This window comes from Oryza sativa, chromosome 3 (assembly GCF_034140825.1).
Source record: "Oryza sativa Japonica Group chromosome 3, ASM3414082v1".
In the NCBI taxonomy this organism is placed as follows: domain Eukaryota; kingdom Viridiplantae; phylum Streptophyta; class Magnoliopsida; order Poales; family Poaceae; genus Oryza; species Oryza sativa.
Genome location: NC_089037.1, coordinates 8339946 through 8478272, shown reverse-complemented (window position 1 = coordinate 8478272; position 138327 = coordinate 8339946). Strand labels below are relative to the sequence as shown.

The following is a 138327-nucleotide window of genomic DNA, read 5'->3' as shown; positions in this document are numbered from 1 at the left end:
TATCTAATGGAGCCTATCAGCATATGATTGTGAATTGGTGGTATATTTCTTCTTTGATGGGACCCAGTGGGATCCAGCTTGTTTCTCATCCAAGGCTATAACCATTGTAGAGATAGATATAGCTAAAGCTATCTGCACATGGGCCCACCCCTATCGCTCATTCAGCAACCCAACATTGAGCCTGCCCTAAGATCAGCCAGCAGGACATACGTACGTGCACCGATGCACTGGTGCGCTCACGCACTGGAAAAGCAGGCCGAGTTTATTACGCAGAAATCACCACGTTTCGCAGCAAACTGTACACGAGAGGCTTCTTTCGAGTGTAGCATGGGGAGAAAAGCTAACGTTCGGAAGGACTCGGCTAGCGCCCACGATAAAGCCAGCCCAGGACACGGCGGGGGACATGGAGATGTTGCGCGAACAGCAGCGGGAATGATACGCCCCGTGGCATTATTGGCGGCGAGTTGGCCACGGGAGCGCGCCCGCGCGGGCGATGGCGCTGATGAGGAGCGGAGCGGAGTTGGTGGGGAGTTGATTGCGCGCCGCGGCGCCCCCACCCGCCACCGACCCGACCCAGCTTTCGGCCGCCGGCCGGCCGTCTGGATAGTGGGCTACCTTTGCCTTTGATCCCCAAAGCGTCCTCCTTTTTTTTTCCCCTCTCGCAACGGCCAGCACGTCTCCTTCGCAGCGGCACCCATCGTTTCCCTGGTTTTTCTTGCAAGATTTGACGACCGTCCGTGTGTTCGCGTACAATAGTTGTGTTACTTGTGTCAATGTGTGGGCACTGGGCAGATTAATAGTACATGCCGGTTCAGTGTTTGCGTTGCGTGAAAGGTGCAAAATTGATGGATTCTCCGAAAGCGGCAGTTAAAGTTGAAGGTAGAGAAGACCGTGATGCTTTGCTCAGGTAAAAACTGGAAGCTGGGGCTTAAAGAACGTAGCCCGGAATGCTTCTAGACACCTAGGAAAATACAGCCTGTTCTTCTCCTAATCAGAGCTTCGGGCACGAACCAACTAACGTTCCGCTGGCAAAGCTCGAGATAGCAACCACAGTTTAGTATTTCTTTTAGACTCAATTTTAGTATTGGAAGAATAACAAAATAAGCGACATATATGAAATGGAGCAGTGCTATAGGATATACGTGCTAAAAAAATATTACAGAATTCTTACAAATAAAAATCTTTTTTGCATGTGTACCATTTTCCTTTTGCATGTGATCCTGATCCTAACAATCTGCTTATTGACCGAGACATAAAAACCAATCTCAAAGATCCCTAAAAGACTTATTCATGATGTGAGAAGGTTAAACAAAAGATAGGAGATTTATAATTAACGGTGCAGAAATGAAGAGAACAAATAAAAGGTGCTTTTCTGTTAACAAGAATATTATTTTCCCTGTTTCTCCCAACAGTTTTGAAGTTGACAATTTAGAGGGTGTTACAAACTCCTCTCCCAAAATTCACATATTCCATTGTTACCCCGACTAAAGCCAAGTTCCCGAGTTTACACCATTGTTTTTGAGATGATAGGTGCCACTCCAAATCTTTACCTACTTATAAAAAATTCATAGTGTTCTGCTGTTCCACCTAACATACATGTTTATCTTTTATTCTCTTTAAAAAAATAGATTTCTCCCAATCACTTATGGCGCCCCCCTCCCCCTTTCCCCTTCTCCACCGATCTCTCTCTCCCTCCCATTTTTTTCCTGGCACCCCCTCCCCTCATGATCTCTGTTTGTTCCTTTTTTTCTTGGTTTTTTCCTCCCCGACCTCTCACCTCTCTCTCCCTCGTGTTTTTTTCTCTTTTCTTTTGTTGGTTTTTTTCTTCTCAAGGAAACCGGCCAACTAGAAAAAAATAAAACCTTTTCTTCTCAAGGAAACTTGCCAACTAGAAAAAAAATGAAAACACAATATCATCGATTTGGAGTAAAATCTGTTGGCCCGAGACCGAGTGAAATCATGTGACTGTTTGCACCAGCACGTTATAGCTCGTGTGTTTTGCATGCCCAGGAGACGTGGCTCCCTATGATTCAGTTTGCATGACAAGTTGAGTTAGCGGTGATCTCAGGTTATTTGCCATTCTCTGTGTTGTATGGCAAACTGTGATAAGATTTTATTTGCATGGTAATTGGAATCACCGGTGCCGATTGGAAATGTCACATGCAAATGCAAATGATACTAACAAGAAGTTATGCTGCTGACCCATTCTAATAGGATATGTGTGCGTTTTGTTTAAAAAATAGCTTATGTTGAAGGTGAGAACAAAAATATTTTTTAAAAAACAAGTTATCTAGCAGTTCTTCGTGAAGAATATTTTCTATAGAAGAGTTCAGATCATATGAAAATAAGACCTTGATCATCTGTATGTGTATGCAATTTTAGTTTTTTCCCGTTGCAACACACGGGCTTTTTTCCAGTAGACTGAAATTGAAGATGATAGATGGCATTCCAAATAGAAATTCGATTTGTTGCATTTGGCACAGTCCTAGAATAAAAGTACCAATAATCATAAAAGAAAAATAAGGTAAGCAAAGTCACAGCTTGTTTCCTAGCCACTTGCACACATACTATCGTATAGGAACAGGTTGAGAAAAGAAAAGGTTAGCTATCATGGTCATTCTTAAAAGGCTGGGCAACCAAATGACCACACGCTCAAATTTTGAAACATATATACAATGAACTTGGCTAGACTTTGTGAGGCTTCAGCAATAGTAACCTTTCAACCATAAGATATTATATGAGGGGTACACACACTGTTAAGAGCAGGTACAATTGCAGACTATAAGCCAGCTATAAACATATTTCGAGAAGATAAAACAGGAGAGAGAGAAGCAACGAGCTATAGATTTGTAGCCAGCTGCAATACAAACTCCAAGATGCATGTGTGTATGACAGGTGGGACCATGTATTATATGTTTATATGTAACTATTATATGAATCGGCTATTAAATTGACTATAGATGATCTAAAGTCGTAGTTAGCTATACTATTAAACTTGCTCTAAGCTACAGTGGTGGAGCCCCAGGTTGAAATGATTTTTTTTTGAGAAACGTGCTTGTGAGCCTTGATTTTTTAAGCGTAAGAGCATCACCAACAACATCCTAAAATTTTATTCCCAAACCTTTTTATTATGGGAATCTTACACAGAATTTAAGGTGTTAAAATTTTCCTCTCTCCAAAAGATTGGGTAAATTGGTTTCCTAAAAACAAAAAAGGTGGGCCACGATAAAAATCCCCAGTGGAAAAATCTGTTTTACGCTCCTTCCTCCCGCGAGATCGTGTAACGCTCCGCTTTTCGTGAGTCGTTAAAAACTATTTCGGCAAAATCCTAATTGCGAAAATTTTCGTTCTTTGTGTGTGAGTCTAAGTTGTGCCAAGGATCTCAATTCAAATCCCGTTGTTCCCTCTTATCGCCATCAAAATCGTCCACCTCAAGATTCCAATTCCGACTCAAGTCTCCGAAATTCAATCACATCCCTTGAATCCCCGCCAAATACCTATCCCCATTTCCGAAAATATCAAATCCCCATCTCGAATCATTTCCTTGAGTCTCCCTTGATTCATCCCTAAACCCTCGAGTTCGAATATCAAATTTGAATTCGAATCCAAACCCTAAATCTCTCCAATTCTCTCCAAATCAGTCTTCTCTGCAAAAGTCTATTTTACCTCCCTCTGGCTCGGTGGGCCGACTCTTCCCCGGCCCATCTCCTCTCAGCCCGCTTCTCCTCCTCCCCGTACGTGCGCTGCATGCGCCGAGAGAGAGAGGCATCGCCTCTCTTCTTCCTCTCTCTTTCCTCGCTCTCTCTCTGCTTCCTTTCTCCCTCTCCTCGGCGCCGATCTCCCGCCGTCGCCGTTCGAAATCCGGCCGCACCCCCGCGTCGCGTGCGCTCGCTCGCGAGGTGGCCGACCGGCCGGTCGCTGCCGCTGTCAGCCCTGCCACGCCTGCGCCGCGCAGCCGCCCGGCCCCGCTCCATGCCAAACCGACCGCCGCCGTCATCGTCAACGTCATCCATGGCCCCCGCCACTCCACACCGCACCCGTCCAAGAGTGGGAGAAGCAGCTGCTCTCCCTCTCCTCCTCCTCCTCCTCCTCACTCTCCCTCCTCCTTTTCTCGTTTTGGCAAGGGACCAAGCCCCTTTCCCCCTTCTTTTTCCTTTTGCCCGACACCGCCGGCGTCATCACCTGCCGCCGCCTTGGCTACACGCGTCGACGACCGCCAGCTCGTCGCCCTTGCATCCCTTGACTGCCAATGTCGGTTTCCCTCCTCCAAACCGACCTCTCCCCCTCCGCTATAAAAACCCGAGCCCCCCTCAGTGCCTCGACCACCCACTCGTTTCCTCCCACAGCGCCATTGCCGCCGAACCACCATCCCCGCCGTGCTGCCGCCGTCCTCGCCTCCCTCCGCCGTCGCGCGTGCTGGTGAAGCCGGCGTGCGCACGAGGAGCTGACGCGGACTCCGGTCGCCCTCTCTCCCTCGGCCCGAGACCGAGGTGATCCCGCCTGTGCCGTCGGACACCCTTCCCGGCGATCTCCTGACGCGGTAGCCTCCGTTCTCCCTCCTCACTCTTCCTTCCCCCCTAGCTTGCGCGATTGCTAGCCTAGACCTTCCTAAACGCGCGTGGACGCTGCCCCGAGCCCCGCCGCCGCCCGGCATGGCCTCGCCGCCAATGCCGTCCGCTCCCGGAGGCCGCCGCTCGTCGCCAGCTGTCCTCGGTGCTCCTCCGTCCCATCCGGCGCCGGAAACGGATTCCTTGAACCCCGGATATGCTCCCACCCCTTTTAATCGAACCCCCGTTGCTCCGGTGAAGTTTCCCCCTTTTCTCGCCGCCGGCGTACGCCGCCGCGATTCGTCATCGCCGGCCTCCCTCCGGCGAATCCGATCCGGTGGCTCACTTCCTCTCGTCCGTCCCATCGTTCCGGTGTACTCCCTCTCTCTCGAATCGTCGCGACGAGCTCCGGTGAACTCGGCCGCCGTCCGCCGTCCATCTCGGCCGCCCCTTCTTCCTCCTCCCGCCGGCCCGCGTGGCTGCCACGTAGGCGCCACGTCGGCGCCACCTCGGCTTTGACCGAGCCGAGCCGGTCAGCCGCCTCCTTCCTCCCCCCTCTCGCGCGCGGTCCACGGTGCACCAACCGGCTGCGCGTGGGCCCGCCGCATCCCTGGTCCATCCGGTGCACGCGCGTGAACCGCGCTCACCCGAAACCCTAGCGCCGCCCTCATGCGCCGCTCCCACTGTGAGCCGCGCCACTGACAAGCGGGCCCCACCCGGGACCCCGCAAGGTGGATACGGTCCACCCGGACCCATCCCCCTCTCTCCTCCCGCGCGCCCCGCCCGCTTGGGCCGCGCCTTGTCCGGCCATGGGCCGCCTCCTCGCGCCCGCGCCCGGCCCATTGGCTCGGCCGCGCCGTGCTTGGCCGTACCCGAGCCGCCCAAAGAAGTCTAAATCCCATCCCTCCTTCCATTTCTTATCCAAAGGATTAATAAATCCTTTTTCCTTTGTCCCATAAATCAATTCCTTATTCCCAAAATTCCACAAATCATTTCCTTTGGTCCCGCGCATCAGTGACTGTCAATAATATTCTTGAGAATATTATTTCTATAAATTCCATAAATCATCTCTCCTATTCTAGAAACTCCAATTAAAACTTTCAAAATTCATATCACTCAATTCGCAACTCTGATTGACTCCGTTCCACTTCCAGTAATTCCGTAAAATTGAGATCTATTTAATGGCACTACTAATTAGTCTAAATAGGATCTTTCTTTTGGTCCTTGTTTAGGTTTTCGATTGTTTGCGTATAGTTGCGGTTATCGGATTTTCGTCGATCGCGGGTTTTCTCGAAGATTCGTGAAGCTTCGTGAAGACCTTGAGCAAGGCAAGTCACCCTTTGACCAATTGCCCCTATAATTGAAAAATCATTATTATTTTGTTTGCAACTTGCATTGTTAGAATCACACTTAACTTGCTTGGCCTCGGTTTGCGTGCCAAACCGACGGACCTACCCAGTAGTCGCACTAATTTCCGTAGGTCGTACTACCCTGATTCCTTGTCGCTCCACCCTTGTGGTACCTCGGTATTCGTGCTCTCTGAGCGCGTATACCAAATATCCCACATACACCGTTGTTTGTCGAAAACTTGGGAAATGGGTTTGTGAAGCCTTCAAAACCCGACATGTGGTGTCGGTGTGTTTGAAAATAAAATGAATTGTGAAAACTCGCGATGCGGAGGTTGTGCCTATGTGGCACTGTCCCGTATTCGCATATAAGGACCGATTCCTGTGGGAAACTCATCGAACATAATCAAAGTGCAACCACAAGGTGGAATGGGACACCCTGGCTAAGTAACTAGTCGGTTCAGGGAAACCTCGCATGCCAATAGTTGGGAACGCCGGGGCGGGGTCGGACAAACCGGGTTCCTGGTAAGGCAAGGACGAGAAGCTTGCTCACTTACCGATCAAGGTGGTTGGAGTTTGATTTGTGAACGCCTAAAATGGCCTATGTTTATGTGAGGATTTGATCCTTCTATGTGGCATGAGGTAACCCTGGGTCGGCTTGGGAAAGGCTTTGTTGCGAACCTCCGATACCGACGGGTGTTCGGAATAAGTTCGTATCTTGTGGGTAAAGTGTACCCCTCTGCAGAGGTTAACTAACTGTTCGAACAGCCGTGCCCACGGTCATGGGCGGATGTGAGGTGGTTCCCGTTGCGTAGATTTGTTTGCCTGTGCTTTGTGAAAAGTTGTTGTGGTGTGGGAATCGTAACCAGAATCAGCCTATGTGGCAGATGGACGACCTGAGTGGTCAGAAACGAATCTGTGTGATTCGGGATGTCTGCGGGCATCATAGACTAGGCTTCCCGAGTGGAAGCGGATTGTTGTGCTGCTGGGCAGTTGGACTCTGGGAGTCCGAAAAAAATGAAAAAGGCTCTGGGAGCCAATTAATCAAGTGGAATGGCTCTGGGAGCCGAGAAGTAATGATCTGACCCGGGAGGTCAGTACATTACTAAATGAGCTGTTGAAAAACATCTCTTAAAGTCGAATCGAGACGCAAGTCTCTTTTCGGCCCAAACTTAGAAAGAAATAAATCACTTAGTGAATTCAAAATGTCTTCAAATAAAAGATTTGCAAAACAACCTTGCCTCTCTTCCAAGCCTGCATTAAACACCTAAGTTCCCGTGACTTGCTGAGTACGAAAGTACTCACCCTTGCTCTATATAAATATATATATATATAGTTCCCCGGCCCTGAAGAGAAGATAAAGTGAAGTGAAGATTAGGGTTTCGTCCTGGTTCCCAGCCGTCGCCTGTGGTGTTGGGTGTTAGACCGTTGGTTCCGCTGCTGCTGCTGTTGTTGGTGTTCGCCTCGTCCGTGTCGTCGGTTGTATTCTCGGGCTGTCTGAGCTGCAACCTAAGTTAAGGTAAATAAGTCCTCTATTTATTTTAAGGATTGCTATGATTCATATTTGTCACCGTGGGTACCAGCACTATGTCCTGGGACTGGTACCGAGATCGCGGTTTCGTAGGAAGCGGTTCGCGCCGTTTTCCCTACGACACGCTCCTATCAGGTGCCGTTGTACGGCGGTATCAGATTGGGGTGTGACAGATCGCGTTCGCGCGTCCCTAGATCTCTTTCCGCACGTGAAGTGTCGCGATTGGAAGCTAAAGTGCGTCCCTATAAAAAGAGAACGGCTATTCTGGAGTAGGGAACGGAGAATTTTGGAAATGAGATTAGAGAATCCATTGGAACAAAATTTTAACAAAAAATCTAAAGATTATTGGATAGGGAATGATATCAAGATTCTATTGGTGATACTCTAAATCCATTAAAAATCTATTGAAACTAAATGAAACCACACGTTGTTGTGGGAAATATGTATGATAGTAGTTAAACATTAGGTAAAAAAAATACTTTATATTTAGATATTTTAACTTCACATGCTTCACACAATAACATTTCAATAGAACTTCCAATTATAGAAATATAAATGATGTAGCTCAATAAGATATTAATAACCTAAATGCTAATATTTTTTTGACGTGATCCTCCCGTGCTAGAAATATAGATAATGCAGTTTCATAATAGAAAAGAGATAGCAGATTAGATCCAAATGCTAAAAAATATTTGAGGTGATGTGGTTTCAAGATAGAAGACAGAATTATTTGAGGTAATGGTAATTGAGGGTAAAATTCCAAGCTTCGGGGCTATTTGAACTAAGCAATGATTGGAAATGCATTTTTTTTTGTGTCTGTGTGTTAACTTAGATGAATCTTCCTTAGAGCGCTGTTTTACGAATTTGCTCAGGTGTACATATTCCCAAACATATATATTAACAATAAACATGGCATTTCATGTTCGAGCATGTTGATTTGATGTAACGTTAACTTATAATCCATATATGTAAGCCAAAATCAATTGTGCTAATATGTATTAAATACAAGTATACAACATGCTCTCAAGTGCGAGGTTGTGTCAATATACTTCATTTTACAAGCATACAGATAAAGTAGTTGAGCGATACCCTTTTTCTGAATGAATAATTAACTATTTGTCACTGGACCCACATGTCATAGACACATGAGGGCCGACATGTCATAAACAGTGAGTGACAAATAATTAATTGCCACATCTTAAAAGTGACGAGGAGTTAAATATCCCCTTTCTAAAACTCTAAAGCTAATCAATACCAGCTGATCATGTATGCCACACCACACCAGAATTCGCTAACTGATTGAAACACAATCAGCATCTTCCGTTGTTGCATAGGATTAGGAAAACCGAACTCCGAGACGAGCCAAGTAGCCAACCAACAAAACGAAACGGAATGAAGTGCACTGCACCGCAACAAAAATAAACGCCGATCCAACCGCACACTCGCGCGGTGCCGCGCCAGAGAGACAACAGCAATACACCAATCCACCTATCTGGCGTACCGCGTACCACCCCCACCAAGGCACCAGCACGGCAGCAGCACCACCACCACCAGAGAGAAAAAAGAAAAAAACACCACGACCGCGCCGCACCACCCGCCCGATCCGCCCGCGACCTCCCCCCCAACTTTTCCCCCCTCCCCCTCCTTTCCTTCCCCTGCGCTGCGCGTCCGCGGCTGACTGCGCTGACGCCCGCGGCCGCCGCGGCGTCGCCTGCCGAGTCCAACGCGCGGCCGGGGCCCCGGCTACCCCCCCCTCCCGGGCCCCACCCGATCCGGCGGTGTCTCCCCGGATTCTCCTGCACAGGGGGAGACGCCGGGATGAACCGGATCCCGTCCGTCTCGCTGCGGCGGGACGGGGCCGCTGGGGAGGAGGAGGCGGCGCCCGACCCCGCGGCGCTGGCGCGGTGGGCGCGGGCATTCTGCGTCATCCGCTTCGACCTGGAGCGCGGGCAGCTGGTGGAGGCGTGCTACCCGCCGGGCGCGCTGGCATCCGCCACGGGCCTCGACCGCCTCGTCGCCTTCTCCTCCTTCCCGGACTCCATGTCCCACCACCTCCCGCGCCACCGCTCCTCCGTCCACGACTCGCTCTTCTCCTTCCGCGTCCCGGGCCCCTCCCCCTCCGCCTCCGTCCCGGGCTCCCGCCGCGGCTTCCTCTACGGGTTCGTCTTCAACCGCCAGCGCCAGGACGAGCGCCTCCCCCGCGGCGGCGAGCAGAAGTCCGTCGTCATACTCTCCCACGCGCCCTACTCCTCCCTGTTCCGCCTGCTGCTGCAGATCCTCGGCCCGCTCTGCTTCGACGTCGGCCCCTCCGCGCTGTCCATGGTGGCGTCCCACGTTGCCGCCTGGCCAGCGCCGGTGCCGGGCCGCCCCATGGAGCTTCCAATCGGCAGCGCGGCTCTGCGGGTGCACCTCCCGCCCGCGGCCGACGACCCTGGCCCGCCGCCCGCGCTGCTGCCGGCGAACCCGTCGGTGCCGTACGGCCTCTTCCACGACGCCGACCTGTTTGCGGCTTTCCGCGGCCTGCTTCTCCACCTATGGACGCTCTGGGAGCTCATGGTGGTTGGCGAGCCTGTACTGGTGGTTGCACCGTCTCCACCTCAATGCTCGGAGGCTGTGGCTGGGCTTGTTAGCCTTGTTGCTCCGCTCTTGTACAGCGTGGATTTCCGGCCGTACTTCACCATCCATGATCCAGATTTCGCTCGCCTGAATGCGCTTGCTGAAGGCGAGGTTTTTCCTCCGATGGTGCTTGGTGTGACCAACTTGTTTTTCTTGAAGAGTCTTAAGAGCATTCCCAATGTCGTGTCCGTGGGGAGCCCAAACCCGAATTCCACTAGGGTGCTCCCAGTGGGTGGCCAGTCCCACGGATCAGGCAATGGGATCAATGGGACGCCTGGGAAGCTCAAGCTTGACAAACTCGCAATCAACAAGTTTTCTCCGACTGGCCTATTGAATTCCATCAAATTAAGAAGAGAAGGCCCTCTTTGCCTCATGACAGAGCACAAGGAGGCTCTATGGAGCACATATGTGTCAACCACAAAGCCTGATACTTCTGTTCTAAATAGGCTTATTGATGCGGGCGTATCACCGAGGATTGAGGAATCCATGTCGGTTGTCAACAATGAGATATTGCGGCGACATTTCTTGGAGCTAACAACCAACTTCCTTGCACCTTTCGGGCCATATCTGAGAACCACCACGCCATCAGAAGGAAGCTCTCCTTTTGTCGATCCACCATTATTGCCTCCATTTCATGCAGATGAATTTGTCAATGGTCTGGCTGCTAGAGGTGCAGGGAAATTTTTGTCCAAAAGGATGAAGTCCAATTGGTTGGACCTGTATAGGTAAACCCTAAGAATATTTATTTGGTGATACAGTTTTACCTTTTCATTTTTTGAATTGCTTGGAATGAGAGGATCAGGAGCTAACTTTCTTTATTGCGTGTCACCACTACAGGAGATTTTTGGAAGGTCCCAACTTTATGCCTTGGTTCCGGCAAAGGCGTGCTGCAGCAGAGCAAGAACAGCAGAGGCTCTGGAGGCAGGCTCGCATGAATGTTGACATTGAAAAGCTAATGTCAAAGTTGTCTGAATTGGAGAGAATTGATTCTTTTAATGCTATTGAGCGGTATCTTCTACGTGAGATGGAGGTAACTGTCTTTCTGATGCTTTCTTGAATAAAGTTTAACTCGCTTATCGTGATTTCCTTTCCCATATCTACCAAGTGTTGATTGTTGAAATTTATTAACATGGTAGCCCATATTTGTTCATATCTAGCTATCTATGTAGCAGTTACTTGCGGAAATTTTAGATAATCCTTAACTCTTGTATGTGGCTATGACAAAGGTAACTGCAGAAAAAAAAATGTACGGCATAACTTAAAAGAAATGTCGACCAGCGGGGGAATGACCACCCCCACGGCTTTTCATTAAGAAGAAGCCTCAACCAAACTGGCCGAGAAAAACCACGAACCTGCTGCATAACTTAGTGGACTATATTTTCTGACAGCCATCCTGCTCTGAATTTGCCATCTGATTAACCGCAGGAATATTACGTGTGAAAATCTGCATTACAGTGATTTACATTTAGTAACTTGAACATTACGTTTTGGCCAATCAGAACCTGTGCTTGGTGCATTAGACAGTTTATTTGAACTAAAGATGAATTGTAATACAAGGCGTTTTTTTAGTATGAAACATTATACTGTATGGAGTGGTTGCCTTGCCTTGCACAAAATTAAGGCTAAAATGTTGACAGAATTAGATGTTCAGATCATGGAGTCCTGGATTATTAGCTTGATGTTGATTCCATTGGGATTCTGCTCTGTGTTTATTTTGTGAATAACCACCTTTGTTCTGGCACTACTGCATTATCTTGTAATGAAGCAATATAGTATGAGTGAACTTATGTACTCAATATTGATCCAATGCAACCTCCTTCAGCAATAGATCTTGTTTGCCAGATGTCTTCCATCTCATCCTTTGTGTAGACAAAAGTTTTACTCACCATTTAGGAGTATTGCTTTATTTCTGCCTGCTTTACCCTGTAGTAGTTTGATTGCTGTAGTTATTTTCCTGACTAAGCAGAGCTACAACTTGGTGGGTGGAAAATTCACCACTACTAGTTGAAAGAATGATTATCTTCCGCATTTATCTATTCTGTTAGTCAGTCATTAGTGTTCTTTTGCACTTTATCCTTTGAAGATTCTGATGTTAGTTTTCGATCCTTGACCTGCAGAATTCTAGAACAGGTGCTACTGAATCAGTAACAGTGTGTGAGAAATTGAAGGGAGACCTCCGAGCAGCATTCAGTGTCCTCCCAAAGGACATGCAGCAACTCCTGCTCTCTAACCCTAAAAGGGCTTTGCTGCTTCAAGGTAGCAACGAAAAGATCCCAGGGTTAGATGGCATTGTCTCCCAGACAAGTTTGTAGCACTTTGTTTTCCCTGTAAAAATACTTTTTTGTGATTCTTTTGCCCCACATATAGTCCAAAATCAACTCATTTTTTATACTTGGCTATTGGGTTGACACGATATCTTCAAGATAAGATCTCCCCCCCCCCCCCCCCGCCCCCCTCAATCACCTCTCTAAATATTTTGGTTTCTTGGTCAGTGAGTTAATATGCTAAACAACCCTACAAATTCGTGTTTTTATACATCAACATAGCATATCTTCGGCTAAAATAGAAGGCCGTGCTTATCAAGGAACCTAATAAGTGAGTGTTAATGGTTATTCCCTTTCTTGATCTTGCTTGCAGCCAAATGATTGCCCCCCCCCCCCCCCACCCCAATCCTCCAATATGAGGAGTCAATCCATGATAATCATGTAATGCAGTGCTTAGGGGGAAAGAATGTTTTTCTTGTTAATTAATTATTTAGTTTTCTACCAAAATTTTGTCGCTCGACAGGCTTGTCTGTGCTGATCTAATGATGTCTCAGTTTTTTCACTAAACAGCTCGAGGTTCACTAAGATTATACTCTACAATGCTTCTTGACAGGTTACTACTTCCCCATAGGGAATAGATATTTAAATTGTTAGTGTTTCAGACCATATTTCTTAGAATTATGAGCACAGTCATATGATTAGAAGTTTAGGACCAGTTAATAAAAAACGATTATTTTCTGTGAAGTTTGTGTTTGATTGTACAAAGCTGAAGTAGTTCTTTGTTACCACTGCTACACCTGTAGTCATTATAATCCTTCTTAACTGTAGCTTGGGCCTGCAGTGAAACATGACGCTATGTGAACATGTTACATGTAAATTATGTAATAGATATTCGAGCATACTGTGTACTTCAACCTAATTGTGGATCGATTTCAAGGTTCAGAAGTGCGTCATTATTGACCATTCATTACACACTAATTGATACTCTACCTAAACTACTTGACAAATACAACATACGCTAGAGCGATGATGCACACAATCAAGAACTGTTCCATCCACTTCATATGGTCAAGAATCCTCTGCAGCCTCTCCTCCATTAGCGACATGTTATTCCCTTGGGGACACGATGTTTCCTGAGTAGCATGTTCCACTCGTTTCTGCAGTCCTTCATCAACCGTGTCTGCGCACTGGACGAACTGGCAGCCACCAGCCTGTGTGTATCTACAAGGAAAAAAAAATGTCAAGATGAAGAACGGGAGGAATCCAAAGTTCCAAACTAGCAGAAATAGATCGGGGGAATGACTTTATTGTTTCGCTTATGCTTATTATATACATGTGAATCATTTTATTAGCAATTTAAAAATAATTTACGAGTAAAACTTTTTTTCCTTAGCGATCCAAAATCTGTTTAGCTTATGCTTATTATATACATGTGAATCATTTTATTAGCAATTTAAAAATAATTTACGAGTAAAACTTTTGTCCTTGGCGATCCAAAATCAAATACTGTAGAATAATTTGTGGTGAACAACCATATAATCAACTCTAATTTAATTTTAAATTTGGTTTAATTATAAACATAAGCATGAGCAAAACAATAGGAAAGTCACTCACCGAGAAATAAGGGCACCTGTAGAACACACAGCCTTCGTTATCCTCCTTGGTGTTGCAGTAGTACACGTTAGCTTGGACCTGGCAATCTGGGCAGTGCACTGTTTTGACATTTGCCGGGGCGATGTCTCTTTTGCTCGTCGAACTCGAATCCGACCTGTCTCCTTTGCTCGTCGAACTCGAATCCGAGCTCTCTGACCGGGGAAGGCGGTTGAACTGTTCGTATGCCTGGAAGAGAGTAGAGTAAAGGTCACCACGAGCCAAAAGTCTTCATACGGTTGACAATAAAGGGAGCAGTCACATTCACTTCAATACGATCTCAACGGGGAAAAATAAGTCTTTCTGAGCCCAACTGTAATATGAAAAAAATACCTTGTACTCCCAAAATAGAAAAAAATAACAAATTTTCAACCTAGGATAAATTTATTACGAAAATACATTCAATTATTGATTTAATAAAACTAATTTGGTATTATAATATTACTATATTTATCTATAAATTTAGTTAAACTTGAACTAGTTTGATTTTAACCAAAGTCAAAACGTCTTGTAACCTGAAACGGAGGGAGTAATATTTAGGGAACACATTTTTATCTAACTATATATAAGCATGTAATGTCAGCACGTTTATAAACTTTCTTTAGTCTGTAGCAAGGTTGTTAAAATCACGATTCTAAATCGGAATCAGATCGAAAGTTCTAGGTATATGAAAATCATAAAATCCGCACCGGGGTAGCGTAAAAGCAGGGAATGCCGAATACGAAGTGTATCGTGGAATTATGGGTAATGTTGCAATCGGCCAAGCTTTGGTTGTCGTCCAACTGCCTCGCGTTGAAGACGAAACGCTGATCTCTCGGATGGATTCCTGCCATCCACAGCTGCCGGTCGCCGCGCGAGCCGGCAACCACAGCTGCCGGCGCCGGAGGGAGGAGATGAGAAGCAGAGCCGGCGCTGGCGGCGGAGGAAGGAGATCCGGCGCCGGCCGTCGGTGGAGGGAGGAGGGGAGTCAAGCGGTGGCGATGCAAGCGAGATGCGGGAGGGGATGCGGTGCGCACCGGGAGAAGAAAAAGAGACGGCCGAACACAGAGAGAGGGGTAGTTGGGGAATTAAGTTGTGGATTTGGTGGGCTAGGTCACGCCCACTGTGGGCTTCATTTCCTTACCTGTGTCTCTATCCAATTAATCCACACATATATCGGTGCTTGCCCTGTAGGCTAGGTGTCTTTGGGCTAACTTTTTGACTAGAAGTACGGGCCTCATAGCTTGCACTAAGAGAGGTCTTACCTCGCTCGGCGTAGATCTTGTCCTTGACACTGGCGATGGTGTCGCTCCTCGCAACCTCGAGGGAGATTATTCTCCCTTTGAGCGTCTTCACGTAGATCCGCATCTCTCCTCCCTATTCTACTTTCTACCTCTGCCTGAGCTACCTCCTCTTTTGCTCTCCCTGTTGATGCCCTAATCGTGTGTTTGACGGCTTGAGGAAGACGGCGGTGGTGGTGGAAACTGAAACCTGATTATATGGCCGATGGACGGGATGTTTCCAAACTACCAATGCCCCACCTAATCAACTGTTTTATCGGGATGGATGGTTACGGTACGTGAATCGGTAACCAGATTAGTTACCATTCGCGGTCGCTCCCATTTGCCCTCTGCCCATATTCAAATTGCTCCGCCTACCTCACACAACACATACATATGTTACCAACATGTGGTTATGGGCTCTTAGCCCAAGGAGACAAATGATTTCCAGACAAGTTAGTACCACCTTGTTTCTCCCTGTAAAATTATTACTGAATTAGCCCACAAACTCGGCTTGGCTGTGAATTGTTTGTGATCCCAGCACCTGGGCACCAAGCCACCAAGGTATAGAGATCAGCGAGTTAAAATAAGCAGGAGCCAAAACTCCATAGAAGAATCATTAAGTCGGCCAATTCATTGGCAGAACTATAAATAAGTAACACAAATCAGTGGGTAGCAAGTATTCTAGTTCGGAGGCTGAACCGCAGAAAGTGCTTTCCTTGTAGGGTGTTAATAGAAACATGCGTGCTTGTAGGGAAACGGCTTGGCTTATCACTGCTATGTCATATGCAGGTCCACCAAAGAACATTGAGCTATTGAAGACCAATCACAATTCAGACCGGCGAGGAAGACCAATCGCAAATTGCAAAAAAAATATGGAAATTAAGGGATGGTTATGCCTCCATGTTACTTCCACCTACTATGCATGCTTGCTATTAACCGTCCCCAAAAGGTTTAGTCAAGATTCAACATCCAGCAAACTTGACATGGCTGAAAAAGAAACAGCTAGCACATAAAGTACTAGGTAACAAGTGCTTATTACTCAAGGCAGTAACAAGTAGTCAAAGTAATAGTCTAGATTCGGCATCCAGTAGGAACTTTAGCTTTGATAACGCTTGAACGCTGGTGACTCTGATGATACTGATGGAATGATGGATGAGATGACTCTTCAGAAGTTGAAGTACCTGCACCACCTCACCTTCTTTGGCCTCAGCTGAAAAAGAATGGATTGGAAAAGTACATAATCAGAACAATGGGGAGAAATATTCATCTGAGGATGTCATTGCTTAGAAGCTGACAAAATCTGAAACATCTCATTGTTTCATATTGTCAGCATATGCAAACGATTTAGATACGGTAACAGCACACGGTACACCAGAAATATATAGGATGCATATACCACAGAACCAAAACTGGAACATCAAACTCCATTATGTTAACTACTCATATTTGACAAGAAGGAAACAGGCATCAAATCATATTGGGACAAGATCGCTAAGAACTACTAAGTACCATTTGCAAACAATGAAACATGCATCATAACTCCAAAAGTCATATTAGGACATGATCACTAAGACTGAAAACATGGTTTATGGTGATAAGGCTCACCTGATTGCTGTGGCCACACTTCTTCTTGCGGCAGTTTGTAGCCCTGGGAGGCAGAGTTGCATAGCACCTGCAAGACAAAGGGGTGAACAAAAAAAGACAAATTGTGCAATAAACCTTGCAAGCACAAAATTCTCGACCAAATTGCCTTATAGCTGACCAAATATAAAGGACTAGGGAGACTATATGTATGCACATTGAGAGATTTTGAAACACAGCTTATCTTGCGCATCGGATCGATCGATCATTTTTTCTACCAAACAACCGTCCCAATAACGTAAACGAGTAACAGCACAGCTCTCACCAAGCCATAGAAAGGGCAAAGAGTGAACAAAGTAATCAAACGACTTGCAGCATGGTACAATTTGTAAATTCTTTCAAAAGTATTGATGACTAAACTGACACACCCGAAACAGAATGTATATGTGTGCCGATCTGGCTGGTTCGCAATTGAACCTTCCTGCTTGCATTGCCTATCAACCTTATATCGATCCAACTAACTACATGACGTGAATAAACATAAACCTGACGGCAACAGTATATCACAGTGAGAGAGGACTTTGTGCCTTTGTGGTGCCAGTGGCCTAGTGCCCCTGCTGTTAGAAAAAAAAACTGAAATTAAAACGATCCAGTATGGTGGATTGGTGAGACATCGACAAGGTGCTCACATTGATCATAGCTGACTCGTAATAGAATGCATCCAACTAAAATACTGAACTGTTCATCGCTAACAAAACTCATCTAAGCAAGCACGACCAACTCAACAACATCTCAGGTTGCGATAGATCGATGTAAGAACTAAGAAGGGAGCGGTGCGCGAGTAGTATTACTTCCTGCAGACCATCTTGTTGATGTTGTGCTTGTAGGCGAGGACCCTGAGCGAGGGCTCGATCCAGATGTGGCCGCCGCGTAGGCGAAGCACCAGGTGAAGCGTGGACTCCTTCTGGATGTTGTAGTCGGCCAGCGTGCGGCCATCCTCCAGCTGCTTCCCGGCGAAGATGAGGCGCTGCTGGTCCGGCGGGATACCTACAAGCACAGAAACAATTAGTCAGCCAAAAACCCCAGTCACCGACCAACCCAAATCCACGAATTCTTTGCTACTGATCTGATCGGGCAAATGCAACAAGCAGATGGGGGCAGAGAGATCGATATGCAACCGCAGTCTCAAACTCGCAACACGAGCAGTAAGAGAGCAGGGTTACCTTCCTTGTCCTGGATCTTGGCCTTGACGTTGGCGACGGCGTCGCTGTTCTCCACCTCGAGGGTGATGGTCTTCCCCGTCAGCGTCTTCACGAAGATCTGCATCCTCAACTCCGCTTGCTTTCCTCTCCCTCGCGAGTCGCGGACCCCTATCTCCTCCGCTAATCTGGTGCTCTCGAGCGAGTGGAAATGGCGGTGGTGTTGGTGGCGAGAGCGAACTGATGGCGGCGCGGATTGTGCGGCCTTATATATCCTCCACTGACGTAACGCGCCCGTCAAGTCACCGATAAGCCAAAATACTACTACCCATTAACCGAGCGCTTTTACTGCAAAGATAGAGAACGATTTTGCTATACGTCTCACGACAGATTTTTTGCGTCAAATCACCCGAATTTGCTTTCGTCGGATCACTTGGGCATGGTTTAATTTGACGGTCGTGATTTATCCCCCTACCACCACGACACCACCTAGCAGTATCTTTACCGGGCACACAATGAATAATACAAACAAACTGATGAGCACGGGCCAAAATATGAACACCATGATTTAATTTACAGCACATTTGTATTAAAATTACATTGCACTTATATGCCATATCTATTGTTTTTACAAATATAATTTTAGTTATAAAGCACTGTAATTTTAGTTATAAATGCAACATTTAACACTTTAGACATCTGAACGGTTTTTCAAGGAGTGCATTTGTACTAAAACGACAAATATTATAGTTACCAAAATTTACGGTGTATTTGTACTAAAATTATAGTGCACTTACATGTCATATCTACTGTTTTTACAAATGTAATTTTAGTTGTAAAGCACTGTAATTTTAGTTATAAATGCAACATTTAACACTTTAGATACCTGGACGGTTTCTCAAGCAGTGCATTTGTACTAAAACGATAAATATTATAGTTACCAAAATTTACAGTGCATTTGTACTAAAATTACAGTGTACTTACATACCATATCTACTTTTTTACAAATGTAATTTTAGTTATAAGGCACTGTAATTTTAGTTATAAATGCAACATTTGTGTTAATCTCTACTAAATACTACTCTAGTAACCAATACAATCACAAGCTACCTGAACGGTTTCTCTGTACTTTATTTTTATGGTTGGATGCAAATATAAGGGGAGAAAAAAATCTGAGTGATTTTTTCTTAAAAATCATACGACAGATGCCTAGACAATTATTCCATAGAGAAAGATCAGAGGGGAGAGAGCAACGCAACTGCGATGCTCAGGAGTGGTGGTAAACGCCGTGTGCTAATCACATGAGGCCCAGATCGCGGCCCGTACGAGATAGCCACTGGCCCAGACCGCACTGAGATCTCAACAAATTTCGCGGCCCATATCAGTTGGGGGCAGATGAGATGAGACGAGAAGACGACCAGCGAGAGACACGAAGAACAGAGGAAAGCGGTGGCGGAGGCAGAGCACGAGACATGTTTCTGTATCTGGAGTGGAAATTTTGTTGGATTTAAGGCGCATTTCATTCTGTAGAGGCATTTTTATGCATACAACGGGGGCCCTTGATTAACGCCTCGCTGCTGGTGCGCCGTCCTAGCTAGGTAGATATCATCCAGGAAAATCTGGGATTATTCACCACCTAACTCTTGAGTTTTGGCCGTCTATCACCCGTACGTCGCACGAAGGCGGCCATGTGTTTACCTACTGTTCTCTCCTGCCTCCACACTTTCTGGCACGGTACAAAAGCCATACATAGCCACACTGCCACACTCATTGCGTGTGTGTCGAAGACGGCCGGGCGCTGCTAGATCTACCAAGCACTCGATCAGCTTTCAGCTCTGGGTGTTAGCCAGCAAGAACCCATCGGTCGATCGATCGATCCATGGCGCCTGCTGCTCAGGAGCTGCTGCTGCAAGAAGTGCCGCAGCCTCGCCGCACCGGCGCGGCCCTCATCGTGGGCGCCACCGGCTACATCGGCCGTTTCGTCGCCGAGGCCTGCCTCGACAGCGGCCGCGACACCTTCATCCTCGTCCGCCCCGGGAACGCCTGCCCCGCGCGCGCCGCCTCCGTCGACGCGCTCCGCCAGAAAGGCGCCGTCGTCATCGAGGTGATTAGAGTTTAAAATTAACCAACTTAGTTAAGCGCGCGGAAATGAACACATATTTGGATTCATGGCGTGTGTGCTCGTGACAGGGCTGCGTCGGGGGGAAGGAGGGGAGGAAGTCCGTGGAGGCGGCGCTCCGCGCGCGCGGCGTCGAGGTGGTGATCTCGGTGATGGGCGGCGCCAGCATCCTCGACCAGCTCGGCCTCATCGAGGCCATCCGAGCTGCAGGCACGGTCAAAGTACGTACACTACACATTTTACATACGAGCGCGTGCATGCGCGCGTCGCACAACTCGGATTTTTGGCACGTAAAGTTTGGTCTGCGCGGTGCGTGTGCGTGGGTGCAGAGGTTTCTGCCGTCGGAGTTCGGGCACGACGTGGACAGGGCGCGGCCGGTGGGGGCGGGGCTGAGGTTCTACGAGGAGAAGCGGCTGGTGCGGCGGGCGGCGGAGGCGTCGGGCGTGCCGTACACCTTCATCTGCTGCAACTCCATCGCCGGCTGGCCCTACCACGACAGCACGCACCCGTCCGAGCTGCCGCCGCCGCTCGACCGCTTCCAGATCTACGGCGACGGCGACGTCAGAGGTACGTAGTACACGCTCATGCTTGCGCCGCATGATGAAATTCACCTTCGATGCGATTTTGCCAACGGTGTGCTGCATGCGCGCGCGTGCAGCTTTCTTCGTGGCTGGAAGCGACATTGGTAAGTTCACCATCAGGGCTGCCTACGACGCCCGGAGCATCAACAAGATCGTGCACTTCCGTCCCGCCTGCAATCTCCTCAGCACGAACGAGATGGCGTCGCTGTGGGAGAGCAAGATCGGCCGGACACTGCCACGCGTGACGCTTACCGAGGAGGACTTGATCGCCATGGCTGCAGGTTTGGCCACCTAAAAGAATACTCTCGCGCTCTAAATGGAATTTTGTCATGGTGTATGATCTATTCATCATTTTGACTGCAGATGACATCATCCCGGAGAGCATAGTCGCTTCACTGACGCATGACATTTTTATAAACGGTTGCCAGACACATTTCTACATAGACGGGCCTAGAGACATTGAAATCTCAAGCCTTTACCCTGATATTCCCTTCAGAACAATAGACGAATGCTTCGACGACTACATACATGTCCTCAACCTAGCAGAGGAAGCTAAAGAAGAGGAGGAGAAGAAGAACGCGCCAACAGTTGGGAGATTGGCAATACCACCTACTTGTGCTTAGGTCCTCATAAGAAGTCCTGAAACAATTACCTTCTCGTGTTTCTTCCACCGTCCATGTATCCATCCGATTTGATTGTCTGAAACTATGTTTTATTTATGTGTATCTATCTAGACCATGGAATTGATGTACCATTAATTACTACGTGTCTGTTTGGAAGATGTTTTTATTCCTTTTTAGATTGGTTTGGCAAATTTGAAATTATCATCATCTCAATATCCAACAGTTATGAACGGTTCTTATCCAGTCAATTTATTTCTTTTTTACTATACATATAGACATACATTCTACCCCCGGATCCCCCCCCCCCAACACACACACACACACACACAAAAAGTGAGTGAGAGAGAGAGAGAGAGAGAGAGAGAGAGAGAGAGAGAGAGAGAGAGATTAACATTCAGCAGTTGAAGGACCTTGGTTTGACCACCTGAAAAGATTATTTTTTGAACGAAACCCCTGAAAAGATTATTCATTTTATGTATTACTACAGATGTTTATTCACCCTTTCCTAATGCAGGGGGATGATAAAAGTACAAGTCTGCAAGACGGCAACAAACTAACAGTCTTATTTGAGAAAAAAAAAACAATCATTTATCAACCAACACAACTTAGCACGGGTAAAATTTGAACTTCTACCCACTAACACGCTTCTCTAGTCACACAATTGTGTCGTCAGGTTGTTGACCATGAAAAGTTGAGAGCCGGACTGATTGCAGTGCATGCCCCGTCAACAGAAATGCATCCCATATGCAAAAGCCAAGAAAGATAGCCTTTTTAAATACTCCCTCCGTCCCATAATATAAGGGATTTTAATTTTTTTCTTACACTGTTTGACCATTCGTCTTATTTTTTTTAAAAAATAGAATTATTATTTATTTTATTTGTGACTTACTTTATTATCCAAAGTACTTTAAACAAAACTTTTTGTTTTTTTTATATTTGCACAATTTTTTTAATAAGACGAATGGTCAAACAGTGCAAGAAAAAAAAAATAAAATCCCTTATATTATGGGACGGAGGGAGTATACGTTTTCTTGAACAACCGTCGTTACTTACAAGCACTACTCTGTTAGAACCCACAACATGATCTCAATATCCAACAGTCATGATCAGTTCTTATCCTAGTCAATTTTAGTGTACATAGATGTCAAGGAGAGCTATCATTTTAAACCCCGATTTTTAACCTCAGAAAGCCATCAGCATTTTGCAGTTGAAGGACCCGCTTTTCCAGTATGACAGTATGGACGTTGTCATTCCATTAACACTTCAGACATCAAACAAAACTTTGATGGTATGATATGGCTGAGAATAAATGACTATGTACCTCAAGCTTAACGTCCACTTCAATCCCAGCATCATGATGCAAAGGTTGAAATTAGATGGGTGCACCATCAGGCTGTTGAGGGTTGGCGGCCGCAGCTTGACGCCTCTGACGCTCTCGCAAATATAGGACAGTTACAAGGCAAGCGAAGAGAGTAAATATTGTTGCGTTCCCCTCATCCATAAGAACATCCTCCACCCATTCCTCAACTACAGGATATACCTCCGGCAGTGAATCAATAAAATGAACCTGAAAGTAAATAAGGATTTAGTTGCCCATGGCAAACTAGTAAAACAGTGATGTTGATTATACAGCAAGATGGCAATACCAAATGTGACAAGCAGAACATTATGGAAATATGAAATATAGCATGCATAGCAAAAACTGTTAGCACTAATCATTACGTGACTGAGACTACACAGCCTTTCAAATTCAATATGCACAACATGAACTGGTATCACACTGTTCAAACAATGAATCAGATTTCTACAAATCCAGAACCATACTTATAGCCTTAAAAAATTCCATACCTTTAAAGTAATTAAATTCATTTACAATTAGACTGAGAAGCAGAGGTGGCAAAAGAGGAAGAGCTTAGCAAAATCAAACTGAATCCCAGGTCGTTTTGAATCAGCGTTCAAGAAATTAGACTGGTCAGCACCATCCCAGGCTGATCCACAACAGTTTTCTTAAGTGTCCTTTCTTTTATTGTAACATGATATATTTCACAACTCAGAATGCATGGATGCTAGGGTATCGTATATCAGGTTTAAGTTTCATAATCAGTTTTGAAGAGGTTAGGGTATTGTACATCAGCTTGAGCTACCATTGGAAATTGGGTGGAGAGATGATACCACTGTCTGGAGGTAAGGAAAAAAAACTAGCAGTGACTCAGTGGGATTTGACTCGAGAAATGGTTCTCAAAATAAAACATGGTTAAAAAGAAACAGTAATTACCAAACAGCGCTAAACTTGAAATATACCCAGTAAACTACACAAGTGTTTTATAAGTTGATATGTCTTGTATGATACTAAGCAACGGTGTGACACATACAGAAAATAATGTCTTACCAAAAAGCTTCCATCATAGTTCTTCCTTATCCATAAACTTGTTAGTGCAAGCATGACAGGGAGCTTAGCTGCTGGATCCACCTCAACAGCCTGATCATAATATCTTTTTGCCAGGTGCAAGTCAAGGGGAAGTCCATGGCCATGCTCATGCATATAACCAAGGTTAAACATGGCCTGAGCATTAGATTGTGATTGCGCATGCATATATGCCTCGGCTGCACGCTCGTAATCCCTGCCAACACCCTGTAATACAAAAGTACACATCCAATACACAATGTCAGCAATAATGGTCTCTTTAAGAACGCAGAGGCCCCCAGTATATAAGAAGTGCATAAGCAATTTTTCAAAATTATAATAATAACAGACTGTTTTTTTGTAATAATTATGGAAAAGTTTTGCATACAACAAGTAAACCGGTAAAAAAGAACAAGATCACTTCCCAATTTGCTGACAAGCCAATTCGCCTGGCCAAGTACCAAAAAGAGGAACACGGAAAGAAACTGGAATGCGAACTAGGCTATTAAACTAAGGTGATTAGATGGTGATGACCAAAAACTCGGAAAAGCTAAAATTAGAGGTAACCTTTCATTAGTTATTTAAATATTCTCCCTTGGAAACATGGTTCATCTCAAAAGAAAAAAAAATCATACTAATACATAACTCAAGGTAAAAACATGGTTATGTTGATTGTCATCAAGCAGTAGTTACGGCACATAACATATGAATATATACTTTATGAAATTTATTAGCATGCACTTATGTATATAGTAAACATGTTTTCAAATCATATATTTACTTAGTAATTTGTAATGGTAATACTAACAGGATAACCAAAAGAAAGAACTGCACCTCATGCATCTTATACAAGAAATTCTTACATATTATAGTGTTTGTGTCAATTTGATGAAGGTATTTAGGAAAAGTCCTCTGTCCTCTAACAAATTCAAGAGCATTTCAGAATTTCTCATAACCAAGAACATGGATTGTAACACATACCCGGCCATAGTAGTAGGCGTCACCAATTAACAAGGCAGCATGTTCGTTACCCTGCTCGGATGCTTGCCACCACAGAGCATGTGCACGGAGATGTCTTTCCATATCTGTACAGAAGCCAGATTCTCCCATGCAAATACTTTCATCGCCATACCTATCAAGAATCCAGGCAGCATTGCTTTGTGCAACCTCATATCCAAGATCCGCCATTCTAGAATACAGGAGTAATGCTTTCCCTATGTCACCTTTCAAATAAGATTCCAGAGCCCATCTAGAAAGTGAGCTCCAGGGGCCCCTCTCAGCAACAGATTTGTACATCACTGCCGCCTGAAAGAATAAATATGGTACAAATGATTCTGTTGGTTGACAAAATTACATTGATTCCCTATTTGTATCATAAAAAACTATTATTAGAAAAACTATTTTGCAGTTCAACCTTTCTGATATATACCTCTAAAAGAGTAAGGAAAAGATTGATATTGTAAAACAGAGGGTGTTTCCTTCAAGTCTTATAACCGAAGGCATAGTTCAGAATTATCTTTATGTAAGACCATATTATGCAAAAGAGCAAGTGAACTCTAAATTTGAATATAAGTAAAGTTATTTGATTAATCGTAAGTGCATAGGCAAGTTATTGGCTCAATTCAAAAGACAGACAGGTAAGAAGTACATGGATTTGATGGAAGCTTTTGGTCTTCTTTCAATAATTTCAACAGATATATAAATGAAAAAAAAGGAGGGGAAATTGTGTTTATGCGGAAGGACACAGGCAGCCACGTCTGCATGTTTGGTGTTTGCAATTGGTGCATACATGCAGATGTATAATATTTCCTAGCATGGACACTATATCGAGTAGCACACTGTAGAGCCTCTTAGAAGGGTCTATCAGACAAGGAATGCAGCTACTGCACAATATCTGTGACAGCATAGCCATCTAATGATAGTTTGCAGCTTCAGCATAGACCAGCAAGAATGCATCAGCACTTTGGAAAAATAAAAAAAAATGCAATTCAAGTTTCTTAGGAATTATTCATGGCATAACTTTCAGTCACATCCTGTTTCAAATTTGTTCTCCAAGGCGTGAGAGGAGCACACCAATAGTTCCTCCAATGGCAAGCTGTGTTGAATACCAGAAGTTTTTGTTTGTCATCTTCATCAGAGGATGAATAGTGAAGAATTAAATATGAATATGTCTTTATATTTTGAAGTCATTTTTATACACAAAGTATCCATATTAGCTTTTGATTTCAAATTACGGTTTTAACTTGATTTCTAAAATTTCATTCTTTCATTCAAACAAGCTGAATTTCCTACGCGATTGTGCAGGGCTAGTTTATAGTTTATGGCAAGTAATATCGCATGTGTTATCCAGTTTGTGCATTTATTTCAAAATGCAGCTAATACAGCATAAAAGAATCATTACCATTTGGAGATTCCTCTTAAGACCAACACCTTTCTGGAACAACTTTGCCACTTGATAAATAGCTTTTGGTTGCCCAGCATTAACTGCTCGAAGAAAGAAATTGCATGCTGTCATCACATCCCTCTTTACTCCAATACCCTTGAGATACAAGACGCCAAGGTTATAATAACCCCCATGTTCCTTATGCTCAGCTGCAATTTCAAAAAATTCCTTTGCCTACAAAATGAGTTAGAAAAACATTAAGTTGCCTAAACCATTACAAGGTGCGGAACACAGGTTTTTCAAAATGGTAAAAAAATGAAATCTATTTTGAAACTTCTGTTGTATAAAGTCATCATGACTTCATGAGATTATATTAATGTATTGAAATTTACATAAGTCTAATTACAAATTAGTGTAGAACAGGAAACATTTGATACTAAATATTTCTCCAACTGCGATCAGATGTGCTATTGAACCATCATCTCTTAATACTTCGTCCAGCTAAAAGTAGCTCTGTTAGAAAAGATGCACATCTCATATCCATTTGAAATTGATGTGCTACTACCACGTATTTAGTCTCTGTAAAACAGTAACTACACGTATCGAGTTATTGTTAATGGCTACAGTATATGGAATGGAATAATGAAAATGCATAGATAATAGGCTACTTCAGTTCCCCATGAGAATAAGATCAATTGTGAAATATAGGTACAGATTGCCATAGGTCATACGAACTTGTGGGTGAAGAATGTCATGTTACATATTTTTATTCCTCTATATCATAATGTATGTCTAACAGTAATATTTTACCAAAATGACCTAAAGAAGAATCTAGCTGGCTAGTGGCCTACAGATTTCCCTGACTAGAAACAACGATAGCAGTGGATATAGTGAGTTGTAACAATGAAATGCAATTCAAGATTCTATCGTCTAACAATGGAATGCAATTCAAGATTCTATTTTCTAGGCTGTAAGCCCAATACAAACATGCAACTAAATTTCAAAACTCTAATACATGATACTTACTTTTGTCAAGTTTTTCTTCTCAACCCCATAACCTTTGACATAGAGATAACCCAGTCCATTGTAAGCTGAGTATTGTTGCTGCTTTGCTGCAAGTGTCAACCACTTGTATGCTTCAGTGTAGTTCCTTTCAACTCCAGCACCTCTAGCATAGATCTCTCCGAGAAGCTCCATTGCCCGTGTATCGCCTTTCTCCACAGCCTTTGAAAACCAATGATATGCTTTCCCATAATCACGTCTAACTCCTCGTAGGCCATAGTAATACAGAAGCCCTAATTTGTGCATTGCAACAGTATTGCCTCGTTGTGCCTGGTACTCTGTGATTTGAAAATCTTCATCATCCTCGCCTCGAGACTTCCTCAAGGCTTCCTTGTTTTCTTCGGTCCCACTGTGTAACCTGACTGGTTCAATCACTGGAGGCTCCTTCGAGATCAAGGAGCTTGTAAGCGCAGCCTCTGCAAGTTCAGCATAAAGTGTGACTGCTTCTTCATACATCTGCAAGAGCAAATTTTTCAGCTAACAAAAAGAAATAGTTTCCTCTGTAATCTGAACAGAAGGAAATAAATAGGTTTAAACCATTTATTTCTGTAGTACAAGAAATTTAACGTGGTATAAACGATGGAAAGATGATATATGTAATAGAGCACCAATACACATACTCGGGTCAAATTCAATCAAACCATGAGGTTTTAGGACACAAATTCAAACAAAACTGAGAAACTTGCATGTTTTCAACCTACAATGATGCTCCAATCATGCTTGGTTGATGCAAGTGAACAAAAGACATAATAAAACTCAACAAGAAGCTATATGAACAGATATTAATTCCATATTTTTTTCAAAGAGAAAGTAAAAAAGGACTACACATGGACCTTCGTTTCATGGAATTAAAACCACTGTCTTTTCTCAAGAAGATAAAGAACAGTAAAACAGATGCTTGATTCTTATAGCAAGAATAAAGACGTGAAATGAAAATTCTTACTGGATCAGTAAAACTATTTTTGCTCCAGAATGTAAATGATTGGCAGATACATAAGTGTAACATGGATCAGGGCATTGGAGGGTAAGGTGAATTGCATAAGACATCATGTTTAGAAAAGTTGAAGAAAATCAAAATGTTTATAATACACTCTCCAACTTCCAAGTTTTTTAGTTGGACTGCCAAAAGGGCACGTGTTGTTACAACCTCAAAGGAATGCATTAGCACCAAATAAACACTGTTGGCCCTGCACACTGTATATCCTCCAGAGATGATAGAGAAATTCATTCAGTTAAACACAATCACATGTCCATACACAGTATGCTAAAAAGTCGCTGGTAAAACTAAAAATTGTAAAATTGTGCTGGATAAACTGGGTAAAGAATGGGGAATTGGTTGCTTAACCAACAACTAGGGGAAAAATGTCCCAAATCCGGGGGGAAACCCTACTGGAACAAAAAATTCAGAGATTTCTACTGTGGATGAATACTAAAATAGGGCTTCAAGGACAATCCCTCCCCAGCCCAATGAAAGCGAGCTAATAACCTCACATAAATTACTACATCACGGAATCCTCATTAGACGCGCAAATTGCAGGAGGAACTAGCAAAGTATCGAATCATCTCACCTCCTGGCGGAAGAAGGAGTAGGCGAGAGCCATCTTAGACTGGAGGTCTCCTGCGTCGGCGGCGAATTTGTGAAGCAGGAAGGCGCGCGAGCGGGACGCCGGGCGCGTCATCCCTGCGCCGGAGAGGAACGCGAGAGCGGACTGCGCGCCGGGGTGCCCCCCCGTAGCTGCGGCCTCGATCTGCGCCGCTGCGGTGGCGAACGCCGCGTCATCCCCCGCCGAGGCCGCGGAGAGCATCGCCCGCACGCCAGCGACGAAGAGCGCATCGGACGGCGAGTCCGGCTCGTCGCCCGAAGGGGAGGCGCTGGCGGGGTCGAGGAGGGGGACCCAGGAGGACGGGGAGAGGAGGGGGTCGGTGGCGGGGGACTCGTCGTCGAAGTCGTCCCACTCGTCGGAGTCGGCGTCGGCTGATGGGAGGGAGGGATGCGCGCCGGCGGTGTCCTTGAGGAAGTCGTCACGGGAGAGGACGAGCACGAACGGGCGGACCGCGGAGGCGCACGGGAGGAGCGCGGAGGCGGCGGCGGCGACGGCGGCGACGAGCAAGAGGAGATGGCGGTGGCGGACGCGAGCCATCGGAGTAGGTACCACCGGACGAGATCGCCGCCTGTTCTGCATCGACTCGGGGTCGGGGAGGTTGCGAGTTTGGAGATGGGCACGTGCGACTGACAAGTGGGACAGTCGAGAGTGGAGAAAATTGCATATCTACCATCGCATAAGATTGGCTTCGTAGAAATACCATCACTTAAATTGGCTTCGCTAGAATACCACTCCCAACTAGAACGGCTTCGCCAAAATGCCATTTTGGACAAAAATGACCCTGCATCCGTCTCTTCCACCTCCGGCACGAGCAAACGGCAATGGTGCGCAGTGCAGTAGTGACGGGTGAGATGAGGAAAGGTCGACGGTGGTCTTCTCCGACGAGTTCGTCCGCCTCACCTAGCTGCGCGGCCCCCAACGCCTTCAGTCTCCACGACGCGCCGCCTCCGTCGCCGACGAGTTCGACGAATCATCCCCATTGCCGGCGAGTTCATCTGCTGCCTCGACGCACCGCCCCATCCTCAACGAGTTCTTCCGCCGCACCTCAACGCGTCACCCTCATCGCCGGTGAGTTCATCCGCTCCGCTTTCGTCGCCGATGAGTTCGGCCCCATCAACGTTGATGGCGTCGGCTACGGCCTCCTCCTAGCGCGGCGGGCAGGATGAAAAGGTGGGGACGACGAGGATGGCAGCGCCCCCATCGTCGCCGGCAAGGTGGCACCGGTGGCTGCCGATGAGCTCCTCCGGCATTGGAGGAAGGGAGAAGAACCAGGGTCATTTTTGTCCAAAATGGCATTTTGGCGAAGCCGTTCTAGTTAGGAGTGGTATTCTAGCGAAGCCGATTTAAGTGATGGTATTTCTGCGAAGCCAATCTTATGCAATGGTAGATATGCAATTTTCTCGTCGAGAGTGGCATTGGCATGACGTGTATGTGGGTCCCACGGTTTAGGACGTGTCTCCTGAAACCTGATTGGCTGGGGATCTTGGGCTTCTAATGGGCCGGTTGGTGGGACAGTATGTGCTTTGGGCCTTTAGCACTTGATATGGGCCATAGAGACGGCCTTTGGCACTTGGGCCATTAATTTTGCTCGATTTGGGCTGACTCATTTTTTCAGGTTGATTATCGTTTATCATCACTAGTTGAATGAACTACTTGAACCATCATTTTTCCTCTAAAATAAGATATGGTGGTGTGTAGAATTTCTTTACGAATTGCATTACATTATCAGATTTATGTGAAAGTTTCCGACCGGTTTCATCCCTGGTCCTAACAAGTATTATGATATTTTTCAGCTTAATTATTATCAGGAATGTTTGGTTGGGCGACGAGGAGAAAATGAACTCGGACAAAAGGAACGTATGAGAAACCAGGAAATGGGAGTGTATGTGTAGAACTATTTCTGCCACGCCATAAAAAACCCAGAGGAAGAAAACCATCATCAATCAGGCAAAACTAAAAGACAAAGACAACAGATTCTGCTTGCGCTGTAGAGAGCAAACAAACAAGCTGATGTGCTTTACTAGTAATCAACTCCTGACTTCTGATAATACATACAAGCACACATCACTCATGCCTCACCTACCACTCTCCCTACATAACACACATATATGGCTGTATATATTGTTTGCGACGCACTATGACAACAAAACCTGCACGATGACGCGGTGCTGGCTGCTGCCTCTTATTATTGCTGTTCGGGCGACACATGTAAATATGTATAGCTACAGGCTAGAGCGGCAGCAGCCTGGCCCTGCTTTTGTGCTGCGTTGGCTTCCTCTTCAGCTGGCGGTGACGGCCATCTTCATCCCTGCGCCACAGTGGCCGGAGAAGCTGCAGATGAAGTAGCTCGTGCCGCGGCCGAGCGTGATGCGGTCGTTCCCGGAGCTGTACTTGGTGCCGGACTCCCGGCAGCCGCTGTAGCCGCCGGCGTCCACCGCCACCACGTTGTGCACGGACGGGTCGTAGCTGAACACTGCGCGGCACAGTACACAAGTTAGCCCAAGCAGCAGCATGCAGCACGCCGCCGCGCGCCATAGTAGTAGAATCAAGTAACGAAACGGTTTTTTTGATCGATCACTCACCAAGGACGTCACCGGCGCGGAAGTTCTTGCCCTTGGACCAGCTGTCCGCGCCGAACGACCAGTCGACGTTGTAGGTGGCGGCGGCGGCGACGTCGGAGCCGACGAGGAGGCACACGAGGAGCAAGCCGAGGGCGAGCCCCTGCGCTGCACTGCCTCTTCCCTGGGCCATCGCGTCTGTGTGAGGAGCAGGCCGGGGAGTACGCGACTACGCGAGCGCTACCCTGTGTGTTCGTTCGGAGAGATCGCTGTGGGGAGACAGGGGGAACGCGAGGAGCGTTTTATAGGGGCGGAAAAGGCGAGCCCGGCAACCTGGATCCAATCACAAGGCCACAGATAATACTGCTGTAGCGTTGTTACACCGGAAATGCGCATAGTAGTTGTACCGAATGCCCGGGGGATGCAGCACGACGTGCATGAATCCACAAAAGGTGGAAATGTTTACTGAAGTAGGCTAGAGTCCAAGAAAGCTGGGAAATGTTTACTGAACCAGTCTAGCATATCTATTTTTTTCTCCTTCCTTCTCAAGGAAATGCAAATGCTGCTGATGCTGTTGGTGATGCAAACACGAAGATTCAGAATTTTGTTGCTGTTCATATGGTTTTCTTTCAGTGAAGTTAACAGTCTTGATGGATGTGATCAGCTGTGATTCAGCAAATGTTGCTATTTCATTTGAAAGTGTTTCCACCAAAAAACCAGCGAAAGTTTCTATAGGCGCTACCTTGTTTGGTTTCCATCTCAATTATGCTTGATCAGGTTGTGTCTTTGTGATTTGCTTCATCTGGAGATAGATGGTACGTACTAGTATATCAAGTTATCAACTGGAGCACAATTAATGATTCTCACTCACAATTCTATCACAGCATCATCTACTACTAGTTGGAACACTGCAAAAATTGTTGAGAATTAGTTCGATGATTTGATCTGTAGTAAATATTATCAGTCTGGTTATTCAGTAAAAATGAAATAGTTAGCTGCTTTTGTGGTCCCCCAAAATTTCCTCCTCATGTACTGACAAATATCTACTGAACCTATTTCCTGATTAAAAAAATGTGTTTCTGTGTTTGGTTCTTCCTGATTTTCTTTATAAAAAATCAAGAATCATGACTACTAGTAGATGAAAGTAGAGCTCTGACTCGTGAAGCTAGGGAACATACTCCCTCCGTCCCAAAATAACTTAATTACTGGGTTTTCGTGTCCAACGTTTGATCATCCGTCTTATTTGAAAAAATTATGAAAAAAATTTAAAAAGATAAGTCACGCATAAAATATTATTCATATTTTATCATCTAACAACAATAAAAATACTAATCATAAAAAAAATTTATATAAGACGGGTAGTCAAACGTTGGATACGAAAACCCAGGAATCGAGTCTTTTTGGGACGGAGGGAGTATCAATCAACATATTCTTTACTGCACCTGATGTTGCCATCTAGCCATGGACTACTCTACTAGTCTACTACTCCCTCTGTCCCACAATATAAGAGATTTTGAGTTTTTGCTTATAACGTTTGACCACTCGTCTTATTCAAATTTTTTTTGCAAATATAAAAAATGAAAAGTTGTGCTTAAAGTACTGTAGATAATAAAGTAAGTCACAAATAAAATAAATAATAATTTCAAATTTTTTGAATAAGAGGAGTGGTCAAACATTGTAAGTAAAAACTCAAAATCCATTATATTATGGGACGGAGGGAGTAGTTCCATAACATCTCACATCCTATGCTGTTTGACATGAGGTTGTTCCTGCTTTGCTTATACGGTAGTAGTACCTACCAGCACTTGATCCTGATGTATTTCTGGAGGTTTTGGATCATCCAGTCCTAGACTTCTTCTGTTTTACGGAGTATGGTAAGTAGCATTCGTATAACGCCTCAATTTCTGCGTGGCGTTAAAAGCTAATTTACAAACAACCCTAATTGCGAAAATTTTGATTCCTTGAGTGCTGAGTCTAAGTTGTGCCAAAGATCTCAATTTGAATCCCTCCTTTAGTCCATCTTCCTGCTATCAAAGATCGTCTCCACAAAATTTCCATCCTAATATAATCCCGAAGTTATCCCTTCTATTTGGAGTTCCGTCCTGAAACCCCACCCGTGAACTTTGTCGAATGTCCGAACCCTAACCCACTCCAATGATTCACCTCCGAGTCCTAAACTCTCTCATTAGTTCCTTCAAACCGATTCTCAAATCCGAATTCAATCTCTCAGGTTTTGATTCATCTATCTTTCTCTCTTTATCGGTTCGTCAATCTACCCTTGTTTTCCTTCTCGAACTTCTGACCCAAGTCTGAATATGCAAATCGAGACCACTTCCACCCTTGAACTCTAAAACCCAAGGTTCAATCCCTTTCGCCTTGAGTTTTTCCCAAAAGGATATCCGTTGCGAAATAATCTCGAAGTTCAAACCTTTCTATTCAGATTTCTCTTCTAAATCCCTTACCCGCACATCTCGTCAAGTAGTCAAACTCAAACTCCCAAGTTACAGTTTCTTTCTCTAAATTATCCATCTCCCTTTGACTCATCTCCAAATATTGTTCCCTTCCTTGACTCCTTCCCATTCTCCCGAGACCGAGTATCGACTTCGAAATTCGAATCCAGACTCCAACCCTAAAACCTCCCAATTAAAATCTCACCTTCATCTCAATTCTCGGATGCCAAAACCCTAGCTCTAAAAGTCCTTGCCTGAAAAGGGTCTCACCCTTGTATTCAAAACCTGTTTCTAAATTTCTTCTGAGATATTTCCCCTCCTAATAAATCCGTTCCGTTGATCTCTCAAGATTTGAGTCTGCACTCAAATCACCTCTAGGTTACTTCGTGCGAAGGTCCCGCAATTGCAATCCTCAAATTCGATAGTCCGAATCCCTGTTTTTGTCTCGTAAATAATGTTGAAGTTCGGATCCTTATATTCGGATTTCATTCCTGAAATCCTAGCCACATATTTTTGCCTAATCCTTGAATCCAGTCTAGTTCAAACATCCACCTCGTGAATCCTAACCCTTCCCTTGATTCATCGAAAACCATTCTCGAAATTTGGACCTTCGTATCCGAATTTCTCTCACGAATATCGTTCGGCCGAATTCTTTCGAAATATTCCAAGATCAATAACCCCTCAAACGATTTGAACCGACGTTCCAGTCATCCCTGTGAAAGTCTATTTTACCTCCCCATAATGTTGGATTCCTTCTTCCTTTCTCTCCTAGGTCCACTTCTTCCTTCTATTCCAGCCCATCTCTCTCTCTCTCTCTCTCTCTCTCTCTCTCTCTCTCTCTCTAAAAGTCTTGACCTACCAACCTACCTACCCCTTGAATCCCTTCATCCACGAAATCCAATCTAATTCCCTCTTTGAAGTCCAACTTGCAAATTGCTGCCCATCCTTGACTCTCCATATATCCTTGAGTTCAGATATACGATTGGAATTCAAATCCCACCTCAAGTGCCTCTCAAATTCCTTCAAATAACTCTCAGCAAAAGTCTAATGATCCTCTCCCAGCCGATGGGCCGCTTCTTGCTTGCTCAGCCCATTCCCTTCGCTCGGCCCAAGTCTAATATACATCCCTCCTTCCTTTTCTTTTCCAAAGGGATTATTAAATCCTTTTCCCTCGTTCCATAAATCAATTCTTTATTCCATGAATCATTTCCTTTGGTCCCTTGTATCAATGACCATCAATAATATTCTTGAGAATATTATTTCTATAAATTCCATAAACCATTTCTCGTAATCCAGAAAATTCCGATAAATCATTTCCTTGTCCGGAAAATCCCATTCGAGCTTCCAAAATTCATATCTCACGATCCGTAACTCCGTTTGACTCCGTTCCACTTCCAATAACTCCGTAAAATTGTGATCTATCTAATGGCACTATTAATTAGCCTAAATAGGATCTTTTATTTGGTCTTTTGTTTAGGTTTTCATTGTTTGAGCCTAGTTGCGGTTGCGGATTTTCGGTCGATCGTGGATATCTCGAAGATTCGGGAAGCTCCGTGAAGACTCTGAGCAAGGCAAGCCACCTTTGAACATCTTGAGCCTATATTTGAACTTAATTATATTGCTTGCAAAATATTATGCATTGATAGGATTGCACATAATATGTTTGCCCCGTCTGCGAGGCAGATCGGTGGGCATACCTAACTTGTTGCATTTAATCCTTCCATTGTTAAATTGTTATATCATGTTTCCTTGTAACCACCTGGTCACGCCTCGGTATTCATGCACTCTGTGTGAGTATCGACGGTCGCCTTCAAACTTAAAATATGGTAGACATCTTGGGTAAAACTTGGTTTACAAAACGATTGGAAAACCCGACGCCTGGGTCGGTGCCTTGTGAAAGAAAATGAGCTTTAAAAATAAAACTTGCGACACAAGGCCATTCCTGGGCGGGATGCTTGTGCGGTCGCTTTTAAGGACCGATTCCTTCGGAATTACATCCGAGCATATGATAGTGCAACCACATGGGTGGAATGGGACACCCCTGGCTGAGTAATTAGCTAATCAGGGGAGCCTTGATGCCGAGAGACAAGTGGATTCGCCGGGGTGGTGTCGGGGAGGACCCCTGGGCTTCCTGGCACAATATGGTCTGGGACCTAACCTGTTGTTGGTCTGGGATCCCTCTCGTCGGCATATGGTAAACCTGTGTCGGCTTTAGAAATGCCTTGTCATGAAAGCTTGGAAGTCTCCCGACGTGGCTGATCCCCACAGGCTGGGTGATCCGGGTTAGTAATGTCGTGTGGGTAAAGTGTACCCCCTCTGCAGAGGTTAACAAACTGTTCGAACGGCCGTGCCCACGGTCATGGGCGGATGTGAGGTGATTCCTTAGCGTAGTTTTTATTTTCCCCCTGTTTTATGAAAAAGTGATGTGGTTTGGGAAACCTGATGTTTGGAAAGGCAAGTGGCTATCAGGGAGACAGCGGGACAGGGAGTCCCTAAAAGTGACTGGTTGTTTGGAGACAACCAAAACTCTGAAAGTTTGGAAAATTGGTTTGGTTTGGGAAACTAGCTTTGAGGCCAACTTTGGGAGTTGTGCAAATCTTGATAAATAATATTGTTCACTTCCCACCCCCGACCGAGCTGAGACCTGTCTCGCTCTGGTTGTGGAAAGCACACACTTAGATTGTTGAAAACTTGCAAATAAAACTGATTGAAAAATAACAGCCTACCCTTGAAGCTTGCATTAACCACCTAAGTTCCCCTGGCTTGCTGAATACGTAAGTACTCACCCTTGCTCTCTATATAAATATAGTTCTGCTAGCTCTGAATATGAAGTTGAAGCAAAGATTAGGGTTTCGTCCTAGTTCCCAGCCGTCGCCTGTGGTGTTAGATGTTAGTCCGTTGTTTCCGCTGCTGCTACCGTTGTTGGTGTTGTCTCGTCCGTGTCGTCGGTTGTAATCTCGGGCTGTCCTGAGCTGTAACCCTAGTTAAGGTAAATAAATCCTCTATTTATTTCAAGGATTGCAATGATTCATATTTGTCACCGTGGGTACCAGCGCTATGTCCTGGGACTGGTACTGAGATCGCGGTCTCATAGGAAGCGGTTCGCACCGTTTTTCCTACGACACGCTCCTATCAGGTATCGTTGTACGGTGGTACCGGATTGGGGTGTGAAATTTCCCTAGTTAAGTAAAATTTCCCTGTGCATGTTAAAGAGGCTGTTACCGTTGCAGAGGATACAATGCTATAACTTCAGAGTTTACTCCACAAACTGAAGATAGACTGACAGGTGTACATTGGCTACAAGCTTAAGAAACACAGTGAATGTTCAGCTCCAACTTCCAAAAACCAAATAAGTTAGATTGGATGTTTGGAAACCGCAATGATGTAACCAGAATTGTTCTATTACATGACCTACAGCCACCATTATTACCATTATATTATATATGAGCATAAACCAAAATCCCCCATCTAAACAAGATTTTACGAGTACTAATCAAGGATCTGACCCATGATGGACAGGAGCCGGACAAAAGAACCATCGATAATTGCATCGAAACGGGACGAGGAGCCCGTGATCCGCCGGATATAGTGACTAGAACCAATCTGGGAACGTGAGCTCTTGTTCCATTGCTTCCATTTCTGTTTGCTCTGTTGTTATCGTGGGCGTCGTTGACGTTGTTGTACTCTTGCTCGTCAGGAAACGAAACGGGAGATTCTTCAACTCCATCGGATGTTTCTGTCGCTCGTCATGCAGACGTCGAGGTGATGAAGTTTCAGGGAAGTTGTGTCCATGGTGATTAAGTCGTTGAGTGTTCGGTTCTTGGTACAGAGAACGGCTAGATTTGAAGTATTAGGTGTGATGGCTTCGGCTTGGCTTTAAGCAGCCTCATGTGCTTTTAGGCTGTTCATTTCTGTGCTGTTTGTGGTATCCTTGGTGTACATGTGCCTTCTTTTGGTAGGCTCTGAAGTCTGAAGCCACTTTGTTCCAATCTTGTTTTGTGTTTGGATGGACTCCTATTTGCAGATTCCTTTGTTAGAGTCGGCAGTGACAGCCTGACAGAGTAGCTGTTCAGGCTCATGTTTCAGAGAAACCTGGTTATTAGTAGTAGAAGTACTCCTTACATCAGTTTCAGAAGGAACCTGGCTGATTGACAAGAAAGGAAGTGAGACTCCCCTGTTCGTTTCTTCTATAAGGGTGTGTTTAGTCCACGCTAAAATTGAAAGTTTGATTGAAATTGAAACGATGTGACGGAAAAGTTGGAAGTTTGTGTGTGTAGGAAAGTTTTGATGTGATGGAAAAGTTGGAAATTTGAAGAAAAAGTTGGGAACTAAATCAGGCCTAAGTGAGTGATAAAATTTTGGATACTCGTGGCACGCCTTTTAAACTGCTAAACGGTACGTTTCGTGCGAAAACTTTCTATATGAAAAATGCTTTAAAATATCAGATTAATCCATTTTTCAAGTTTGTAATAATTAAAACTCAATTAATCACATGTTATTACCATCTCGTTTTGTGTAAAACACTTAATTTTTATCTTCATCTTCATCTTTAGGAGATTCAAACTTGAGTTTTATTCTCTACAGGAAGTGAGTAGTACTAATTTGTAGTATGTCTCCTTATATTGAGTCAAAGAAAAAAGATGAGAAAAGAACTCATGGCTCATATCAATCTGTGTTTCTTTTGGTTTTACAAAAGAAAAACATTTGAAACATTTTTTAGAATAACATTTAAAACATGTTACGAGTAGATCTGCTTATAAGCATTACATTAAAAAAACAAATATTCAAGAAATGGACTACACATAATACATTATCTAAAAAATGAAATGGCTAATAGCAGCAATTAGTGCGGCCCAAATATTCAAGAAATGGACTACACATAATACATTATCTAAAAAATGAAATGGCTAATAGCAGCAATTAGTGCTGGCCAAATGGGCCGCACGGTCCGGCCCGGCCCAGCCTCCTAGGAGTGAATAACTATCCCTAACTATTTACGTGATCTTGACCCAACACGGCTTATAGACCGAAGCCCATATGGATCTGGCCATGTGGCTATGTTGGCCTCTGGGATGAAGTACGTATAAACTCACGCCTGACCAAATGAACACTCTCTCTAGCTCTGAACTAACCACTCCAAGTTTTCAGTCTCTCCAAAAAGGAAAAAAAAAAACTACTACTGGTGTTCGGCAAGTGTTAGAGTCGATTCATTTCGGAATCGATGAACATGACTGTCCCAAGAGTTCACGGGATGCAACAGCTACAAGACATGAATAGAGTTACAGAACAATTTGGCTGTTAAATTACTAGTACCACCACTGCTATCGGTTGTAGACTACAATCTACTAGTACTAAAGAAGCATCTAATCGCTACAATGTTAACTGAGCCAATGGTTGGTACATGAATAGATGTACTTTCAGTCTTTCACACACAAGAAGCGATACATGCAGATGCAGCAGCCAGAAGCATTTGCAAGAAAATGCAACCAGTCACTGCAAGAGATCTGACAAGTGACACCTACTCCAACCACCATACAGGCATCAGTTAACTCTTGTTCATGCACGGGGATAAGGGACTGTCCACAACTAGAAACAGAGTAATGGTACGTGAGCTTCTTTTTTTTCCCCAGTAACATAACCATCCTCTTTAGTTCATTGTCTGCTCATTGAGATTTCAGCATTCGCCCAGTTTGTTCTGGTTATTTCTTCAGAATTTGGTATTGCAACCACAAAGCGTCTTTAGACTTCAGAGTGGCCACGCATAGCATAATCGAGAAACAGCCATGGGCATATTCATTGCGATCGCCCTCATTTATGTCTGAGAACAAAAGAAGCAATCAACCAACAGTCACAGAGCCTCATCGGTTGATCTAATAAATCAAAGCAAAAGCCAAAATTTTAAAAAAAAATTAACTTGATTCTAAGATGTTTTCAACGTAATTTCTTTTTAACGTTGGTTTTGAGGTCGCTACGAACAAATATATAAAAGTTTACCCATAAATTAATTTTTATTCTCTAACAAATCGTTTTGGCTTATTAGTAATCATGGGCAACCGATGAGACTCACGGAACCAAAAACAAGTTCCTTTTTAGGGGTAGATCTAACTTGTTGCGCATAAGGCTAATTTTGTTTTTTTTAAGACTGATAAATGGCTACTTTTGTTATAAAAAGAATTTTTATAGTAACAAAACACATTATTTGGTACTCCCTCCATTCCAAAATATAAGCATTTCTACTATGAATCTGGACAACCGTGTGTCCAAATTCATAGCTAAGAGTTGTTATATTTTAGGACGGAGGTAGTATAACTTTTTATTTTGCTGTATTACCTCCAGTCACTAATATATGACGCTTTTATCAAGCAAATGCACTAACTTTTGCAAAAAAGTTGTTTGTTCTAACGACGAATATGTAAGAATGGAGGGAGTATGATATATTATCAATCAGTGGTCAAAGCAATTTTTTTTGACATTGGAAAGTAAAATGATTTATTTTAAGTCGTTCTAAAATAATATGATAAGCAATTAATATATAGATTTTTTTGGTAAAATTGTACTAGTTAAGAGCTTGGGAAGTTTACACGTGATAATCTATAATACAATCTCTAAGAGGGATAGAACCGAGTCAAAATGTGGTTCTTGGGTAGTGTTACAACAATATCCTGGTTTATTTCCCGCGAAGTATGGTTTGAAGAACTGTGAGTTTACCTGACCCAATTTTAAACAGATTTTCCACTGTATCTGTTAGGGTAGACTATCTACTTGATTATATGAATAATTAAGTATTTTAAGAAGTAAAAAATAGTTTTGAGACAGAATAATTTTTTTCTTTAAGAGAACACATTTTAAAATGCATGGAATACCCAACCATTCCTTTGTTTTTAAATTCCTCAAACTACCAGGATAACCCACTTTGCATGAAGATAGCCAATTTGAAATGCAGCTAGCTATTCACCGTTTGATCTCTCTCTCCATCTAAAAATAACTTTTGTACATAAATATGAATATATCACATATCCAGAAAAACGTTCTTTTTTCTTAAGAATAACTCGTCGTTATACTTGGCGGTTTTCAACCACCAAGCACATTCCGTTTTCTTGTACGAGCCACCGTTTATGCAAAAGTAGCAAAACCAAAACTCAAATCAACGAGTACCCTCTTCCGCCGTCGTATTCCGTCTCCACCCACTTACTCCACCTCATCCATCGTCGTAGTCGGTGAGGATCCAACCGCCCGCCAACCACCGGGACGAGCAGCAACAACAGTATTGGCGGAGGCAATGACGCCAGCGGTGACGAGGATGAGCACAAGGACGACGCAGTGCGCCGCCGCCGCCATGGATTGGGCCCCTGCTTGCCTCACTGCGAGCCACTCCTCCTCGTTCACCTCCTTGCCGGCTCTTTCATGGTGGTTGCGACGGCCGGAGGTGGAAGAGGCAGGGCAGTGGCGGGCAGCGGCGACCGTGGAGGAGGAGGGCGACAGTGGAGAGGAGGCAGAGCGGCAATGGAGGAGGCGGAGCAGCGGCGGCGGCGGTGGCAGAGGAGGCGAAGCGGCGTCGAACGGGCTTCTAGCGGCGGAGGAGGAGGCGGAGTGGCGGCGATGGAGGCCGAGCAACAGCGAAGGTGCTCCTCGCCACGGTGGATATGAAGGCGGAGGACCTCACGACGGTGAACGCCGAACTGGAGGGAGAGATGAAGAGCAGACGAGAGGAGGGGGGATTGGGGAGAAGGGGAGAGAAGATAGAGAGGAGGTGGAGAAGGAAGAAAATGATAGGGTAGCCTTGTTGGCGTGCCATAAAGTGGTAAAAAAATAAGAAGTTGTCTATCTCCAATGATAAAAAATTAAATACAATTTTAAGAGGGGTATTTGGATAATTAAGAAACCTAATATAGTGGTAAATAGTTAAATTCCCCTCTTCCCTGGGAGGCTGAGACCGTCTGACCGTGTGATGATGGCCACCGCTGCCTCGCTACCCGTGGCCCATGCGCTCCCGTCACCCGCAAGCGCACACGTGACGCACCGAAGCCGCCCCACCGGCGAGGCGCGCACACGGACGGCGTTCCCAATCCCACCCCAACATGGCTGCGTAACCGAATGGATCTCTCCTGAGCAGGTTGCACTACACCAGCCTACTCGCACGCCTTTTTGTCCGCCTACTCGCACCGCGCGCACACGCATGGCAAGAAAAAACCGAAGCTTTGCAGCGCCGTGGCGGCAGCGGCCAAAGTTGCCAAGAGCAGATGCGTCTGAGGAAACATCACGTGCGCACGGTTCACGTGAACCTTTTCAAGAGCCCCCGATTTTACAGACATTCTCCTATCTTTTTTCTTTTTCTTACTGTCTCATGCAAGCGGTAACAGTCACAGTGTCACACTATCAACTGTATGGTGACAACAGATTAAAATGGTACTCGTACTGTACTACAGTCTTGCCCTTGCAGCTATACCCCCTGTCAGTGTCACTGTATGTGGACCCAGATCCCTTCGCTTGGGATGTGGCCATTCACCACGAACACCATGTAGTAGCCCGGCGGCGCCAAGGCCGCCGTCGCCGGCATCACCACGGATGTCTGGTAGGTGCTGGCCCGTGCCAGCGCCGCCGTCTTCACGGCGTCGAGGAGTAGCAGCCTCTGGTTCATCGCGAACGAGTGCGTCGTGAACGACGGCGCGACCATCGTGACTGACACGAGCCCGATGCCGCCGCCGCCGCCGCCGCCGCGCGCTCTCCTCGCCGCCGGAACCGCGAACTGCAACGTCAACGACGCACCGTAGGTCACGCTCACCGCCGCGCCGTTGGGCGAGGGATCGACGATCGTCGGACGAAGCGCGTCGTTGGATGGATCGAGGTACTCCGGCGAGTACGCCTCGAGGCTGAGCTCGGTGGGGTACTGCACGTTGCTGAAGTTGTAGTAGATGTGCGGGTTGCTGCCGCCGACGAGCAGGCGCCCGTCGCGGAGGAGCACCGCTGAGGAGTGGTACAGCCGGGCGATGTCAGTGGAGCTCTGCTCCTCGAACCGGTCCCCCGGCGAATGGTCGGGGCGGTAGATGACGGGCGCGTAGGCCGGGGTCTTGGCGGACTCCCAGCCGGCGGTGCCGTCCATGGCGCCGTTGATGATCACCACCTCCGCGCCGTTCGGCAGCAAGATCATGTCCCCCATCACCCTCGGCGACGGCATTGTCTCGATGACCCACGCCGGCGCCGTGTCGGTGATCTTGATCCGCCCGCACGTCACGAGCGCCGAGGAGAAGGTGCCGTCCTTGGTTGAGGTGTAGGAGCCGGCGGGAGCGCCGCCGCACACCAGCACCTCGGCCTCTGTTGGGGACGGCTTCAAGGGGAGTAAAACCGACGAGCCCGAGCTGGGATAGTTCCTCGGGTCGCCGCCAGCCAACTCAGGGTACGTCCTGACGACCTTGTTCTTCTTGTAGTCGAAAAGAATGGCGCGATTCTTGGCAAAGATGAACAGGTTGCCATCTATGTTGAGGTGGACAAAGGGATACAGGTTGTTCTCCTCGGGATCCTTAGTCTGAACCAAGAATGGCAGTGAGATAGCAGAGCCACCGGAAGAATCGGCCGTTGGGTAGAACTCGTAGGTGAACTGCCTCCGGCCGCCGACGATGAAGGCGCGGCCGTCGGGGAGGATCTGGTTGGTGGCGTACCACCTGTTCGCGGCGAGCGCGTCCTGCGTCTCGTCCCAGTCGCAGGTGTCGTCGCCCGCCTCGCACGCGGCCATCGTGCGCACGTTGCGGTAGCCGTCGTTCCACCCGCCGGTCTGGACGAGGGTGCCGTCGGGCGCGACGGTGCCCGACGAGCACCACGTGTCGGTGAAGACGAAGAGCGGGCGGAACGTGTTCGACGCGACGTCGTACTCGGCGGAGTGCGCGGTGCAGTCCATGGGGACCACGCGCTCCCGCGGGTTGCGGCGGCACCGGCCGTCGGGGAGGGAGAGGTTGGACAGGCCGAAGTCGGTGCGGTCGAAGATGATCACGCGGTCGTTGTGCAGCAGCTGCATGTGCATCGCCGACACGCCGATGCTGCGCTGGAGGACGTCCCACCTCCCGCCGGCGCCGCTCGCCGGTGCAATGCCGGCGCAGGCGAGGATCACTAGAAGAAGAACAGGGTGATGGATACAGTTGCCAAGTAATGTAAGCTTCATGGTTAGAAATGGAACAGGCTTTGTGTTGTGGAAGACTTGCACAGTGCTACTGCTACAGGTTTTGCCGGTTCTGAATCTTTGGCTGCGCGCGCGGGAGTGTTTAGCTGAAGAGCAGCGAGCCTGTATATATGCAGCCATGCATGACAGCAGGAGAGGGTTTTTTTTTTTTTAGGTGAAAAAACCTTAACGGTCAAGGCTTCGTTCAGCGAGGAGCCAAGGAGGCGATGGCGCGATGCTGGTCATTAATTCGGTCAGTATTGTTTTGATTGAATTTGATTCGGTAGTTCGACCCTGCATTAACTTGTTCTTCATGATTTATTATTTGGTTTTGCGACCCAGGTTTTATGCTAGGCATAACGACGCGGTCATCACCGTCTTTTCATGATTTGACCAACAACCAGTAATTCATCTGCGCTATTTTCTCTCTGATTTTCATCAGGTACAGTACTGTACATGCAGTGGTAGCGTGGGTAAGTACAGAATAATCCCTCCGTACTCATAAAGGAAGTCATTTAGGATAACGACACGGTCTTCAAAACACAACTTTGATTGATTGTTTCTATAAAAATATTTATTGAAAAGTGATACATTGTAGCGCCCGTTCCGTCGTGGCGCCTAGCGGGAAAATTATCTCTTAAAAACCCTAATTGCGAAATTTGTTTCTTTGCTTGTTGTCTAGTGCCCGTGCTATCTCAAGATCTCAAATCCCCGATCTATCGTCGAGTTCAATTCCGAATCCAAATCCTTCCAAATCAAATTCCTCCGCAAAGTCTATTTTGCCTCCCCCGGGGTCGATGGGCCGAATCTCTCTCGGCCCATCTCCCCCTCTCCCCCGGCCCTCTCCCTCCCGGCGCTCTCTCCCTCCTCTCCCTCCTCTCCCTCCGCCCCGCTCCGCCCGCGCGCTGCACGCGCAAGCGCGTGAGCCGCGCCGAGCGCCCCTCCTCCGCTCCCTCCGCTCTGTCCGCGTGTGCGTGAGCCGCCGCGCCAAGCGCCTCCCTCCCCCTCCGCTCTGCCCGCGCGCAAGCGCGTGAGCCGCGCCGAGCCGAGCCCTCCTTTCCGCTCCCTCGCTGTCGTTCCCCGCGCGTCGTTCGCGCGCGTGCCCGCGTGGTCGTCGCCCGCGTCGCGTCTGCGCCGCCCGGCCCCGCTGCCCTGCCGCACAGCCGCTCGGCCCCGCGAGCCAGCGCGCGTGCCGCGCCTGCGCCGTCCGCGCCGCCCGTTGTTTCCCGCGCGCGCGTGCCGTGGTGGCCGACCGCCTGGTCGCCGACGCCGTCAGCCTCTGCCGCGCCTGTCGCTCGTGTCGCCGCTCCGCTCCACACCGCCCCGCCGTCATCGCCGTCGTCATCGCCCGGCCCCCGCCACTCCGCACGCAAGCCGCCAAGGGACGGAGGCAGAGCCCCCCTCCCTCTGCCGCGACGCCCCCCCCGCTCCCTCCTCCTTTTCCCAAAGAGGCAAGGGGACAAGCCCCCTTTTCTCTCCCTCTTTTCCCCTTTTTCCTCCCGCCGGCGTCATCCTCCTCCCTCCTCCCTGTCGCCGCTTTGGCCGTGACCGCCGAGCGCTAGCCTCTCCTTTGACCGCCCTAAGTCGGTTCCCAAACCGACATTGCCATCCTATAAACCCGAGCTTCCCCCTTTCCTTTCCTCTCCCATTCGCCGCCACGCCATTGCCGCCGCCTCCCGTGCTCTGTTCGCCGTCGCCGTTCGTTGTTGCGCGTGTCGGAGGAGCCGGCACGAGCAAGGACGCGGAAGGGGACTCCGGGCGCGCCCTCTCCTTCCTCTTCCCCGGCCCGAGGCCGGAGAGATTACTCCCGCGCCGTCGGCCTCTCGTCACTGCGCCCGCCCGCACGGTAGTGCATCTCCCCGTTCTCCCTCCTCGCTCCATCTCCTCCCCTTAGACTCGGGTAGTAGCACGAGTAGCCTCCCCATAGCTAGCCGGCGCCACCCCGACCGTTGCCGCCGCTCGCCGTGTGCTCGCCGCCGTCGCCGCCCGAGCTCGGAAGCGCCGCTCGTCGCCGGCCTCGCTCGGCGCAGCTCCGCCCAATCCAACGCTAGCATCGGATTCCCGTAGCCGCGTAGATGCTCTCGCCGCCGGGAATCGGCCCCTCGTGACCTCGTCGCCGTTTCCCCCTTCTCCCTCCGCCGGTTGCCGCCGCCGCAAATCGCCGCCGTCGGGCATCCTCCGGCGAATCCGAGCCGTTGGCTCGTCTCCCCTCGTCTCGTGCAACCACCCGGTGTGCTCGCTTTCGCCTGTATCGCCGTGGTTCACTCCGCCGCTCGCCGCTGTCGTCCGCCGTCCGTTCCGGCCGGCGTCGTCGTCTACCTCCCGCTGGCCCGCGTGGCAGCCACGTAGGCGCCACGTCGGCGCCAGCTCGGCCAAGACCGGGTCGAGCCGACCCCGGTCAGCCCCTCCCCGTGCGCGCGTTCCACCGCGAGCCGTGAGGCTGCGCGTGGGCCCGCCGCATCCGTTCCTCCGCGAACCGCGCGCGTGCACCGCGTCCCAGCCCCGCCCGCGCGCGCGCGCCGCGTGCTCGATCCGCACGGTGAACCGAACCGCCGACAAGCGGGTCCCACTCGGGACCACGCGCGGTGAGCCCGGTCCACTGGCTCTCTCTCTCCTCCCTCCCATGCGAGCGCGCGCCTTGGGCCGCCTTGGGCCGGCCGGCCCATTTAGCTCGGCCGGACCGCCCCAATTCTCTCGGGCCGCACCCTAGTCGCCCGAGAAAAGTCTATATTGCCTCCCTCTTTTCTTTTCTTTTATTTTTTTTTTCAAAAAGGATTTAATTAAATCATTTTTCCTTTAGACCAAAAATCCAATAATCTTAGAAATTCAATATCTTCCCAACCGTAAATCCGTTTGACTCCGTTCAACTTCCAAAATTCCTCAAATCTCGAGATCTATCTAATGGCACGCTTAGAGGTCATTAATAGTGACGGTGCTTGGGGCTCCTCACCGGGAGACCGCGCAGGCCCCCCTTTGCCGGTTCGGCCGGGGGCGCTAAGTGAGGTTCTTCACCCTCGATCTGTGGAATATTCGCGAGAGAGCAAATGCACGAGACACGGGCGATGTAGACAGGTTCGGGCCGCTGAGAAGCGTAATACCCTACTCCTGTGTTCTGGTGGATCTGTGTGTGAAGGAGTTACAGAGAGCTGGAGAGCAAGAGAGTTCAGGCTCTAGAACCCCTCTTCCTCTTTCTCTCCTCTACGAGCTCAGGTATTCTCAGAGTCGTCCCTCCTATTCTTGTTCTGGATCTCCATCCCCCCTCTTCGGTGGGCAAGGTCCTCCTTTTATATCTCAAGGGGATACCACATGCACCACTTCTACCTACCCTTCTTTTGGGTGGGGACCCACCCTATCTTGACCAGAACTTGGCTCACGCCTTCGCTTGGAAGCTAAATCACAGCTTGTCCTTGAGTGAGGCCCAGCGCCGTCACTCGCCTGACACAGGGGATCACCCTGTCATTCCTTCATTAATGGGCGGAGATTTGCAATGGCCGCTGTCCGAATGACCCTCCGATGGGATGGGTCATACCTACCTCCACTTCGCCGGAAGCAGATGCAACGTGAGAGCACGGTTTGTCTGCCGATGACGTGACCGGCGTCAGACCAGTCACAGACCGGTCATTCTTGTCCACCACGTGTCAGTTTAGCATGCCGCACGTCTGTCCTTCTTCATACAATGACTTCCTTGCAATGGTTGCGATGAAGCCTGGAATGTATCTGGCCGGGACTGGCGTGCTAACTCCAGGAGTTAGCACGCCGGCTCCGGCTAGGGACGAGTGCCTGGAGGCTCTCATCATTCCGACGGGACGGGGCGAGGCGTGTGACAGGCCGCCTGCTGCCACCTAACCCGCGATCTGACCGGTCTGTGACCGGTCACATACTGCGACCGGTCACGGACCGGATAAGCGAGCGCGCTGCGCTGCATTAAATGCGGCATGGCGCGCTCGTCCAACCCGCAATAAATGCGGTTAGGTGAGCGCCGCTGTGCTCACCTAACCCACACACGTGGCGCCAACACCACAGGGGGTCGGGGCGCCCCAGACCTCGGGGCCGAAACGGGAGCGGCCCGACCCCTCGGGGAGACAGAGGGAGGGGTGGCCATGTCACCCTCGGGCCCGACCCCCCCCCCCCGAGGGGGTCAGGCCACGTGGGTGAGCGCGGCTGCCCAAGCCTCTAGTCACGATACTCCCGGTCCCATGTCACCGACAAATAGGGCTTTATTTTCGCCGTTTGTTGAGTTGTCCCGTTTCGCGTGTAGTTTCGGAGCCCGAAGACCCGCAGTGCGAGGATTTCGAGGATCAAGCTCCAAATCTCGAGCAAGGCAAGCCACCTTTGAACATCTTGAGCCTATATTTGAAATTTAATTATGCTGTTTGAAAAATATTATGCATTGATAGGATCGCACTTAATCTGTTTGTCCCGTCTGCAAGGCAGATTGGCGGACCTACCTAGCTTGTTGCATTTGATCCTTCCTCTGTTAATTGTCATACCATGTTCCCTTGTAACCACCCAGTTGCGCCTCGGAAATCGTGCACTCTGCACGAGTATCGACGGTCGCCTTCAAACTTAAAATCTGAAAAACATCTTGGGTAAAACTTGGGTTTTACAAAATACTTGGAAAACCCGACACCTAGGTCGTGGTTGCGAACTAAATAAATTTCCAAAACCGCGGACTGGGGAACGTACCGGGTGTACGGTTTCCCGATCTCGCACTTAAGGACCAATTCCTTGGAATTTCATCCAAACATAAGACAAGTACGACCACATGGGTGGAATGGGACACCCCTGGCTGAGTAACTAGCTTATCAGGGGAGCCTTGATGCCGGGAGACATGTGGATTCGCCGGGGTGGTGTCGGGGAGGACCCCTGGGCTTCCTGGCACAGTATGGTCTGGGACCTAACCTGTTGTTGGTCTGGGACCCCTCTCGTCGGCATATGGTAAACCTGTGACGGCTTTCGAAATGCCTTGTCATGAAAGCTTGGAGGTCTCCCGACGTGGCTGATTCCCACGGGCTGGGTGATCCGGGTTAGTAATGTCGTGTGGGTAAAGTGTACCCCCTCTGCAGAGGTTAACAAACTGTTCGAACAGCCGTGCCCACGGTCATGGGCGGATGTGAGGTGATTCCTAGCATAGTTTTGTTTGACTACTGCTTGTGAAATTGCTGTTGTGGAAAGGGGTTCGATGTTTGAAAAATCAGCAGCTGACGGGATCAGCTAGGCCCCGGTGGCCGTTTGAAAAGTTGTTGGCCCGGGTGGCCGTTTGAAAAGCTATTGGCCGGGTGCCAACCTTGATTCAATTCTAAAGGCTGATACATTGCACATACTCCGACCGGACGAGACGCACTGTCTCATCCGCGTCGTTTGAGAAGCACTCACTTAGTTGTTTTTAGAAAAGGGTTCAAACAAAATCAATTGCAAAAACAATAGCCTTTCCTTGAAGCCTGCATTAAACACTTATTTCCCATGGCTTGCTGAGTACTCCCGTACTCACCCTTGCTCTATATAAATAATCCCCTCCCAGTTGCTGAAGAAGATGAAGCGGATCCTGCTGATGAGGAGTTCTTCCAGGAGCAAGCCGGCTACGATGAGTTTTAGGGTTTCGGCCTAGTTCCCAAGTCGCGCCTGTGTTGTTTGGTCCAAGTCCTGGCTTCCGTTTCCCTTTTGTAATGCAGTTGTGAGCTCGGGATCTGTCCGCAGCCCAACATGACTGTACCTCTACTCTATAATAAAGAGACCTCTGTTGCTGTGATATTCTGTCTCCCTGTGATACCAGCACTGTTTCCTGGGACTGGTATCGAATAACAGGTTAATTTGGAGCGTCACGGGCTAGTTCCGGTCAGGACTAGTTCGGGGCGTGACATACATGTATATTTTTATGAAAATATTTTTCAAGATAAATATATTCATATAATTTTTACATTTTCAAACTTAACAACTTAAGAGTTATTCATGATTTATACTCCTAAGGTTTGACTTAAACATTGTCCTAAACGACTTCCTTTACGAGTATGAAGAGAGTACGTAGTAGGAATATGTAGCTAGGTAGGACGAATTTCTAGTGGAGTAGGAGTATCAACGTGAGGCAGCTGAAAAATCACCTGAGCTAATCTTGAAAATCCCTGACAAAGCCATCTAAATGGTTGATTTAGGAAAAACATACCTCCGGTCGCTCCTTGTTGGGTGGCGACGCAACCCTCTATGCCGTTGTCCCCCACTCTCGATCCCCTCCCCATCCCACCACCTACGACGATCCAACCCTATATTAACCTGCGTCTGGAGGGAAACATGGTGGTTGGACCTATTCCAGATCCAAAAGATTATCTGGATCTGACAGTGGCGACCCCCCCCCCCCGATGGTGGGTGTGGCGGCGGCGGCGATGCAGGTGTGAAGGTGGCAGCGATTCAAGTTTGGCGACAGAGGCGCAGGGGTTGGGAACATGGTGGCGAGAGGAGTGGCGTCGGAGTAGGGCAGTGCACTTACCAACAGGGTAAGTTGGGGGCGCATGGGTGGCCAATGGGGTGCCCACTTCACTGGCAGGTGACTGGGAGCTCGACGTTAGCATTGCTGTTAAGGTGGAGTTGGAGGGTGCCACTGACGCCGCTGCACGAGATGGAGTTGGAGTGGAAGAGTTGTCGCACAAGTTGTCATAGGGAGACCATCGGAGCTTCTGGAGTTGGTTCAAAGAGTGCCGAAGTAGGGTGGCTAGAAGCCACAGCCTGCAGGTACTTCTTGCCGCAATACCACTTGATGGATTGTCACCGAGGTCACTATGAGCATCGACGCTGGTGGTGGTTTGAAGGACGGTGAGCGGAACTCCGTTTGGTCGACTGGGCTCCTTCTCTCACCTTAGAGCTCCTTCCCTCTTAAGGTCATTCTACTTCTAGACTCCGATCGAGGAGCCCTATGGTAGGAGGAGAGGTGGTAGTTTGGTCATTTTGGTGTCTTCTTGTCAGAGGATGAGCGACCTTCGGCATCAACAACACTTTCTTGGAGAAAATCCGCGCATGGAGGTGGTGGTTATGGAATCGTATTGGTGAGCATTCGCATGGTGGGCAAAGGTCAGAGTTACTTGTCCATGTGGCAAGCCCGGTAACAATGATCCCCATCTATTTATGTTTGGTGTGGGCGAAGGAGTAGTGTTGTTGTTCGCCTCCGTGGTGCTGTGTAGTTTGTGTTGCGGCAGAGTCGAAACTGTTATGTCGTGTAGTGAGCTGGGTAACAATAACCCACAACACCTTCATCTTGTTATGGAGGTGATTGGCAATTTAGAGAGCCTAAGGCAAAATCCTTATTCAGTTTTTATCTATCTTTAGCGATGTCAATGTCAATGGACGCCTTTTTTCCCTTAGGGGCATTGTTGAAGCGGTCATCTCTTCTTGTAAGTAAATACCTAGTCCGGTGTGCTAAACTAGTTTTAGCAACATCCTAGATGTTGTTTCCTTGTTGGGGGCTTCTCTTCCTGCTCTTCAGTAGGGTTGTTTGTAGGTAGTTTGCGCTATGTTGTGTGCTAGTTGTTTTGTTGCTGCAAGCTTTTCTTTTTTTGGCTCATCGTGTGGGTTTTACCAGTTCTCCTTTAATTAATTGGTCGGTTGTGTGGTTTTTAGGCCCGATCTTCCTTATAAGCTAGGCCAGGCCAACTCTTCTTAATATATCTAGCAGAGATCCTGTCACCGGCTTTTTTTTTTAAAAAAAAGAACGAAATGGTTGATATTGATCTGCTTTCGCTAGCATGACAACCTCTACAAATTTAACATGGAATGTCTCTAGAAGACAAATATATAATGAAACATCTCGATTCCTCCCAATAAAAGCAAGATAATTTCTGTGTTTCAAACAAGCTGGGTCTTGCCAACTTTGCTCGACATTTGTGACTTTTCTGGTAACCTGTGTTCTGTTCATGTTGTTATACGACAAAAGTAACTTGCAACATGAAGTGAAACATGTGTAGCTAGAGCATTTCCTCTTTCTGTTTGAGTGTTGACACAATGACACCTGAGGTCGTGAGCACCTGACCCTGAGAACCCGTGCATTAGGAATGTTCATACAATCATCACAAATGATAAGTTTACCATCCTTAGGGTGTGTTCTCTGGTTCTGTTCCCATCCAGCACAGTGAGCACAGAAAACGGAACGATCTATTAGCGTGTGATTAATTAAGTATTAGCTATTTTTTTAAAAAAAGATTAATTTGATTTTTTTTAGCAACTTTCATATTGAAACTTTTTTCAAAACACACACCATTTAGTAGTTTGAAAAGTGTGCGCGCGGTAAACGAGAGAGATGGGTTGAGAAAAGGGGCCATCCGAACACATCCTTAGAAGATATCGTACTTTCTATTATAAAATTTGGTATATTTAAGTATTAGTTTTTTTAAGATAATTATTACACCAATTTAACAAAAACTCACACATGAATAAACAAAAGCACACACAAACTAATAAAAACTCCCACGGCATAACAAGATCATAAAAATTATTTAATTTTATTTGTGAATCTCCATCCAAAGTTATAGGTATTAATTATCTTAAGATACCATTTATTTTAGATAGATACCTCGAGATTTAAGAACGTAAAATTACTCCCATCACAAAACTTCAGAAGCTCCAAAGGGAACTCAAGTGGCAATTTTCGTTCCCTGACCATCATTAGGATTCCGCCATCATTACTCATGCATAATTCTCCCATGATCATACTTGGCTGATGAACCCGACAGATACTACCCTACACTTAGGCCAAAAGACTCCGGCTGTACGGAAATGGGCTAGTCATTTTAACCTATCCACAAACCGATTTCTTATAGCAGGGGCGCACACAGATTACAGTACACTACCACGGTGGTCTCGCAGTGTACCTTTTGTTCTCTTCCTGTCTTTCTCCATTTCGTATTTTTCTCAATGTTCTGACTGACACAAATGTCCGACACACCTCGTAGTGTAAGTACATCTTGCATTCTCCAACCGAAGCATTATTGGTACTCATACTGCAGGTTGATTTTGACGATACGATACTGAACAACAATGATAATGTAGCAGATCCTATACAGATCGGAGGACTTCACCCGACAGCAGCATATAGTATAATACTACCAACCGCGCCGTGTGCCTTTATCCATGCACGTTGGCCCGCGCGAGGCCTTATACGTTCGCAAAAACGTGTATCGATCGATCGATCGAGGGAGAAGCGTGCACTTCTGGACAATCTCAACTCCTTTGCGTTGCGAGCAGTTGCGATCACAGACGAGGCCAACACCCCCGCGGGAGAGCGAAGACAAAGGTCACGGCGCTCCCGCGGGGAAGCAAGGACAAGTGGATCGGCGCGACTCCTGCCGTCCTACGAGCGCGCGGTTGGACGATCCGCGCGGCGGCTCGTGTCGTCACTCGTCGCCTGCCTCGCCATGTGGCGGGCCACATGCACCGGGGAATTGGTATCATCCGCGGCCGCGCGGGGCCGGAGCGTAGCGAGCGCGAGAGGCTGCGCCTGCGCGCGTCAGGCCGGTGAGGTTCGTCAATGGGTCGGCCTCATGGGGTTGGGGTTTGGGAGCTGGCTAGCTGCATCGGCGGCGTAGCTGGAAGGAAAAGGAGATGGCAACAAACGGTGGTGGGACGTGACAAACCTGTGGATTCTTGGGGTGCTCCATGCTATGCATGCATGATAGTACTAGTACTACTCGAGATTATTTATGGGTGGGCTAGGCTGGGGCATGGATCGATCGGAGGGCATCGCAATCGCATGCGTGTATGATGCGCCGAGCTGGCATTCGTTAATCGTTCAGCTGTTCACGTTTTAGATGGTGATTAGTAATTGCCACTGGGCCATGTAGATGCAAGGAACAAGTCAGGAGCTTAGACTTTGGTCACAGGGGGTAGATTAGTCGAGGAGTTGAGTTGGGACTTGGGAGATACCGTTTGAAATTCCCTTTTTCCCACATAGGCACATTTCGTCAGGGCTGAAGCTAGAAAAGGCCACTCTACGACTCTCCGTGGATGCTTTCTGCGACTGGAAAATTTAGGGAGAGTAGCTACACAACATTTAACCGTTTCTTAACTCTTAAGTAGAAAAACTTTTAAATGGTGGCGGATCAGGCCTTTGCGCTTCCAAGACTCGAAGGAGGATGCTACAATTCTTCAATGGTGGCGGAGCCAAACGTGCAGTGCAGAGAAGCTCAATAAAAGAGACCTACATCCGCCTTCCTAACCACGATTTGAGAAATTTGGATGGAAAGAAACAATCGTATCTTCCGAAGCGTTGAGTCCACACCATCGGTGATTGCAAACAAGATTATGGATGAGATACAGCTATGGGGAATGGCAGGCGCCAAGGGTGTGCAGCATGTAATATCGCGAGAGTAGCTTTTTTTTTTTATTTCTCTGCATTGTAGGTGGGAAGTGCAATTCCAGCACTAAACTGCAACCCCCCATGTATAGTTCTTTCTTTCTCTCTATAATATAAAACCAGCTTTGCTGGGTTCTTTCAAAAAAGAAAAACTTTTAAATGTAATTATAGTATATTACCCCTCCATCCACAAGAATTTGGACATATTACTTTTATCACCAAGATCAAGAAAATTAACTCATCTAACATGTAATAAAGATTAAAAAGTGTATGCATGCATGCAACCAATGAGTATAAAGATGAATCCTTGGGTTTCGATTAAATATTTAATTTATCTCTTTATTTCAGTTTTAGATACATGAAAACTACAAATATAGAATAAATCTAACATTTGTGGAAGGATAGAGTACTTATACAGTTACAGTGTAACTTATAAATTTAACATTACACACAGTTCGATTGCCTCCCCTGCGACTTGCATTTTTCTGTACCCTTATGTGCCACACAAATATTTGAGGTGAACTGATTTTTTATTTTTTTACAAATTCAAATGTTTGGGGGGAAAGAAAAACTATCAAATGTTTTCTTAGCAATAGCTATAATTTTTTAACTAGGTTGGTAAATCATATGCTCACATGTTTTCTTATGTGACTATCTAATTAAAAACTATCGCACAGTCTTTTGGTGAAAAACTTTCAAATATAACCGCTCCTTCCGTCTCAAAATGTAATAACTTTTAGAGCATGGCACGTGTATTAAGGAATGGTAAGAGAGACTTATTTCACTTCTCGAGATAGGTGAGATAGGTGAGGTGTACGCCAGAAGTATAATAGAGCCAAGGGATAGGAGAGGGAGTAATATGGATACTTTTGTGGCAAAAATGACCTTTTACATGCCTTATATTGTTATATTTGATACAATATTTGATCCCTATAACTTGCTGCATTTGAGGGAAAAAAGAGTATAATATAGTTATTGCATTATAGCTATAGTTTAAGTACGTTTAGCAATTGCGTTTCATATAGGGCTTAATAGAGTCCTTTTTCTGGATTCGAACCAAAGGTACAGCCATAAACCAGCTCGAAAGATACTGGTGTATGGGAGCTATGCTGTAATGAACCGTACATTGGGTTGGGCCTCACCTACAGAGCCCAATAATTTCCTCACGTCGAGGTTTCCTCCTCCTATTCCACCACGGCGCCGCGACGCCCTCTGCGATCTAGGGCATCCTCGCCGGCCGTCGCAAGGCGCAAGCCATCGCTGATCCGCTCCTACCTGGATGGACAAACTCGAGGCGAACCTCGCCGATCTCAAATCTCACGGACGAAGAGAACGATCCCGCGGTCGGGAAGCTGCTGTCTCCCAGGCCTGTGAGCTCCAGAACAATGGAGGGCACGATTGCAGCCTGCACAGCGAGGCAACGTGTTGGTCACTTCGTCTTCAGAGGTTCGGCTCGGAGGGCGGCTGGAGCCACAGCCACGCCATGTCGCGGGGCCCGTGGACACGTTCGTACGCCACATGTACAGCGCCAGGCGCTGCCGCGCTGGTGCTCGTCCCGTTCGACGGCGTGGCGAAGGCTGTCGATCGGTCGGAGACGGTGTTCTGCAGGTGTGGGTCCGCGCCTACGGCATGCCGCTCGCGGCGATGACCCGCCCGGTGCCAGGGTGGACAGGTCTTTTGGGGGGGGGGGGGGGGGGTACCTCCGCGCGCGTCAGGGTGACCCGCGTGTTCTGGTGCATGCGACCTGCGCGGTAAGCGAGGATCCCCTGCTTCTGCTTCGCGCGTGGCAGGGTTGGCCGCTCGGCGGAAGAGTGTAAAAGACGACGAAGCGGACAAGGAGGCACTGCAGTACGGCGCGCGGGAAGGAGAAGCGCGCCGAGAAGGTGGCGTCGTCCCATGCAGTCATGCTGCTGTTCAGTTCGGAAACGGATGGGTTGGCTCGATCGGCGACGACAAGCCACCGCCGCCGCCTGGCCGGGATAATTGGCCGGTGTTGACGTTCGTGCCAGGCCACATGAGGTAATTAAGTCTTGCTAATACCCGTTAATGGAAGTAGTATAATACTATGATGAAAGCATAACACATGGGAGTAAACAAGCAGCACATCTATATAGCAATTTGACATGTTGGTCAGAGGTAAATTGATACTGTTTTCGACTAAACCATGATTTCAACTAAAAGAAGCCGGTGATGGTGGTGTTTGTACGTGGAGTCTTAAACCGGTCGTCAGCAAAAATATATCAATTATGATTTATGATAGGCTATCTATTTAAGTTGGTCGTCTACAATAATGAATCTTTGCAGACGACCGACCATCAGAACACATCCACAAGTATTTAAGTGGACCTTCACGGCTAAAATTACAGCTCACCTATATAGTGAAGTGAGCCTCACGGTCAAAAAAATGTTTCCAAAATGGAAGAACGGTAAGATTGCATATAGAAAATGAAAATTATAAACACATGTATATACAATTATATTACTTGTAGGATCGCATAAGATCAGGGGGTGAATGGTAGAATTAACCAAAAACCCAAAATAGAAACTTTTAGTGGAAATAAAAACTACCCTCAAACGGAGTAGATGATGAAGTCCTGTCGCCGCCGGTCGAACCGCCTTCCTGCCGTCGGTCAGACCACCAAAGCCTCGCCGGTTAGACCACCCGAACACCTACCGCCGCTATCCCACCGGTCAAACCGTGCGTAGACCTGCGGTTAGACCGTCTGGACCCATAAACACCGGTAGATGACAAACTTGAAGATGTAGATTGAAACTTTTTGATTTTATTGCATCAACTAGTGTTTACAAAGTGCACCAGCAACACTCCTCACCAAAATCTTGAGCTAAACTCGAAACCCTAAATTTCTCTTAGATGATTGCGCTGCACACAAAGATCCAGGGGGTGGTGCGAAACTCGTATTGCCGATAAATCAGTAGAGGACCCACTTCAAGTTGCACAACGTGTATTTTAGTGCTTTCGTCCAGTTCTCCACTTTATTAAAACTTAAGAAGATTGTGTGGCTCCCTACCTTGTCACCATCAATCTTGTATGGGAGCTTTAATGACTTCTCAGGTGGTACATTGTTCTCTTTATCCAAGCTAATAGCGAACTCAGCAAAATCTTGCAGGCAGGTCAGAAACCATGTCATGGCTTTGTCAAAACGTGTGCTCCAGAATAAATCCACGGGACCAAACCTGGTTAGCATGATATAAAGTTCATATGTATTTTTGTGGATATCTGTGACTCTTGCGTAGCTACCCATAGGATGAATCTTAATCCGGTACTCAAATTTTGGGGTGAAGTACTGAGCCATGGTATGCAAAAGAAGAGCAGCCTGACCCCAAGCAGCATTTATCTCATCCCATTCAACCTGTACATTAGGAAGGCGTCCGAGTCGGAAGTTGTTTATTGTTCCAATTACTCCATCATGTGAAATATAGAATGCATCATTGAGAACATTTCTTCGCTTCAGCAATTCCAGATGAACCTGTGAAACTTCTATTTTTGCCAAAATTGCTTCTCTTTCTTCCTGGTGAGATGTCAACTGAAACTGAAAGCTATTGAATTCATGCCAATACCTTTCTTCCAATTCTTCAAATTCTTTAGATTTTATTTCAAGATCCTTCATCTCAGAACTAATTTCTGAATATTGCTTTTCAGCTTCTTCAATAGCAGCGTTAAGCTTCTTTTCTTCTTCTTCAATCTTCAGTTTCTCCTCCTGAAAACCAGCATCGCTGAGGACATTGTAGGATTCCTGCTCCAAATGTTGAAGACAAACTTCATGAGCTTTAATGTCAGCATTAACATCTTCAATCTCCTTATCCATCTTATCAGAGAGCAACCTCATACAGCCCAGACACATTGGCTGCTCAACCTGAGTTTGTGACGTAGCAATCTCAAATGCCCGTTTTAATACAGTCACGTTAGAGTGAAAACTATTTCCTGTTAACAAACTGCTGGAATTGATACTTGGTGGTGGCAACTGCGCACCACCTCCTTCAGAAGTAGATGTCTTGTATATGGAAGCAGCAGCAGGTGGAAGCACTATATATGAACCCTCCATCGCTCTTGTTGGCTGGTTAGGTTCGATATGTGGGGCTGCTGCACTCGGTGGGCGTGGGGGAATTCCATGGCCATGAGATTTGTTTTGCTTGGATAGCACGACATAAGAATTATCCATCCTGCTAGCTCCCATAATACTTCCATGAACAGAGGATACATGCCCAGAGGTGGCCTGAGCCGGGAGCTTATCGGCGGCGAAGGAGTCCACGCCGACGACGACGAGCGCGCGGTGGCACTCCTGGCACTTGAACCGCGGTATCGACGGATCCACCCCACCAGCCCTGTTGCCGGCCGCGGCCGCGGCGGGGGGCTTCATGTCGCCGGAATCAATGACGCCGACGCGCTCGCCCACGCTGTGGTCTTCTCTCTCTACTTCTCGAGATTTCCTCCTCCCGGAAGCTCCAATTTCATGGCGGCCGCGGAGGTCGAATCGGAGGCGGAGGCGGTGAAACAAGGTCGGCACAGATTCGTCGTCGCAGGAGCAAACAGTCACTGACATGTGGAGCCCACCTACAACGGCCCGCCTCTCCCAGGCCGGGCTCACTTACATCTGGTAGCTTTCATAGATCATAGACTGCCCTCACAGACCAACACAAGTCTTTTCTGCGCACTTTGTTGATATGAGTATTCTATTAATCATATTAAGAAGCCCTGGACCGGGATGTGACATCCTCACCCCCTTAAGACACCGACGTCCTCGTCGGTCAACCCCAGGCCAGGAACGTCAGAAGTCTTTTCTGCACACTTTATTGATATGAGTATTCTATTAATCATATTAAGAAGCCATGGACCGGGATGTGACATCCTCACCCCCTTAAGACACCGACATCCTCGTCGGTAAACCCCAGGCCAGGAACGTCCCCTCTTGGACGTGGGACCGGGATGTGACATCCTCACCCCCTTAAGACACCGACGTCCTCGTCGGTCAACCCTAGGCCACGTGGGACCGGGATGTGACATCCTCACCCCCTTAAGACACCGACGTCCTCGTCGGTCAACCCCGGAACGTCCCCTCTTGGCCACGTCCGTGTGTCCAGTGCCAGAGCATGGCAGTCGGTCAACCCCAGACCAGGAACGTCCCCTCTTGGCCACGTCCGTGTGTCCAGTGCCAGCGCATGTGCCATGCTGTGTGACCACTCCGGGTCCACACCAGCCATGCGCACCATGCCTGCGCAACGCCTCTCCCAGGCCGGGCTCACTTACATCTGGTAGCTTTCGTAGGTCATAGACTGCCTTCACAGACCAACACAAGTCTTTTCTGATACCACTTTGTAACGACCTGATACCACTTTGTAACGGTCCGCCTCTCCCAGGCCGAGCTCACTTACATCTGGTAGCTTTCGTAGATCATAGACCAGACCAACACAAGTCTTTTCTGATACCACTTTGTAACGACCTGATACCACTTTGTAACGGCCCGCCTCTCCCAGGCCGGGCTCACTTACATCTGGTAGCTTTCGTAGGTCATAGACCTTTTCTGATACCACTTTGTAACGGCCCGCCTCTCCCAGGCCGGGCTCACTTACATCTGGTAGCTTTCGTAGGTCATACACTGTCCTCTCAGGCCGGGCTCACTTACATCTGGTAGCTTTCGTAGGTCATAGACGTGTGCACCCGGGACTTCCCGGTCGGTCACCCATCCCTAAATTGCTCCCTCGTACATCTGGTAGCTTTCGTAGGTCATAGACGTGTGCACCCGGGACTTCCCGGTCTGTCACCCATCCCTAAATTGCTCCCTCGTGTGCTTTCGTAGGTCATAGACATGGTAGCTTTCGTAGGTCATAGACGTGTGCACCCGGGACTTCCCGGTCGGCTCACTTACATCTGGTAGCTTTCGTAGGTCATAGACGTGTGCACCCAGGACTTCCCGGTCGGTCACCCATCCCTAAATTGCTCCCTCGTGTGCACCCGGGACTTCCCGGTGCCCTCACAGGCTTTCGTAGGTCATATACTGCCCTCTCAGGGGCCGGACTCACTTACATCTAGTAGCTTTCGTAGGTCATAGACGTGTGCACCCGGGACTTCTCGGTCGGTGCCCTCACAGTCCCTAAATTGCTCCCTCGTGTGCACCCAGTCCTGGTGCCCTCACAGACCAACACAAATCTTTTCTGCACACTTTGTCCTCACTCGTGTGCATGCACTTCCGGGTTGGTCACCCATCCCTAAATTGCTTCAGGCCAAGCACACTTAACCTCGGAGTTCTTTAGAGATTGGCTTCCGGAAAAGAAATTGCAACTTGTTGATACGAGTATTCTATTAATCATATTAAGCCCTGGACCGGGATGTTGGTTGTCTGTGGATTACTGTTTGATCAAAAGTTGTATGCATCTTTTCAAGTTTAGGACATATTTAAAAATACATTTCATGTAACATAACAGGTGTTTTTAAATCTGACTCAGCAACCCAAATATTCCAACTAATCACAAAGAGAGTGGAATTTTATTTTTTTACTAAAAAATGTCCGTACGTTGCAACGGGTAAATACTATTTTAATTTTATTGTTATTATACGGTTTAGCTAGAGTAAAATTCACTGTCGGAATAGACTTGGATTTTTTCTTAAGAAAATCATGAGTTGCAATTAGTAGTTTGTATTTCAATTCAAGTTAGCATGCGAATTTTTTTTCCAAAAGATTTCTTATACGAATCCTTTTATACTTCCAAAAGAAAATAAGCTTAAATTCCAACTCAAACACGGATCTGAATTTCTAAAAGCGAACGAACTTAAAAATCAACTCAAATACGGATAACGCATCAAAATCCCAAAATCTTGACAAAAACATTTTTAATTTTTATAATAAATAGCGATAGAGAAGAGATATAAACATAAGGATTTTATGACCGACGTTGAGTGTCATGTCTCCATTACTATTTGTCCGGCATGATGAAGAAAATTAACAATTAAACTCTTATATATATAAGGGTCCTTTTATGCATCATGTATATACTGGGACTTTTTAATAGAGATCAATATTCTCTTATTATTTTCAAATGAATCCTATTATTCTATTTTGCTATGTTACGTACGTTCGTACTGTGCTGCCAGTATATCTAAAATAACTTTTTGAAATTCTAAAACGACAGATGTGCAGGTTGATCGACCTCCAAACAATTACTAACATCCATAGTACTTCTGAGTAAGTGCGAACGATCACGCTTACCAACTTTTGCTCCGGGAACGTTCGAGAACGTGAGACGGTGGTGGTGGTCGGCGTAGACGTGTGGTGGCGCGGTGAAGCAGAGAGCCCACCGCCTAGGGGTGCTTAATCGACGATGGTCGCGTAGCCGTAGCTGCACCGGCCCCCGGGGTGGCGCGCGTGCGCTTCTTCTCGGCGGCTAGGGGCGGAGCTGTACTATCATCGGGGTCAGATGACCCGATGGCATTCGATGAATCAAGTGAATTGTTCAGTATTTTATAACTAATGACCCCAGCAGCAAAAGCTTAATTAATGACCCCGGCCAGCCGGCTAATTAAACTGCTGGAGCTCAGGAAAACTGAAACAATTGTACAGTTTCTTTCCTTGGAAGCACAATTTGTTAGCTGTGTTATGCTACTGTCAATCCGCTACTAATGCTGTAATTAGACATATTTGATCTACTAACCAACTATTTATTTTAGCTATGCGCTGTGTATATCAATGCATTAAGCCTGTAGTTTTGCTAATCAACTACTAGATGTTAGCTGTTTTTTTAAGCTACTCACTCCGTCTTCTCAAAATATGTTACTTCTAAGATTCAAATTTGCATTAAAATAAAACTATTTTCTATGAACCATCCCATCTCAACCAATCATAATATTTTCCGATTTATTTTTTTTCACCTACTTTTTTTTTCAACCAATCATAATTATTTCGCACCCTAACATTAATCTCTTAAAAGACATAGGTAGTTGTATTTTGAGACAGATGGAGTAATAAACAAGTTTTAGAACATATTTATATGTCTGAAAAAACACATGGTTGTTATGCCCGGTTATATATAGTCTTAACTTTTAAATTTTTGACCTTAAAACCTCATGAATTATTATAGAATAGAGTTTAAACATTTATTTTTAGCAAAATGAAACAATCCCAACTTACTCATACCTCTAGCTCCAAAAGAAATTTGAGCTAAAAATATCTAGCTTCGAGAATAATTAGAGTTTCAAATACGACATAAATACAAGTAAAAACCATGACCCCAGTGGTTCAAAATCCTAGCTCCGCCCCTGTCGGTGGCTTTGTGCTTTGGATTCTGCGAATATAGGGTCTGTTCAGATTGTAGCCAAAATAAACCTTATCAAGTTTTAGTAATAATATAATTTTGATAAGATGATAATATTGTCAAAATTTTAATAGGATTTCTTATGTATTGACTAAATTTGACAACAAAATAAACGTAGATATTTTTTAAGCAACTTTGCTAAAAAAATAGTATAGTTAAAAATTGCATCAAAGTGAATAAACCCATAGCCTCCAGGAATTAAAACAGAGCACACTGGCCAGGAACATCCTAAATAACGAAAAGGAAGCAGAGACCGTATCGCATACAAACACAAAGCGGAAGAAAAACGGAAGACTATCGTATCGCATGTAAACATGACATGTACGTGTATTTTATTCCCATGTAAACAATTCACCAAGAAAAGGGGCAATTGCAAATTTACCACTACTTTGAATCATTATTGCAAAACTGCCACTAGAAAATTGCAAAAATGCCACTAGAACTGTCATTCGAGTGGTATCCTTGCAATATTCAAAAAACCGGTGGCAAATTTGCAAATGCCCCATAAGAAAACGATTCGGGAACATATAGCCAGGCAAACAACATCGAGTAAGGGTGTGTTTAATTCACACTAAAATTAGAAGTTTAGTTAAAATTAAAACGATGTGATAGAAAAGTTAGAAGTTTGTGTATGTAGGAAAGTTTTAATGTGATAGAAAAGTTAAAAGTTTGAAGAAAAACTTTGGATCTAAACTCGGCCTAAAGCATATGACGGGCTCGTAAGGATGATGGACTGCAGAGGATCACATGGAAGCGGACAAACCGCAAAAAGCGTATTGCAAATGGACTCGGATTGTGTACCAAAATCTTAGCAAAAATATTTTCAATTTTTATAATAGTAGAGATAGAGAAAAAAACCTGCCTCAAGCGAAAGGGCATGTAGCCTAGTGGTTACAAGATCCTCAGTAGCACCTTAGGTCCTAGGTTCAACTCTCCATGGGAGCGAATTTTCCAGTATTTAACGGCTTTGTGCTTTCGGTGGTAGGCGACATACCCCTCGACAGCGAGGCGGCCCAGTCTTCGAAGATGCTCAAAGGGGTAGGGCTTGTGTGCGTTCATAGGGGTGAGTGTGCGTGCGAAATAAAGCAGTGTCTGTGGTGACTTCATCAATCTCTAGGATGAATTGGCTGGCTCAGTCTTCAAATATGCTTATAAGGGTAAGGTTTGCGTGTGTGCGTTTATAGGGGTGAGTGTGAAGATGCTCATAGAGGTAGGGTTTGCGTGTGTTCATAGGAGTGAGTGTGCGTGTGTTGTACTTAGGGCTTGTCTGCATTCATCGGGGTGAGTGTGCGTGCGTTGTACTATGTAATTCTAAAAATAAAGCAGTGTCTGTGGTAACTTCATCAATCTCCAGAATGAATTGGCTGGCCTAGTCTTCAAAGATGCTTATAAGGGTAAGGTTTGCGTGTGTGCGTTTATAGGGGTGAGTGTGAAGATGCTCATAGAGGTAGGATTTGCGTGTGTTTATAGGAGTGAGTGTGCGTGTGTTGTACTGTGTAATTCTTAAAAAAAATAGAGGTAGGGTTTGCGTGTGTTCATAGGAGTGAGTGTGCGTGTGTTGTACTGTGTAATTCTTAAAAAAAAAAAAGACATGCCTTTAAGAGAAAAGCAGAATGCTTCTAGGTAAAAAAAAGAGAGAGAGAAAAAGAGAGAGAGAGAAAAGCAGAATGCTACTGAACACTAATGCTTACTAGAATTTTCACAAAGCTACAATTGCTTGATCCTTTTTATGAGGCTATACTATAATTTTTCTGGACATATTGTGGACACAGAAACAGGCTTCGAGCCATACCTATCCATTTTCTCGGCATAACCATATATAGCCAAAAAAAAGTATTCAGTAAATTCTCTTGTTGTCCTAAAATGTACATATCTATCTATAGTGTTTAAATTCGTCCTAAAATATAGCTATTTTTCTTTACCTAACTTTTTATCTCAACCAATCACAATCATATTATATTTAATTTATCTGCCTCTCTTCTTAACTAATCACAACTTTAAGTCATCTAATTTCACTTAATTTCTTAATTCGCACAAAATCATCTCGGAATACTTATATTTTAGGATAAACTAGCTAGGTGGCCCGCGCAATTGCGCGGCTAGCACCCAAACAAAATCATATACTTTTTAGTATGATTTTACTTAAAATTTATTAAATAGCTATCTAGCTATCTCATTGTCTTAAGACTTTGAAAGACCAAACCTTATCATCCTCGTGTTTCTAATTATATAGTTTTTAAAAGTCACACTAGTTGCTACCATTTATATCATCTCATTTTTTATTTGCTTGCTCGATCTATCACTATTTCCATTCATTCTTCTTAGAACCTTTAAAAATTGTATTTTATAGTTTTTAGAGTTTATTGTCACGTTGGGTTTCATTTTTATAATTTCTAGATGTCCTATCAAACGTTGCCATTATACTCCTCTACCATCCACTGTCTCTTCTCTTTGTTATCATTGAGATTTTAAAAATTGAACATAATTATTGTTTGGGTTCATTTTTTTCTTTCTAGAAGTCCCGTCAAACTGTCAGCGGCTTTGCCATTGTACTCCTCTACGCCTCGCCCGCTGCCTCCCTTTTTTATTGTCATTGAGATTTTAAAATCGAACATGACTATCATTGGTTTTTTTTTACTTTTTAGAAGTTCCAAACCTTTAAAAATTGGACTTGTAGTTTCATTTTTTATAATTTTTAGTAGTCCCATCAAACGATGCCACTATGCCCCTCTACAGCCCGTTCGCCGCCAACTCTTTATTGTCATTGTGATTCTAAAAATCGAATATAACTATCGTTAGAATTAATTTTTTTATTTTCTAGAAGTCCTGTCAACCGTTGGCGGCTCTGCAACTATACTCTTATACACCCCGCCCGTTGCTTCTCCTTTTTATTGTCATTGAGATTTTAAAAATTGAATATGATTATCAATGGGGTTTATTTATTTTTAACTTTCTAGAAGTCCCGGCAACCGCCTTACTCGTTTGCTTCACGGCCTGCCTGACGTCCCTCCTTTTAATCGTCATTAGGATTCTATTTGGGGTTTTATTAACAAATTTTATATCTCGTATCAACCGCCACCACTCTACTCCTTTATTGGCATATTACTTAATTTATCTCGTCATGTGTTTTAGATGGTCTTTTCTTTCAATAATCATTATTTTTTATCACAAATTTTAGTTATTTATAAATTATATTCCTAATTGAAATCTTATTTTTCTTTTTCTAATTTCAGAATTTTTTTAAAAAAAATTAGTTAATATCGTATTGTGTTATTTTAATGTTTTTATTTTTTATTTTCAATTTCAATTGTTTCAAAATTATATTTCTACTTGAACTCTCTTTTACTTTTCCTAATTTTAGATATTATCCTATTTTTATTCTAAATTTTAATTAATCTCGTATTGGATTTTTATATGGATTGTTGTAGCGCCCGTTCCGTCGTGGCGCCTAGCGGGAAAATTTAATTCTTAAAAACCCTAATTGCGAAATCAGTTCCTTTGCTTGTTGTCAGTCTCCGTGCCAATCTCTGATCTCGAATCCCTGATCCGTCGTCGAATTCAAATCCCAAATCCAAATCTCTCCCAAATTCCATCCCCTCTGAAAAAGTCTAGTTTCCCTCCCTCAGGTTCGGTGGGCCGATTTCCCTCTCGGCCTATCTCTCTCTCTCTCTCAGCTTTCCTCTCGCTCTGCATGTGCACCGCACGCGCATGCGCGTGCCGACGCCGAGCCGAGCTGAGCGCCATCTCCTCTCTCTCGTTCTCTCGCTCTCCCTCTCCCCGTCTCTCTCCCCGGCGACCCACCCCCCCCCCCCCCCGCCCGCGAATTTCGAACCCGCGCGCCGTTGCTTCGCGCACGCGCGCTCGCGCGCTCGCCGCCGTCGCCTGCTGCGCTGCGCCACCTGCGCCGCGCCCTGCCCCGCGAGCCAGCGCGCGTGCCCGAGCCGCGCCGCTCGCATCCGTCCAAAACCCGGAGGCAGCGCCTCCCGCTCCCATCTCTCTCCCTCCCCAAATCGGCATAGCGCGAGCTCCCTTTCTCCCCTCCCGTTTCCCGCCTTCCTCTCTCGAACCGACGCCTCGCCCTCCCTCCGTTCCCTCGCTCGATTCCAGCGCCTGGACGCAGAGGAGCAGCCGCGCCGTGCCAGCCGTTGCCCATGCCGTTTGACCCCGCGCCCGTGAGCCCATTCCTTCTCCTCGAAGCTCCCTTGCCCCAGCACTGCTTCGAGGTCGGTTCCCGAACCTACATAGCCACCCCTTAAAAGCCGCCCCTCCCCCTCTCGCTCGATCCCCCTGTTTCTCTCCAAGCCGCCGCGCCGTTGCCGCCCTGCCCTGTTCGCTGTCGCCGTTCGTTGTCGCGCGTGTCGGAGGAGCCGGCACGAGCGAGGACGCGTGACGTGGACTCCGGGCGCACCCTCTCCTTCCTCTTCCCCGGCCCGAGGCCGGAGCGATCACGCCCCGTGCCGTCGGCCATCGTCACTGCGCCCCTTCACCCCGTCACGGTAGTGCCTTCCTCTGTTCTTCCTCCTCGCTCCATCTCCTCCTCTTAGACTCGGGTAGTAGCACGAGTAGACCCCCCGTAGTCAGCTGGCGCCGCCCCAAGCCTTGCCGCCGCCCGCTGTGTGCTCGCCGACGTCGCCGCCCGAGCTCGGTAGTGTCTCTCGTCGCCGGCGTCCCTCGGTGCGTTTCCTCCTAATCCGGCGCAAGGAATGGATTCCCGGAGTCGCGTAGATGCTCTAGTGTGAAGGAATCGAACTCCCGTCGCGCCGTCGCCATTTCCTCCTTCTCTCGCCGCCGGTTGCCGCCGCCGCAATCCACCGCCGTCGCACTCTCTCCGGCGAATCCGAGCCGTTAGCTCGTCTCCTCTAGTCCCGCGCTACCTCCCGGTGTGCTCGCTTTCACCTGTATCACCGTGGTTCGCCCCGCCGTTCGCAGCCGCCATCCGCCGTCCGTTCCGGTCGACGCCTTCTTCAACCTCCCGCCGGCCCGCATGGCAGCCACATAGGCGCCACGTCGGCGCTATCTCGGCCAGGACCGGGTCAAGCTGACCCCGGTCCGCCGCTCCCCTCCGCCCCGCACGCGCGCGCGGTCCACCGCGAGCCGTGAGGCTGCGCGTGGGCCCGCCGCATCCGCACCCACCGCGGGCCGCGCGCGTGCACCGCGTCCCTCCCCTAAACCCTAGCGCGCCGCCGCGTGCTCCCTCCGCACGGTGAACCGTGTCACCGACAAGCGGGTCCCACTCGGGGCCACGCAAGGTGGACCCGGCCCACCGGTTCCCCCTCCCTCTCTCCCCGCGCGTGCCCTTGGGCCGCCTTCTCGGGCCGGCCGTCCCATTTAGCTCGCCCGAGCCGCCTTCTTCTCTCGGGCCACGCCCTAGCCGCTCGAGGGAAGTCTAGTCTCCCTCCCTCCTTCTTTTCTTTTTCAAAAGGGTTTAATTAAATCCTTTTTCCTTTAGACCAAAAATCCAATAATCTTAGAAATTCAATATCTTTTCAACCGTACATCCGTTTGACTCTGTTCAACTTCCAAAATTCCTCAAATCTCGAGATCTATCTAATGGCATGCTTAGAGGTCAATAATAGGAATTTGTCTTCGCCGTTTGTTGAGTTGTCCCGTTTCGCGTGTAGTTTCGGAGCCCAAAGACCCGCAGTGCGAGGATTTCGAGGATCAAGCTCAAGATCTCGAGCAAGGCAAGTCACCTTTGAACATCTCGCACCTATAATTTAAACCTAAGTATTTCTTTTCCGCAAATATTGCATGAATAGGTTTAACACACGTAATTCGGCCGCGGCTTGCGAGATAGCCTGCCGGCCCCAAACCCTAAATTGTTGCAATTACCCTCCGTGAATTATTGAATACCTAAAACTCCTTTGTCGACTGTTGTGTTTCGATGCATGGGCCTTCGGGCACGGGCATCGGAACACCTCCCCTCAAATTTAAAACATCCAACGATGGGTAAAACTTGAGGTTTTACAAAAGACTTGGAAAAACCCGACACCTGGATCGGTGCTTGCGAACTAAATGAATTTCCAAAATCGCAGACCGAGGGACGTACCGGGAGTACGGTTTCCCGCTCTTGCACTAAGGACCGTTTCCTTGGAATTTCATCCGAACATAAGACAAGTGCGACCACATGGGTGTAATGGGATGCCCCTGGCTGAGTAATTAGCTAATCGGGGGAGCCATGATGCTAAGAGACATGTGAATTCAACGGGGTGGTGCCGGGGAGAACCCCCGGGTTTCCTGACACAGTATGGTCTGGGACCTATCCTGGTGTTGGTCTGGGACCCCTCTCGTTGGCATATGGTGAACCTGTGTCGGCTTTCGAAATGCCTTGTCATGAAAGCCTCAAGGTCTCCAGACGTGGCCGTTCTGCACAGGCTGGGTGATCCGGGTTAGTAATGTCGTGTGGGTAAAGTGTACCCCCTCTGCAGAGGTTATTAAACTGTTCGAACAGCCGTGCCCACGGTCATGGGCAGATGTGAGGTGATTCCTAGCGTAGTTTTGTTTGACTACTACTTTGTGAAATTGCTGTTGTGGAATGGGATCGATGTTTGGAAAATGTGGCTGATGGGATCAGCTAGGCCCGGGTGGCCATTTGAAAGCTGTTGGCCGGGTGCCAACCTTGATCAATTCAAAGACTGATACATTACACATACTCCGACCGGACGAGACGCACTGTCTTATCCGTGTCGTTTGAGAAGCACTCACTTAGATGTTCCAAAAAGAAGTTTAAATAAAATCAATTGAAAAAACAACAGCCTTTCCTTTGAAACCTACATTAAACACTTAATTCCCATGGCTTGCTGAGTACTCCTGTACTCACCCTTGCTCTATATAAATAATACTCCCCCCCAGTTGCTGAAGAAGATGAAGTGGATGCCGCTGATGAGGAGTTCTTCCAGGAGCAAGTCGGCTATGATGAGTTTTAGGGTTTCGGTCTAGTTCCCAAGTCGTGCCTGTGATGATTGGTCCAAGTCTTGGCTTCCGTTGTTCCCTTTTGTAATGCAGTTGTGAGCTCGAGATCTGTCCGCAGCTCAACATGACTGTACTCCTACTCTGTAATAAAGAGACCTATGTTGCTGTGATAATCTGTCTTCCTGTGATACCAGCACTGTTTCCTGGGACTGGTATCGGTTAACAGGTTAATTTGGAGCGTCACGGGCTAGTTCTGTTCGGGGCTAGTTCGGGGCGTGACAATTGTTCTTTCAATATTGCTTATTTTTAATTCCGAATTTTTGCTAATTTTAAATTGTATTCTTTCTTGAACTCTTCTTTTATTTTCTTTTGCTAATTTCAGATTTATTTATTTTTATTCCGAATTTTAATTAATCTCGTATTGGGTTCTGATATGGATTATTCTTTTAATATTTCTTATTTTTAATTCCGAATTTCAGATATTTTTAAATTGTATTCCTACTTGGACTCTCATTTCCTTTTCTAATTTTGGATTTTATTTTATTTTTATTTCGATTTTTTATTAATCTCGTATTGGGTTCTTATATTGAAACTTATTTTAATATTCCTTATTTTTAATTCCGAATTTCAGCTATTTTTAAATTGTATTTCTACTTGGACTCTCCTTTCCTTTTCTAATTTTGGATTTTATTTTATTTTTATTTCGAATTTTGATTAATCTCGTATTGGGTTCTTATATGGAAACTTCTTTTAATATTGTTTATTTTTAATTCCGAATTTCAACTATTTTTAAATTGTACTTCTACTTGGACTCTCATTTTTCTTTCCTTTTTCTTTTTCTTTTTCTCCGATTAATGTGGGAATTTCTAGCTCCCACAACGAATGTGGTGCCTCTTTTCAAGGCTGTGTTAATAATATAATAGATGACTTTAGTTCCCCTTAGTAATTAAGCGTACAATACAGTATGGTTTAACCAAATCGCATTACCTTGCCTAAATGCTGACCACACAAATGACATCATACTAGTCATTTACTTCATCCCAGACCTCGAGAATTCACCATCAAGTCACACTGAGGCACTGAATAGAGTGAAGATGAACTGTTAAATTTGTCATTCTCAGTTGTTACTTCAACCCATCTTTTTAGTGCAAAGTCGCTTTTATTTTTTTCCATTCTGACCATGAGAAAGCACCTTTCACTACTTGGACGGTTCCCCAGCACTCCAGTTGAAACAGACATTTTCTTTTTGCAGATTCCATGTACCGATATTCAAGTTTGTTTATCTACATGAACAGTACATTTTATTCGTTGGAGGAGCAAAGGATCAGAATTATTATCAACTGTCAAGGAGAACAGACAAAACTGCAAGTTCAGCCGTCAGACTGGCGACTGCAGCAGAGGATGAGGTGCTTTGTTGGCAAGTGATCGATTTAATCATAGCACAAAGTCCCAATCTGAACATTACCAGTAACGTTTCTTTGACATTAAGCATAAAACGCCCAAATTGCACGATGTTACTTTTATGTGTTCCGATTAGTATCTGTTCACACTGTGTGGGGACTCAGCCATTCCCAAATGTTTTTGTACTCTTAGAAATGCTGCATTATCACTACGAACTAGTGCTGTACCATTTCAGAAACCAGTTTCCTTGCTCAAGTTGGACATTGCAGCATAGCACTGGGAAAATGGGACCTTAAAAGTCGTCTAGTGCTTCGTAAGTGTGATCATCGTGTCCACATATTCCCCACCTGAAAGTGTTTGTTTCCTTACATTCATAGCTTACTAGAATTTTCACACAACCTCCACAAAAACCAGAGGAGTCTCTATGACCTCCCACTCAGGATAGCTTCCTTTCTTGGCAGGATATGACTGAGATATAGTGAAAACTGCAGTCAAATGCCACTTGCAGTGCATGAAAAGCTCTTGATATTTCAGACTTTTCACCGCACAAACTACACTACAGTACGTCCCTGAAGGTCTGAAGAAGATATATATGCACACCAGAACAGTAAGAAAAAGAACCCTGGAATATCCAATGCAATGCAAGCAAGCTAGTTCTTTGGAATAAGGATTGTTCCTCTCAATCAGTGACCTCCAAAAAGCGAAGCTCCTACTTGTGTGCCATAATGCAATTGCAATCTATCCATCCATCCGTCCGTAGCAGAGGACATGGACATTGTCATTCCAGCCATAGTCAAAGGAGGCATCTATCTGGTTTAGTCAGCCACTCGCTCGGGCGCCTCCAAGCTAAAAGGAGAGCGCCTGATGCTTCCCTGTCAAGTTAGCATCCGGCAAATGCGAGATTCCTCTCGAGTTGCATCTCCAGCCGCTTTTGCCCGTGCCTCGCTTTGCAGCTTCATCATGATGCATCTTATACCATTTGGAACGAATTCTGGACGATGCACCGACTTTTCGTTGTCTTCCATCTTTCTAGCGGCACTGTCTCTCTAGCTTACCAACACGTTGTTCTTGGCTATCCAGTATATCTTCCTGTGGTTTTTGACCATGTAAGTCTCATGTGCTCTAGAGTCTAGATCAGTCGTTTTCTTATGAATGATTCCATACTGCTATTGCACGGCGTGCTTGATTGTTTCTACCACTTTTAAGTGTGCATATCTCCATAGATAGATATCCATGATCATTCCTATTACCAGATTCTCACCAGTGTAGCATTGTTATGTTAGTGTTAAGACCATTGTTATGTCAGTGTTAATGCGCTGTTAGCTAAAATTAACAGATAATGACAGCCATATGTTATTTTCTTTATAAGGAAGATGATTACATCCCCGACCTCTACAAGCTTTACGTCCTTGTGTTATATAAATGAGTTACATATGTTTCAATGCTGCTCTTTTCCAAAAAAAAAAATGTTTCAATGCTACACACATTTCACAACTCAGAATCAGCTGCTTATTTGACATCTTCCATGCTCTTGCTCTTTAGCTATTCGGATTCTTCCAGAACAGGCTGCACTGATCGGTGCATGCATCTTCAAACACATGTGCAGTACGAAGTACCAAAGCAAAATCTTTATATTCGTTCAGCGCAACTCATGCATGAATCAGGAGCGCAAAGATCAGATTGGCAATTTATCGAATACCACGGCTGCCTTTTTACAAAAGAAACAACGGATAAATTGCACCGCGGCATCTCAGTTTGACATCGCTTGCAGGTCGGTTTGACATATTGGGGCAAACATCTCCCTCACGCACGCGCGGGCAAGCATGAGGTCAATGCATCATGCAGACTTGCAAGGCCCGTGTGGTTACATCAGCTAAAGATTTTGAGAATATCGTTATTCAGGAATAAAGTTTTAATTTTTTTCGCGGTGGTTTGATCGTGATATCTTGTGAGAGAAACAAGTGGGAGACGAAACGGCCGGCGGTGCTCTGAATGTGCTGAGAAGCTTGGCAAAAGAGAGGATGAAGTCAGGGATTCTCAAGAGATCTACGGGGATAGATTGAGATTCTCGGGTAGGGTACATGTCGATCTCTAATATCCGCCATATCGGATCATGATCACATCGGTGCCATGCTGATTTTGATCTGCCGAAAACCGCAATGCCGCGGCTACTGTTGTAAAGGCGTTCCGCGGCAGATTCTGAAGGAAATGCCGCGAGCTTTTAGTGCCACTTCGGAAGAAAGTTTGATAGAGAGGCGCTCTAAGCTACTTGTCGATTCATTTTTCTTGTCAAACATGAGAAGAAAATTCTGCATTTTGTTGGTTAGAGAACAGTCTACCATGAGCAATGGCATTTGTCGGTTAGAGGACAGTCTCTGAAGTTTCTACCAAATCCACTTTCAGACTAATAGTTGGTTACCCTTCACATCTTACAGTTTCATACTTGCTTTTTGAAACAACTTAGGAGTACGCATTTTCAGGTCCCTAGTTACGTACTAATCCTGAATGCATTTGACGTTTTTCATTCTGACTAAATCAAACAAGAGTCTGATCGAAGTCCTAAAATATAAGAAAAAATAAGATAGTTCTCTTAATAAATCTCGGCTGGCTCTTCACGCCACCCCGGCGAAGGAAAAGAAAAAATAAGATAGTATTACTTCTGCAACCAACCATGGTCTCATTGGTGTGTCAGTAGAAGCAACTAACTAATCCTAGCCATTTACTACTACCGTGGTTATCAGAAACCGGCATGATCACACATGATGTTGGCCTGCTTGCACGCATTCAGCTGCAGCTATGATGGGGTTGGTGAGCTAATGATAAGAATGCGGAATTCTGCGTGCGATCCAATCTTACAAGCCGCAGAGAATGTTGTACTGGAGGTAAAACCTTGAGCACGAGCGCAGCGAGCTGTATATTCGACACAAACTCTAACAGCAGGAACGAGCTGATGATGCATCCAACGATCGAACAGTTTGTCTGATGCACTTGTAGCAGCAGCACTAGAGCTTTTTGCGACTTTGCTGCAGCATTGAGCGAATCATGTGGTGGCTTCAGTGCACAAGGCATCTCTCAATCATGGCCATGGGAGCTAGCAGCAGCATTGCATTGGGAAGAGACCAAAGATTCCATTCTGCCGGTCTGCCCTAATGACCTGACGCTAATCGTAGCCGATGGACGATGATGGCGATGATGATTCGTGCTTGTTAGAGAAGGAATTGCCGGGCCAAATTCGCTGGGCTCCATCTAGCCTGAACCTTCCCAAAGCGGGGAAAAGAGAGGAAAAAATATTATTACCTCCGTTCCAGATTATAGAAATTTAGAATCGGACAAAACGAGATTTATAGTATTAGAATACGTTCCATCTGATTTTAGGTTGCTATATTCTGAGATAGAGGATACTACTACGACTATCAGTTCTTCTATTCACTTGATGATGCCTGATGCAAAGCCCAGAAAGCAGCAGACAATCAGACAATTATTTGCTCTTGGAAACTTTTCCGGTTTCCTTGATGCAACACCATCAGTGTCGTCGAGGACGGCAACCCGATTTGAAAACAGTATCCACAACTTGCTTTTTAAGTATATTGATGAACATGAATGATACACGGAGCAACAACATCGTGGCATAGCGGCAGTGTCGTTTTTATGTGCTACGCTTTTGCTTTCCGACACCGCTACGACGATCCAAGTTGGGTATTGGGATGGACAACGCTTGTCTTGAGTGACACGTACTACAAAAGTAATTAATTTACAGCTTACACGACACCTACTCATCATCTGCTGCAGCAGAAACTGGTTGGATGGTTGGATGGATTAGGATGGATTAATTAGCGTGACACGGCGAGTGTCAGCTAAGCTTAGCCACTGGCTGGGGCTATCTGGCTCTGACGAAAGCCTTGATGTGGGCGAGCATCTCCTGCGTCCGCGGCTGCGAGAGGTGGTAGTTGTTGAGCACCTGGAACGCGTGCCCGACGCCGCCGTACGTGGCCTGCTCCACGCTATGGTCGGCCCTGCGCAGCGCGCTGCAGAGCTCCAGGTTGCGGTCGCGGAGGATGTCCTGCTCGGAGATGCACACGAGGAAGTCCGGGAGCGGCAGGGAGTCGAGCCGCGGCGCGCCACGCCCGGTGACGGGGTTGCACCACGGGTGGTCGCGTGTGGCGCCGGCGGGGAGCGACATGCGCCAGTAGGTGTCCGAGGTCGAGAGCGTCAGCGCCGAGCCTGGTGGCTGGGGCATCGTCTTCTCGGAGGCGGTGCGGGTCTCGCCGCCAAAGAAGGGCTGGATCAGGATGGCGCCCTTGACGTCGAGCGGGGTCAGGGCGCCGAGCTGGCCGTGCCCGAGCCGCGCGGCGACGTGGAAGGCGATGGTGGCGCCCGCGCTGTCCCCCGCGAGGAATACGCGGTCGAAGCGGCAGCGGCCGCGCCACCAGGAGAGCTCGTCGGCCGCGCTGGAGATCGCCGCCTGCTGCCGCAGCCACCGCACCGCCGTGACCCCGTCGTCGAACGCCGCGGGGAGGCGGTTCTCCGGCGCGAGGCGGTAGTCGACCGACATCACGGCGCACCCCGCCCGCGCGGCCAGCTTGGCGAGGAACTCGTGGTAGCAGCTCCACGCCGCGGAGCCGACGCAGAACCCGCCGCCGTGGAAGTACACCACCACGGGCACCCTCCCCGCCGCCGCCGCCGCCGCAGGCGCGTACAGCCGCGCCCACACCCTCGTGGCACGGTCGACCACAGCGTCGCGCGCGATGACGACGCCCGGCACCGACGCCGTCGTGCCCCACGTGCACGGCACGTCGGGGATCGCCGGGATGCGCTCCACGAACCCGTCCCTGTAAACCTTGATGAGCCCGTGTATCTCCTCCACCACGGCGCCATGGCCATGCCCTTGCTGCCCGTTCTTGCCGACCTGCTGCTGCTGCTGCTGCTGGAAGCTGACCCGCGGCTCGCCGACGTGCAGTGCCCCCATCCTCCTCCTCCTCATGCAAAGCCGCACGCAACCCTCTCGAAAGCAAGTAGTAGCGCGCTCTGGGCGTGCGCTGTGTCGTGTCCCGGGAGCCGGAGCCGGACACAATGATGCGGCGTTGTCCGGGGGACGCGGCCGGCGCCGGGGATTTATAGGCGGGGAGGGTGGGACAGGTGTTGCGGTGGCGTTGGGCCGGAGTGGGGGCACGAGTACTGGACTAGCTAGCTAAGCCAAGTGGAGGCGGCTGATTCGCTCGCGCGAGACGCGCACGGCAAGGCGAGCCCGCGAGGGGCGAGGAAGGAAGGACGCGCGCGACCCACATATCCTCCTCCCAAAGTCCACCGTCTCTTGGATTTGGTGGACACATGGAACCATGTGGCCGTCCATAGGGTTTATCCACTCGCCAAATGCCGACTACAGTACGGTGGGCGCGCCCAAGCCAACGTGTAAAATGCCCCCACGTGATAAGTCTGTCAGCGACTCGTATACGTGACTGAGTTGTGGACCTGTGGTCACGTTTTCTTTTTAAGTTTTTTTTTTCATTTTTTCTTTTAAACCGTGTTGTTTCTCTATCGTAATCTTTTAAAAACATGTTGTTTCTCTACCGTAATCTCGTGGAGGGAAAGAGTAAGTGAGAAAAACATGAACATTTTTATACATTCCTTTCTACTACAAGCTGCGTCAAATGGCCTTTACTCTCTCAATTACCGCGAACAAACAGTCGAAGATTAATCCCACATGAGGTCATCAAATATCTCAGGACGTGTAGTTCTAGTTCACATAGCCTTTGACATTGCCGTTTGACCCTGGGGTTGCTGCACATTCTGGTGGTGGTTGTAGAGGATCCAGCACTTGCGAGAAAGAGCAAGGTGGGTGTGTGGGTGCAGCTGTGGTCGCATGTGGCGCCTTTTGGCTGCCAATCGGCTGCCTCCCTTGCAGACCAAGTGGAACACACCCACCTTTTCTTTCCTCGCGCGGTACACGGAGCCGCGCTGTAAAACACCCAGAAAGCAACGCGAAATTTTGCATGCCCACTTGGTCAACAAATGCGAATAGGCCGATAGCTGCAGTACAGGTTGCAACCGACTTATGCTGCTACTTGTGCAACGCATGATGAAATGCCATCAATAATACGGGTGACACGTAAATTCATTTAGGAAACTTGCTAAAGGCCGTGCGTTGCAACATATATTATAAAAGATAACAACAAAAGCAAAAACAATAAGTTTATAGTATAGTTAGTTGATTAGGCATATAATGCCATCTTTTAATGCAGCCGTACTGAAATATGCTGCTAGATCATATGTTTTTATTCTACGGGCCTATTTTCAGAAGGGCTAAATTAAAGCATACGGTTGAATAACAATTACATGGTTATTCACGTGTGGATACCTTATAGCCCCACATATATACCAGTTTATGGTGTTTGAGACAGACTTGGATACCACCATTAGCATTATTTAAAGTAGTACTCTTTTCATCCAAAAGTTTAAGATCTATTTTTTTTTAATTGCCAAGACCAAGAGTAATTAACTTATCTTGACAAAACCAACGAAATATTCATTTTGGATGGAGGGAGTATATATTATGAGTGGGTTCATATGAGAAACATTTCTTTTATTCTTTCTAAAAGATAAGATAGAGTTTGTGTTTAGTATGAATATGCAATCAATTACAAATTAGAACTTGGAATTGTAATAAGGATAGGATAGAAGTTGAGTCGGACCCTGTCATAAGTCTTCTCGCAAATAGAAAAGCATACATGTTATATCCACGTAGTGACAGTAACATAGGTGTGGAAACGACTAGCCGACGACTGAGCCGATCGATGGTTGTGATACCTGGATATATTGTAATATGCTAGTTTGAAAATCATCGTCCATAATTAGTGCTATGAAGATGTAGGTTTCGACTGAACTCGATCTAAATATCGTGCATAGATATCATCATCAAGTTTTGATCTTGTATGATGTTCTTCCGTGTTTAGTTACCGATATCGAATTCAGGGCCGATTTTATAAACAAGAGGGACGGTCGAATGGCATGAACGTAAAGCAAACGTTTTCATATAAGAATCACATGAACAAAAACAATAAAAACGAAAATGAGAGAGAGAGAGAGAGAGAGAGAGAGAGAGAGAGAGAGAGAGTACAGCGTGGGTATTCTAAAAATGATGGAAGGACTCCAAAATGGCTACAACAGGGAGACTTTTACGAGAGAAAAATGAGTGGAAATGAGAGCAATAGACTCAGAACAAAGGGTGGATGTAATATCATCAAAGGACAGGACCACCACCCATCTCACACTAGCTAATTAATGGGCACCTTAAACATATGCAATAGCAAACGAGCCTATGAGACAAGATGTCACAAAGTACCAATTTTGTTGACCTTTGGTCCATTCTCATCATCCACACCACTAAGGCCCCCTTTGATTCAAAGAAAATTGGCCATAGGAATTTATTTAGGGGAAAAACCTTGCGGGTTAGCTCATCTTCCGTTAACACGATGCTACCGCATAGTGCCATGCCTTCGGAAATTGGAATGATCAAAGTTTTCATTTTTTTTCCCCGATTACATTGAAAACGTGCGCGCGCATCACCACACACACCATACTCACACTTATGCGAGTGTGCTCAATAACACACGCTCAAAAACAAAAACAAAAACCAATTACATATTGTTGGCCCCCACTATATCTTTTTTTTTGTTGACCGGAACCCACTATATCTTTTAAAAGCACAATTTTACGTGAACAATATTCGTAGGCGGCATGATTTAAATCTTAGTGGATGGTCATGCATCTACGAGACCACGACCCCACCATCACAACAGTACACGTGCTTTCTCCGAAGTTTTAAAGTTTGCTAGGTGAAATGCCACATTACTGATCTGGATGTTGATATTTGAGTTGAATTTTATGAAATTCTTAACTGAAAAGTGGAAAATTCTTAAGGACCAAGTCAAGTTGGCAACTGAAGTATCAATATTTTCTATATACACTTGTCCTCACAAAAGATTAAAAACTATGCGCACTTCTTTTCTAGAAGGTTCTCCTAGTAGTTCCTAGCTTGGTGTGACGTAATTTCTCCTTCAACCAATCTAACCAATTGAAAGAAAAAACACTTTCTCCAACACCATGTTTTTTCCTCTTTATTTATTTATCACATGCCCAAACAAATCATCATAAGAAACACACTACCTTAATGAGACCCTCCCTAACGACGGTCCTCCCACCCTGTTGATAAACTAAGCTGTACCCATCTCAACCCATGTACTTTTAAATTCTCCTAGGTTAAACTATTCTCAAGGCCTCAAGGGGTGGTAGGAACTAGGAACCGGCCTAACTCTGAGTTGACGCCCCTCCAAAGTCCAATCAAGTTTCCTTGATCTTCGCCGTAGCCCTTTCCATTTACCCTTCCTTCATCCCCAAGCTCATCTCGAAAAGGAACGTACACGACGGCACGGGAACGGATGATCATTTGCCGCCGGCACATCCATCGATCGACGGCGACATACACCGGCCCCGCACACTGCACACACGCGCGGGGGTCACACGCACACCATACACGAGAGCTAATCTTAGCTTAGCTCGCTTTCTTCTCCTGTGTGTGTATCTCGCCGTCCTCGCCTTTAAAAGCTCTTTAGTTCCCCGTCGCGTCAGAAAGGCGAGGAGCTAAGCATAGGTGACACGAAAAGGCTTTTGTGGTTAGATGTGTCATCGGGACGGACGGACGGGCGGGCGGGCGGCTTCTCTTGATCTGATGAGTGATGGGCTGATGGCCTCGTGGTTGGGTTCACCAACCGGGAGCCAAAGCGGCTTGGGGACAGCCGGACAGGCAGCTTTCATCGGACCCCCTTGAGCTACAGCGTACTACAGTGCTAACTGCCTTTTGGCCCAGGCCGTGGTTATCTGCTTTCTGTGGCTGAGTCACAGACACCCAGAATTTGTTGTAGACTTGCAGTTCCAGCCATGAGAAATCTGTCGACCAGAGTAGTATAGTACCTGACTGGCCATCGATGATAGACTCCGAATTTGTCGCAGTTCCATCCCAAAAGGAACTTGTGGGTAGTAGTGTAATAACTGACTGAGTGACTGGTCACAAACTCTCTGAATTTCCTTCATTTCCAGCCAAAAAAACTGTTGAGGGCTACTGGTAACTGTCTGTCTGATTGGTCACGACCACTCCTTTTCTTTTGCAGTTTCCTGGCATAGTGTGCCATGCTAAATCTGTTGGGAGAGTGAAAAGGATTAGGCAACTCTCACTAAGATAAGAGGAGGATGAGGCACAAAAGAAGCAACGACAAAAGAAGCAATTAAAGCCTACGCTATGGTCGACTAGCTTCGTCGCTGGGCGGGCAAAAGAAAAAAATCCTGATTTGAGTGTGTCGACCTCGACCTTCCACTTGCGGCAATTAACAATTTTGGAAAATCATTGGCGCCATTGATGTTGTCCACGGGAGTCACCAACCCTGCCTGCCCGGCTTGTCGCCCGACGACGACGAGAACCATCTCCCTACTCAACTACTCTACCCTATATGCCTCCCACTGCTCGGCACTTCGGCTAGCCCGTATCAAAATCTCCAAAGAACATGGAGCCAAGCGGCATGTTAGGTTGTCTTTGCCGGCTGTGGAGCCGCATTCCCCGGCGAGCGATACGGATTGAGATCCTCTGACGTAACTTCATACTGACTTGGTGACTGATATGTGGGTTCGAGAGTGGTGGGGAACTATATGCCAGTCACGGTGAACAGTAACGTCAGATGATCCTCTTCCATACGGTAGACATGGGCCATCAGTGGCCAGAGTGTAGACTAGAGACTGTGCAGGTCGGTGACCTGAATATAGTTCACTTTAGGTCTCTGTATTTGTCGTGAAGTCTGATTTTTGTCCCTGAACCGCAAAACCAGGTACGACCCATCCCCCAACTTACGAAAACCGGGCAAACGAGTCCCTACGTGGCTAATTTGACTCGGTCTTCATCTGACGTGGTGCTTACGTGGCAATTTGATCAAAGAAAAATAATAAACCCTGTGGGACCCACATGTCAGTTTCACACATAAATTAATAAAGAAAATGGTGGGACCCACGTGGGCCCCACATGTCATCCTCACACCTCCCCTTCTTCCTCCTCTCTCCCCTTTCTTCATCTCTCTCCCCTTTCCTCTCTCAGGCGCGATGGAGAGAGGCGGCACGCGGCGGCGCCGACAGGAGAGGGAGAGGCGCACGCCCTTCGCCGCAACCAGCCTCCACCACCGTCGCCTCCTCACGCTCGTCGACACTGCCGGCAGCAGCGGAGCGGTGCGCGGATCTGGAGAAAGAGGGAGGGGAGAGAGGAGAATATACCTCGCTGTCGCCCCTCTCTTCTCCACTGTCACCAAGCTCGTCAGCGGCCGCCCGCCGGAGCGAGGAGCTTCCCCTTCTTCCACCCGGACGGCACCATCACGCGCCCCTTTGTCCCCGACGCGTCGCCGTGCTCTGGCTCCCCGATGCGCTGCCGTGCTCTGGCTCCCCGACACACCGCCGTGCTCTGGCTCCCCGACGCGCCGCCGTGCTCTGGCTCCGTCGTGCTCTGGCTCTGCGACGCGGCGGCGGGGGACCCATGGATCGCCGTGCCGGCGAGGAAGGTCGCGGGTGCGGGGGCCGTCGCCGCCGGGTGCCCGGCCCGCTCCTCCCCGCCCCACTCTGGCGGCCTCCGCTCCTTGCCCGCCACAATTAGGCCGCCGCCGCTCCTTCCCCGCCCCACTCCGGTCGCCGCCACTCCTCCCCGTCGCTCCGCTGGAGAGAAGAGGGAGAGAGATGGGATAAAGAGAAGGGATAGTGAGGATGATAGGTGGGGTCCACGTGGGCCCCACCATTTTTTCTATTATTGTGTGTGTGAACTGATATGTGGGCCCCATATGTTTTAATATTTTTCGGATCGAATTTCCACGTCAATGCCACGTCAGATGAAGACCGAGTCAAATTAGCCACGTAAGCGCCACCTCAGCCAAAAACGGGGTCAAATACTGCCGATGGACCTTATTTAAACGGTTTCGTAAGTTGGGGGACCTGTTGTACCCGGTTTTGCTATCAAGGGACGAAAATCAAACTGGGCGACAAATAGAGAGACCCAAAGTGAACTTATTCCCCTGAATATTACACGGTTGCTCCTTTGCTTGCTCGGGGCATAGGGCTATGTGGGCCTTCCAATAGGCCGTTATATGCCTTAACATCTCGAATTGCATTCGACCCAGGTAAGATCTGGCCTGGCCTGGCCTGGTCAACAAAGAACTGGAGTAACAAGGGTCTTGTTCGTGTGCAACGGCAGTAGTTCCAATCAAAAAACAACAACGGCAGAAACGGTTTCTTGCGAATTCTGATTCTTGGAGGCTTTTATCTGCACTTCTCATTCCGCATAATAAATTTGACAGGATATACTTTCCTATTAGCTCGTTGGGTCACTCCAACGTCTATGTTCTGATCAAGCAGGGTGGTATATCATCTTTACTATAAAAACCCAACTCCTGACATTGAAGTATAAAAACCCAACTTCTGACATTGAAGTACTGAAGTACTCCCTCCGTTCCATAATAAATGCAATTGTGGGTTTTAGTGTCTAACTTTAACCATCCGTTTTATTTGAAATATTTTTATGATTGGTATTTTTATTGTTATTAGATGATAAAATATGAATAATACTTTATACGTGACTTAACTTTTCAAATATTTTCATAAATTTTTTAAATAAGACAAACGGTCAAACGTTATACATGGAATTATAGCTGCAGCTATAATGGGATGGATGGAGTATACCTATGTCCCAATATAAATGCAGTTGTGGGTTTCCGTGTCTAACGTTTAACCGTCCGTCTTATTTGAAAAGAATATTATTAGCATTTTTATTGTAATTACATGACAAAATATAAATAGTACTTTATGTGTGGCTTTTTTAAAAAAAATATAATTTTTTCAAATAAGATGGACGATCAAATATTGGACACGGAATACCATAACTGCATGGACGTAGTATATGTCTAAAGGAAATAATTGGTGCAATATCTGCGGCTGATCAATGATAGTCCTCTTGATCTTACTGAAGCCGATAAATTCAATCTCTCACGTCGCGTAAAAATACAGTGTACTCCCACCATAGAAAATTATAGGACGTATTTTATTTTTAAAAAATGAAGTCTTTAAGACAAGACTTTGATTACTGACTGTGCATAAAATTTATTCATAATATCTACAAAACCAATGTTTCATGAAAGCTCTTTGAAGGATGAATCTATTGGTGTAACTTTTTTATGCACTAAATATACTTATAATCTGGCTAATTCTTGGTCAAAATTTACAAAGTGTAACTATTTCGAAATAGTACTAGTGTGTGTCCAGCAACAGATTGGAAATCTACAACAACCGATTGGAAATGATGACCTTCTAGCCAAGGAATGTTACTATCCGTCGCTTGAAGGGAATCATCCAAATCACCATCCCTGGGCACGAAGACTAGACGAGTTGGTGGAAGCTGCAGAAGTAATACGCCAGTGCAGATGTGTCGCTCCTGTGCCTGGTCTGGTGAAGACTGAAGAGTAGGAGACTGCACAAGTAGAGCGGCGAGCAATATATTCACCATCAATCTGAACTCTCTGAAATCTCCCATCCATTTCTGAACATCAATCTCAAGCCATGCGTCTGAATTCTGCAAGCTCACTTCTGCTGCTTCTCAAACTCAGTCACCTAGCCATCGTGGCCGCCTTGGCCGACGGCGCGGGGTTCACCTTCAATGGCTTCTCCGCCGCGAACCTCTCCCTCGACGGCATGGCCGCGGTCGCGCCGGGCGGCCTGCTCATGCTGACCAACGGCTCCATGGTGATGAAAGGGCACGCGTCCTACCCGACTCCTCTGCGCTTCCACGGCTCGCGTGACGGGAGGAGCGCCGCCGTGATGTCCTTCTCCACGGCGTTCGTCTTCGCCATCGTTGGCCAGTACGCCGACGTGAGCAGCCAGGGCATGGCGTTCTTCATCTCCCCGAGCAAGAACTTATCCACGGCCCTGCCTGGTCACTTCCTGGGCCTCGTCAACGCCGGAGACAATGGCAACGCGAGCAACCACCTCTTCGCCGTCGAGCTCGACACCGTACTGAACGGGGAGTTCCAGGACATCGACGACAACCATGTCGGTGTCGACATCAACAGCCTTACCTCCATCGAAGCCGCAACCGCCGGTTACTACGACGACGAGGACATGGGATTGTTCCGCAACCTGAGCTTGATTAGTCGCAAGGCGATGCAAGTGTGGATAGACTACGATGGCCTGACCATGGAGCTCAACGTGACCATGGCTCCCGTTGAGATAACCAAGCCCAAGAAACCTCTGATCTCCACCATTGTCAATCTCTCAGCAGTGGTCACTGAACCGGCATATGTTGGTTTCTCGTCGTCGACAGGGATAATCTTCTCACACCATTATGTGCTTGGATGGAGCTTCAAGATGAATGGCACAGCCCCACCTCTCAACATTTCCATTCTGCCGGCTTTGCCACTTATGATCAGCGAGCGCCGATCACAGGTCCTAGTGATTGTTCTGCCCATTGTATCTCTGGTGCTTGTTCTAGCATCAGCCGCAATGGCTATTGCCGTAGCAAAACAGCGGGCTAAGTTTGCTGAGTTGCGTGAGGATTGGGATGTTCCCTTCGGGACACATCGCTTTTCATACAAGGATTTGTTCTATGCTACCGAGGGTTTTAAAGAGAGCCAGTTGCTTGGGATGGGAGGATTTGGGAAGGTGTACATGGGCATGCTTCCAAAGTCTAAGATGATGGTTGCGGTGAAGCGGATTTCACATGAGTCAAGGCAAGGGATGAAAGAGTTTGTTGCTGAGGTTGTGAGCCTTGGTCGCCTAAGGCATCGCAATGTCGTGCAATTGCTCGATTATTGTCGAAGAAAGGGAGAGCTCCTTCTGGTTTATGATTACATGCCGATGGGTAGTCTCGACAAGTATTTATATGATCAAGACAAACCTACTCTAGAATGGGCTCGAAGGCTTCAGATAATCAAAGGCGTCGCATCAGGTTTGTTGTACCTCCACGAAGATTGGGAGAAAGTAGTCATCCACCGAGACATCAAAGCCAGCAACGTACTGCTCGATGCTGAGATGAACGGTCGGTTGGGCGATTTTGGACTTGCAAGATTATATGACCATGGTACTGAACCAAACACCACTCATGTAGTTGGCACAATGGGTTACCTAGCTCCTGAGCTTGGACACCGCGCCAAAGCTACACCATATACAGATGTATTCGCATTTGGCGCATTCCTTCTCGAGGTTACATGTGGGCGTAGGCCTGTTGAGCAGGAAGCTCCTATGGTGCTTGTCGATTGGGTGCTCGACTATTGGCGCAGCGGTTCAATCATGGAAACAGTTGATCCAAGGCTCAGAAATGGCTATGCCGAGGAGGAGGTTGAGCTTGTGCTCAAGCTTGGCCTGCTTTGCTCGCATCCACTGGCTAGTGCAAGGCCGAGCATGCGTCAGGTTGTGCAGTACCTCAACGGCGACAGCGATTTCCCGGAACTGAGGGCAGCGCAAATGGGCTTCAGCATGGCGACTCTGCTGAAGAACAAGGGGCTTAACCCAGATGCTATGTCATACGCAATGACATCGTCATCAAGCATCGGTACTATGTCTAGTACTCTCTCGGGAGGAAGGTGATAATATGGTTTTGTGTTGACAGATGATATTTACTACAAATGATGTAGGAGTATGATTGTAGTAGTACTAGTGGCGCTAATGGAAAATTGTACTGTAAATCTGTAATGGACAGCAAAATTCCTGGTAGACTGGATTCGTGGTAGACATGGAAGTTTTATAGGAGTACAAATCAAGACTTTGCTTTCGCATGGGAAACATCCGGAGTCTGATTCTTAGTGTACAGTGTATATCTCTATGAATGACAAGCATAATATACAATGTGTTTTGAGTTGAAACCAAGGAACTTGAGTGACCACAGATGCACAGACTAGTAAACAAACACCTCCTTCTCACCACGCAAGGTTGTCGAACGAGTCAAATGTTGACGGATCGTGGCCGGCCGGCAAAGCAATTAGACCACTACTCCACTAGTAAACCTATCCCCTAGAAATTTGGTACCCAGTAGTCTGACTATCTCACTACTACGGCATCCTTGTTTCTCCCTCTGTCCTTTCTAGCAGGGTACTGTTTCTGATGATGATGCATTAGTATTGAATTGACTTGGATGAAGACCAAGCCACAAAGCTGCTTGTTCAGAAACTTCACCCAACCACTGAAGACGGAAGTGACAAAATTTGAGAGCTCTGCCCTGGCTCATGCGTCACGGTAGCCATGGTGATCATCAGGCCCATCTCCAGCTTCCTTGTACTCACTGTCTTCCACTGCATCAAGCTGGTGGCGCCATCTGCTAGCGAAAACCAGTTCGCCTTCGAAGGCTTCGCCGGAGCAAACCTCAGCCTCGATGGCGCCGCCGCCGTGACGCCGAGTGGCCTGCTCAAGCTCACCAACGACAAGCACATCAAAGGCCACGCCTTCTATCCTACTCCTGTCAGTTTCCACTTGACGCCGAACAGCAGCGCTACTGCATCCTTCTCTGCCACCTTCGTGTTCGCCATCGTCTCCGAGCATGCGGAGCTAAGCGACCACGGCCTCGCGTTCCTGGTCGCGCCCAGCAAGAACCTCTCGGCCACCACAGGGGCGCAGCACTTGGGTCTCATGAACATCAGCGACAATGGCAAGGCGAGCAACCACGTCTTTGCCGTCGAGCTCGACACCGTCCTCAGCCCGGAGCTCCACGACATAGACAGCAACCATGTCGGCATTGACGTGAACAGCCTGCAATTCATACAGTCCCACACCGCCGGCTACTATGATGACAGCACCGGCGCGTTCATGAACTTGACACTGATAAGCCGCAAGGCCATGCAGGTGTGGGTGGACTACAATGGGCAGGCCATGGTTCTGAATGTGACGCTAGCTCCATTGGGTGTGTCCAAGCCCAAGAAACCTCTGCTCCCAACCGGCCTCGACCTATCGAGGGTAGTGGAGGATATTGCCTACATCGGATTCTCGTCGGCGACAGGCCTCTCCATTGCCTACCATTATGTTCTTGGCTGGAGTTTCAGCTTGAATGGAGCTGCCCCTGCTCTCAACCCATCTAAGCTGCCTGTGTTGCCAAAACTAGAGCAGAGGCACCATCGATCTGAAATTTTGGTGGTTGTGCTGCCGATAGCCACGGCTGCTCTTGTCATTGGATTGCTTCTTGTGGGGTTCATGATTGTCAAGAGATGGTTTAGGCATGCCGAGCTGAGAGAAGATTGGAAGGTTGAGTTTGGACCACAAAGGTTTTCTTACAAAGATCTGTTCGATGCCACACAAGGGTTTGGGAGCAAGCGTTTGCTTGGAATTGGAGGATTCGGGAGAGTGTACAGAGGAGTTCTCTCTGTATCCAACTCTAACTCAGAGATTGCGGTGAAGAGAGTGTCACATGACTCTAGGCAAGGGGTGAAGGAATTCATTGCAGAGGTTGTCAGCATGGGGCGCCTTCGGCACAAGAATCTAGTTCAGCTACTTGGCTATTGCCGACGCAAGGGTGAACTTCTCTTGGTCTATGAATACATGTCAAATGGTAGCCTCGACAAGCACTTACATGACAAGAACAATCCTGTTCTAGACTGGAACCTAAGGTTTCACATCATCAAAGGGATTGCATCTGGCTTATTGTACCTCCATGAGGAATGGGAACAAGTCGTTGTACATCGAGACATCAAGGCAAATAACGTGCTTCTCAACAATGAGATGAATGGATGCTTGGGCGACTTCGGCCTTGCAAGGTTGTACGACCATGGCACCAACCCAAGGACTACACATATTGTAGGCACAATGGGTTACCTATCCCCTTAGCTTCTCCGCACAGGGAAGGCATCACCAGCTACTGATGTTTTTGCCTTTGGGATGTTTCTTTTGGAGGTGGCCTGTGGCCGAAGGCCTCTGGAACATGACCTCCAGGACAACCAGGTCGTGCTACTGGATTGGGTGCTTGAGAACTGGAACAGAGGACAAATTCTTGACGTGGTGGATCCCAGGCTCAGCAGTGAGTATGTTGCCGAGGAGGCGAACTTGGTGCTGAAGCTGGGGCTCCTCTGCTTGCAGCCGTTGCCTAGTGCACGGCCGAGCATGCGGCAAGTCCTGCAGTACCCTAATGGCACTGTGCTGGCACCAGAGATGTTGCCGACAGACTTGGACTATGATACACTAATGTTTCTGCAGAATGAAAGGGTTGAGTCATACGCCATGCTGGAAGCATCCTCATTGGCAACAACAGTTGGCCCTGGGTCTGATCTTTCAGGAGGAAGATGATGAGGACTTGTGGTTTACCATTGCTTGTTAGTTTTCTGTATGTTTATCTAACAAGTTTGTACTTATAAGTCTTAATGCCTTTAATATAATAACAAGCTGACCACTCTATGGGCTATGGCATGATAATATACTATCATGGCAAACATGACTAACCCTAAAGAACATGATATAGGAAGGCTTACCACATTCTCTGCATTCATATGCTATCTATTTGGGCGAATATTACAACATATGGTAGCTAGAACGGGAACACAAGGTTATTCGCATAGGGACCTTGATGTTATACCAGATTATGCATGTGGAACAAAATCAATGTTTTCAAGTCTCCAGGAACTCGGCATCAAATCAATTAAGATGACTAATAAGCAACTAACAAATTCCAAAAGGAGCAATGTACGTACAAGCATGGAGAAACCCATTGGCCATTGGCCATTGCATAATGCTTATTGGTTCTTTTCCTTGCTCTCTTGCTCAACCATGTAAGCCTTCTTCATTTCTTCCAGGACTGCATCATTTGTGCTGCAAGCATACACACATATAGCATGGTTATTACATCTAAAAGAACCGCGGTGTATTTATCATGCACTGGCCAATACCAGTCTACAAGCAAAGCATCAGGAAATCTTCAGAAAAAAAAATGTAACAGTAAATGCTTGACAGAGAGATTTCCCAAATGCATTGAAAGAAATAACTTTCAGCACTACGCTCCTAAAGGATGATGCTAGTACAGTTACAGGTAGCTTTAGACTGGGATTCTAAAACAAAGAATTCACTGAACTTGACTCCATCAAATCCCTAACAATGTACTACATAGCAAAATAAAGACTGACCAAATAAAAATCAAAATAAGCCTGGTTCCTACTGTCAGTGTAATATTGCAGGAAATACTGATGTATTCATTGGTCAATAAGTTAGATCCTAACTTGAAATAACAGCCAGACTACAGCATACAATGATTAAACATATAGTGGAAGATATTTTTGATAGCAATGGAAATCCTCGCCCCTCATATATGTACAGATTAGAGAGTAAAGATGTTGACAAATATCTTGCAGACTTCCCTGCTCATATTAGTGCGTGGATGTTTTTAACAATAAGTATCTACTGAATGAACAGTACAAAGTAGCTAATCAGTTTCTGTGATTAGGCTCCATGCACAATTTTCCTTATATATTCTTATAGCATGTTATGGAACTCTCTGGAGCTCTGGTTTGTACAAAAATCAACAATGTTCAAACACGAACCGGAATACCGCTTGAATTACTATTAGGATACTGGCATATAATGATCAACTTACAATTGATGAAGGCAATCATTCAACTCTTTTGCTTGTTTGCGGCATTGCCATACCACCGAAAAAGTTCTACCTCGAGCACACTCAGCATATTTTGAGCAGTAGAAATCACACTCCTTAAGGGCCTTCTGCTTCATTTTGCTCCGCAAAGCTGAAAAGTGAAATAGAATGGGCTAAATTAACTCTCTGATGTGAAGTACAAGAAACTTGGATATTGTCAAGCAAAGCACAAAATTTCCCCTTAAGTACAATATTCTAACCTAACACTAGAGAACAACTAATTGAGAAAACTCTTTTGAAATACAAAAGGCACATGTTCAAATTTTCTGAATGTTCTTCCTTTATTATTCTGTACAGCAGTCTTCAGCAGCTCCTAACATTATAAGGAAAGTTCGTTCAGTCAATCAGTCTGTGCATATAGTTTGTCTTTCACAAGAAAGTTCTCCTAAAGATTCAAAAAAATCAAAGGACTGATGCTCAGTGCAACAAATTCTTTACAGGGCTGTCTCACAAGTTTGAATGTACTTGAGTGCTCATAATATAATATTTAGTAAACCGAGCTATATAATGATACACGAATAAATAACATCACACAAGATCCAACATTCTGTAAACAAATTAACTACAGCATATACCGGTTACCATCATCAGATAGTGTTAACCAGTTGGGAGAGATGTACATGAACTATGAAATCTGAATGGCATGCTTAATCAACTAATGATTCAGCTTCCATACCGGCAAGCACTAGATCACATAACTTCTCAACTAAAGTCTACAAGGTTCGGCCAGCCAAACGGCAGCCAACCTCCTTAACCTCCTCGTTTGACGACTCATTTCACACAGGATTGTGTTCCCATTTCAACAAGCAACACCAGCGGAGCGCAATTTTTCGTCAGTACCTCACCCGTTACGCAACTATCAGGCGATTTTGCAGACCTCAAGACCCCCCAAATCAACGAATTCGGAAGCTTGAACAGGCAAAGGATGCGGGGGCTCACCTTCCTCGACCTTCTTCTTGACGTGATTCTCCCTGGCCTCCTGCAGGTACCCCATGGTGCAGCGACCAGGCGCACGCCGTATCGGATCGACGCCGGCGAGGGCGGTGGCCGGCGGGGGGGATCGTTCAGTCGGAGTTAAACCCTAACTCCCTCCTTGGAAGGGGACGCGGACATTGACGGGGAAGGTCTCGCTGTGTTTTCCCCTGTTCGTTGGTGGGCGAGGGAGAGGAAGTGGCAAATGGGCTAAACTTGGTCGGCCCAAAAAGGCCCAATTCATTTGGCCCAACAGGCCGTGTACCATCAGCCTATATGGGTTTTCTCCCCTCTCCTCTTCACCAAGCAAGTTTTGCTGAACTGTTGAAAATGGCCAAAGTTCTCATGAAGCAGCATAGATGAGAGTTGAGACCAGTAGACAGGTACAGAGTCGCTGCCAGGATCACCACTGAATCAGAAAAGATGTTTCTCTGAATTGTTCAGGTTAGAGATAGGAGTTTTTTGGAGTGAATGCTCGGCGTAGTTAGACCTACACAGATTAATATAACTCATATATCTGACACGTAGCCATTCATGAATTATGGTAGTATAATGATTATGTACCTCCTGATGAAATAAGGAATGTTTCTTCGTGTCACTGTAGTGGTTTTCGGTTCTTCACATGGGACCTGATGATTGGAGATTCTGGAATTGCTCGTAGCTTCACCAAATCGCACGAGATCCTTACAGCTCTTTTGTAAGGCGGATAATTCCAATTCGTTCACCATCAACGACCAAACCAGGACAAAATCAAACTAGTACTACTACTAATCAAGTTGGTAAGGAGACCAACTGACGATAGCATCCAGCCAAGCTCGACGCTTTTGGCACCAACCTACCCTTGTAAAATGCCGGATGGCATCGCCGTAGGAGGCCGCGTGTTTCCGTACTACACTCAATGTGTTTGGTGAAAAAAGAAAAGCGTTTCTTGATGCATGGTTATTTGACTTAACACTAACTTACCAAGGTTAAAAGCAGATACTACTGTCTGCTACTAAAATGACTGCAGGTGCATGTGTTTTCTTACGGATCAAGGTTGCAGCAGAGCCAAGTCAGAGGTGTCCACTGCACTAGACATCCCGCCGAATTCGATATGATACTGAACATCAGTTGCGTTTGAACACGTACGCGCATCGGATTCTGATGGTTTTGCGGTAGCTGACGCCTGGCTGGAGCTAGCCTGCACGTAGTGCCGAGACGTCCTGCCTGATCATGTCAAAAACAGGTCAGAATCAGGATAGTTTCCACAAGAAACGAACCCAAATCCCATCGGCGACAGAATCACGGACACAAGCACACAACTCGAGCTGATTGCTCACTCCACGACGGGATAAGATCATAAGAAGAAACTGCAAATTAAACCCTGTCCCGATCGCCTCCGCCCACCACTCTGGATGAGGATCAGAATGGGCGCGTGTGGGCTCGACGCCATCGCTATCTTCCACATAGAAGAACCTTCAGAAACCGCAAGAGGGAAAAAAATTCAGTAAAGAACTGGCATATGGCTTTTCAATTATTATGCCGTTTCTGTCTGTGTTCGTCAGTGGACTCCAGTGACAGGTTATTCACAGGTATTCGTTGCGTTGGAGAATACTACTCCCGCTGCGTTGCTTTTCGTCTCGCCATCAAAAGCAACCATTTCCTAATCCTACCGGCTCATCCGTGCTTCTTTTCTTCTGTGCAAATAATAATGATTGGTTGAGATCACGCTTAATTTGTTCTGTTTGCTAACCTTGCTCCCACGAATGATAGCGTGCATCCGGCCGTCCTGGATTCGTTTTGTGTTGATGCGTGTGTCATCTTCTGGATGGATGGAGCGGTCTGATTAACCGCCGGTTTATTTGACGCTTATTTATGTGTTTCTTGTCTGATTTGGATCGGTTTATTGGCGATTTGGACTTGCGAGAACGATCTGCCATGTTTTATACGGATTACCGTCTGCCTGTAATAGTTTTCTACAGTTATTATCTTGGTCTATATGGACTTTTGTGGTGTGTGATGTAAAAACTAAGGTGCAATAATTCATTATCAATACTTTGCTGCATCGACCTAACCACGACCATGCCGTAAAGACGTTCCACTTTCAGTATTTTCTACACCTTTTTCTAGAGTACTAGAATTCATGAGTTCATGATACATACTTATTTTCTGCACCTGTTTTTTTTCTAGAGTCCCATTGACACGGTTGAGTGCTGAACTTCTGGTTTTAGTGATTACCATGAGAGGGACCGGTTCCAAAGTCCAAACGCAGGATTCCTGAAAATCAACTTCAGTACAACTTTTGCAACGCCCCCTGTCCTTGCTTTGCTGCAGTACACTCCATGACCACAGCAACAACACGTCAAACAGCCAAAACTAATCACAATTACGTCGTGGATGATCGAACGATCGGTCGAGCCAAGTAGGCGCTTGTGAGAAGCAACGGTGAAAGGAACGGCAAAGGACTAAACTAAGTGGACTAATGACTGTTAACGCCCATGGCCGCCCTTCATGGGCCATGATGCTTCACTTTTGCCTAGCTAACTGCCACCCATCAGAATCCCTCGAATCATCGAAGAGCACCTCAGATTTTTAGGCCCCATTTGAATTGGAGGATAAATGGAGGAAAAACAAAGGAATTGAAATCCTACACTATTCATACCTTTGATTTGTAGGAATGAGAAAAGGAAAAACGTAGGAAACTTTCCTTTTCCTACGATTCTAGAGGAAAAACGTAGGAAATTTAACATCCACTCCAATTTCTTGGAAAACTTCTCTTGAGTCTATCTCTCTCATCTGAATCCTGCGTTTTTCCTGTGGTCCAATCAAACGGCCATTCCTGTGTTTTTCCTGTGTTTTGCAATCCTCTGTTTTATACTTGCATTCTTATCAGAATCCTATATTTTTCCTATTCCTCCGTTTTTTCAATCCTACGATTCAAAGGGGCCCTTATATCCTCTAATATATATTACCATGTGTGGATATTGTGGGTACCCCATACCCATACGGCATGGTTATCCGACTAGTCATAGGGGATAACTTATATCTATGGAATATGTAATAGATCATGACTCGGGTATTACGTTTCCTTGTATATTACGGAACGGCCTAAAGTCCTGGTTTGATAATATTGTAAAGTAGATTTAGGAAACCGATACCGTATTGGTTAAGGTTTCTATCTTGTAATCATGCCCCCCATCCTATATAAGGTGGGCAGGAGGCCCTCTAGGGGGCAGATGACATAACCTGATCATCAGATCAATACACACCCGGCGGATTCAAATCCCCAAACAGGAGTAGGGTATTACCTCTCATTGAGAGGGCCTGAACCTGTCTAAATCCTTTGTCTCCGCATCCATCCACTTTTAGGTCTCGTGCGCTACCCCCTTTTATTATTGCCGAATCCATGTTTCGACACCATGCAGCTGCCTAGTCACCGGTCACTGATTAAAATTTCTAGCTGTAAAGGGGCTCTCCCTTCTTCCTTTCTGGAGGTATAAAATGGTATTGTATCACTAGGGATTAACTTGAGTCTCAAGCTGACTAGAGCTGCGTCGGATGAACGCCAGCCTGAATCGATCCATGCTCAAAGTGGTCGAGAACAACCAAATATTCTGCACTGAATATGGTAGCCTTTTATTTTGGGAGGAATATCATGGAAGACGATTCGAACGACTTTAATCTCACAAAGTTTTAACTGGTCAATGTAGCACAACTGTAACTACTACCAACCATTTCTTTTTTTTTTTCACCTTGCAATTGCATCGAGTGGAGTGGCCATTGATCAGCCGGTGCTTCTGCTCCGTGTTTTTTTTTCGAGGGGACAGGCAGGGAGCTCCTGCAATTCACTATAGAAGAAGAGAGTTGATTCAATTTATAAGGGAAACCGGACCCAAAAACTTTACAACAGCACGGTTAATTAAAGGAAAACCGGCAAAAACCCCGACATTGACAAACTGAACCTAAGTACAGCCGTCCAACATGAGATAAACTCCTAAAACGAAGCCTTCAAGAAGGTTATGCCGACAACGGCGACATCGTCCGATCCTAACGAATCTAGGTTTTCACCCGGAGAAAACTCTTGAAGTGAAGTTGAACGAGGGCTCCAGTAGCAACGCCTTCAAGAAGGTGAACGGCGCCCAAGGACGTCGCCGTTGCTAGCACCGAGAGCGGAGCAAGACTTTCGCCTTGGAGCACCCATCAACCATAGCATCCACGACGGGAGCCACCAAATGTCACCTGCACACCGAGGATACTTGCGATATTCACACCACCTGCACGACGACCAGACTCGGTTCCCACCCGAGGACGCGCCGGATCTGGGCAAGGAGCCAGATCCGGCCGTCTTCCTCTCCACCAACGCCGGCCGACGCCTAGAGGGGCGCCGGAGGACGCCAGTGGCAGCCACGGGGTGCCTGCGTGCTCTGGCCACCACCGGCCGCCGCCGGATCCGGGTGCACCACCGCCGGATCCGCGGCCTCCACCATTGCTACCCCAACGCCGTCGCCATTCCCGCCGCCATCACCCACAACACCACCCGGCGCAACTCACCTCAACCGCCACCGTCGCCCGTCCCCGCCGCCAGCCCATCCCGCCAGATCCGGCCGGAACGGCGCGGATCTGGCGGACACCGCCGTCGCCACTCCGGGCGGCTCCCCAGGCCACCCGAGCGCGAGGAGACAAGGAGCGCCCCACCGCCACCGTCCTTGCGGCCGCGCGGCTTCACCGGCGGCCGCTCGGGTGACGGCGAGGCGGAGAAGGGGGTGGGGGTGGGGGAGAGGGACGGCCGGGTCCGCCCCTCGGGAGAGCGACGCGAGAGGGTTTTTCTTACAGCAGTCGCTTCTGCTCCGTGTCGATCGATCTAGCAAGCCGGCTGACCCGCCTCTGCAAATGCAAAGCTTCCGTGAGCAGCCCGGAGTGATTTGCCCCGGGATCGCGTGGTTTGTGTCGTGTCTTTGCATACGGCGACATGCTATGAATCCCCGCTTTACACCTGTCAGATGGACCAAATCACCAAACGTGATTGGCGGTCCAACTGCAGAGCAGTAGACAAAGATTTGAGGAACAACAGGCAAGACATCGGCACGGCACCTGCAGACTGCGGATGAAGGCGTTCGCCGTAGAATTTGAGCTTTCGTTTACTGTAACAGGGCTAGTTGGTTGTACTTGTACCTTACGGTTGAAAGATAATGACACCTAGTAGATGATTTGCCGGAGAAATATTATAGGACAGGAACTTAATACTCATTTTCTTCGAAAAGTCATACGGAATAAATACATGTGCTAAAGTGTTCTCCTTTAAGCAGGAACATCAGAGCTTTCAATTGAGTAGAACAATGCAGGTACACATTGCCGGGTTTCAAACCGCTGCTATTTTTCTCCTTGGGATCATGGCAAGCATTTTTCGTCAACAAGACTGTTAGCTGCCTGTTTAGCACGCGTCACCAACAAATGTACAGAGTATGTTACCAAGATATAATCGAAGCAAACCGCCTGGGGTAGTGTTTTTTTCTCTCTTTTTGTTCGTTATAGCCTTTATAAGATGTAGAATTGTAATTTTTTAACTGATCCATTAATACGAAACATCGCACTAACTCGTAGTGGTTGCTTAAAGAAAAAATCATAGCAAACAAAACAACGGCCAATTCCATCCTTACCAATTTATCTTGATGTGTTGGCACGGTAAAAAGACCAAAATCGGCCCAACGTTTTTCCATCGAATGGACGGAGACCAAAACAAGCAAGCAACTTGGCCTTCAATCTTCTTCTCCTTCGCGCTCTCGCCACGCGCCGCTGCTCGCCACAGAGCACCAATCCAAGATTCCAGAGCGGGCGGTATAAGAGAGGGGTAGGAGGCTACACCCCCGCCGCCTCCACACTCACCACCCGATCGAACACCGCCGTCACAGCGCGTCGCGGCGGGGGCGATGGGCCTCTTCGGCGGCAAGAGCGCCTCTTCGAAGCAGACCGCCAAGCTCAAGTCCCTGATCAAGCTCGCTGCCGCGCGCGTCGCCGTCGCCCGCCGGCCCCGCCTCGGGCGCCGCTCCATTGCCCGCGGCGATGTCGCGCAGCTCCTCTCCATCGGCCACCTCGACCGCGCTCTCCTCCGTGTATGTCCATGCCATGCTTTTGCCTTGCCTGACACGCGCAGAGACTCCTCCGCTAACAGTAGCCGCCGTGTTCTGTTTCTGCAGGCAGAGCAAGTCATCGACGAGGACAACATGCTGGAGGTGCTGGACATCGTAGAGCTCTACTGCAAAATCCTCATCGAGCAGGCCACGCAGCTAGATAAGCCCAAGTATGTATGCAAGAGCACACAGCCGTGTTCTTGACTCCTCGGTTGATTAATTCCTTGCCTTGTTTCTTCGTTTTCATCGCCTCTCATCAGCAAGCTTTTGTCATCTTTGGGTTGGTGTATACAGAGAGTGCGGCGAGGAGATCAAGGAGGCGGCGGCGGGGCTCATGTTCGCGTCGGCGCGGTGCGGCGACCTGCCGGAGCTGCTCGACGCGCGGGCCATCCTGGCGGACAAGTTCGGCCGGGACTTCGCCGCGGCGGCCAAGGACGGCGCCCACGGCGTCGTCGATCCCACGGTAGGTTTAGATTGATCATTGATCCCTCCAACTAAACCCATCTACTACCACCCAACACATGCCGTGTCATGTCGCTCGCCAACTGCGCGAGACATGGACCGGAACGAACTGGAGTTAATGAGGACACGGTTGCTCTGCCGCTGCAGTTGGTGCGGAAGTTGTCCGGCGCGCCGGCGAGCACGGAGCAGAAGCAGAGGCTGACTAAGGTGATCGCCGCCGAGAACGATATCTTACTGGAATTTCCCGAGAACACCGGAGATACCGATCAGGTTGGTTGCAATCTGCGCTACCTCGCGATGTAATATCCCTGTTTGTTGAGATTTTTCGTTGGTTTTATCTTACGAAGTTACGGAATCGTATGGTTGCTGTACTGTGCAATGCAGGGCAAGCAGAATGAACAAGCCAGGAACGTCCGAGCTGAACAATTTGTCGAACAGAATGAGGTCAAGAGGGAGCATCACGAGGTACTAGCACTTGTACAAGATCATAGCAGTTTTTTCTTTTTCTGTAGTATCTAATGGCTAATGTCGAGGATTCAAATTGTAACAGGTTCAGGGGAGGCAGAGGTTTGTTGACGAAGAAGTGAACCCGATACTTGCTCGGCTGAGCGTGCAAGAACAGTACGCCGACGCCAGGATGGCGGCGGAGGCGGCCTTCAAGTCGGCATCGTTCGCCGCGATGGCCGCGAGGGCGGCCGTCGAGCTCTCGCGGTCGGAGTCGCAGGGGAAGGGATCGAGAGGCGGCGGCGGCGGCGGCTACGAGAAGGTGCATCCGGTGCAGAATTCGGTTGCGGGCGAGAAGGAGGCGCCGCCCTCCTGGAAGCCGCACAAGCCTCCGTCGCCATCGACGTCGCCGTCGTGGAGCGACAGGAGCACGGCGACGTCGGTATGGTCGGAGGGGACGCAGAAGGGGAAGGGCGTCGTGTTCGACGGGAGCGACGAGGAAGTGGACGACGTCGCCTGGACTCCGCAGCTGCGCCGGCCTCCCTACAGGAGGGCCTCCACTATGGGCATCGGCGGCGGCGCGTGGAACGGGGAGGCCGGCAGGGTCGGCGCCGACCCGCAGCCGTTCCAGGACGGCGTGTACAACAACTCGCAACACCCGCGCCCGCCGCACAGGAGGCACGCCTCCGAGCTCGGCGCCGGCGCCGGCGCGCCCCGCGAGCCCCTGGTGTCCCTGGCGCCCCAACGCGGCCAGTACAGGGACCCGCCCTACAGGAGGGACCCCGCGGCCTACAGAGACATCAACGCCGGCGCGGCGCAACGGCGGCAGCCGGACGGCGCCGGCGCGAGACCGTACGAGAGCTCGGACCACGTCCACCCGCCGTACGCTCGGATCGTGTCGGCGCTGGAACGCAGCAACGAGCACATCGCGCGGCACGAGGAGGTGCGCAGGATCGGCACCGGCGAGCGGGTGCTCCAGGAGAGGGTGTACGGCGCCGGCGGCGCGCCGGGGCGCGCGCCGCTGAACCAGGAGCAGGGGAGGCTCAACTCGGTGCGCACCCGAAGATGAGGTGGTGTCTTCCGGTCGTTGGTTTTGGCGCGGCGCAGCGCATTGGTCAGTCAGCTCAGCTGTTGAATTCCGGTGCAGGAGAACTGGGGGCCGTTGCTTTTTTGCTGGCAAACCGGAGGTTCGTCGCGCGGGATCCCTGGAGATACAGGGAAAGGGATCCCCTGGCTTAACAGCTGTGCAGTTGAGTCATGTCAGTGACTCAACTGCATGTGCAGTTAAATTAGAGGATCTGCTTTCGAGATACAGATATGATATTCTGCCTCTGGGAAATCAAATGTGTATAATTAAAATGGATTGCGCTAGAAACGAAAGAGAATGTACAAATTACAGAGGTGATATATTCCCTTTTTTTTTTGTTGTCCTGTACAAAGGAGTTGTAATCACCGTTTTGCGAAAGGAGACGGGTTAACTGAGTCTTTACGGGGTGATCGATGAATTGCACAACTCTGCACGCTATTTGCACAAAGTTTGGATCGATGCACGGCTGCTGCTGCTGCTGCGCTACACCTGAAAAATGGCACTCTGCATAAGTGCCTAGATGTGTAATGGCTTTGTTATCTGCGAGTAAAACTACTGAACTAGTTGCTATCTCAGCCGTGCATGCGGTGCTCGTCTTCACTGTACCATCTTAAAATAAAATTCACCACGCACAAATTGTGCTTCCTTTCGTAACTGCTTGAAGCAGAGCAGCACATTACCCTGGCTTTGGTGTTTCTGCATGTTGTTTGCGTTTTACATCCGGTAAATTTCTTTGCACGTAAGCACGTTTGGCTCGCTGTCTTCTCATTGCATTCTGCATGCTTTGCTCATTGTCATTCTCTAGGTGATGCTCAATTGCTCCCCCACCCAATATTTTCCATATGCAAGAAAGGAGTACGACAGTTCATGTACACCAAAGTGAAGCAACAAACACAAAAGTTAAACTACCCAGAACAGAAGCAACATGGCCCTACAAAACCCTTGCCCCTTCATGCAGACTTCCTCCATCAGCTCACACAAGCAACTCGCATTCTCCTCCTCCTTCCTTTCCCCCACGCAAAGGAACTGACCATACAACTGATAAGGTCGGAGTTCATATAACCAACAGCCTAGGACAGGAACGCCGCCGAGAACCGATAACTTAACAATGGGGTTCCTCCATCGGAAGACCTCCAAGCAGACGAGCAAGCTCAAGACCCTCCTGGGGCTCGCCGTCTTGCGCATCGCCACCGCTCGCCGGCCCCACCTCGCTCGCAAATCCATTGCCACCGATGATGTTCGCCAGCTTCTCACCCTCGACCACCTCGATCGCGCCATCCACCGGGTAAGTGTCTACGACCTTCTCTGATGAAGAGAGGGATCCACATTGCTCCAAGGCGAGGCGTGCTAATGCCAGCAATGTCTTGATTTTCTCCTCACAGGCAGAGCAGGTCATAGCGGAGGACAACATGTTGGAGGCGTTCGAAATGATAGAGATGTATTGCAAGCGACTCATCGAGCATGCTGCGAAGCTGGACAAGCCTGGGTACATACATTTCATTTCTTCACACTTGACTTGATCGCGTCCTTGTCTCTTTTCCGGTCACATGACAATTCTATTTGGTGTGTCCAGGGAGTGCACCGATGAGATACGAGAGGCTGCCGCGTCGGTCATGTTCGCCGCCGGTTGGTGCAGCGAATTGCCGGAGTTGCTGTTCGCGCGCACCATCCTTGCGGATAAGTTTGGCAGCGACTTCACCGAGGCGGCCAAGGACGGCACCGGAATCGTCGATCCCATGGTACTAGATAGCATATACTATCCATTCATTTCACGAGTCAATGATTTGTATTTGGAAAGATGGAGGAATGGAGAGTTAACAAAGTTGGGTCTTGCAGTTGGTGTGGAAGTTGTCCAGTGATGCGAAAAGCATGGAGCTAAAGAGGAAGGTGACGAAAGAGATAGCCATGGAGAACAACATCATAGTGGACTTCTCTGAGCTCCAAGATGCGATCAAGGATGAAGAAGACTGATACCATCGGGAGCTTGAGCACAACACATCATGCTAGAACAACTATGGGAGCTCAGAGTACTCAAGACGACAACCCTGTTTCTAACTCTGATGGATCTTATTAGTGTATATCACAAGTCAGGTGGGGAAGCACCGGTGCTCACAGGAAGCTATACTTCCTTTGATACCAGCTCAAAAATGTAAAAAAAAACTAGGTGCTGTGTGTGCACTCCAAGATTACCAAGCTGTGAATATACATGTGGATGTCCACCCGTTTTTTACATGTCATCTGAATGGTTATGATATTTTTTTTAAAAAAAATAACATGATAGGTTAATATGTAATATATCATCTCACAAACATGCAAGTTCAAATTCGATTTCCACAAGTTGTAACAAAAACAACAAATTTGACTGTAAATATACATATACTAGTTAAAGTTTAATTTGTTATTTTTGTTATAGCTTGTAGGAGTCAAATTTGAACTTGCATGTTTGTGAAATGATATATTACATATTAACCTATGTTACAATTTTTTTTTTGAAATTTTTTCATAATCATTTAGGTGACATGCAAGAAACGGGTGGACGTCCACCCGAGAGATTAGAATCCATCTCCCTGTGTAAATTGCAAATACAGATCAGACAAAGTACACACGTATTTATCGTTGCAGTTACAGTGCCTCTTTTTTACCCTTCAAATTGTGCAAACTTTTAGTTTGTGCAGAGTATATACTGAAGATTTAAATGATGTCTGCTATAATATATGTATGATGAACATTTAAACGATACTTGTAACAATTACATATGGTGTTCCTTAGCTCCAATTAGTGGAGGATGAATGTGCTCTACAGTTTAGCCAGAGGTTCCGACGTTTGGTCGTCAAAATAATGTGGATTTCTTTATGAATTACTCCTTCCATTTAATATTATAAGTAGCTTTTGATTTTTTAAATCAAACGCTTTAAAAGTTTGACCAAGTTTATAGAAAAATATAACAACACTTATAGCACCAAATTAGTTTCATTATATCCAACATTGAACATATTCTGGTAGTTTTTTTGTTTTGTGTTGAATATATTGCTATTTTTTTATAAACTTAGTCAAAATTAGAGAATTTTGACTTAAAAAAAATAAAACGAATTAAAGTATGAAAAAGAGGTAGTGCAGTATCGCAGCTGGCTTTCTACAAAGGCACAGAAGCATAGGGATAAAAACCACATAAGAAGGTTAAGCAAAGATGTGGAAATATGGTGCTACGAGAATAACATGGTTTCTCTGCATAAAGAAGGGGCCACCCACTATTCTACACTCATATCTATGGTACTAAACAAGCATGATTCTGTAGTACTTGGTGTCATGCATTTTGACAGAATATGAAAAAGTCTGAATTACACCCCTAAATTATTGCATCGGTCCGATTTACACCCGCGAACTACAAACCAGACATTTTGTGTACCGAATTCTTCAAACCGGACAAATACTAAAAACTATTTTGAGTTGTTTTCTGCACAAACTAGTACACACGTGGCATTCCAACTGAAAAAATAAAGAAAGCAACAGTGGGCCCACATGTCATATCTCTCCCTCTATCTCTCTCTCGACCTCAGATGTAGCGATGAAGGAAGGGAAGTAACTCGACGACAACTTTTCGATCTAAACCTCACCAGCGCCGCTTCCATGCGTTGAGTCCAAGCGCCGCTGCGGCAAAATCGCCCAATTCACTATCTTTTGCAATGTACTAGCATGTCAACAAAGAGCAAGAAGCAGTAGCAATGTACTAGCATGTCAACCAATCTTTTGGTTTCCGCGGAGCCAATTCCTCTTCTTCGTATCTGAAAACGGCAAGGAGGACACCGCCTGGTGTCCTGAAACAGAAGCAGCAAGAGCAAGGCAACAAAGCCAACAAGGCAGGAGTAGAAGGCCTTGGCAACAAGTATATAAGCAGCGGGTGCAACCATGTCACTTGCAGCTACGGCCAACATCGTCTCTGCCTCTCCGGTGAGCCAACTAATTAATAAGCTTCTTCCTCCTTCACGATTGAGTATTTGAGCTTAGCTAGCTCACTAGATGGCAATGCTGGATGCAGCTACACGTGCGGCAGCACAATGACGGGAACGATGTACCTGCACATCTGCAACCAGAAGGCACTGACGACCCGTGGTCAGATCTAGTTGTGTACCTGCCTTCCTGGCCAGTGAGCACGACGGCGCCCCCTTCTCTAGCTCTGTCCGCTAGGCGCCCCTCCTCGAGCCTCGGTGTTAGACTCCTGCTACCGCGCCGCTGCTCGCTAGCGTCGTCACTCGCGGGACTTCGCCGTGGACACCCATGACCCACTACCTCCCTGCCCTCCCATTTTCTCTCTTGGGCTGTGAAGAAAAAAATAGAGAAGATAGAGCTATCAAGGAATTTTTTTTGAACTTTTTAATTTTAAAAATAAACCCTTTCAAAACTTATTTATAAGATATGAACCTTTCAGCCAAGCCAGCCAGACTGGCGTGGTAAAACAACATTGTCATGCCGGTCTAGATGGCGTGGCAGTGTTATTTGGTCACGACGGTACAAAACTGTCACGCTTGTTGCGTGTGGCATGTCAGTGTTGTTTTGCCACTCTAAGCGGGCTGGCATGGCCAAAAGATTCAGATTTTGAAAATAATATTTTGAAGGGTTTATTTTAAAATTAAAAAATAAAAATGTTCAAAAAAATAAAAAAAAATCGATGTCAAGTGGGCCAACTGTCATGTAGATTAAAAAAAAAATTAATCGCCGCGTCTGATGCCACATAAGATCAAATCCAATTTGTATTGGGATAGGGGGTTATTGGTCCGATTTGAAGAGTTGAGTGGGTAGAATTTTTGGTTTTATAGTTTAGAGGTGTAAATTGAACCGTCGCAATAATTCAACAAGGTAATTAATTCGGAGTTTTTCTCAACAAAATACTACTATCTCAGGGGATCTTTCTTCAGCTCCTAGACAATTCACCATGCTAGAGTAATGTCAAGGGGTTTTTATTTCCAAAAGTTGCACTTAGTATATAGTACATACACGATCTATTCTAGCCTCCTTGCAAGGAAAGTAGCAAGTTGCTCAAGCTCTACACGGCTTGGTTACACAAGGGGAGATGGGTGTCGTGTTCGATGAGAGCGACGAGGAAGTGTAGGGCGTCGCCTGGACTCCGCAGTTGTGTCGGCCTCCTTACATGAGGGCCTCCATGATGGGCATAAAATACTTAACAACCCTGGTTAATCGCTAAGAAGAATGCACTTGTCTGAGCTCCCGAAGACTACAATGGCTTGCTTATTTGCCAAGAGCTGGATACTAAGCCCGCCGTTTAGCAGCCGAGGTTGTGAGCATGCATGACAGCATGACTGCGTTCGTCTTCGCTATGCCATCTCAAAAATCGTTCTCATCCAGCACAAGTTCTGCATCCTCCAATATCAGGCATCGTGTTTTCCCTGGGTAATGCATGTTCTTCGTGTTTATCTCTGGTGAAATTTTTTGCACGTTTGGCTTGCAGTTTTCTCATAGCATTGTGCATGCTTTGCTCATTGTCATTATCTAGGAATGCCGCACGTGATGCCCACCCCCCATTTTCCATATGCAAGAAAGGAGTTCAGCAGTTCATGTACACCGAAGTGAAGCAACGAGCACAAAAATTAGACTCCCCAAAATAGAAGCAGAATGGCCCTACAAAATCTTTGCCCCTCAACGCAGACTTCCTCATCAGCTCACACAAGCAACTCGCATACTCCTCCTCCTTCCTTTCCATCACGCAAAGGAACTGCCCATACACAGTTGCCAAGGTTGGAGTTCGTAGCCAAACGTCGAAGCCAACAACCTACTAACCTAGTACAAGAACACCGACGAGAACCGACTTAACAATGGGGTTCCTCCATCGGAAGACCTCCAAGCAGACGGGCAAGCTCAAGACCCTCCTAGGGCTCGCCATCTCACGCATCGCTGCTGTGCGCCGGCCTCGCCTAGCTCGCAAGTCCATTGCCACCGATGACGTTCGCCAGCTTCTCACCCTCGGCCACCTCGATCGCGCCATCCACCGGGTAAGTATCTACGACCTGTTCTGATGAAGAGAGGTTGCTCCAATGCAAGCCATGCTAATGCCAGCAATGTCTTGCTCTCTCCTCACAGGCAGAACAAGTCATAGGGGAGGGCAACATGTTAGAGGCGTTCGAAATGATAGAGATGTACTACAAGCGACTCATCGAGAATGCTGCAAAGCTGGACAAGCCTGGGTACATACATTTCATTTCCTCACACCAGACTTTATCGCGTCCTCTATCTCTTTTCCGGTCACATGACAATTGTATTTGGTGTGTACAGTGAGTGCACCGAGGAGATACGTGAGGCGGCAGCGGCAGTCATGCTTGTCGCCGGTTGGTGCGGCGAATTGCCGGAGTTGCCGTTCGCGCGCACCATCCTCGCGGACAAGTTTGGCAGTGACTTCGCTGAGGCGGCAAAGGACGGCACCGGCATTGTTGATCCAATGGTACTAGATAGCATATATTGTCCAGTCATTTCACAAGTCAATTTTGCAGTTGTAAAGATGGAAGAATAGAGAGCTAACAAAGTTGGATCTTGCAGTTGGTGTGGAGGTTTTCTGGCAATTGAACAGCATGGAGCTGAAGAAGAAGGTGACCAAAGAGATCGCCATGGAGAACAACATTGTAGTGGACTTCTCTGAACTCCAAGATGCGGTCAAGGATGGAGAAGACTGATGCCATGGGGAGCTTGAGCACAACACATCATGCAAGAACAGCTTGGACGGAAGATCATAGTACTCAAGACGACGACCGTGTTTCTGTCTCTGATTAATATCTTATTACTGGTCATTGAAACTTAGGGTGGGGAAGCAACGGTGCTCACGAGAAGATAAACTTGCTCTGAGACCATCTCAAATTGTAACAACTAACTATGATTGTACATGTGAAAAAGTGTAAATTACTAACAAATCAAACAGTGCACACGCAGATTTCTTGTGGCAGTTGTACAATGCCTCTTTTATTTTCCCTTCAAATTGTGCAAACTTTTATTCTTGAAAAAGAGAAATTGGTCCAAAGTGACTTAGTGACTTATCAAGTTTGCACCACAGTATATATTGAAGATTTAAACGATCTCTGAAAAATATCTGTAGGATGAACCTCTGAACTTTTTTTTTTTTGACTAAGAACCTTTGAACTATCTTTGTAGAAATTTTATATGGTGCTCGCCTAGTTCCCATTAATGGGGGGATGAAATTGCCCTAATAGTCTAATTTAGCTAGAGGTTCCGACTTATCATAAGATGTTTGGTAGTCAAACTAAATGCGGATTTTTTTATGAATTTTCACTGGTGGCAACCTACAAAGGCACAATAGCATAGGACTAAAAGCCACAGAAGAAGGCGAAGCAAATATTTGGAGATGTGATGCTACAAGAATAACATGGTTTCTTTCAATCAAGGGCAACCCACTATTCTGTACTCATATCTATTGTACCAAGGAAGCATGATTTTTGCAGTAGTGCAATTACTTGGTGGCATACATGCTGACAAAATACTACTATCTTAGGGGATATTTCTTTAGCCCCTTGACAATTCACCGTGCTAAGACCAATTTGCTAGAGTTATGGTCTAGGGGTTTTGATCTCCAGAACTCACGCTTAGTACATATGCAATCTATTCTAGCCCCTCACAAGTAAAGTATCAAGGAGTTCTACACAACCGCAGCTTGTTTGGGTTTTAAAGTTCAAGATTTGGGAAACCATGGGGCATGGCATGTTGAACACAAGAGACCAGAATCGTGGAATTGACTAATTTATTGAACTCAAAGTAACATGTCATTGGAAATTATCCAGCAAACATAATACCATTTCAGTTTTAATCGCACCAATTTCCCTCGAACCTATCACATGATGATATAAACAATGCAGAAAGAAATCCTTAGTAAGAGGAGAGCAAGCAAGGGCACGAAACCTCTCTCGTCGATCACTGTAGCTTCATCTCCATGATGCTCTTGGCCTTTGGGGCGTACAGAGAGTACACCACCGCATGCCGTTTTGCCACATCCAGCTGCTTCTTCCCGTCCGCGAACGCCGTCGCCAAGGGCACGGTTCTCGCAGAAGGCATCCGCTGCACACGGCAGCGCGTGTACTCGTGGATGTTGTAGTTGGATAACTGCCATGCCATGCGGAGGAAGGGTCAGAGCCTCCGATCTCGTCGGTGTTGCCACCACCGCCGCTACCATGGATGCGCTTCCTCGCGGATGCTTTTTGTACGCTAGAGAACGGAGTAGAGAAGAGCTCTCCTGAATCCAGAAAGATGCTTGGGCTAATGCCTAATGGGCTAGGCGCCTAAGCGCGGAGACGAGCTAAAACAATGCTTTTTTGTCAATTTAACACATCCACCCTCATGGAGAATCCTATTATGAATTGGACCCTTAGAGTGTCTAATGTCAATGTGCATGTCCATTGTCAAAGTGTCAGTGCCAAATCAAATCAAGAGTCATTAATCAGTTCAAAATGCCGTTGTGATTTGACCTTTTGTCCGTAGTAGGTCAGTTCAAACGATAATACTTTTCTACACATAAGAAAATAGTGAAACCATGAATTGGAAGATTATTTACTTTGCTCCATATAAAGTTAAATGATGGACAACACAGATAAAGATAATTAAAAGTTGTATAAACACATATCAACATAGATATTATAATCTTCCAAACACATATATTATTTTTTTTGCTTATTAACTACAACAAAAATTTAAAGTTTGAAACTTAAATTTAGAATTGAAACTTAAACCGAATTACCTCTCTAAACTCAAAAACCAGACATCGTTCACCTTAAACTTTCAATACCGGACAAATTACCCCCCTCGACCCAATCTAGAGCGGTTTTGTCCTACTATCACTCTATCTCTTTCTCCTCTTCCTCTCTCTTGCGCGCAACAGCAGGCGGGCAATGGGCTGCGGCGTGGGACGCAGAGGGGGCGGCACGTGCGGGGCACGGAGGTGGCGCGCGCGGCGGCACGGAGGCCTGCTCCCTCATCGCTGCCGATGCCGCCCTCCTCCACGGCATCGTCGGTCGCCCGCTCCGCCTCCACCTCAGCCTCAGCCGCCCACCGCCCGGGAAGCTCCACCTCCGCCTCCGCCTCAGCCTCAGCTGCCCGCCGCACGGGGAGCTCTGCCTCCACCGCCGGCCGCCCGCTCCGCCTCAGCCGCCCACCAATGGTCGTCCGCCACCTAGCCCCAGCGTGAGAGAGATGGAATGGGTTGAGAAGAGGTATGACATGTGGGCCAGGGATTTTTTTTTTTTGGCTGATTGGATTGCAACGTTGGCGTCACGTGTGCAAGGTCAAGTCAAAACCACTCAAAACAATATTCGGGGGCTTATTTGTCCGGTTTCAAAAGTTGAGGGTGTAGAATGTTTGGTTTTCGAGTAGAAGGGTGTAATTCGGTCGACCACGATAGTTCAGGGGGTAAATCGTACTTTTTTTCCTTTTTAATTTGCTAAGAACATATATACAAAGTTTTGTTTTTTTACACCTTATCAGCCATAAAGCAAACGACTTAACTGTGGATCATCATGGAACATGCTTTATATAATTGATTATTTTATGCACTCGATAATACATGATCTTTAATTCGATCAACGATTTGGAATAGTAACATACATGATGGAGTTCAAAAAAAGTCAATACACATCGAATGAATGTGCTAATATTTTAACTTTTTTACATCTTTATCTAAATCTTAGAAGCAACCATACTGCGATATTTTGGCCGGCCCTGTTTTGTAACTCTCCGCTTTTCGTGAGACGTTAAAAACTAATTCGGCAAAATCCTAATTGCGAAAATTTTCGTTCTTTGTGTGAGAGTCTAAGTCGTGCCAGGATCTCAATTCAATCCCGTTGTTCCCTCTCATCGAAATCAAAATCCTCCACCTCGTAATTCCTCCTTCGACTCAAATCTCCAAATCAAATTCCGAAATTCAATCGCGTCCTTTGAATCCTCGGCAGATACTCGCTCCCAATTCCGAAAAATATCAAACCCTACCTTGAGTCTTCCTTGATTCCTCCCTGAAACCTCGAGTTCGAATATCGAATTTGAATCCAAATACAAACTCCAATTCTCTCCAAATCAGCTTTCCCTGCAAAAGTCTATTTTACCTCCCTCGGGTGTTGTGGGCCGTTTTCCCCCCTTAGCTGTCACACCCCGAAGTTTTCCTCCCTGGTCAAAATTGTAAATTCCAAATGACCCCAAGAAAATGCAGAGGAAATCAGGAGAAAACCCTAAGAAGGTAATGCAAATAATAATCGGAATTGACATGTGGAATTTTTCTTGAGTTCTACATGTCGAAATTCATTAACAGGATTTTTAGTGGAATTTTCAGAGCCCTAGAAATAATTTTAACCAATTAAAAATCACTAAAGTGCAATTGTTAATTCCAGGGAAAATTCTTTTCCTTTTTCTTTTTCTTTTCCCTCCCTTTTTCCCTCCTTTTTCCTTTTCGGATGGGCCGCCGGCCCATTCCCCTCCTTCCTCCCCCTCCTCCTTGCTGGGCCGGCCGCAGGCCGAGGCCCAGCCTGGCAGCCGCCGCCCGCCTCCTCTCTCGGGGTCGCCGACAGGTGGGGCCCACCTGTCGGGTCCGTCCCCCACCTCCCGCCGATCCCGCTCGCGCGCCACCGCCGCAACCGACGCCGCGCCCACGCCTCCGCCTCTCCCGGGCCACGTCGGCCACGCCCGCGCGTGCGCCGCCTTCCCCGCGCCCGTTCCCCTCCCTCTCCCGCTCGTGCCGCGCCCGAGATGGCCGGGATTCGAAAACCGAATCCCGCCTCTCTCTCCTCCCCACTCCCCCACGTCGGCCGTCGAATTCCGCCGCTCCCGGCCACGTCCGACCCCCTCTCCCCCTATTTAAGCATCGCCGGCGCCCCCTCTCTCTTTTTCCCCATTTCGCCGACCCCTCTCGAGCTCCCCATCGCCTCCGCGCCGTGCAACCACCCGCCGCCGCCGCTTTTGCTACTCCAGCCGCCGCTAGCCGCCGCTAGGCTCGCCGCCGTCTCACGCCGTCGCCGCCGTTAGCTTCGCGTGGCCGAGGTCCACCTCGTCCGCCCCTCCTCCGTCGAGGTTCGTCGCCGGAGCCCTCATCTCCACGCGCACGGGTGAGCGCCACCTCTACCGCCGCCTTCGGCCATGGATCCCGATCGCCATGGTTCACCTCTCTCTCTCTAATTCCTCTCTTCTCCTTCCTTAGGGCACGCCGGAGCTCGTCCGCTAGCCGACGCCGTCCTCCCGTGGCTTGCCGTCGCCGTCCGCCATCGCCTTCCTCCGCGCCGGCCACCCTCGGTGAGGCATCCCCTCCTTCCTTTTCCCCTTCCTCTCCTCCTAAGAGCCGCTAGCCGCCGCTCTCCGCCGCCCCACGATCGCCGTCGGTCGTCGCTTTGCGCCGCCGCCGCATGCGCGCCGCCGCCGTGTGAGCGCCGCGCCGCCGGCGCCATGGTCGCCGCCGTCTCGCGCCGCGCCCGCGCGCCCCGGCCGCGAGGTCCCGCGCCGCCGTCCGATCTACCCTTGGGTAGATCGGGGCCGTCGGATCGGCCGCCACGTGGCGCCGCCGCCCCTCCTTTTCCCCGGGTCGCTGACCGGTGGGCCCGCGCGCCGCTACCCCCTTCCTCTCTCTCCCATGTCGCTGACCGGTGGGTCCCGCATGTCGGCGCCGCGCCGCCCCGCGCTGACGTCAGCCCTGGTTAATATTGCGCAATAAATTATTTAAGGATTTCTTTTATAGTAATAAACACAGTGAATCTTCTAAAATTCATAACTAATTCATCCGAGCTCCGTTTAATCCCATTCAAGTCTCAGTAAATCAAGAAAAATGTGTAGAATCCATTAAAAATGGTTTTGTTCTCTGTTTCAGTAGTCTTATAGCCTGTTTGCAATGTTTGCTTTGTATGTCGCTAGATTCCGGTTCCTTCGACGCTCCGGTGTACTTCGAGATAGTCGCCGAGGTTCCTCCAGCAGCAGAGCAAGGCAAGTCATGCTTGTCACTTGAACATGTTGATCCTATATTGCAAATGCTCTATTGTTTTCTTTCAAATATTGCATTGTTTTATAATATCACTATGGGATGGATACCTATTGTTACAGCCATGCTTTTGGATATCATGCTCCTTTGTTAGCTTGGGTTATAACATGATTAGATTTTGGACTAGGACTTGCTTAGCCATGCTTAGTTCAACTAGCACACATTGGGGATCTCATTTAAAACCTAGACTATAGTTTTATTTGATAATGTTGGTTTAATACCACCGCTCTGGTGTTGGTTAATTAAAATGAACCACATGGTGGGCTGTGGGTGCATGGTTTTGCTAGTCGCACCCATGGCAGTTAAGGACCGGTTCGCGGGATGCCCTGGAAGAATTTACCGTGCTTACCACAAGCCAGCGTGGGCAACGGCTGGGCTTGTAGTGTAGCTTTCCTCTAGCCGACGCATCCAGGCAAGGGTGGGCGTGATGGAGTTTGGATGGGCCCTGCGACGGCTTATGCGGCTTCCGGATTCACCTAGGCACGAGAGGGGACTGCCCGCTGCCTTGCGAGGAGTGGGGGTGAAACCTGAGGTGTGGTGTGCTTGGTTAGAGGGGGTTATGCGAAGGGTCCTGTCACGGCCTCTTTCCGGTATGTCGTGGTGACATGTCGGCGCACGGAAACGTGTCGTGGGGCTGTGTCTTGTGGGTACAGTTGTACACCTCTGATCAGAGTAAAACTATTCGAATAGCCGTGCCCGCGGTTATGGGCGGTCAACCAGATTCACCGTGATTAGTCTCACCCTAGTGTAATCTGTAGAACTTGGATAGTTTAGGTGGATGGTTGGGCCTGTCGCAACGTGGGTTAGCGTTGGACAGTGGATGTTAATACTGCTTAATTATTACAACTGTTTTCGCATTAAATTCCTGTTTATAAATGCCAGTATTTATGCAAATGAACCACTCTAGCTCTCCTTTGTTAATTCCCTGCATCATACCCCCATTCCGGTATGACTTGCTGAGTACAGTGGGTAGTACTCAGTCTTGCTCTACTTTTCCCCCCAACCTCAGAGCTCGAGTATGTGTCCGATGGCGGGTTCTCCGAGGAGTAGGCTTCGTCCGTGCCGTCGAGGATGCCTGTGGAGTGGTGTTCCCGCTGCCGTTCAAGTCAAGGCTTAGCTCCAGTTTCTTTTGTTTTTCCGCTGCATTTCTGTAAGACTTTATAATGTTTGTAAGACGTGGATCTGTATGTCAACATTGTCGTTTGTGTACCCCGGCTGGTCCTGGACGGGGATTTTAATGCACATTCTGCTTGGGATTCCATCCGGGAATTTCTGGGCGTGACATTAGCCCACCTCCCTCTCTCAGCCGTTTCTCCTCCCTCAGCCTCGCACGTGCGTTGCACGCGCCGAGCCGAACCGAGAGAGAGCTCTCTCGCTCTCTCGTTCTTTCTCTCTCCCATCTTCGCTCTCTCTCTCTGCTCACTCCCCTCCCGGCGCCGATTCCCGCCGCCGCCTCTGAATTCCGCCGCGCCCTCGCGTCGCGCACGCTCTCGCCCGCGCGTGGCAGACCGCCCGGTCGTCGCCGCGTCAGCCCTGGCCGCCTGCGCCGCGCAGCCGCCCATGCCGCCCTGCCGCTCGCCCCCACCCTGTGCGCGCGTGCGTCCAAGACGTGGAGGCAGCGCGTCTCTCTGCCTCACGCGCTCTCCTCTCCCTCTCCCATTCCCCGTTTCGGCAAGAACAGAGCTCCCTTTTCCCCCTCCTTTTTCCATTTTGCCCGACACCGCCCGTGACCGCCTGCCGCCGCCTGGACCACGGGCGTGACCGCCAGCTCCTCTCCTTGACCGCCTCTCCCGAGTCGGTTCCTTCCCCTCGAAGCTCCTCACCCGGCCACCTATAAAACCCGAGCCCGTCCCATCGAATCCTCTTCTCGTTTCACTTCCATCACCGCCGCGCTATTGTTGTTGCTCGCTCCGCTCTCGCCGTCGCCGTTCGTCGCCAAGCACTGGGGAGGCCGGTGCGTGCGAGGACGTGTGACGCGGGACTCCGAGCACCCCCCTTCTTCCCCTTCCCCGGCCTGAGAACGGAGAACTCACTCCCGCACCGTCGGCCACTCGTCACCGTGCCGTCCCGACTCGGTAGTGACTCCCTTCATTCTCCTTCCTCGTTCTCCCTCGCCCTCTCTAGCTTGCGTGGTAGCTCTACTAGCCCCTCGAACGCGCGTAGACACCGCCTCGAGCTCCGCCGCCGCTCGGCATGGCCTCCCGCCATTGCCGCCGGCTTCCGGAGGCCGCCGCCGTCGCTAGCCCTCCTCGGTGCTCCTCCGTCCCATCCGATGCCGGAAACGGATTTCTTGAACCCCGGACACGCTCCCACCGCCTTGAATTGAATCCCCGTCACCCCTCCGCCGTTTCCCCCTTTTCCCGCCACCGGCGTGCGCCGCCGTGATTCGTCGTCGTCGGCCCCTCCTCGAAGGATCCGAGCCGTTGGCTCAACCCCTCTCGTGCTCCCCTTTGTACCGGTGAACTCCCTCTCGATCGAATCGCTGCGTCGTGCTCCAGTGAAACCCCGCCGTCGGCCACCGTTGGTTGGAGCTCCTGTTCTTCTTCCTCCTCTCTCCCGGCCCGCGTGGCTGCCACGTAGGCGCCACGTCGGCGCCACCTCGACGCGACCGGGTCAAAGCTGACCTCGGTCAGCCGCCTCCCTCCGTCCCCCACCCTCGCGCGCGGTCCACGGAGAGCCAACATGCTGCGCGTGGGCCCGCCGCACACCGCGTCCACCCGCGGGCCGCGCGTGGACCGCTTCCCCCCCGAACCCTAGCGCCACCCTCGCATGCGCCCATCCCACCGTGGGCCGTATCACCGACAAGTGGGCCCCACCGGGACCCCGCGCGGTGGAATCGGTCCACCGGGCCGTCTCTCTCTCCCCCGCGCCCCCTCTGTTGGGCCGCCTCCCCGTGGCCGCGCCCGGCCCAATGGCTCGGCCGAGCCTCCTTCAACCCTTTGGGCCGCACCAATGCCACCCGAGAAAAGTCCAAATCACATCCCTCATCCCTTTAATTTTCCAAGGGATTTAATAAATCCTTTTCCTTTGTTTCATAAATAAAATTCTTTATTCCAAAATTCTATGAATCATTTTCCTTTGGTCCCGCACGTCAGTGACTGTCAATAATATTCTTGAGAATATTATTTCTATAAATTCCATAAACCATTTCTCGTCTTCCAGAAATTCCAATTAAACTTCCAAAATTCATATCTTCCCAACCGCTCTTCCGATTGACTCCGTTCAACTTCTAGTAATTCCGTAAAATTGAGATCTATTTAATGGCACTATTATTCAGTCTAAATAGGGTCTTTTTCTTGGTCTTTTGTTTAGGTTTTTGTTTGTTTGCGTATAGTTGCGGTTACCGGATTTTCGCCGATCGCGGGTTTTCTCGAAGATTCGTGAAGCTCCGTGAAGACCTTGAGCAAGGCAAGTCACCCCTTCAACCAATTGCTCCTATAATTGGAAAATCATTATTATTTTGTTTGCAACTTGCATTATTAGAATCACACACTTAACTTGCTTGGCCTCGGTTTGCGTGCCAAACCGACGGACCTACCCAGTAGTCGCACTAATTCCTATAGGTTGTACTACCCTGATTCCTTGTCGCTCCACTCTTGTGGTACCTCGGTATCCGTGCTCTCTGAGCGCGTATACCAAATATCCCACATACACCGTTGATTGTCGAAAAATTGGGAAATGGGTTTGAGAAGCCTTGAAAACCCGACATGTGGTGTCGGTGTGTTTAAAAATAAAATGAATTGTGAAAACTCACGATGCGGAGGTGGTGCCTGCGTGGCGCTGTCCCGTATTCGCATATAAGGACCGATTCCTGTGGGAAACTCATCAATCATAACAAAGTGCAACCACAAGGTGGAATGGGACACCCTAGCTAAGTAACTAGTCGGTTCAGGGAAACCTCGCATGCCAATAGTTGGGGAACGCCGGGGCGGGGTCGGTTGGAGCCAACCCGGGTTCCTGGTAAGGCAAGAACGCGAAGCTTGCCAGATTACCGATCGAGGTGGTTGGAGTTTGATTTGTGAAAACTGATCTGGCCTATATTTATGTGAAGGATTTGATCCTTCTATGTGGCATGAGGTAACCCTGGGTCGGCTTGGGAAAGGCTTTGTTGCGAACCTCCGATACCGACAGGTGTTCGGAATAAGTTCGTATCTTGTGGGTAAAGTGTACCCCTCTGCAGAGGTTAACTAACTGTTCGAACAGCCATGCCCACGGTCATGGGCGGTTGTGAGGTGGTTCCCGTTGCGTAGATTTGTTTGCTTGTGCTTTGTGAAAAGTTGTTGTGTGGGAATCGTAACCAGAATCAGCCTATGTGGCAGATGGATGACCTGAGTGGTCAGAAACGAATCTGTGTGATTCGGGATGTCTGCGGGCATCATAGACTAGGCTTCCCGAGTGGAAGTGGATTGTTGTGCTGCTGGGCAGCTGGACTCTGGGAGTCCGAGAAAATGAAAAAGGCTCTGGGAGCCGATTTAATCAAGTGAAATGGCTCTGGGAGCCGAGAAGTAATGATCTGACCCGGGAGGTCGGTACATTATCAATTGAGTTGTTGAAATTTGAGACGCAAGTCTCTTTTCGACCCGAACTTAAAAAGAAATAAATCACTTAGTGATTTCAAAATGATTTCAAACAAAAGATTTACCAAAACAACCTTGCCTCTCTTCCAAACTTGCATCAAACACCTAAATTCCCGTGACTTGCTGAGTACGAAAGTACTCACCCTTGCTCTATATATGTATATATAGTTCCTCTGTCGTGAAGTGAAGATGAAGTGAAGTGAAGATTAGGGTTTCGTCCTGGTTCCCAGCCGTCGCCTGTGGTGTTGGGTGTTAGACCGTTGGTTCCGCTGCTGCTGCTATTGTTGGTGTTTGCCTCGTCCGTGTCGTCGGTTGCATTCTCGGGCTGTCTGAGCTGCAACCTAAGTTAAGGTAAATAAGTCCTCTATTTATTTTAAGGATTGCAATGATTCATATTTGTCACCGTGGGTACCAGCGCTATGTCCTGGGACTGGTATTGAGATCGCGGTTTCGTAGGAAGCGGTTCGCGCCGTTTTTCCTACGACACGCTCCTGTCAGGTGCCGTTGTACGGCAGTGCCGGATCGGGGTGTGACATATTTAGATCGTCTGGTAAAATTTTACACGCTATCACATCGAACGTTTGGACACATGCATGAAGTATTTAATACAGACGAAAAAAATAACTAATTACACAGATTGCGTGTAAATTACGAGACAAATCTTTTATGCGTAATTGCGCCATGATTTGACAATGTGTTGCTACAGTAAACATTTACTAATGTTGGGTTAATTAGGCTTAATAAATTCGTCTCGCAGTTTACAGACGGATTATATAATTTGTTTTGTTATTAGACTACGTTTAATACTTCAAATGTGTTTCCGTATATCCGATGTGACACGCCAAAACTTTACACCCATGTATCTAAACACAACCTTTATCCCGTCGATAGCGAGGCGTCTGTGATGACTTCGTCAATCTCTAGGATTTGCCGACCCAGTCTTCGAAGATGCTCATAGGGGTAGGGTTTGCGTGCGTGTGTTCACAGGGGTGAGTGTGCGTGCGTTGTGGGTGTCTTGTGTTGTACTGCGTAATTCTTAAAAAAAAATGAAACTTTTAAAAGTTTTATGTCAGCGGGTTTATTTCCAAATTCATAAAGAACTAGTACTCAAAATGTTTTGAGATGAATTATGGGGCAATGGGGCTTCTGAAGAAAATCTTTATTATTAGGGGGGTTACACTAGGCTGTGTTTAGTTCCTTTAAAAGTTAAAAGTTTGATTTGAAATTGGTACAATGTGACTGAAAAGTTATGTGTATATGACAGGTTGATGTGATGGAAAAAGTTGGAAGTTTGGATCCAAAGTTTGATCTAAACACAGCCTAGCAAAAGTGCAGAACTCCACCGTTTTTTCGGTGCCAAATAAAAAAAAAAACCCACCGTCTTCCCGTCTTCCGCTTCCTGGGCGGCGCACCGCGGTTCTTTGGCGCGTGGGGAACAACGATGAGCTCAGTCTCGGACCCCCAGGCGAACGGCGACCACCGGCCGCCGGCGGCGGAGATGGAGGACACTGGGGTGAAAGTCGAGGAGGCGGATGCGGGTGAGACGATGGAAGGCGTCGCGTCCATCGCGCTACTGCCGTCCGGCGCCATCTCCGGCCACTTCATCCGCCTCCCGGACTCCGTCTGCTACGGTCTCCACGGCACACGTATCCATCTCTCTTCGTTGCCTATTCCTGCACTTGCTGGTGCCTGATCATGGGGGGCTGGCTCTTACTGCATATTTATAGCCTGAATCGTCTGCGGTCTCACCCAAAAACCCTTTTGCTCTCACCAAAACCCTCTCTTGCTCATCGCCTAATGAGAAGCAAGTGATATACTTTTTTTTTTCTGTTGGCGAAATCTGTGTTGGAATCATTGCAAATGTCCACATTCTGTCCCAGAAGGAAAATTGATTGAAAAGATTAAGGGGGTGTTTGGGAGAGAGGGGCTAAACTTTAGCCGGGACTTATGTTGCCCCTCTCTCCCAAGCACCCCCTAAGTGTGTACAAAATGACATGACCCTTTTGCACAAGAAATTCGAGTCTTTTTATGCTATTAGAAAAATGTAGTATTGATCAGGCGGTTGGCCTTTCTTACTTACACATTGGTAATCTCCGAGGATACATGATTGCGTAGTGAAAGAAGATTACTCTGGGGGGTGTAGCTACTAAAGCAAGTAGCTGAGGAAGTTGTGGGGTTAAAGACATTGTGAGAATAGCACACTAGAACTTTTCGTTGTGGCAAGTTGTTTTTTCTTGTATTTCCTCTTTTTTTTTTCCTCTCTAATCACCGCGGGTGATTATGTACAGTTCTTCCTCTGCTTAATATAAAATCAGCTAAGGCTGACTTAGGTTTCAAAAAAAAAAAAAGTAGCCGAGGAAGTGTATAATGCAAGACATGGGTGGTGTTCTAGCTCCAGATGTTTGCAATGAAGACGACACGGCAGGAGCAGAGCACAACAGCTGGAGGAGATGATGCCTATAAGAAGAAGATAGAAGATGCTACTGATGGTTCTTTTTATCATGTTTAGCTGCTGCTTCCTGTTTTACAAACTACTGAGGCTGGAAAACTGCTTATGGATAACTGATTATTCTGGTGGTCTGGGAACTTTCCTTTTGGTCTTGTAGCAGGTTGGTAAGTTTAGTTTGGTGGTCCTTTTGCTCTTTTCCACTTTGTCAGCTGAAATAGTGGGATGGCACTATTGCAGCAGCTGATAAAGGGTAGAAAAAAGCTTTTATCTTTATTTTTGAGTAAAGTGTACGGGCGGTCCTTAAACTTGTAGTGGTGTGTCATCTAGGTCCCTAAACTCTCAAAATGCATATCCAAGTCCTAGAACTTGTCATAGTGTGTCATCTAGGTCCCAAATCACCACAACCCCTTCAGGATCCTACGTGGCGTTGATGTGGCATGCCACACGGAATGACGTGGCATCATTTTGACTGACAAATGGGTCCCGTTAAAAATTTTTCCTTTTTCTTTTTTTCTTCTCTTTTTTTCCCTTTCTTCTCCTTTCTCTATGACCCGAGCAGAAGAAAGGAAAAAAAAAGAAGAATAAGAAGAAAACGAAGAAAAATAAAAAGAAAAGAAGAAAAAAAAAGAAAATGGCACGTCATCCATGTGGCATGCCACATCAGCGCCACGTAGGATCCTAGAGGGGATGTGTCGATTTGGGACCTAGATGATACACTTTTACAAGTTCTGGGACCTGGATATGCATTTTGAGAGTTTAGGGACCTATATGAGACAACCATACAAGTTTAAGGACCGCCAATGCACTTTACTCTTCATTTTTTGCCGGATGAAACTGTGGATTCCGTTAAACTTAAATTTCTGGTAATGGAATCGGGGGAGGGGTCTCCTCCCTTGCTCAAAAGAAAAGAAGGCATAGTGAGATAAGACGTGCTAAATCGTATTAGACAATGCCCTTTACTAGCGTGTCATTCAAAAGAAAATGTGTATAAAATTGTACGACCTGTTATTATCTAGGAAATTGGGGTTTGTTTTGTGCTTTATGAAAAAAAATCATGATTAACTGCTGGTGCCTTATCGACATGTAATGGAAGCTTGAGTGATACACAGTAAGATAATATGTTCTGAGGTAGATAATATGTTCTATCTAGTATAAGAGAATCAAAGTGGGTGGAATTGTGCACCATCTGTATCTGCTAGATAGAAAAAAAAATTTAACTTACATTATTCTTTCCCTTTTCTTGTCTGTCATGTAAGCGATATCTTGTGAGAGGGAGTGCAGTCGAGGAGAAGATTACCGCCTGATAAAGCTTTCCATAATTGATTTTAAGGTGAGAAATTCTAACTTGTCCACCATCAAGCACCTACTATTTTTGTGCTATATATTTCCTTGGAGTTGGATCTATAAGAAGTATCTTTGCTCATAAGAGTTAAATATCCTCATGAAACTGCGATGCTCATTTGACAGAACAAGCGAGAGAAGGTGGCTGTGGTGGAATGCAGGGGCCATGATGCTGCTCGGTTGCAAAACATTGACCATTTGCATGGGTAACTACTTTTTGTCATGGATGGATTTCATTAGAACTAATGCAGAATTTACTATCTATCAACAATTTCTCAAATAAGAGGATTGTACTGAGATACTGTGAATACTCATTTTCTGAGGCTCTGTAGGCACATAATTGGATTACAATGAACACCAAAGCAACATACTATAGTAGCATACTTCGAATAAAACCGAGAAAAGGATAAATGGCTCATTGTACCAATTATTAGTGCTATCTTGTGTGTCTTTGTTCTCTGTTTTTCATTAAAATTTCTGTTGGATGCAACACACTGTTTCGCTGTGGCATTGGTTCTTTGTGGTACTTTTTCAAGCAACCAAAATGCTGTTAATTAATGCATAATTGCTTTGGGTCTTACTGGCATGAAGTTGGAGTTGTAGATTAATGCTGTAACACCTTTCATATTCCCAAAATGCTATGATGTGTGTTGATTGTCTTATCTTTAATCAGATATCTTTTTGAGAATGCACATAAGGATTGCACATCTTTTGTAATTAGATGTCTTGCATAAGTTCTAATGAGTAAAGGAAGTGTGAAAAAAGTAAAGAGGGGATTAAGCAGAGTGAGATCTAGGGTCTCTCTTGGTTGACTCCGGTGAATGATGGTAATGGTTAATTATAGTCTGAGGAAACTGTGGACTCGGTGCTTTTTTACTATCATTTATTTGTTTTATGCTGAGCGTGAATTTTTAATCCAACCTCAATTTTCCTGAAGGAATAAATATTTTGTGCAGTTGGGAAGATGACATTGTTGGTTTGGTTGAAAAGAAACATGGGAATCGGAAATTCTCGATCTCTTTCGAATGTGAGACACTGAAGGCTGATAAAGCTGCAGATGAGCACATTAGCAAGTATATGCCAAATCTAAGTGGAATGGATGCCATCGGTAAGCACATACCTATGTCTTTTGTTGTTTGGGGAGTGCGCAAGAGAGATTCTTGGCCTTCCACCATAGTATTTTAGTTCCTGCAGAAGTGTTGGGGACTTGGGGTTTAGTGTCAGGTTGTAGAGAGGACATGTATATCGGCACCACACTAGTAAAGGATGGATGGTTTAATTATTCCGCACCAATTTTATCATTGATCCAGCTTACATTTGAGTGCAAGTTTCCACTGTGTTCAGTGTGCAACCTGTTGAAAAATTTCTACTACTAATTCATTCTATTTTACACTGCAGTAAATATAGGGAAAATGAGTATCTCTGGCATCAATCTGGACGAGGACGACGAACCAAGTGGAGACAACTAAAAGCAGAGGCACATTTGTCATGGTGTGGTAGCAGTGGCTGGCTGGCCCTTGTTCTCCTCCCTCCTTAGCTTTTGAAACCTCGCTTTTGAAACCTCGAAGAAGGCGTGACTGTGTGGTTACCATCAAACGCCAAAATTGCATCCAAAAATTACGTATACCTTGGACAGTCGTCTGACATTCTCAGTAATCTGCTAATGTTAAGTCAATGTGGTTTGTGGAATCGTGGGCAAGATGTTTCAAGAATTCAAGTACTCCTAATCAAGTGTTTAGCGTAATGTTTGTTGCTGCATCCGACAAAAACCCTGGAGGGATTGTACACTTCGGTTTGGTTCTGGTAAGAAGTGCAGTCCTTGTCTCTGCCGCTGCCACTACTATTTGCCATGCTTGTACGGCCTCACTGAACAAAGCTTGTCTGGTTATGTGTCTTCAATTCTGTTGCGACCGTGAGCTCGTGAATGGGGTCCGGCTTAGGCCGGGGGGGCTCATCTAGCTCGTTCGGCTCGCACATGGCTTGTGCAGGACACAAAGGAACATGCGTATCTACCGAGGATTCAAGGATCAGCGGTGGTAGCAGGCTCGGATTGGACATTTTCTAATACCACGAATCTAAACAGGCTGTATATGTCGCCATGTTGGTTCTATGCTCTTATATTTTATGACGGAGATAGTAGCAACCAATCTACAGTACCAAGCTGCAACAGGAGTACTGTGCATGCTTCCGTACAACTGCTTCAACGTGTCCGTGTTACACAATAGTAAAATGCTTCTTCTCCAAGAGCACCCAAAGCATCCAATTGTTACGGAGCAATATCATCATGAAGCTTTGGCCGTTTGGTTGGTCGAAGAAAAACATGTACTTTGCTCTGGAAATCATTTGAGAATCCTGGATTGATCATTTCTTCTTCAGCCAAAAGTCAAAACTCCAAAGATATCGCGACAGATAAGCACAGAAAAGAAAAAGGCAGTAGTATGATATTTGGGCCTATGCCCACGAACAAAAGGAACAAAAGTCTAGGGGAGAAGATAAGATTTTTCAAAGCAGTGGAGCCCAGCTAAACCATAGATACCGTCCATGGGCCCCACAAAACGGAACCTGTCCCTCCCGTCCACGACATGCCTCCCACTACGCCCGCACGCACGGCAGGACCCCCCTCGATCGGATGCCACGTGTCGCGCGACACCCAAACCCACGGCCCAGATCGCTTGACCCCGTCGGAAAGGAACGGCAGAAAGGGAATGGAATTGGAACGTTTCTCTGACACGTGGGGCCCACGCTACAGTGGGGGTGGGACGCGTCGTCAGCGATTTCGTTGGCCTCGCCCTCCCCCCCTGTCTGCCAAAAGAAGTCCCCGGAGAAAGTGCGGGCGAGAAGGGGAGGAGGAAATACCGAAATAGAACGAGAGAGAGAGAGAGAGAGGAGGGGAGAAACGGGAGGTTGGTGGTGGTGGTGGAGGAGGCGGTGGTGGGATCGATGGCGTCGCGCGTGCTTCCGTGAGATTTGTGATCGCGTTCGTGGTCGCAGGTGAGCCGCATTGCCGCCGCCGCCGCCTCCACTTGTGTTCTTCAACCGCATGACGCATTGTTGTTTCCCTTAGTTTGTGGGGGAGGAGGGGGGGGGGATTGACTTCTCGCATGTCTGCTTGATATGGTGAAGTGAATCTGATTCTGCATGCGGATCGCTGGGGGTGCAGTCCGAAGGTTTGATCCATAGGAGGCGTGTGTTTTGCTTAATTGCTTGTGATAATTTTGGGATTGTTTGGTGTACATCGTAACTTTTGTTCATTTCATATTTTATAATATGTGCTTCGCTGCGAATTTGGTGCCTGTTCAAGTGGGGTGCCTCATTTGATGAATTCTATTTAGAGCTTTTAGCATAACTACGTACTATGATCTCTGTATAACTTGAGTTATCTGCTGGAGGCAGAAATTTCCATGTGGTTCCTACATACACGAACATAAATGCATTCCGTAATGCCATTATGAAACAGAGTTCTCATTACGTGCGGCATAACAGAACCAAAACTGTAGGGCGTATGCTAGTAGTCTGCCATATTTACTCTGTCTGTAACTCTGTAACTTTGTTTATGTTTGTTTGTTATCTATTGAACATACCCACCTCCAACTAACGGATTAATAGCTTATAGGCTGATATTTAGGGTGGATGTGGAAGCCAACTCAACAGATTTGAAGCCACTGCATGAGGGGCTAATAAATAAGTCTACATGCTTCACTTTCTTGTGGTAAACCCTTATTCCTATTGTTGAATTTTGAGTTTCACGGGAACTCACTTCGTTCTGGATTCCTGTCACCTCATATACTTTACTAGTAGTATTTAAGGAAGAGACTGGGCCAATCAAATGGTTAAATCACATGTATATTTTCACTTTAGCTCTGAATGGAGAGAATCATTCTGCATTCAGCGATTAATTATTGAAGTTTGATTTTTTTAAGACTATTGATGTTTGAGTCGATAATATCATTGTGCCACATAATATTTTTGTAAGAAATATGGTGTAAATTTATCACAGGTAACCTTGTATGCTGTATCAGTCTCTAGAGAAATATCAACTCATTGGTGGAAAAGAAACATTCTGGTGTGTTCATAACTCAGCCATTTAGAGAAGACAATGTCAGCTTCGGAGTTCAGGATTCCTTACCAGCAAGTAAGAGGGGATATGCTTTCCTTACAGTCATTCCAGTATATAGTTCACCATTTAACCACTTAAGTAAAAGTTCAGTTGATTTTGAGTATATATTGAAATATTGGACTAGTGCAATTCATTCAAAGTAAAAAAGTAAGGTGAAGGTTTCATTTTGTTGATAGAGTGAATTTCTGTTATATGTTTCATTACAGTTATGATGTTATTTCAAGACAATATTTTAGCAGTAGGCCAGTTACTTCTTCAGGCATAAAGAGTGAATCTCATTGAAGGAACAAAATGAACATTTCAATTTTTTTCAGCAGTCTCGGTAATCAAAGTTATGAATATACCATTGCTCTATAGCACCTCTCTCTGGCAAAATATTAGCATTTTGTCTCAAGACCTCCTTATGACACTATATTAAACACTATGGGCACACAATACCTATCATGTAAAAGTTTTTTATTTTTGCTAAACTCAAGTTTCACAAGGTCAATTACATCACTTTACTGTGGCATTAGTGAGTATTCACTCCATTTTGTTCCATACTTTTGATAGGTATCATCTTCACAGACTACTGAGAATGCAGGCCAGTTCAAGATCTGCCGATGTGGGGAAGGAGACCCAAATACAAACACATCTGAAACTGGTGATAAATCACCAACTAGTTGTCCTAATTGCCAGGTTTGTGAGATTTCTTGCACTTAAAACTTGTGATATGTATTTATCTAAATAACCTGGTGAACGACTTATTGTAAGCTACTTGAGCAAGTGATACACGACTTGACACATCACTGGTTTGTAGCTAAATTACCGGATTGTCTATAGATACATAAGCTTCCATTTCTATGCATATTTGCAGCTTATTCATACTTGAAACTTCACTTTTGATATTGATATGTATCATTTGTGCTTTGGGGAGCATATGAAAGGGGGGTTTGTTGAATTCTTATCGTAAAACCGCATAATTAGTTCAGAGCTATGTTCAGTGGAAAAAGAAGTAGACATGATTGCTTTTATGCTTCATAGTCGCATGCACAAGTTTCCATGACCAATTTTAGGTACTCTTCTGATGCAGGTTCTTAAGAGTGGACATTTACTGCTCTCATCTAAAGGTACGATTTGCAGTAATATCTGTAACGGTTGCATGGATTCTGTTTTTAGCATTAATAGATACTCCCTCCGTCCCATAATATAAGGGATTTTGAGTTTTTGCTTGCAACGTTTGACCACTCGTCTTATTCAAAATTTTTTGAAATTATTAATTATTTTATTTGTGACTTACTTTATTATCTACAGTACTTTAAGCCCAACTTTTTGTTTTTTATATTTGCAAAAAAAAATTTGAATAAGACGAGTGGTCAAACGTTGCAAGCAAAAACTCAAAATCCCTTATATTGTGGGACGGAGGGAGTACATCCTTACATCGAAAACATATGTTTGTGGTAGAAATATTGCAGTAATATATCTATGGATATGAATATTGTCCATGAAGTGGGCTAAATAGAACAAATATAACGTCCCCATGCACTTCAAGTACACAAGAACCAATAATACATGTTATCCTGAAGTCACACAATTATGACAATGTCTTGATGAATAATGACAGTTTTGCCATTTGTCATGGATGTTTAGGTAGCATAATAAATTACAAAACTGATCCATAATAAGTTAATAAATTAAGTTATTAATATGGTGAATTGTATATTATAAAATTGATAACCATGACTCATTTTAGTCTGCCTTGTATGTTGTATCGAGCACAAAAAGTACATCAATATACCATGTGTTTATTATTTACCCGCAGAACTTATAGGGAACGCCTCTCTAAAAATCAGATCCTTGAAAAGTTTCAGCATAGTATAACACAATCAATACCTTGAAATGCCAAATTTCTATTTGCTTAAGAATCACTTAACCATACTAAGCCCCACATAGAACAGAGTCAAGCCAACAAAAGTATTTTGGACTTATTTTGTTGTGAACTTCTGCTTGTAGTTTGCATAGGTGTATGAGAATGATTAGTTCCATCTTTTGCATGTGGCAAATTTAGAAGCTTGGTTACCTAATGATTCTTTTTTAAAAAAACAAAAAAGTTCTTAAAAGTTTGTAATACTTGAATCTACAGTATTCTTCATATTCAACTAAAAGTGATAAGTAACAGGAATTGGTTGGACAACATGGAAAAAGCGCTGGTTTATTCTTACAAGGGCATCATTGGTGTTCTTCAGAAGTGATCCTGTAAGATATATCACAGTGATTCTTTGTGTGCTGTGCCTTTTTTGGCGTAATACTGTATTATAACAGTAGTTCTTTGTGTGCTTTTCCTTTTTTGACGTAATACTGTATTATAGCATATCTACTTTGTTATGTTCCTTTGCATCAGTTGTTCACTCACAAAGCTGATGCGGATGACTTATTTTGCTATTCAAGCTAAGATAATTTTAATTGTAACAAAGAATGCTCTATGGTTTCATACTTTTACATTGTAAATTAATAAAGTTTTAGCAATGCTAAACTGCTAGCTGACTGCTGGGATAAAAAAGTCTTCTCTATGGCTTTGACCTGTCTTTCTCTTAGTCTTTTTGTTGTTTTACATATTTACTCATTGCATTATTATCACTGGAGGTAGAATCTGACAAGGTCTTGATAGGTTCTGTATTTGGGGCCTCTTGATATAGATATACGCTATTTCTGGTCATCATAAAATTATTTTAACACCTGACAAACACAGTAATCATTTTGGTCTTTGAGCACTAAATATAGAAATCGAATTATAATTGTAGAATATTCAGAAATAGGAAACCCGAACCTTTGAATGAGGATTTTTTTTTAGAAAATATCCGTACCTGATCAGCATTCATACACCCCAGCAATAGCATTCTGGCTTGGTCATAATTTAAGCACCTATGCCTACACAGTTTATGGAAAAAGAAAAAAGAAATACGCGGACCTGAATGTGAAGCGGAATGCTTATTTTTTTCACATACTATTAGTTGTATATGAAAGTGAAAAAACAAACACTGAGGCTACTACTGGCTGTCAGTGTAGCCATGTCGAAGCGGATAGACTTGAATCACATGATTAAAAGAACTACTTAAGCATATTATTTTTCGTTCATAATAATGTACGTTTCAGATTGTTATTGAAATATCATGAGGGTTGGTTACTTGATTTGATAATATTCAAAATGAAAAAGATTAAGGTATTTATAACCATGATAACTCATCCCAAATTTCTGCTTTAATTTCAGAATGCACCTCCCAGAGGAAATGAACCGATTGTTACACTAGGTGGAATTGACTTGAATAACTCCGGAAGGTATGCATTGAGAAATTAATGTTTGTTTAAAGGCTATAGTTCCTGTAATCTGATAAACATATTCTTGAGCTATGATTTCAGTGTTGTGGTCAAAGAAGACAAGAAACTTTTAACAGTGTTATTTCCTGATGGCCGCGATGGGCGAACTTTCACTCTCAAGGTTGGTCGCACACCTGTTTCATTTTTAATATACTGTTGGCGTTCATCTGCAGTATGTACTGCTACCATTGGGTGGCAGCGATTAATGCAGCAATAAAGACGAGGGAAGAGAGAGGGGATGATCATCTCCGGCAGACCAACTGTTTGGTTGAGATTAGATCATGCAATTACAAGGAGTTGTTCCATTCATGTTTGACACACCTGCCTATCGTACTGTAATGGAATGATTTTCATTGAGCAGGCAGAAACTACAGAAGAACTCAATGAATGGAGAAGTGCACTAGAGAATGCTCTGGCACAGGCACCTGTTGTAGCAAATACTGTTGGCCAAAATCCAATTTTCAGCACTGACATAGCAGAGCCTGCTGAAGCTCCAGCTGAACAGTGTAAGTTAAGATAACTTTCATCAGTTGCCCACGATCTAAAGTACTAGATTCAGCTAGGGGGTTGGGACCCTACATTCTACTTGAACAGGCAAATCCTATCGTTTCCATTGCAGCGGACAATAAATCTATCATTGGCAGACCTGCAGAGTTTGCCCTTGTAGATGCTGATGGTAGTCCAGCTTTCCTGGAGAAGGCCTTAAAGTTCATTGAAGATTATGGTGAGTGTTTTTTTTTTCAAATTTTAATTTCATGCTATCCTGGTGAATATCAGTAACAGTCAAATAGAAGTATGATATTTATCTAAAAAACAATAACTCATTGTATGTATATTTATTAATCTGTAGTTTAGTGACGAGCAGAAACATACTCTGTTTGTAGGTGTCAAGGTGGAAGGAATCCTACGTCAGTCTGCTGATGTTGAAGAAGTCAAACGAAGAGTTCGGGACTATGAAAAGGGTGATTCTCTCTCTCTCTCCCTCTCTCTCTCTCTCTCTCTCTAACAAGAGCTGTACTCTAATCAAATAATAAAATGTTTATTCATGACTCCTGAGGATATTTATGTCACTTGTAAGCCGTTAAGCATAGATAACAGATCCTTGAATTTCCTATGTCCTGTTCACATGATAAATAATACCATTTAAATCACTAATGTGATCTTATAGGGAAAAATGAGTTCTCCCCAGAAGAGGATGCACATGTTATTGGTGACTGCATCAAGGTAATCTTTTTTTGCCAAACGTTGACTACATAGTGACAACATAGAGTTACCACATTCTTCAGTAACATATCTTCAGTTCTTCTTTGCTACAGTATGTTCTTCGAGAGATGCCTTCATCTCCAGTTCCTGCACCATGTTGCACTGCACTGGTTGGAGCTTACCGTAAGATTGACTTCAATTTTTCTTTATATATTACTTCTTTTTTCGCCGGGCCGGCGTAAGATACGCGGCCGAAGTTTATTAAGATTGAGAAGAGGTTCAAACTAGTACAACAGATACAGCTGCCATGGAGGCTAAGAGCTGTACAACCGCTATTGTTACAACGATGCACATTACTTTACAGCAAAAACAGGCACTCTAAGCCACAACTCCGGCTAAAAACACCATCCACATTACTTTATATATTACTTCAACAATCAATCAATGTAGTCTTGCATTTAACTGATGCATAAGTAAATCTTCTAAAGTCAGCTCAGCGCATGCCCTTAACCTGAAAACATGCTGATGTTCCTAGGATTACAAACTGATATAGACGTGTGATTGTACAGGAACTGACAAGACAAGAAGGCTTGATGCTATGAATAGAGTAATTTATGAAGTTTTCCCAGAACCAAACCGACAACTTTTGCAGAGGTATCTACCTTGGATGTTTTTTTTTTTTTTTTGAAATTACACACTTTGTGTATGTCTGAGGTTTTCATTTGTGAAGAACCAGTTCTCATTTTTTGTAGTTCTCAATCATTTTATTATGAATGTATGAGTTAGCTTTAGATTAGACTGTAGTACAATAATACTCCCTCCGTTTCATATTATAAGTCGTTTGATTTTTTTTCTTAGTCAAACTTCATTAAGTTTGACCAAGTTTGTAGAAAAATGTAGTATTATTTTCAATATAAAAGAAACATATTATTAAAATATATTTAATGTTAAATTTAATGAAACTAATTTAGTGTTGTAGATGTTGCTAGTTTTTTCTATAAACTTAGTCAAACCTAAAAAACTTTGACTAAGAAAAAAAACAAACGACTTATAATGTGAAACGGATGGAGTAGCTTCATGTTCCACCTATGGATTCCAAAACTCACTAGTTTTCTTTTAGGACTCTTAAGATGATGCAGATTGTTGAATCACACAAAGCTGTGAATAGGATGTCTCAATCTGCTTTGGCGGCTTGCATGGCACCACTCCTTCTCCGACCTCTTCTTCTCGGTGAATGTGAAATTGATAGCGACTTTAGTATGGCTGGGGATGGTTCATTCCAGCTGCTTCAAGCTGCAGCTGCTGCCAACCATGCTCAAGCAATCGTCATCATTATGCTCGAAGAATACGATCAGATATTTGATGTATCCTCTTTTTCCTTTACATGTTCCTTTCTACACAGTCAAGTTCCATTTGAAGTTATACTGCATTGACTCTTGATGGATTCTAATTTAGCAGTTACCTGTATAGGACTTGGAAGACGGTTCCTACTCTTCAGATGCATATACTGAGTCCGAAGACGGTGATTTTGACAAGGAATATTCCACAGACAACGATGGCCCTGAAGAGGATGACTCTTATGATTCTGGTGAAGATAACATTGAAGAAGACATGGATGATGATACTGAGCACTCATCTGGTGGCAGTGAATGTGACAACAACATTAAGACCAGTGTCTCTGATGACAAGGTACTTCAACTAGTCATCGTTTTTCCAATCTTAATTACATTGAATGACCTCCTTCGGTCATTCTGGCAAAAAACTAGTCATCGTTTTGATTTCAAGCATTACAGATGTGTTGTGTCTAAAGGTCCAGTAACGAGGGAGCTTCCCTTGTGTTGCCTTTTATGATCCGCCGATGCGTTTTTTTGTTGATTTCAGTGGTTAACTGCTGAATTTGTGTTGTAATTGTCCTTCTAAATGGTTAGCATACTTGGATTAACTTCTTATATACTATCTCCACTCCTAAATAGAAGTTTTTACGAGTTTGATCATTTTTCCACTTTTGATAACGTAATATAACATTGATAGTAGAACATGTTAGTTTATAATTTTAAACCAATAATAGGCTTAAATGTTTGACCATGCTAATGGTGAACCTGAAATGTATGCAAACTAGAATATACTGAAAGCCAGCACGAGACTGTTATGCTGCTGCAATTGTACAAAGAACTGCAGTAGCTGCTACCCCACTGTCTGCTACAGTTTTTTATGCTTTTAGATCACCGATATGAGCAATTCTTAGGTTACCTCTGAAAAAGTATGCCCAAAGTTGAATCAGTATTTCAAGCTATATGCCCAAAGTTGAATCAGTATTTCAAGCTAACTTAGAATTGAAGTGCAAATCTTTCATAGGGATGCTTGTAACTTTGTTCTGACATGAAAAGAACGATCTGTTCACAGTAGCTCAATGATGTGAGATGTGAAAATGAACACGACCATCGACTACATCTCCACAACTTTGTAGAAACCTTGAATAAGTAACTGACGTGGTTAAGTATACTGATTACCCAGAATTACATCTTTGTGTCTCTGACTTAATGCAAATGCAATTTCTACGCCACCCTTACAATGCCTTGATCCACACTCTGTAGGTTAAAAGCAATAACTCTGGCACAGCATCTAATGGCAACGATCAGGGTTTACAACCTCCTAAGAAAGCAGCAAGAACAGGACATGGTGCGGTAAGGGAAGACACCTGCCAAATTGAAAGCAATGATCCATCCAATCGAAAACAAGAATTATACGAATCAAATGGATCCACAGACCAAATAGAAAAGTTAAATGTTCGCTCATCATCAGCAAGAGCAAAATTTATGGAGAAATCAAGCAGCTCAAGAAATAAGAGCAAAAAGACCTTATGGGGCCGTACTTCAGTGCGTGCAATTGTTATTTGCATACTCTTACACATTAGTGAGACTAGGGCAATCTCATAATTTTGGGTAAATACATTCTTTACAGGCAAGAAAAGACCTGTCAGCAGAGGAGATTGACTATTGCAGTGATGACGAGTAAGTATCCAGCTATATATTATTGTATTGTGCTGTTGGAAGAGTTCCAGACATATCCTTTAGAAGCACTGAATTATTTTTCCCTTTGTGATTCTACCTTATCTCTTTGCTCTCCTTTTTGTCTCAATAACTAACTACTCCTTTGATGGTGGACCAACAATGGGAAATTGAGTTTTGTTAGGGTAATAATGCAAATAAGTGATATTGCTTACTCTTTTAGCTTTTACTTGTCATCCCGCTTGTCTTCATTGCAACAATTAAATATATATATCTTCTGTTATGCTAATATGGTATCAAAAGCTATAGAAGGTTTTTCCCATTTTCTCCTGCCCCAACATTTTCTTGAACTTCCCTTCCACTCCCATTAGGATTAGTAGTGGATAGAAGTGCTTGTGAAGTTAAAATAAAAGCACACTTCCATAATCATTCCTGGAATTTTTTGGTTCTTCCATTGCATGATTGGTGAATTTTCCAGTTGCTTCTGTATTGTACTGTTTAGAGTTTGTCTCTTATCTTTGGTTAACATATTTAAAAATATCAAATCAAGAACAGTTGGAAACTTTAAGAGAAGATATCAAACAGCTTTTACACTGTTGTTAAATTTTGAGATATTTCTTTTAATTCGAAATTTTCAACTAGGACTCTTATTGAGAAGCTTGAGAACAGCAAGACAGATCTCCAATCTAAAATTACTAAGGAGGTACAGACTTTTCCCTGGAATCAATGAGAGATTCTGTAGCATTAAATACTTACACATGAGGTGATGTGCTGTCTATTTCAGGCGAAAGAAAATTCAATCCTACAAGCAAGTCTCGAAAGAAGGAAAGTAGAATTGCATAAACGCCGATTAGCACTCGAAAAAGAAGTAAGAGCTCAAACTATGGGAAAAGTATTATATTTTTTTCTAGAAAGAGAACGCCCAGGTAGATTTTATGATTTAGTCTCTACATCCATAAGAAATCCTTAAATCTATGTCAAGCACACCAGAAATTTTATACATCTTCAATATCTGCCTGAAACATGCATTCTCTGTTCACTGTTAAACAAGAAAATGTTTTTGCTGTTTCTGCACTCAACAGGTGGAAAATTTGCGAGATCAGCTACAGAAGGAGAGAAATTTGAGGGTCTCATTGGAGTCAGGGCTGATGAATTTGCGAAGAGGGCAGGCGTCCTTCCCATCAACAATTGACAACAAGGTTTTCTTTTTAAAATTTTATTATTGAGTTAAAGTGCAAGTGTTTTTTCACCATTTGAAAAAAAAATTGTTCTGCTAATAAAAGACTAAGGCTGATCTTGAGGAAGTTGCTACTGCTGAAGCTGATATTTTGAACTTGAAACAAAAGGGTTCTGATCTCCGTGGACAACTCAACAACCAGGTCCAGATGAGCTCCGCCTCATTATGTGACTCATGCAACAAACGACTGCTAAATACAGACAAGCTAACCGAGTAAGGATTTCTGTCCAGAGCATTCTGTGATATTTTAGCACTGTATGTCGTTTTCTTTTTTGTTGTTCAATTAGAACGTTGAGTAATGTGAAAGGGTACTTGTGGACTATCTTTCTCCAGAGGTGAACAGAGTACCACATCATCAAATGTTGGGCCCAATTCTATATCTGACATGGTATCGGCTACACACATGGTAAGACTATGAGAGCCAAACACTCTTTAGTCTGGGATTACTATTGCATGTGCATGTCTCTGAGTGCTCTATGATAATCCCAACATTTGGAAATGGAAATCATAACAGATGTTTTTGAAACTGTGTAACCAAGATAGTCACATTAGTTATGTCTGCCTGAATATGCATAAAGACCTAAAGTGTCTGAGGTGCCCAGTAGCAAATGTGCAGGAAAAAAACTAAATATCTTTGTTACATCACAATCTCTCATATTTCATTTCTGTAGACAACCAAGGGAATAAAACGAGATTACGTAGCAAAGATCCAGCTCAACGAAGTTAACAATGAGCATGCAATCAGTTCTGGGTGTGTTTTAAGTTATTAATGGTCTCAATTCTATCATTAAGGGTGTGTTCTATACATCCTCTTCCCAACTTCTACTCCATCGTTTTCTGTGCACACGCTTCCCAAACTGCTAGATGGTGTATTTTTTTTTATAAAATGTTCTACATTAGAAAGTTGCTTTAAAAAAATCATATCGATATTTTTTTCAAGTTTATTTAGCTAATACTTAATTAAACATACGTTAATGAGTCGCTTCGTTTTGCGTGCGAGGGGAAGAAGTTGCCAACTAATACTCCTGAACACAGCTTAAGTTATTTTCATATCACATTTCAGGCTCAAAGAATGTTGATTTCTAAGGGTGAGATTGTCAAGGATGGCCAAGATCCATTGGCATCAAAGTGGAACCTTGCACAGAAACAATACTCAAATAATCCACTATTAGGCAGGCTTGGATCTAGAACAGAGGTAAATCTCACTGACTCCTTAACTGATATCAGTTCTAGCTAGTCGGCCAGATGGTATGTTTCTTTGGCCAACATGAACCTCCTTTTTCGCGTCCTTCTATAGAAATGTGGTTGTTAGTGCCACTTGGGTGGATTGAAGTTTATGCTAAAAGTATGTGCTTTGCTATTATATTTCAGGATTCCGGGGCACCATCTGCATTAGCCAAGCTGACAAATCGACTCAATTTCTTGAAAGAAAGAAGGGCGATTCTTGCAAGTGAGATGCAGAACTTAGATTTGGCTCGCCCGCCAGGGCCTCCAGCTCCAGCTCCGAAGAGAAACTCCACATGAGAAGTGAGAATTTTAACATGGCATCATTATCAGGCTACGGAACTTTGCACTGTTTGGTCTCAAATGTGAGCAATGCACATATGATGGACGTTACATAAGCTATTTCACTCCTGCTTTGGAAGATGGGGATTGGGGATGATGTATATTTTAAGTTGTAACATTACCAGATGTTGCTCAGTCTGAGACGCATCATCATGTGAGAAAAAGAGGTTGGTGGTGGTGTTTACATAAATCGTTGATTCTACAAACATCCATAGCTCTAGGTAAACATGATCTGTAAGTTTCTCAGGTAATCGTGTTTTTCACCACGAAACATTGACTTACCTGGTTTGCGCCATTGGATGTATGTAGAGAATAGTTAAACCAAAAAGCGCTATCGCAACAATTACCTGCTGCCTTCAACGTCTTTCATGGGTTCATCATATCTTCCAGTTGTACAGAAGCAACTAAATTTTAGTACTGACTTTGGGATTGACATATACGACTTGCTTCAGTGATTTTTCTTTCAGAAACACAACAAAAACACAGGTGCATATCTTCAAATTGATAGAGTTCACAAACGCCTCACTATCGGCTGCTTACCACTGAAAAAATAATTGGACGTAAATGCAAGCACCCGGGTTTAAGTCTGAACGATCAGAGATGTAGCCTAGAGAGGGCGGGGGGGGGGGGGGTGAATAGGTTTTCCTGAAATTTTCTCAACAATCGCAGCGGTTAAATTGACAGGGCCCGGAACCTCCTGGTGATGAACACCGGAACTTCCGGGCAGGATGAGTAGCCCGGAACTTCCGGAGTTCTTGAGCCAGGAATTTCCGGGCAGCAGAGATAAATTAAAACAGAGATGAAAAACAGGTCCTAGCAAGAGAAGTTTAGGCACACAGAGGAACAAGATGAAGATTGCAGAATATCAGCAGATTCACACAAAGATCATGCACAAGAGAGACAAAGACGATTTTTTCCCGAAGTTCGGATCACATGAATCCTACTCTCCGTTGAGGTGCTCCAAAGAGCCGGGTCTCAATTAACCCCTTGCCTCACTTATGCAAAGATCCCAGAAGAGGTCCACAGCCTTCAACTCAACACTTCTAGGTCATTTTCTAGAATTGAGTGACCACCAAGATCCAACTCAAAATTTCTTCTAGAAAAGACCACAAGTGCAAGTTGCTCTACCTAGGACCTCTGAAAACTCAGCACAAGAATCTTTACTCACTTACCTTGTTTCCTTGCGGAGGTGAGGAAAACTTTCACAAACTTTCCCGGGACATCCACAAGATCTTTAGAAGCTCACGGGCGACACCTAACCGTCTAGGAGAAGATCTCCAAGAGTAATAAGCCCAAGTGACAACCCACAAGGTATCCAAAGTGCTCAATCAAACCTAATCTTAAAGCCATCCCCAAAACACTCCTACTCTCTCATCTAATCTCTCAATCTCACAAGATAGGCTCTAGATTTGAGTGGAGGAAGTAAAGGAAGCTTGGGAGTGGCTAGAAAACCCTAGAACAAGAATGAACAGAAGTGGAATGGCCAAAGGGTGACCTAGGGACGAAATCCATATATATAACGACTAGGTGACGTCATCTAGCCGTTACTCACAAGTTTGAACTGGAAACCTGCCAGGAGGTTCCGGGCAAAAGTGCCAGGAACTTCCGGGCAGTACTTAGGAAACTTTTTGCAAATAAACGGCACCCGGAAGTTCCGGCCAGAACCTCCGGGTAGCCCTCTCTGTCCCGAGGAGAAAATCATTTTTCAAAAATGATTCCAAAAATATTTTGACTCACTTTGTATACCCTAGAACCACACTTGAAACCCCTCTTAATAGTACGGTTTTTTTTCTAAACTCAATTTCGAAAGTGAAAAACCTAGTCTAATCACCTTCGGTGTTTTTTGCACTTAGGAACATTCAAATTGGGGGGTCTCCTTGCATTCTTAGCCATCACAACTCGCTTTGGGACTAAACTCCTATGAATAAACTTGATAAACATGTTAGTCCTCTTTAACCACCTTGTCATTAATCACCAAAACCCACTAGGGGGTTTAAGTGCATCTTCAATCTCCCCCTTTTTGGTGATTGATGACAACATGGTTAAAGCACACAAAAAGATAATAGAATTTAAATTTTGAATGATGAGAGAAGTGTGAAGCTCCCCCTAAAGATATGCATATAAAGAACTTGAAATGAAAACATTATGCATAAGATGAAGGAAAGCTCAAAAGAAACTTCACACTGCCCTCATCAAATAAGAGATGTAGATGAAAGTGCTTGAATGATGAGTGATGCAAAAAGAAAGACTAGATGACATGGCAATCACTCAAAAAAGATGAAAAGAACACAACATCACATCAAAATGCAACATCCATATGGTCTAACTTACTGACATAAAGGATAATAAAGCATCTAACAGACATTACATCCAACCAAAATAGAATACGATTACATGTCCATATAGAGAGAGATAATAGAGAGGAAATCTGCCTGGCCGGAACCTCCAGATCATAGGACCCGGAACTTCCGGTCAAATGACCAGACAACAGTCAAGGCAGCAAAAAGGATAAGGATTTAAATGACCCCCTTCAATTCACAATTTCTCCCCCTTTGGCATCAAGGCACCAAAAAGGCGAGAAACTATGAAGAGAAGAAGATGATCACTCATCTCCATCAGAGGGAACAATCTCTGTATCGCCGGAGAGATGAGACTCATCGGACTGAGCAGCGGTGTCACCCTCATCAACATCAGTGGGAGCATCCTCAGCAGCTGCCTCGGTGTCACCCTCATCACCATCATCATCATCATCATCATCATCAACAGAATGGGAAGATTCTTCATTGAAGAAGGTGGATGGACCTTCAACGGCAACGTTGCTGGCTGCCTCATAAGCTTCAAATGGATCAACATAGACCTCATCCTCAGAATCATCTAACACTTCTTTCCCAGCCTCTCTTCTATCTTCCTTCTGACGCCTTTCTATCTTTTTCACTTTCTTGGCAGTCTTAGCACACATACAGAAAAATTGCCTGAAGTGCCTTCTTGATGGGAGAAGAACTCGAGGAACTTGGTGGGGCACTAGTAGAAGGACCAGCTGAAGTAGAAGGAACAGATCGAGGGACCACTGGAGAAGAGGAAGGTGGAGCACGAGGGCGAAAAGAATTATGGTGCCCATCTTTGATGTAGAATACCCCGGTGACTGTCTCAATCATCTTTATAATGAAAGGAGCATAGATGCAACCCCGCTTAGGCTCAAGAATGGTGTTGGCGATCTCATACCAAATCAATTTCATCACACTGAAGGGAGGCTGATTGTAGCGCATGCAACTGAGAAGATGAGCATGCTTGGATGGCAAAGCAGTAGCATCTCCAACCTTTGGAAGGAAAGACCAACGAAAGATGGAGTACAACACCTTGTAGTTGGGATGCAATCCATGAGTAGATCCCATGCAAGTCCTAGGAGCATCCTTTGCATACATGAACTTGGTCTTGATCATGGGGAGGGGTGCTTCACTATGAATGTTGGGCCTAATGAGATCCTCATCATCTAACCCCAACATCTTAGCAAACTGTGCCATGGAAATCTTGTGCCTAACACCCTCAGTCAACCACTTCACATAAGGGGTTCCCTTCCTTGTAGTACCAAAGAATGCTGTCGCATAGAACTGTGCAATGACCTCCTCATTCCAATCATACTCCAAGGCAAGAATATCTCCAAGATTCTTGTTGTGGCACACTTGCATCACTTGGTTGAACACTTCATTGTTCTTCTTCCTCATGTAAGCCCAATCAATTGTCACGACCGGAAATCACCCAACAGGCGTTCCCGACGTGCGTGTATTATTCCTTGTCCCAGGAGGCAAGGTACACCAAAAGTTGATACAATACAGAGTTTAACAAGCGGAAGCGTATATAAAATTATTACACGGGCAACGAAGGCCCAGCACACTCAAAGACAACGAAAGACAGCGGAAGACTAGGGCGACGACCACAGGCGCTTGACGGCAGGCACGAGCTAGACACCAAAGCCTTCATCTTCCAGGAACTCCTCATCTGGGCTTGGGAAAATTAAGCAAGACTGAGTACAACCACCGTACTCAACAAGACACACCCACAAATGCAGAATAAATGCAAGGGAGTACAAGGGAATTATAATATAAAGGGTTAGGGTTGCAGTAAACAGCATTTAAAGACATTTAGTTGCTCAAAGCTACTTTGTAAACACGATCCTAGAACTATCCAATATTATTAATCAAGGCCGTGAACCCACACGAACCTGCCTTAACCCAAGGCCTATGATGATTCAGACCGAACTGGCAACCCGACCCTGGGTCCCAGCTCGTCCTAAGCCAACCCAGGCCAACCATTCCACATTTTAGTTGTTAAGCAAGTTTTAAGAATTAAAACACTAACTTGGGTACATTGCTCGGCTTGCCCATAACCGAGGGCTCGGCTATTCGAATAGATTATACTCTGATCAGAGGTGTACATCTTTACCCACAAGACACATCTTCCTCACGTGTAACCACGTGCCACATACCACCACGGTATACGGACGGAAGACGTGACATAGTTTCCAACCCATCCTAGCCTTAGACAAGAGTACCGACCCAATCCCGCCTACGGCCGGAACCCCCGGGACAGGCAGACGGAACTGAGCCCCTCGCAGCAGGGCACCAACCCTGTGCTTTTTGACATCTCGACTACCGGGCCGCAGCTCGTGTAGCCTTCATTTGCCTTGGAGAATGTCCATCGACCCCCGACTTCATCCATCTCCAATCCGTGTACTTTTGTTTATGACTAGACTGAGCCACAAACTAAGCCTTACCCACTAGACATGTGGAAGTACGGTAGTGCT

The 138327-nt window shown here is 46.2% G+C and overlaps 14 protein-coding genes, 1 long non-coding RNA gene and 2 pseudogenes across 21 annotated transcripts; 8 read left to right on the top strand and 9 right to left on the bottom strand.

Moving 5' to 3' along the window:
• The first annotated feature begins 9081 nt into the window (after positions 1-9081).
• On the top strand, positions 9082-12429 carry LOC4332314 (uncharacterized). The gene is made up of 3 exons (XM_015775427.3): positions 9082-10765; positions 10878-11070; positions 12158-12429. The coding sequence occupies exons 1-3, from the start codon at positions 9243-9245 to the stop codon at positions 12350-12352; spliced, it is 1911 nt and encodes a 636-aa protein (XP_015630913.1). The 5' UTR covers positions 9082-9242; the 3' UTR covers positions 12353-12429.
• Positions 12430-16075: 3646 nt separating this feature from the next.
• On the bottom strand, positions 16076-18238 carry LOC4332312 (ubiquitin-ribosomal protein eL40A fusion protein). The gene is made up of 4 exons (XM_015775429.3): positions 18021-18238; positions 17649-17844; positions 16822-16888; positions 16076-16426 (listed from the first exon to the last, which is right to left on the bottom strand). The coding sequence occupies exons 1-4, from the start codon at positions 18121-18123 to the stop codon at positions 16382-16384; spliced, it is 411 nt and encodes a 136-aa protein (XP_015630915.1). The 5' UTR covers positions 18124-18238; the 3' UTR covers positions 16076-16381.
• Positions 18239-19762: 1524 nt separating this feature from the next.
• LOC4332311 (leucoanthocyanidin reductase) lies at positions 19763-21454 on the top strand. The gene is made up of 5 exons (XM_015775430.3): positions 19763-20100; positions 20187-20336; positions 20445-20682; positions 20774-20977; positions 21060-21454. The coding sequence occupies exons 1-5, from the start codon at positions 19876-19878 to the stop codon at positions 21317-21319; spliced, it is 1077 nt and encodes a 358-aa protein (XP_015630916.1). The 5' UTR covers positions 19763-19875; the 3' UTR covers positions 21320-21454.
• Positions 21455-22304: 850 nt separating this feature from the next.
• Positions 22305-29405, bottom strand: LOC4332310 (ERAD-associated E3 ubiquitin-protein ligase component HRD3-like). Its single transcript, NM_001417456.1, has 6 exons — positions 28737-29405; positions 27133-27624; positions 26125-26340; positions 24705-25028; positions 23709-23951; positions 22305-22886 (listed from the first exon to the last, which is right to left on the bottom strand). Exons 1-6 carry the CDS (start codon positions 29349-29351, stop codon positions 22692-22694), a joined length of 2085 nt encoding a protein of 694 aa, NP_001404385.1. The 5' UTR covers positions 29352-29405; the 3' UTR covers positions 22305-22691.
• Positions 29406-30726: 1321 nt separating this feature from the next.
• Positions 30727-31603, bottom strand: LOC4332309 (chemocyanin). The gene is made up of 2 exons (NM_001417451.1): positions 31355-31603; positions 30727-31245 (listed from the first exon to the last, which is right to left on the bottom strand). The coding sequence occupies exons 1-2, from the start codon at positions 31521-31523 to the stop codon at positions 31052-31054; spliced, it is 363 nt and encodes a 120-aa protein (NP_001404380.1). The 5' UTR covers positions 31524-31603; the 3' UTR covers positions 30727-31051.
• A 7360-nt stretch (positions 31604-38963) lies between these two features.
• On the bottom strand, positions 38964-41535 carry LOC136355819 (uncharacterized). The gene is made up of 2 exons (XR_010740287.1): positions 40936-41535; positions 38964-39598 (listed from the first exon to the last, which is right to left on the bottom strand). It is a non-coding gene; the product is annotated as an uncharacterized lncRNA (long non-coding RNA).
• A 545-nt stretch (positions 41536-42080) lies between these two features.
• On the bottom strand, positions 42081-44063 carry LOC4332308 (aldehyde oxidase GLOX). Its single transcript, XM_015773934.3, has one exon. The coding sequence runs from the start codon at positions 43931-43933 to the stop codon at positions 42239-42241; it is 1695 nt and encodes a 564-aa protein (XP_015629420.2). The 5' UTR covers positions 43934-44063; the 3' UTR covers positions 42081-42238.
• A 13070-nt stretch (positions 44064-57133) lies between these two features.
• Positions 57134-58657, bottom strand: LOC9271973 (beclin-1-like protein). Its single transcript, XM_015774422.3, has one exon. It carries the CDS (start codon positions 58640-58642, stop codon positions 57194-57196), a length of 1449 nt encoding a protein of 482 aa, XP_015629908.3. The 5' UTR covers positions 58643-58657; the 3' UTR covers positions 57134-57193.
• A 15794-nt stretch (positions 58658-74451) lies between these two features.
• On the bottom strand, positions 74452-75988 carry LOC4332305 (probable carboxylesterase 17). Its single transcript, XM_015773248.3, has one exon. It carries the CDS (start codon positions 75880-75882, stop codon positions 74779-74781), a length of 1104 nt encoding a protein of 367 aa, XP_015628734.1. The 5' UTR covers positions 75883-75988; the 3' UTR covers positions 74452-74778.
• Positions 75989-83167: 7179 nt separating this feature from the next.
• On the top strand, positions 83168-88354 carry LOC4332304 (uncharacterized; annotated as a pseudogene).
• Positions 88355-88401: 47 nt separating this feature from the next.
• LOC4332303 (uncharacterized) lies at positions 88402-90697 on the bottom strand. Its single transcript, XM_015777739.3, has 3 exons — positions 90526-90697; positions 89530-89677; positions 88402-88751 (listed from the first exon to the last, which is right to left on the bottom strand). The coding sequence occupies exons 1-3, from the start codon at positions 90578-90580 to the stop codon at positions 88676-88678; spliced, it is 279 nt and encodes a 92-aa protein (XP_015633225.1). The 5' UTR covers positions 90581-90697; the 3' UTR covers positions 88402-88675.
• A 5709-nt stretch (positions 90698-96406) lies between these two features.
• LOC4332301 (uncharacterized) lies at positions 96407-99070 on the top strand. The gene is made up of 6 exons (XM_015773128.3): positions 96407-96647; positions 96732-96835; positions 96960-97128; positions 97275-97397; positions 97512-97592; positions 97678-99070. The coding sequence occupies exons 1-6, from the start codon at positions 96465-96467 to the stop codon at positions 98638-98640; spliced, it is 1623 nt and encodes a 540-aa protein (XP_015628614.1). The 5' UTR covers positions 96407-96464; the 3' UTR covers positions 98641-99070.
• A 521-nt stretch (positions 99071-99591) lies between these two features.
• Positions 99592-100891, top strand: LOC4332300 (vacuolar protein sorting-associated protein IST1). Its single transcript, XM_015774612.3, has 4 exons — positions 99592-99943; positions 100041-100144; positions 100232-100397; positions 100495-100891. Exons 1-4 carry the CDS (start codon positions 99767-99769, stop codon positions 100627-100629), a joined length of 582 nt encoding a protein of 193 aa, XP_015630098.1. The 5' UTR covers positions 99592-99766; the 3' UTR covers positions 100630-100891.
• A 3465-nt stretch (positions 100892-104356) lies between these two features.
• Positions 104357-105604, top strand: LOC107275618 (uncharacterized). The gene is given in 5 exon segments (XM_026024377.2): positions 104357-104663; positions 104752-104855; positions 104944-105109; positions 105205-105226; positions 105229-105604. Coding segments are annotated over 5 exon segments (579 nt in total). The 5' UTR covers positions 104357-104486; the 3' UTR covers positions 105339-105604.
• A 270-nt stretch (positions 105605-105874) lies between these two features.
• Positions 105875-106937, bottom strand: LOC112938326 (uncharacterized; annotated as a pseudogene).
• A 9669-nt stretch (positions 106938-116606) lies between these two features.
• LOC4332299 (uncharacterized) lies at positions 116607-120867 on the top strand. Its single transcript, XM_015773750.3, has 5 exons — positions 116607-116897; positions 118957-119030; positions 119168-119247; positions 119998-120149; positions 120440-120867. The coding sequence occupies exons 1-5, from the start codon at positions 116693-116695 to the stop codon at positions 120508-120510; spliced, it is 582 nt and encodes a 193-aa protein (XP_015629236.1). The 5' UTR covers positions 116607-116692; the 3' UTR covers positions 120511-120867.
• A 978-nt stretch (positions 120868-121845) lies between these two features.
• On the top strand, positions 121846-133893 carry LOC4332298 (rho GTPase-activating protein REN1). Of its 7 annotated transcripts, none has more exons than XM_066308803.1 (25): positions 121846-122032; positions 122667-122750; positions 123039-123173; positions 123711-123836; positions 124231-124267; positions 125317-125393; positions 126406-126473; positions 126555-126633; positions 126874-127018; positions 127132-127236; positions 127397-127474; positions 127681-127736; positions 127829-127898; positions 128285-128369; positions 128836-129079; positions 129186-129404; positions 130310-130591; positions 130677-130726; positions 131366-131426; positions 131508-131591; positions 131806-131922; positions 132007-132173; positions 132294-132366; positions 133024-133155; positions 133332-133893. In XM_066308803.1, the coding sequence occupies exons 3-25, from the start codon at positions 123138-123140 to the stop codon at positions 133482-133484; spliced, it is 2544 nt and encodes an 847-aa protein (XP_066164900.1). In that variant the 5' UTR covers positions 121846-122032; positions 122667-122750; positions 123039-123137; the 3' UTR covers positions 133485-133893. The 7 variants fall into 7 exon arrangements, with proteins under 7 accessions (XP_066164900.1, XP_015629212.1, XP_015629211.1 ...); XM_015773726.3 differs by having other exon boundaries at positions 122655-122750; positions 132103-132173; XM_015773725.3 differs by having other exon boundaries at positions 122655-122750; positions 132070-132173.
• The last annotated feature ends 4434 nt before the right edge of the window (positions 133894-138327 follow it).

Excerpts from the sequence above, each read along its gene's own strand:
- LOC4332314 (XM_015775427.3), top strand. The coding sequence starts at position 9,243 with ATGAACCGGATCCCGTCCGTCTCGCTGCGGCGGGACGGGGCCGCTGGG. Across the intron at positions 10,766-10,877 it reads AATTGGTTGGACCTGTATAG|GAGATTTTTGGAAGGTCCCA; the intron begins GTAAACCCTAAG and ends TCACCACTACAG. Across the intron at positions 11,071-12,157 it reads ATCTTCTACGTGAGATGGAG|AATTCTAGAACAGGTGCTAC; the intron begins GTAACTGTCTTT and ends CTTGACCTGCAG.
- LOC4332312 (XM_015775429.3), bottom strand. The coding sequence starts at position 18,123 with ATGCAGATCTTCGTGAAGACGCTGACGGGGAAGACCATCACCCTCGAG. Across the intron at positions 17,845-18,020 it reads CAAGATCCAGGACAAGGAAG|GTATCCCGCCGGACCAGCAG; the intron begins GTAACCCTGCTC and ends CTGTGCTTGTAG. Across the intron at positions 16,889-17,648 it reads AACAAGATGGTCTGCAGGAA|GTGCTATGCAACTCTGCCTC; the intron begins GTAATACTACTC and ends TTTGTCTTGCAG.
- LOC4332311 (XM_015775430.3), top strand. The coding sequence starts at position 19,876 with ATGGCGCCTGCTGCTCAGGAGCTGCTGCTGCAAGAAGTGCCGCAGCCT. Across the intron at positions 20,101-20,186 it reads AAGGCGCCGTCGTCATCGAG|GGCTGCGTCGGGGGGAAGGA; the intron begins GTGATTAGAGTT and ends TGCTCGTGACAG. Across the intron at positions 20,683-20,773 it reads CGGCGACGGCGACGTCAGAG|CTTTCTTCGTGGCTGGAAGC; the intron begins GTACGTAGTACA and ends GCGCGCGTGCAG.
- LOC4332310 (NM_001417456.1), bottom strand. The coding sequence starts at position 29,351 with ATGCAGAACAGGCGGCGATCTCGTCCGGTGGTACCTACTCCGATGGCT. Across the intron at positions 26,341-27,132 it reads AGAAGAAAAACTTGACAAAA|GCAAAGGAATTTTTTGAAAT; the intron begins GTAAGTATCATG and ends CTCATTTTGTAG. Across the intron at positions 23,952-24,704 it reads ACGCCTACTACTATGGCCGG|GGTGTTGGCAGGGATTACGA; the intron begins GTATGTGTTACA and ends TTTGTATTACAG.
- LOC4332309 (NM_001417451.1), bottom strand. The coding sequence starts at position 31,523 with ATGGCCCAGGGAAGAGGCAGTGCAGCGCAGGGGCTCGCCCTCGGCTTG. Across the intron at positions 31,246-31,354 it reads CCGCGCCGGTGACGTCCTTG|TGTTCAGCTACGACCCGTCC; the intron begins GTGAGTGATCGA and ends TGTGCCGCGCAG.
- LOC4332308 (XM_015773934.3), bottom strand. The coding sequence starts at position 43,933 with ATGAAGCTTACATTACTTGGCAACTGTATCCATCACCCTGTTCTTCTT.
- LOC9271973 (XM_015774422.3), bottom strand. The coding sequence starts at position 58,642 with ATGAAGCCCCCCGCCGCGGCCGCGGCCGGCAACAGGGCTGGTGGGGTG.
- LOC4332305 (XM_015773248.3), bottom strand. The coding sequence starts at position 75,882 with ATGAGGAGGAGGAGGATGGGGGCACTGCACGTCGGCGAGCCGCGGGTC.
- LOC4332303 (XM_015777739.3), bottom strand. The coding sequence starts at position 90,580 with ATGGGGTACCTGCAGGAGGCCAGGGAGAATCACGTCAAGAAGAAGGTC. Across the intron at positions 89,678-90,525 it reads CAAGAAGAAGGTCGAGGAAG|CTTTGCGGAGCAAAATGAAG; the intron begins GTGAGCCCCCGC and ends TTCACTTTTCAG. Across the intron at positions 88,752-89,529 it reads AATGATTGCCTTCATCAATT|CACAAATGATGCAGTCCTGG; the intron begins GTAAGTTGATCA and ends GTATGCTTGCAG.
- LOC4332301 (XM_015773128.3), top strand. The coding sequence starts at position 96,465 with ATGGGCCTCTTCGGCGGCAAGAGCGCCTCTTCGAAGCAGACCGCCAAG. Across the intron at positions 97,129-97,274 it reads ACGGCGTCGTCGATCCCACG|TTGGTGCGGAAGTTGTCCGG; the intron begins GTAGGTTTAGAT and ends CTGCCGCTGCAG. Across the intron at positions 97,593-97,677 it reads TCAAGAGGGAGCATCACGAG|GTTCAGGGGAGGCAGAGGTT; the intron begins GTACTAGCACTT and ends AAATTGTAACAG.
- LOC4332300 (XM_015774612.3), top strand. The coding sequence starts at position 99,767 with ATGGGGTTCCTCCATCGGAAGACCTCCAAGCAGACGAGCAAGCTCAAG. Across the intron at positions 99,944-100,040 it reads TCGATCGCGCCATCCACCGG|GCAGAGCAGGTCATAGCGGA; the intron begins GTAAGTGTCTAC and ends TTCTCCTCACAG. Across the intron at positions 100,398-100,494 it reads CCGGAATCGTCGATCCCATG|TTGGTGTGGAAGTTGTCCAG; the intron begins GTACTAGATAGC and ends TGGGTCTTGCAG.
- LOC4332299 (XM_015773750.3), top strand. The coding sequence starts at position 116,693 with ATGAGCTCAGTCTCGGACCCCCAGGCGAACGGCGACCACCGGCCGCCG. Across the intron at positions 119,248-119,997 it reads AACATTGACCATTTGCATGG|TTGGGAAGATGACATTGTTG; the intron begins GTAACTACTTTT and ends TATTTTGTGCAG. Across the intron at positions 120,150-120,439 it reads AAGTGGAATGGATGCCATCG|TAAATATAGGGAAAATGAGT; the intron begins GTAAGCACATAC and ends TTTACACTGCAG.
- LOC4332298 (XM_066308803.1), top strand. The coding sequence starts at position 123,138 with ATGTCAGCTTCGGAGTTCAGGATTCCTTACCAGCAA. Across the intron at positions 127,475-127,680 it reads AGTTCGGGACTATGAAAAGG|GGAAAAATGAGTTCTCCCCA; the intron begins GTGATTCTCTCT and ends GTGATCTTATAG. Across the intron at positions 132,174-132,293 it reads AATACAGACAAGCTAACCGA|AGGTGAACAGAGTACCACAT; the intron begins GTAAGGATTTCT and ends ATCTTTCTCCAG.